We start from the raw sequence: 123,416 nt of genomic DNA, 5'->3' as shown, positions 1-123,416 counted from the left end.
ATATATACACAGCACAAAAAACGAATGCGTTTTATCAATTTTCTTTTTTATAAGCATGTAACAATGGAAATAAATATAGATTTTTCTTGCATTGTAGTATAATAATATAACAATGCACGGTTTATCGTTCAAATGCTTTGTAATTATTCACTCAGGCATATCGGCCTTCGTGATTATATTCCTGCGCATTTGGACTAGAACCGTGCATTATTCTACAACAATAAGCTCAAAATTGATAAAACCCGATACGATCAAGCAAGTTGATGGCTTTCCGTGGCTGACATATGAAATCAACAAATAAGTGGACAGTGGTAGTATTGACCAAGCAAAAATATCTTCTGACAACACTTCAAGACTTGTAGCTACATTGATATACATGCATTGGCACTTTAATGGCGTGAACTTTAAATGCAAAGAAAAAAAGAAAGAAAGAAAGAATAAAGAAAGAAAGAAAGAAAGAAAGAAAGAAAGAAAGAAAGGAAAGAAAGAAAGAAAGAAAGAAAGAAAGAAAGAAGGAAAGAAAGAAAGAAAGAAAGAAAGAAAGGAAGGAAAGAAAGAAAGAAGGAAAGAAAGAAAGAAAGAAAGAAAGAAAGAAAGAAAGAAAGAAAGAAAGAACAAAAAAATCACATTATTCCATCGTTCAAACATATGTTTTTAAACGTCATTTTTTCATATTCTTTAAAACGACAAAAGAAAATATCATGTACTTCAAATGTTTGCTTGTTGTTTTTTTTTTTAATTAATTATTTCTGTGGTACTAAATGGAAAAAAACAAGTAAATAAAATAATGAAACAATATTTATCAACCTTAAACACTAATGTATCGGTCATCCATAAATTTTGTTCGTAATTTTACCGCGCTATAAATGTTTACATAAAATGTCTAATGACCAATATGTCTTTTTTTATAATCATTTTACAATAAAAATATATCCCAAGATTAAACAAGGATTCTGACATTCTTCGTTTACGATCAACACCATCATTAATGTCATCTTGAAATATCTACAAAGTTTACAATGCTGACAAGAGCAGTCAGTATTTGATCTACAATACAAATCTCTTCAATTTTATACTACTTTTTGCTGACCTTTCGAAATACTTTTGTCAAAATTTAAAGTAGGTCACCTTGCAAAGAGAGATACATTTGTTGAAATAAAAAAATCCAAATTGAATGAATAAGAAATAATGAAAAAGTTAATATGTATTTTATTGATCTAGGGATAGTACGTACTTGAATCCTGTTTGAATCCCATATATGTTTATATTTCACAGTAATGACACAAAAAGTTGATATTGTTAAGTCAAAGCCTTAGAATCCAGAAGCTTGAAAATAACAAAGATGAAATAAAAAACATTTGAACCATAATAAAATTATATGAATCAAAAATGTTTAATTTGTATTGACAATATTTCTTGTTGTAAGTCAAAAAATGTGTAAATGTTGTAATCAAGCTTTGTCTCATTAGTGTTTATATGTGTAAATTATTATATTGCCCATGACTGTGTGTGTTTGAATGTCTATGGTTTAATTAATATTGTACATAACTGTGTGTGTTTGAATGTGTAAATTCTTATATTGCCCATGACTGTGTGTGTTTGAATGTCTAAAGTCTTATATTGTACATGATTGTGTGTATTTGAATATCTATATATTTATACTGTACATAACTGTTTGTGTTTGAATGTCTATATTCTTATATTGCCCATGACTGTGTGTGTGTGTGTGTTTAAATTGCCAATAAATGTGTGTGCTGGAATGTCTATATTCTTATATTGCCCATGATTGTGTGTGTGTGTGTGTGCGTGCGTGCGTGCGTGCGTGCGTGCGTGCGTGCGTGTGCGTGTGTGTGTGTGTGTGTGTGTGTGTTTGAATGTCTATATCCTTATATTGCCGAAGACTCTGTGTTTGTGTGTGTGTGTGTGTGTGTGCGCGTGTGTGCGTGCGTGCGTGTGTGCGTGCGTGCGTGTGTAAATGTCTATATTCTTATATTGCCCATTACTGTGTGTGTTTGAATGTCTAAATTCTTAAATTGCCCATTACTGTGTGTGTTTGAATGTGTAAATTCTTATATTGCCCATTACTGTGTGTGTTTGAATGTCTAAATTCTTAAATTACCCATTACTGCGTGTGTTTGAATGTCTAAATTCTTATATTGCCCATTACTGTGTGTGTTTGAATGTCTATAGTCTTATATTGCACATTGCTGTGTGTGTTTGAAAGTGTAAATTCTTATATTGCCCATGACTGTGTGTGTTTGAATGTTTATATTCTTATATTGCCCATAACTGTGTGTGTTTGGATGTCTATATTCTTATATTGCCCATTACTGTGTGTGTTTGAATGTCTATATTCTTATATTGCACATTACTGTGTGTGTTTGAATGTCTTAATTCTTATATTGCCCATAACTGTGTGTGTTTGAATGTCTAAATTCTTATATTGCCCATGACTGTGTGTGTTTGAATGTCTATATTCTTATATTGCCCGTTACTGTGTGTGATAAATGTCTATATTCTTATATTGCCCATTACTGTGTGTGTTTGAATGTCTAAATTCTTATATTGCCCATTACTGTGTGTGTTTGAATGTCTATATTCTTATATTGCCCATGACTGTGTGTGTTTGAATGTCTTAATTCTTATATTGCCCATAACTGTGTGTGTTTGAATGTCTATATTCTTATATTGCCCATTACTGTGTGTGTTTGAATGTCTTAATTCTTATATTGCCCATAACTGTGTGTGCTTGATTGTCTAAATTCTTATATTGCCCATTACTGAGTGTGTTTGTTTCTGTACAGTTTAGCCTTTTATTTATCTATAAAGTTATGTAAATTTTGATTTATACATTTATAAAAAATATAGGTTATGATAAACATACAGGGAAATTGAACAAATTAACAAAACATGATTAGCTTTCAACAAAACTGCCATAATCTTGAAAGTATATTAGGAGTGTTTGACTTAAGTTTGCACATGCGAGTGTTTGTGCGTGTATGTTCCCATAGGAATCCTCTGTATAAACATAAATATGTATTTTTGTAGCTTCCCGCTAATATGTGGATATAATCTAAATTTAAATAAGGATTATTTTGTACATACTCATGTATTTATAAGAGAATGAAAAATTTAAAAATAACTATTCTGTGAAAATAAAATCTCGTGATTTATTTCATGTTGAGATTAGAGTTTTTGTTTTGTTTTACAAAAAAAACTAGGAAAAAGTATTAATTGAAGGAGCCTTGGTAAAAAATACAACTACGAATAGCATGAATCTTTTTATATTTGTTAGTTCTCAGCCCATACATTGCATTTATTTACATTGACAGTTTATTCTGATATCATTAAGAACAAAATACTTACATAACAAAAAAGTATATATACTTAATATACTTATCAGTTCTAGTAAGTAAATAAATTGATATTAGACATTATCTGTTAACAAACAAAAACAGATCTAATCTTATCAATTGTCATATCCAAAAGATTAATTCTAAATGTATATTGTACCCTTTATATCCTCATTTTCCGAGTCCAAAATATCTATATCAAATGCAGAGTGTACAACATATAGCCTCGTTTTCATTTTCAGAGTCCAGAATGTATATAGCCAATGCATATTGTATTCCATCTAGCCCCAGTTTCTTTTTTGGGTAAAAAATCATATCAATTCTTAATGTATTTGTCAAAATGTTCAAAAAAATGTAACATTAAGATACATTGTTGAGTAAACACGGAATAAAAAATATAAAATAAAATGATAATATGCAAGCCGCTCGCAAACCTTAATTATATGCCCGAAAGAATTTCGGGAATATTATGTTATACCCCCTGGCGTCCGTCCGTCTGTCTGTCCGTCCGTTCTTTAGCAATTTGGTTTTCAGAGTTTAACTTGTATTCCATTTAGCCCACAATATTCAAACTTCATAGGATTAAGGTCCATATTGGGTAGAAGACCCGTATTGATTTTGGGGTCACAATGTCAAAGGTCAAGGTCACTATTATCTTAAAACTGAAAACAGTTTCCGGAGCATAACTTAAGTTCCATTTGGCCCACAGTGTTTAAACTCCATAGGATGATTGTCCATATTGGGTAAAACACCCGTATTGATTTTGGGGTCACAAGATCAAAGGTCAAGGTCAATATTACCTTTAAACTGAAAACAGTTTCCGGAGCATAGCTAAAGTTCCATTTAGCCTATAGTGTTCAATCTTTATAGTATGATTTTTCATATTGGGATAGAAGACGCCAATTAATTTTGGGGTCACAAGGTCAAAGGTCAAGGTCACTATTACCTTAAAACTGAAAACAGTTTCCGGAGCATAACTTAAGTTCCATTTGGCCCACAATATTCAAACTTCATAGTATGATTTTTCATATTGAGTAAAAGACCCCTGTTATTTTTGGGGTCACAAGGTCAAATGTCAAGGTCACTATTACCTAAAAACTGAAAACAGTTTCCGGAGCATAACTTAAGTTCCATTTGGTCCACAATATTCAAACTTCATATCATGATTGTCCATATTGGGTAGAAGACTCCTATTTATTTTGGGGTCACAAGGTCAAAGGTCACTATTACCTTAAAACTGAAAACAGTTTCCGGAACATAACTTAAGTTCCATTTGGCCCACAGTGTTCAAACTTCATAGGATGATTGTCCATATTGGGTAAAACACCCCTATTGATTTTGGGGTCATAAGGTCAAAGTTCAAGGTCACTATTACCTTAAAACCAAAAACAGTTTCAGGAGCATAACTTCAGTTCCATTTGCCCCACAATAGTCAAACTTCATAGGAGGATTGCTATTTCAAGGAGGTAATTATTTATTTAATTCCAATGTCTTACAAATGCTTCATCCTTACTAAAAACACTTTCCGGGCATATAATGCTCCGCCTAGCGGTGCTCTTGTTATATCATACAATTGTACAAGTTCAATGATATGAGGTTATGATACATTGTTGAATAAAATATTGATTTCTACTGGACAAGTTCACAGCTGTGAAACCTATATTGGACGAGGCGCGCAAATGACGTCCAGTCTAAATATGCATGGACGTGCAATATTGTTTGTAAGGAGTCACAAAAGCGTCACGGATACGTGACAAATACTTATACGTCTATTCTAAAAGGAAATAATCTTTCGGTTGGGTTCAGATTTTCTATACACATATAACAAAAGGAAAACTATTGTATTGCATGACAGGACTATCCTGGGGATTGTGTCACTTCTGTTAACTGCGTAAGTTGTACGCAATCTCGCTAGCGGGATAATGTTACTGTCTGTTTTGAAAAGTGCAACTTAAATAAATAAAAACGTCACAACAAATCAATTCGGCACTTGTGTTGCTACTTGTACTTCAAGAATATATAGCTTTTGCTAGTTCATAAAAAAATGCTTTGTTTACAAATATTATAAATCTGCCAGTGTTCTGACATGATCATATAGGTGTTAAAATAAGCATTTTAAGTTAATATCAACTCTACATTTTATACCTTAAAGCGGCATGCTTCCATGTGAGAAAACCATGTGTTATTATAAGCTATAGTCATAAAGCCAGAATGAAAACTGTATAATAAGATTCATTAAATCTCTACATGTTTTTGACCTGACGGGATTGGAAATATTTCTCAGACAGTTGTGTACCATTTGGTGAAGGTATGAACCAATAACTCGTGTCAACCCTTCCAGAATAAGTATTCTCATTTTTTTAAATGAAAAAAAATATACAATTATTGACATATTTAAAAATATTTATCCCCATATAACTACTGCGTTACTAATGCAGTAAGGGCTATTTTTTAATATTCTTATACCCTTTCCTATTTTTTGTTTAAGTGTCATTTGCAATGTGCAAATTACTTATTTAATGCACTTGGCAATATTTTAATTTTCTAAAACAATAATCTGGAGGCATGTTGCTTTAAATGCATTTTGTCTTTAATCAGTAAAGGGAGAATTCCACTGATATATTTTGCATTTGTAAACAGTCTATTCAAAAATAAGATTCATTGTAAAAAAAACAACGTGCTAGCCTTTTGTCTCTTATCATGATGTAATGCTTTCTCTTATCGGATAATACGTACATGTAAATGAAACATTAAAGGCCCATTGTGCCACAGAAATGTTTTTACTATTGATTCCCACAAACTTTTATTTTTTGAAGTCCAGTATTAATTTCCAAAAAGAAATCTAGTGGCTATTTACCTGAACAGTTTATTACTTCTGTTACCTTATTACTTATAGTGATTTAGCACTTTGTATGGAAGTCAAAATACTACTTTGTTTACATATTGCAACTTTTTTTGACAAATACAATGTAATTTCAACGTCATTTTTTCTATCAATATACATTTAACATGCTCTTACACTATTATTTAAACATAATAAAATTCATGTTTGCCATTTGTAAAGAGGGGGAAAAAATCGTCTGTGAGACATAATGTGCCTTTAAGATAACATTATTTTAAAATTTCACGATTCACTGTGTCATATTTATACTCAATGTCAATTATGATTGACATATGCATTTGCCTAAAAGTACTCGGTCCTTGTAAATGTTATATTTGTCAGTACATCTAGATAAAAATATATGTGTTACCAGCCGAAAAAAATGTAATAATCATTGTATGAGAATAAGGTAAAGTGATTTATAATGAATAAATTGATGTCAATAACACGATTTCTTTATTCCTTTATCAATTTATATCAATGTCATGATCTAGAGTTTTAACAATGATGTTTTCTAAATTTAAACTTTTTTTCAGTTCCGATGTCCTGGCTACACGTTGTCGTCGATGTAACGTGCGTATAGTACTTGTGTTGCACGGGTTGTGGATTGGTCATGGATTATCGCCAATATCGCCTGCCAGAGCTCAGTAGCTGCTAAATTGACCGAAGTAACAGTTCGCCTTGTATAAATATAATGATATAGAATTTGCGGATAATGAGAGATGCTTTCTATTGTAAACTGATAATTAGTAAATAAAACTTTTCTGCATTTTCTTTTACTGTGATTTTTCTATTCAAAGTTTATTGTTGATTTGTGATGAATTTACCATATAAATGAGAATCCACCGGTTCTACATCAAAATATGTAAATCTTTGATCAGTTGTGTTTATCTGGTTAACCGAATCATGTTGAACGCACATACAAAGAAGAGCTATCGTAAAAATCTTCATCGATGTCATATTCGTACTTTGTTCAATTTTCTGACTTCTGAATTTTCTGTAAAATATTCACTCGATATCATCGATATTAACATTTTCAGACTTGTATTTTTCTGCTCTTTCGAAAAATATATAATTTATAACGAATTTTTTTTTTCACTTGAATTAATAATTCATTTTTTCCGGAGCGTCAATTTAAACTTGTTATGCCGGACGTAACGTCATCTTGATAATTTTAAACTTGCAAATTAAAATCGAATGTAACAAATGAGACGCTGGGAATGTATTATCTTTTACCCTTTATTGCTATGATTAATACAAAAAACTGCACTAATAATTTCAAACGTTTTTCAGAGACATGGATAAATTGCAAAAACACTCAAAAATTTCTTCTTCTGGTAAAGTACTAACCTTACTGTACAGACCTCCTAAGACAATTTTCTGTCCATAATGTATTATTATAGTATATAATATTTTTTTTTGTAATATTTCAATCATAATGCGCTAGAATGTTAACGTAATATTTCTGGTAATTGCATTGTTATTCCGATTGAGATAATACAAAAATCAAGCTTTTGGGGGATAACTCGTGCTGAACGTTGCGGTAACGGCCGATGTCTCTACTTTTCCTTTGGAAGCAGTATATTTAATGAATTGAGTTTATTTTTCTAAGACAACCATATGGATAATATTAAAGATATTTAAAGGTCGAACGCCCCGCAATCTGATCCCGCCTACGAGCTCCTATGGCCTTTACGTAACGACAGAAGGAACTGTAGAAATAGAGAATACCATGCTAGTGTCTGATATTATAAAAATTATCAGGCAAGGCTAAGAAAAAAAATGAAGGGCGAGGCTCTGCCGAGCTCTTCATTTTTTTTCGTGCCGAGCCTGATAAATTTTATAATATCAGACACTTGTTTGGTATTCTATTTATCATGTTGTCAATTTCAATTGTTGTTTGATTTTTTTTATTTGAATTGAAGCAAAACCCTATCCAGAACCGCTCGTTTTCAGACGGCGCGCAATAATATGTGAAATGTCAAATCAAAAAGAAATAGTCCCGAATGTTTTCGTTAATTGTAAGTGACGCGTTCATATTCAAAATTTCTATTCGATTCAAAGTTTATCAGTTAAATATTTCCAACCCAGTAGCAGGAAAATATATTCCATTCTTTTTATTTCATTTCGCAAATTTCGCATATTTTTGATGAGGTGTCTGATAAAGCTTAGGGTGACTGATAAAGCTAGGTTTATCAGGCATGCACTTTATCAACAGAAATCAATGTAATGACATGATAAAAGAAGGATGCAATTCTTATTATAACTCACGGAGATCCTGGATAACGTTACAAACTTTATTGCATACTGGAGAAACACACGTAAAAATCGTATTTTTTAACTTTAAATGGGGAGTTTGAGGTGCTAAATTAAACTTTTAAAATTAATGATTAATGCCTACACTGTAAATGAAGAGAACACCGGACGCGTTCACAGTTGTTCTATTTTGGAACATTGCGCGTTATATTTTGAATACCTGTGTTCAGCAAAGGCGTTCTATGTAGTTGAACACTTATAACTTGAACGTCAGTGTTCAATGGTAGTCCTTCTGACTTGACAACATGAAAACCTTTAAGTATTTGAGTACTTGGGTTAAGTTTTTTGTCAGTATATTGTTTGTTGAGGTTACATTTACGCAGTTTAATACATAATGATACTTTAATAATTAAAACATTATGAAGTGGAACATAATATGAACAGTGGCGTTCATCAAATGTTCTAATTGAGAACGTGTCTAAAAATAGATTTGAGAAAGTTTTTGACGTCATAATAAGAGTCCACGTCAAGTACAACACCAACAAGGAAGCGTTGGCGAAAGCAAGCTGAGGACTAACTCTACACTAAAATTGTAGAAAAATACGGTATAAACTTTTCACAAGTAACATTTACTTCATTTGTATTCTCTTATTCATAAATAATATTTTTATTAAATGTCGAACTAAGTCGACATGTTGTTGTTCATAGTTCACAATGGCATACTAGGCCTAACGTTTCTTTTTATTCTTTTTACAAGAAGTAGAAAGAGCTATGTGAAAAATGTTGATTTTTCTAAGCAGTAGGGCTTATTTGGATACTAAGATTATTGAATTGAAATATTCAAATTTAGTCTATAGACCTTTACATGATATGTTTTGTCTCTTAATATTTCAATAGGATAGGGTGAATACTGATGTTTTAAGCAATGCCCCCTTTGCAGGTCAGTGAATACACCCCCGTGTAAGAAAGTGAACGATAGTGAAATATTCGACCGGTGCACAGTCTTGAGTTTTGAAAGCTTTGAACTATAGATTTACAGAAGCTATAACAAAATATTAAAAGAAATAAGGAGTAAATGTAATGTTCTGATATGAAATGTGTGATTCAAGTTAACATTTACTGACGGATTAGTGTAAGGAATTTGTAAAACAATATTCATGTTATTGCATTCTGGTAATAATTGTTTATTGCTCTTTTTTTTCTTAATAACTGTTTAGAGTTAGAGTTAGAAATATTTACGAAATTTTGTATAACATTATTAATTTGTTATTGTGAATAACTGAAGAATAATCAAAAATTAAAAAAAAGTCAATATGATGATTTTCTTTTGTTTAATGACTTAGATCTGTTGTTTTATCAAGTGTTCAAAGGTTAACATTCATCAGTGTTCTAACTTTTAACATACCTAGCTTTGAACATGTTCTATGCGTTCAATATCTGTTGCATCGGAATTGAACGTGTGAACGAACATTCATTTTTCAATGCTGCCTGAATATTACAAGCTTATTAAATTAGCGTCAACAACATTCTCAAGAGCTCTTTCACCTCGACTCTACATAATTTGCTTTTTTGGCGACGCCGGTGAGCGGCGTCGTCTATTATGGAACGCTTTTTATTTTTGCCTATGGAAGGAGCTGTTATTATTAGCAGTTAATTTCATGTTGTGTTAATTATATTTATTTTGATTCGTAAAAATCAAGTAAACAAATATGTTGTTATATTTGTATTTAATAACTTTATATAAAAAGCATGTGCATTGTGATATTATTTTCACGAAATTGCAGGCTCTGATTAACAGCTTGTCCCTTTGTTTTATTGACAATGCTAAAACCCGGATTTCGAATATCGTTGTGGTCTACATTGATGTTCATTCATTTATATATTTTCAAAACTTTCCTACAAGAAGAAAGTTCACCTGCAAATGAGTATTAGGATAGGTAATGGACTGTTGTAAACGATTATCCTATTGATTTTATCCATATACGTTTATCTGTTGAACAGAATGGTTGTTTTTACAAAGTGTACCAGTATCCGGATGTTGACAGCTATCCGATTTTCTGCAATTACTGCTGTCACATGGCCATCTACTTTTTTATGAAAACTTTACATTAATTTGCATGGCATTATATAAATTAAAAATGAGCCTGCAACATTTCTTAATTTTGATGTTTAGGGTTGTTCTTTTGGGTTTCATGTTTTCTTTATTTCAAGGGGAAGTAACTCATGTTTACTTAATTATTTGTTCTTTTTCTGTCTATCTTAGGTATTACTTACAATTTTTGTTTTATAAAATTTTACCAGTTGTAAGGTCAATCAAAAGCATAGAGGCCCTGATGAGTGAATATTGATATATATATACTTTTACTGGCTTTATATACCCAATATTTCATATTTATTTAGTTAGAAACTTGGAATTATTAATGTTATGTGCATACATTTATATCTTAGTATATTGGTATGATGAGACTTACAATATTTCTGAATTTAAAGAGTTGCAGTTATGTCATTATAATTAAAGGGATGAGACTTTCATTTAAAGTTATAAATGATAATACATGTATTGATTGAAAATGTCCTGAAACTTGGATCAAGCAATATAATTGATAAAGCCTCAAAAAATCATGTTCTGAATAGTTATTCTAATTTTTTTTCTAACATGTGCATAGTTTGAAAAGGACAGCTTCTGCCTTATCGGTTTGTAATGGAGGGGACACCGGTCTCAACCTCCAGGTCTCCTGAGTCAACCCGACAACAGACTTTTCATAGAGTAGATTGATACTTGTCCTTGAATAAATTTGTACACTAAATTTTATAGTGGGTGATTTGTGCACATGAAAACCAACCAAGTACAAAAAGTAACCGGGCGCCAGATGAAAAACATGAAAATACAATCTACCACAAAGTGGTTCGTTTGTTGCATTTTCATGTTTTCGCCCGGTGCCCTTGATGTAAAATACAAATCAGCCTTCATAAAATTTCTTATAGATATTGTACATGTATTAGCACAGTTATATTCACTTTCAAATTGACCTGTTATAAAATAATGGCATAACCAATAACTGTCTTAGCCCTTTTTAGTAAAAATAATTATACAATAATAATTATATAAATTGTTATTTTAATTAAGACTATGAGTATGTAAGGTTTTTTTCTCTTATTTATTAATTAAGAATTAATTATCTGTTAATTTTAAAAATCTAAATATCTGTCACGGTTTAGAACTGTTCACTATTTGGGGGAGAAAATGTGTAAGCGGCCAGATAGCTCAATCCCTACAGCCGCGGTACATTATTCTGTGGGTCACAGGTTTGAGTTCTGGTCAAGCTGAAAGTTTTTCTCATCCTGTTACTGCAAATAACCATTAGTTTAATTTACTATGCTCTGTAATAATAAAACATCAGAAAATTCAAGTACATGAATCAATATAGTGGGGAAAAAGGTTTTAGGTTTAGAACTGTTTCATTATTATAGAGAAAATGTGTAGCCGGCCGGATAGCTCAGTTTGGTCTTTTGAAAGTCATGGGTTCGAGTCATGGTCAGGCAGTTTCAGTCAGGGTTTAGAAGTGGTTTTTTCAACTGACACATGTTTGATTCATTTAATAGATTGCATTCATTTGAAATGGACAAAGGCAGTATTGCGTGATACTTTTAAATCTACAAAAAGCATTTGGTACAGTTGATCACACTATACTGCACATGAAGAAGTTCTTTTTTCTTCTTCTTCATGGAACTTCAAGCATCTGCCATATGTAATGACATTCTTGCATGGTTCAAGTCTTATCTCTGATAGCAGCTGGTGAATGTGGCTGGTACTCCTTCTCTCTGAATACCTATGGTGTCCCCCTGATGTTTATTTTAGGTCCTCTTTTATGTCTAATATATGTCAATGGCATGTCTGCAACCCTAAGCAATAAGCTTTTATTATATGCACAGGCACAAGTATCAGACCTGGGAAGAAAAAATATTACCAGATTGATAAAAAAACCTGTGTTCATCTTAAAAGTGTCACAAACCAAAAAAAAAATGTAAATGATGACCCCCTTTAAAAATATACTTAGTTAATAGTATATTTTTAAAGGGGGTCATTATTTACATTTTATTTTTTGGTTTTTGACACTTTTAAGATGAACACAGATTTTTTATTAATCTGGTCATATTTTTTCTTCCCAGGTGTGATACTTGCGCCTGTCATTATATGATGATGACTCAGGTATCCTTGTATCTGGTAAAGTAAATCTTAAGATTGTTTTATTGACTATAAATTGTCTTTGCATCTTGGCAAGACAGAGTCTATTCTTTTTGGTTTAAGTTTCAACATAAATAACTGGGCCAAGCCTCCAGGTCACATGAAATGGTACTGCTATAAAGTACACGTCTTTTGTTAAGTATTTAGGTGCAAACCTGGATCAAATTCTTTTGGCGTCGCCCTTTGATGCTTTGCATCAATGCTTTTCTTGTTACCTGCTGTGATAATTCTGTTGTTTAATCCTGTAGCAAAACACTATTCCTAGACATTGTCACTAGTAAAATTGAACAAAAATATGTTTTGTTGTTGTTGTTTTTTTGTCACAAACTTCTATAACTTTGTCAAAATCAATTTGATTGCGAAAATAAGTTTAATTTTTACGTAAGCTAAAGGTACACTCCAAATACCACCTACATTAATATAAATTTCCCTCAAATAAAACAGTCTAAACTCATCGCTCTTAAAACTACGGAATTCATGGAATTCGTATAAAACACGTGCACTGCCAACTGCTTGCGTCAATAGATAAAGTGTTTAGTGCTTGTTAGTTCTGAAATAACAACGAAGAATGCTTTAAATCTTCAAAAAAATAAAAATAAAAGAAACACAAAAAGGAAACACACACAAAAAACCACCTCGATGCAAAAACCACCTCGATGCGACGGCACGTTGTAATTTGTAGTCAAGTTTATACACAATATATTTAAATATGACGCTAAATGAACACAATAAAAACAATATGAGAAAAATTCAGTAGAAGTTCCTGGGAAATATTATATTTTAACATACGTTTTTTATGTCTCTGTTATAGTGCAAACACACGTTGACCGTGTCCGGATTTAATTTATGACCTGCATGACCTGATTTTTAAATGGATAAATGACCACTATAAATAGACATTATGTTTTGGTCGTAAGGGGTCAGTTTAAGATTATATACTTAAGTTTTTAAAAATTAATTGACTGGCGTATGTCTTTCATATTTGGTGGATAATTTCAAGCTTTAAGTGGAATAAGGGATTATTGGGTTTGAAAGATAGGTATTTTATATTTTATCTGTATGCAAAGTAAGGCGTTCTTGTTTTAAAGGTAAAGGTAGCACTGTCATATTTTACACATTGCAGACACAGCCTGTATAAATTGATGTATTTTATGATTTTATATTTTGAAGGGTCACCCATTGAGCAATTTTCTAAAGTAAGATAGAGTTTTGGTCTTCTCTTTCCATGGTTAATCACTGGTGCCTAAATGGATTTTTACACATTTTCTTTCACAGCCTATTGATCAATGTCTTTCATATTTAGTAGGAAGACATCCTAGTCACTTGACTCAAGGTAATTGTCTTGCCTTTACAGATATTTTATTAACCTTTATTGTCAAGTTGAAATGTTTTCTATATAACAATAACTAGGTAATTTTCATTTCTTATATTTTATTAATATCCTAACATATGGCACTTTTTTAGATAATGGAAGATAAAAGCACTCTCTTGAAAAGTGAAAACTAAATTTCTTCTAATCGGATAGACATAAGGGACATGTTATGGCGATTATGATTAGTAACAATCAAAAGGTCTAACTTATTTCAAAATGTAAATGTCTGAAAATAATAAAAATATTAATTCCATATATAATATGATATATGTCATTCACATCTGGCACTGGAGCTTTCAGTTCGTTCTTATGCTTCTGCAATTGCCCATGTTGTGTTTTAATAACAAATCTTTTAACTTCTTAAACATAAGTATAATAAAAATTATAGAGGCTTTACAACATTCAATTACATTGATCAGACATCTTTAGAGCACGTAACTTGTGGTTAAATAATTCTAACCACATTGGTGTTACCTCCCATTTATCAATGAAGACTTAATATACATTTTTATGAATTTATAAAGCAGTGCAAACTCATTCATGTGAATATGTGTGTTCCGAAGATGAAATGTGCTTAATAATAACAACATTATAGATATCCACAAAAACATATATCATACATCTGCATGTTTATTAACCGATCAACTGACTGAGTATTTGGTCAAATCACATTTACTTACCTTTATAATTCAATTTCTGGTGGTAAAATAAGTTCAGCTATATGAAAATAACGAGTTACATACATGTGTAAGTATACATGTCGTCACGTTCATTAAAATTTGTGTTTGATTATCTTTTTCTTTGTCAAAGTTATTGTGTATAGAAAATTAATTTGATAAATCTAAATATCTCAAATATATGGATGGAATTTTGTTTAACTTGATGTATAATATTTGAAGTTCATTTGCGTCAAATAGTATAAATATACAATACAAAATTAAAAATTAAATTTTAAGCTATCTTATCCCATGTAATAATTGTGTAAATATATAAGTCAATTGTTTTTGATGACTTTGATAATGGTTAATCAAATCTATATCTATCTGTTCATGAGTACGAAATACCAGTTGATTACTTTATTATATATATATTAACTCATATATTATTTAAACTAATAAAAATCAGATATAAACTCATCCATAAAATATTACATATTTTTACACGTTAAGGGCTATGAACATAAAATTTCCAAAATGGATAGATTCAGTATTGCGTTTTTGTACTGTTTTTTTTATACCTAACATGACATTACAGTAATATTCTTAGCACATTGTCAAAATACACGAAGAAATAAATTTTATAATGATATTGAATAATTGTATGCTGGTTCTACAAATTGACCATTCGTCAAATAGTTCAATAAAATCAAATCTGAGAAAAATGTATTAAAATTTTAGGAAAAGTAATAAGATTCAAAATTCTATAAAAGCTTACATGTTATGTGCGATTAGTGACCTATTTTTCAGCATTTATAACTATATTTCTACTGCGTTACTAACGCAGTAAGGGCTATTTTTGTATATTTTACCCTCTTTATGGTAACTAACACGGGTTTGAAGTGCCATTGATAATGTGTAAATTGCATTCTTTTGGTAACTTTACAATATAGATAGATAGTTTTATTCTGGTAAAAAATACATGTCATAAAACAACTACAAATTCAATGTCAACATCAAGAGATACATGTAAACATGAAAGTGCATGTGTTGATGCCATATATTCAATACCAAGGATGACACAAAAAGAAGGCATAAGCCGACTTATTTCCATTGTGGTCCTTAGAATTGATCATATGACACCAGAAAGGCAAAATATTTACTAATTATTAAGTATTGCACATAAATTATTCAATTACAATTTCTTATAACAATTATTGCACATAAGTATTTCCATCACAGAATTTATCACACATGTATTATAATCATAATTATTATGACAGATATGTTTGACAATGAATAGGTACTACTAAAATATGCACTAAACATAAAAAATATATGAATGAAAGCTAGGTAAGATGACTAGATTAAAATGACTAAACAGATATTGATTGCATAAAATGTTCCTTAAGAGATTTTTTAAAATTACAATAATATACTTTTAAATACATTTTCAAATTTTCATGAAAATTAGCATGAATCTGGAGGCGTGCTGCTTTAATGTATTTTAATGATGTCGACACAAATATACATACTACAGTCTCTGCATGAAATGAGCCTTTCTCTGTCGTAAACAATTAATTTAGTGCAATATCGTGATATTGAAATATTGTGTTAAACTAGTACGGTGTCTCGGTTTATATCAGCTCTTTACAATCTAACTAAGTTATCAATTATTATCACAGTTTGATAATTTTAACAGTGCAGTTGAGTACATGTTTCATATACAAATAAATATTTGAAAATTAATTTCCCACTTCCACCGACAAAGGATGAAAATATGGCAAAGAACTTCATATTAAAAGGATTTTTACTTTTACAGATTGTTCAGGTAAAGAAAATGAATGTGTTTTTAGAATAAAGATAATCTTTAAACCAGTTTACTATCAAAGAATAAACTGACATCGGGCACTAAGTTAAACAGACATTGCTGAACTGACAATAAAAGTACAAACGCTGTAAATTAATTATAATAAGAAGTTAAATGAGCATACTCGGATAAAAAAATCATCTTATCAATTAATATTTTCTTGAAACCCTTAAAATAAAAATATGTTTTTAAAATTACTTCATAGTCATTCAAGTTTTCTTGTAGGCAATAAATGCGGATGGTCACGTAAATATCCTGGTCCAAATTTTACAATATGACAATCCACTGGGGACATCATTCCATGGTATAGACATACATTCACAAAGAAAATGTTGTGATAGAGGGACTATCCCTGCATGTAGCACAACTGATACTTGTGACTCACTCTTTGTGTTTTGCATTGGCGGGTAAGACTAAAATTTTGTAATAAATCTTAAAAATAGACAACAAGATAGTTACAATCTTGTGCCATACAAGAAATATGTCCTTTGTACATCTATCAACACAAAACTAGAGTTTTTGCAACAACAAAAAAGGGATATTTAACAATAACAGTTTCATTGAAATATGAAATTAAGTTCGTGCAAAAAGCAAAGCAAAACATATTGTTTTCATCATAATTTTTTCCAGTTTTGTAACATACGGTGTTCTCATGTTATAGAACTAAGAGAAATTAATAAATTAAGTTGGTGAAAGAATATGTTTTTTTTACAGTATCAGAAGTGGAAAATGCAAAGGTCCAAGTATAACAACAAGTGTTCTTAGCAACAAAGCCTCGTTCGGGACTTCCTTTGACAACACTGTTATACATTCTATAACATGGACTCATTGGCAATCGGTATGATAGTTTACTCATAAAATAATTCTTTCTTTGTTTCTTTCCTGATATAATCTCTGCGTTTTTCTATTTGTTTTACTAAGTTCAATTAAAAGAACAGTATAATTTATTGAATTCATCAGGATATATTTATATGGAAGGGTATTAACGCAAAAATTACATTTTGCCTTCTTACGTTACATTGTACATCTTGGATTATTACTATTACATTTTGCATTATGACATGCACACAATGCATTCTGGCTTGCACATCTTGCATTATGACATGCACATTTTGCTTTAAATTGCATGAATCGTTCGTTATTTGACTATCTTCAAGTTCGGAAACATGTACGGAATCATACGGAAATTACCGAAAATATACGAGTATCCGGAATATCGATCACAATAGTTATGTCCCTTATTTGCAATTTAGCCATAATCTTATTTGTTACGGTTGATGTCATGTGGTTGACTTTTTTATCATCTGATCATTTTGTTATTTTTTTTATGGCCCAAGCTCTTTGAACAACTGTTTTATTTTATAATTATTTTGTTGATAAAAAATAATTCTAGAATCATTGATTTGGAAATGTGCAACTTGTCATTGTTAGCTGGAAATATAATTTGACCCACAGAGTTTCAGTAATAAATACAAAAAATTGGTTAAGTCGTTTTGTATATACCTTATTTCCTCCATAGTAGAAATGGAAATTTAAAACAAGGGACGTTACTTGGTAAACTGAATCCGAACCGCAATACGGACTTCACCGAGAATATAACTGTAGCGCCACCTGTTAGCGTAATTTGGGTGTCACATATTATTACACTAGATGTCGCGTCGTATTATGCTTGCTGCATTTCGGCTATCGGCTATGCGTCATTCTACTTTATGACATTCGTCATTCAAGCTGAGTAAATAGACCCAAAAACAAAAAGTTGCAGGCTAATTTATTGAATTAATATATCAGATCAACAAATGAATAATAATTGATCGTTAAATAACGATATCAACATACAATTAAGCAAGACGCACACAGCAGAAAGCATAATGTGCATGTAAGAAAGCAACATGTAAAAGTCAGAATGCAAGATGTACAAGTCAGAATGCAAGATGTACAAGTCAGAAAGTTAGAAAGCACGATGTAACGTAAGAAAGCAAGATGTAATTTTTGCGTTAATATCCTTCCATATATTTACTTGAAACAAATTTTGTGTTCTTACAGAGCTCTCTAGAATATGTTGCAAATGTGATGGATAAAGATGGTCACAATAAAGAGCTTGTTGATACTTTTACGTCCACTATTGCTTTACGTGCTGATACCGACTATGAAAGTTCATTTCCCCAAATGTTGTCATTTAAAAGATATGTCAGGTATATCATTTTCCTCACTATTCTCAGTATGAACGTTTATTTTGAGTTACATTGTATATGAATTTTGTCATTTAAACTGTTCCAAAGGCTAACTTATTGAGTTTATCTGGTATCTTACAAAATGTTTATACATGTACTAAAATACCGATCGTCGCATTATTTATGGTCTGCTGAAAGGGACAAGGTTCACATTGCAATTATTATTGGTATTTTAAATATTTCCTATAAATCTCAAATACGTAATTGCGTGTTCTTGTGTATTTTTACATTATGTATAAAGTCTAGACATCGGTATACGGATATGGTGTCAAGACGGGTACTATGGTCCTGACTGTAGCAGTAAATGTGATCAACAATATAGTATTTGTACAAAGAATAACGGGCAAACTTTACTACAGTCTTGTAGCAAAAATGGTAAGCTCTATTCAAATAAAGTTAGCCATGATTATTCTAAATTATCACATTCTTGGCAAGTTTCATGAAATATGTATCAAATAATGTCTGAGAAACAAAATACTATGTGATGATAAACAAAATTACACAAAGTTAACTTAAATAGATCTGAAACATTCCTTACATTCCTTACATTATGCACAAATTTATGCACGGTTTATTATTATCAGCTATTGTGAAACAAGCACATGAACCGAACCGGCGAATTAAAATGAGTTCGCAGCATAATTTATTTTGTTGGTCGACCTTTTAAGGAAATTTTAACTGTTTCACCTTAAAATCAATAAATATAAAGTATAAATTATATGTTATGAGCATTGATATCTATCACAATATGCAAGAGACAATGTATTTATGTATTTTGCAAGACTCGGAAATATGAATTCTTTCTTTTTCTAAAAACGTGCTATTTGACAAATATGCTATTATTTATAAACCTGAGTCATTCTTGGAGCCATAATTGAAGCAACATATAATCAATTACAATATTAGAAGCGAAAACCGACAACTCTCTCGTGATATAACCAAGTATACTTTTTATTTCATTATCACGCAAATGCTATGGTAAATGCCCGATAACACTTGACTGATATCAGGTCATTAACCTGTTTCAAAAATAAGCCCCACCCATTTTAACGGACTTTTTTTTAATTGCTTATATTCTCATTTTCATCAGCATGTGAATTCTACAATGTAATCTCATACCCTTACAAGTCTTGAATCAAGATGCAATATTTATTTATTTATTATTTCGATTTCGATTTCAATTACGAATAAATACATGTAATCATAACAAACAGGCTAGACGATTTTCTTTGAGAACTTGTAAATGATTACTTTATTTCGCTGGATCATTATTTGATAAGTGAACAAATTGTTTCGTTTAAAATATAAGACGCATGTTCGTGTAGCTTGTGTTTGATTGCCGATTTGACTTTTGTTTGATTGAAATGATTATCGTGAACTTTTGAATTTGACGATTCAAGAATAAAAGTGCAGTAAAGTTTATTTGATTCTAAGGAATTTTTTGGATCGATGTTTACAGTAAAGGTAAGAATTTTATCGTGTTATGCCTATACATTCTGTTGTATCTTTTATCCGAGTCGAAAGAAAAAATGGCCACCTTTTACAAATTCTAAGTTTCAGGGGCGGAGGAATTTGTTTTCAAGAATTATTTCTTTGAACAGAAATCCGCTATTTAAAAGTAGTTTATTTTGTTATTTTGACAGTTTATATGTGTTACATGATAAATAGAAAAACATGCTACTGTCTTCTGATATCAATTTTATCAGGCGAGGCTGATATGGGCAGAAAGGGCTCGGCAAGCCTCGCCCTTTTTAGCCCATATCAGCCTCGCCTGATAAAATTGATATCAAAAGACAGTAGCATGTTATTCTCTATGTAGAATTCACATGCTGATGAAAATGAGAAAATAAGCAATTGAAAAAAGTCCGTTAAAATGGGCGGGGCTTATCTTTGATCTCAGGTTACTGACCTGATATCAAAAATAATTATCAGGCAAGTGTTATCGGACAGTAACCATAGCAGTTGCATGATGGATATGTAAAACTAGTAAACATTTGTGTATTTGTGATTTTAAAAGTAATGTTACATGTACTGGTTTTAAAATTGCTGTTAGTAAAATATAATTTATTTATATTTAAGACGTTTCAACATATAAACTTAAACCTGGATTTCACGTACCTGAGAATTTTACTCCTCTGTACATACGACAGCTTTTATCACAGTTTTTTCTCCATGAAATCTGTTCAGATGCACATGAAGTGAATGTTGAAATTTTACGTTTTAATATGGAAGGGTATGTTTTTCATTTGTTCTTATTGTTTTGTTTTTTAAGTACATTTGTATAATTAACTATAATTAACTAATTTAATAAATTTTGATCGCATATATTAAGACAAAGCTATATTTCCCCTTTGTGGCTGCGTGAGTGGGGTTGCGTGATCGTAAAAAGCGACTAATTAGGTCGAATTCCTTGAGTCAATGCATCTCTCCTAGCTTCAGCAGATGAAGTTGTATTGGCACCTATTGTTGCCAAGTTTGCCAAAACTCAGGTTAGCCAAAGACATCTTTCCTGCTCGGTGCCATGTGAACTAAATAAGGTGAGTGCGCCAAAACAAAAGAAAACAAACAAAAACTGTGTTTAATGGAATATAATTGTATTCAGACATCGGATAAATTGATAAAATAAGCAAGTATGCCATCATTTATTAAAGTCTTTTAATAAACTAGAAAACAAACATACATTACATACATTATAATGTTCAAGACATATAAAGAAAATAATGAATATACATAACATTCCTGCAATTTAAGACTATAAAATAGATCAATTTTGCCGCCTTTTAAACTGTCAATTCATACATTTTCATGATACTTAATGATTTAGTCAAAGGCAAACTTTTTGTAACATGTTTGTCAAACTTAATTTAATTATTTGTATAATTAGCAATTCATATTAATTATAAATATCCTTATTAAAGTTAACACTCAATTCAATTCAATTATTTTTTATTTTATTATCATATAAACATAAACATGTTCGTCGCCATACATTCAATTACGCGGTTACATACAACATGAGAAGAGCATGAGCATTAATACATATATATCATGTGTATATTAGTAGTATCATATCAACATATATCCCACACAATGGTTATATCAAAAATTAAGAGTAACGAAAAAGACACAAGACCAAAAAAGACCCCCCCCCCCAAAAAAAAAAAAAAAAAAAAAAAAAAAAACAAACAACAAAAAACATGACGCTTAATTGATTTGATACACTGACCTAAATTATCGTGTTGATTGTCGATAAATGGCTACTGTACTGTTATATGCATGGTGTAAATGATAGTATGATTTTGCGCGAGAATTCAGTGCCATATAAGGTTATCATTTTTTTCTTATTTATGAAAAGGCCAATGTATGAGATCAATTAGTTTCACATGGCTACATTGTAAAATGCATGAACATTGTAATCTGTAAATAGCACATATTTCTAAATAAAGTATATCATCCGATACGTTTCTAATTTGCTAAATGAATAAATTTTGCAAGTTTACACATAATACTTGTTTGATTTGAAGCTAACAATCCTTAAAACTTTTGTAAAGATGTCCAATTACAATGATATTTTGGAAGGCATCTTTTCTTTCATCTCTATAAAGCGGACAGACCAATACAAAGTGATTTTCGTCTTCTTCTACCTTCATATTACAATATACATATTTTCTATTACACTGCTCTACATTTCTAGATCTACCTTCCTCAATAGCTAATTTATGTGCTGAACAGCGTAATCTTGATAGAGCAATACGATGATTATTATTAACAGCACAAAATAAATATTTTTCCAGACATATGTTTGTTTTAATTTTCTTATATGTACTTAGTTTAGGCATATTATTTAACGTACTATAAAAAACTTGATACTATTGATCATATAATCTCTCAATTACTTTATCTATTCGAACTCTAGTGACATATCATTCCAAAAATAACTTAAACCTAGTTCATCAAGTAGATGTTTCACACCCGAAGCCCAAGATCCTAATGTATTAGTATTAACTTGATTGATGAAACATTTATATATTAATGTATCTTGGGAGTTTAAAATTCTATACCAGTATTCCAATATTCTCCCTTTACGAACAATATCTAACGGTACTTTACCCCGTTCACCAATGACAGCTTTATTTGTAGTTTGAGACCTTACACATAATAATTGTTTACAAAATTTAATATATACCCTCTCAATATCAGGGGCCTTATGAAATCCCCATATTTCACACCCATAAGTTATTGTTTTTAAAATCATTGAATCAAAAAGTTTTTGTCTTCTCGTTAACACTAAGTGGTACAACATCAAATAAGGAGTTTGGTGTAAATATGGCACGAAGTGCTTGTTCTGATAAAGATTTTTGAGTTTTATAAAATTTATCTTTTCCTGTTAAAACTACACCTAAATAACAAAATGTACACGCAACATTTAACCTTGTTTCATCATAATATAAATCAACTTGCTCAAACCTATTTCCTAATTTAAAAATCATAGCAACTGTAATATTTACAGTGGCATTGCACTTTAAACAATTCGACTTTAATTTATTCAATAATAATTGCAAGCCATTAGGCGAAAATGAAAACAACACAGTATCATCTGCGAACATGAGCATAAATATTTGCAATTCTTCTTAAGTTATCGGTTATCAGTTATAAGCACTATTATCAGCAATATACCTTTCCATGTCAGTTATTACAGTATAAAAAGCAAGGGAGACAATGTTTCGCCTTGCTTAACGCACATATAACTATCAAAATGATCAGTACTATTACCTTGCACCCTTACACAAATTTTCACAAAGTTATACAAAGACATAGTTAAAGAAAAAATATATCGCATTAGTTTATACCAAATACATTATCAAAAGCTTTTTTAAAGTCTACAAATACACAATACAATTTTTGACGTTCCTGGTGGATTATTTTATTTTGTCTGCAATACAAATATACAGTCAAGTGTACCTCGTTTTTGTCTAAAACCAAATTAATAATCTGTTAATATGTGATTTTCTTCGGCAAATTTTCGGGCCCTTTTATCTAACAAATATGAAAATATTTTTGAAAAGATCAATGTATCTTCAAAATTCTATACCAGTATTCCAATACTCTCCCTTTACGAACAATATCTAACGGAACTTTCCCAGTTCACCATCTAATATTCCCTTTGTCTAGATTCCGGATAAACACCCTTACTATATAAAAAGTTAAAATGTTTACATAATATTGGTGCTAATATATGTTTTGCATCAATAAATATTTCAGGTAGTAACAAATCCTCACCTGCACTTTTATTCCGTTTTAAATTTTCTAGAGCATTATATATATTTCAGCAATACTAAAGTAACAATCTAGTTCATTTACAGCAATATCTAAAAAGTCATGATTAACAATTTGTTCGGTATCTGGGTCAGAATAAATGGTATCATTTGAAAACAAACTTTTAAAATGTTCGTAAAAATCATTTCCAGTCAGATTTGAACCGTCTTTACATTTTTTTCTGTATTTACGAATCAGTCCCAAAACCTTTTAGGATTTTGATTCCCAGCATTATGTAACTCAGACTTCTGTTTTAATTCATATACAAGTTTAGCACTTCATTTTATCCTTCTGTAATAACGTCTTTTATTTATAACAAAAATAATGTTTGTGTTCTCTGACTCCGATACACTTTGTTTGCATGATTTAATTCAGACTTAGCGGTTCTACAATCGCACGTAAACCACGGATTACACACTGTTTTCCCGTGTACTTAGTTTGTTTACAACAACAATTTTAAATGCACTGTTATACAGTACGTTTCCAAAAGTGATGATACCATTATCAACTGTTAAATTTGACGATACATGTATTATATTTGTAACAATGTCATTTAATATACCTGTTTCTTTTATTAAAGAATCTTTATATTGGTCAACATGATCATTATCCCTTTTCAATTGGCGTGTGCTACTTAAAATTATTTAAAAATATATATATAATTTTATTTTTATGAGCTGCAGTATTGAATTGAATAGGTACATGTGTAGAAAAAAAAAATATATCATGTACAATAAATTTATAATAAATAATGTACACTTATTATAGGAAACAAATCGTAAGATGCAATTCCATAGTCAATAACACTTTTCCCAATATTTGATAAAAATGTTACTCGTCCGATATTTCTATCATCGCCCATACGATTAAATCTGTACTTTTGCAAATGTCTAGAAGTTTTATTCAAGAAGAGTTACATACTGTATCCTCGCTTACCCTTGTGTCAATTTTAAAAACGTACTCCTCTGTTTCAGCATCAATAGTATGAATATATTTATCAAATAAGTCAACTTGTTCGATAAAATCATCTCTGGTATCTGTCCTTGCATTTAGATCTCCCATAAGACAACTTTTGCAAAGTTGAGAATATTTTCTAATACATATTTCTGTTCATAAAATCCTATTTCATGTGACTTAAAGTACACCGATTCATTCGGGGGAATATAAGTAAAACATAGACAAATATCAAATTCAAGTTTAAAATATTCTATTATACACTAGATGTATAATGGTCAGTGTTTAATTGCATTGGCTATGCATCTGTTAAACAAAACAGTCATTTTATAATTTAAACAATATCAATTTGATAATTTCAGGACATTAGAATTTAAAGCAGAGTGTGATAACAAAGCTCTAAGCAGCTTACTGTTCAATACACATATCTATCTACTGAGCCTAACAAATAAAGCAGCTTTGGGAAGATATTTTCCGAACAGTCCTTTACTTGTTCCAACAGTTCATCAACAACTAGCTAGAGGGGTATGACCACCATTTCAATAAATCAGAACAAAATATACACCTTTGAAAGTGTACATACCCGTAATAGATAATTCATTGCCTCAAGAATAAGATAACATTTACATGTAGTTATATTGAATAACCAAAACATAATATATTTTATGCCTTTTCATTCATAGTGGCAATTAATGTATTTATTAATACAGGTTTTTAACAATTTTCAAAACTCTTACAATATTTTCAAATTTTGAAGGCTTCTAAATAAGTTTTAGGAATACAGTAAATTTAAATGTTAAATATACTTGTATTTCAGGCGACGATATTTGTTATGTTGAGACCGATACATTATCATGATTCCTCCACGTCATGTGGACACAATGGCTGTAATGTTGATATACAAGTTTGCTTGAAAGCACAGTCTAATGGGTGAGAAGATAACAATAATTAGATTTTAAGGTGATAGCTTCGTACAGCCGTATGAATATAAGTTATAGAGAAACTAACTCTAAAGAATTATAGTAACAAGATTGTGCATGTGTAAGGGGGGCTCCATTGAGCTTTTTTGACATGACAGGACTGGATTATTAACCCCATTTGATATAGGCCTGTCTATACAAACATCTTATGTGCATTTATCCTAAATATTTATTCTAATTCTGAAAAAGAAATGACCCAAAATTGAAAAGCGTTGCTATATCTTAGTTATCTTTTGTATACCTTTCTGTTTTAAGTATTCAAGTTGATCTCTGAGATTAAAATTTTATGTTTTTATGTTTATGTCGTACTCAACTGGCCAAACGATAAACTGGTTATCTTATATATAACCTAATTTAAAAAAAAAAACTCACATCAGCGGGGTCACCGACTAGAACACTGTCTGACCACGACATGCAGCGTTTATATCGATATTCTGACTTGAGCAGTTTATCTACTGAATATCAGCTGATTTTATTGTCCGTCCGTCTATTAGCTGTTTTGTGTCCACTCTGTATATTTTTAACCGATTGTAAGAAATTCAAAATACTAAACAGAAATATTAAAGCTATGAGACGATATATGCAGAACGCGGGTTAGGGTTTTTATCGGGTCAAAGTCAAGTCCACAATAAGTTATGAATTTCAAACTTTCATGACGGCTCTATATCGTTTGAACCTACGAAAGGAAATCAAAAGTACATATATTTGACTGATGAATTAATTGTAATGAAACGATCAGCATAGCGCAGGTTTTGACTTGTTCCTCGCACGGTGAGTGCAACATTGACTCATTTATATCCTTTTTATGTTCAGTAAAATTCTACTAGTTTGTTATCTTATAGTTAGTTGCTAAAATATTTTTATATTTGTTTTAATTAAATTTTATTTTTTAGCCTGACAAAATTTTGAATACTGAGAGAAATTTAAATGTCTATGATTAAAATAGTATTTTGAAATAAGACAATATTTAATTTAGTAATAAAAACTGATGAAAATTAAAAACATGTAAAATCATCAAATTGCAACAAGATGTAAATGTGACGTATAAACAGATAAAATTTTATTAAACTTTGAAGTTATTAAACTTTGAACATGAATGAAACATGTCTGCGGATACCTGCAGTTGTTAGCTTCTGTTACTTATGAAAACGGAAAAAAAAACAATTCCCCAAAGTGCGTTTAACCCCAATGTGCGGTGTTACTAGCTGTATCTGTTGAATGACACATTATCATTAAATACAATTTACAGAGTATCCAATATTACAAGTTGCAAAAAGTTGATTGCTGAATAAAAACATATTTTTATATTCAATTAATATCTAATGTTAAAGCTTAGACATTTTGCATGAATCAATGAATGGATTCAATAAGATTTCAAGTCCAGTGGTCAATCAGATAGGAAAACTTACTTACATGTATGTCTTTTTGTGTATCATAGACCTAGAAAAAAACTAAAATAGTTACTTAAAGCAAGGCGAAACAAAATGGTTCTGCCCATGAGGATGGGGGAGTCACTGAAATTACATGTACTCGTACGTACATATTTGGATCTATATAATAAACCTGTCTTAAAGTTTTTTTCATGCAAACACACAGCTCCGCGCGCAGCACCACGTGGTTTGACTGTATAAAAGTACAATTATCTCATTTGCACAGATCGAATGTCTGTGTGGGTATTTTATTGGTATTATTTATGTGAAGGGAAGTTATAAAGACAAGGAAATTCTTTGTTTACATATCATGTTGATTTTTGTAATAATATTTTCTGCTTTTGAAGCACTGGTATTATATTACATGTATTTGTATGTTTCTTTCTATCTTGATAATTAAAAAAAGCAAGCGTTATTGTTGTGTACAGTCACTATATATACGCTCGTACATGTACAAATTTACCTCTTTCCGCCCTGTAAGCTCACTTGGTGGAACAAACTTTGAACTGTAAATCGGGCAACCCAGGTTCTGCAGGTCACTTTCTGTGGTCTTTCGCACTGTACCTTTGATGTGCAAAAAAGTAATAACAGTTCTTTGCAAAAGTAAAAACATGTAGTACTGGTAAACTGCTTGACAGCCTGTCTGGTAAATTTAAAGTGTCTTACTACAGTGATTTGGAGGTAAACTTCAGAAAACAAACTCATTATCTTGTCCATAAGCATATAGAAGTATCTCCCATTTAGATGTCATTGCAAGATCTTAGTCACTTAGTATGTATCAATATAGATTTAAAGTTAAATGAAATAACTATGCACTTATGTTTATAAATGCCACTGGGGACACACAGTATCATACTTATAATCCAACAAAACATGTTCTAATTGTAAAGAATGATCTTCTTTTCTTATTTAAAGATTATTATACCACCGCACAACAAAGTTGTAAGAGGGGTATACTGGAATCAGCTTGTCCGTCCGGCTGTCCGGTCTTCCGTCGATTTTTTCTTGTCCGCCCAATAACTTGAGATTCCTTTAACCCACTGTCTTCATATTTTGCATGGAGGTAAGTCATAACGAGAAGATGACCCTATTGATTTTGAGGTCACCAGGTCAAAGGTCACAGAGGCCTTGACTTCAAAAAGCTTGTCCGCCCAGTAACTTAAGATCCTTTGACCCACAGTCTTCATATTTAGCATGGAGGTTAGTCATGACGAGTAGATGACCCCTATTGATTTTGAGGTCACCAGGTCAAAGGTCAAAGTCACAGGGGCCTTGACTTCAAAAAGACTGTCCGCCCAATAACTTAAGATTCCTTTGACACACAGTCTTCATATTTGGCATGGAGGTTAATCATGACGAGTAGATGACCCCTATTGATACTGAGGTCACCAGGTCAAAGGTCAAGGTCACAGGAGCCTTGACTTCTAAAAGCTTGTTCGCCTAATAACTTAAGATTCCTTTGACCCACAGTCTTCATATTTGGCAAGGAGGTTAGTCATGATAAGAAGATGATCCCTATTGATTTTGAGGTCACCAGGTCAAAGGTCAAGGTCACAGGGGTCTTGCATTCAAAAAGCTTGTCCGCCCAATAACTTGACATTCCTTCCACCCACTGTCTTCATATTTTGCATGGAGGCTAGTCATGATTAGTAGATGACCCCTATTGATTTTTTGGGACACTGGGTCAAAGGTCAAGGTCACAGGGACCTTGACTTTAAAAAGCTTGTCCGCCCAATAACTTAAGATTCCTTTGACCCACAGTCTTCATATTTGGCATGGAGGTTAGTCATGATTACCCCTTTTGATTTTGAGGGTACTGGGTCAAAGGTCAACTAAAAACAAAATTTCCCCTCAATTGCTTAAGAATGCCTGTCCACAGTGTATTGATTTTGACATTTTCACATTTGAAGCATGTAGAATACATAACTTAGAATGCACTGGCTCAGATTTGGCAGGGACGTTGTCCTTGAGCTCTAAATGGCCACTGTTGATTCTGACAAAGTGGTATGCGGGGGTATTCACGCCATGACAGTGGCAGTTCTAGTTTTGATTACTCAAAACTAATTTGTATTCGAGCGTATCAATATACAATACTATCAATTGTTCCGCTTATGCGATGTTCTTTTTTCTCAATTTTAAAGCATTTGTCAAGAGACAGTTTCGGTTCAATCGAAGTTAATAACAACAAATCTTACAATATGTGATGGAATTCTTGTCAATTCGCAGCCGACAAACCAAGGATACAACTTGCTAGGTGTTAAATCATGGCCGGTAAACATTTTTTATTCATTCATTATTCTTTGTATATGTAATATGTGCTTTAATTCATCACTAGGGCATTTCATACAGATATTTATCAATTTAATGTGCATGTATATAGTTTTTCTTCAAACAGCATGCCTCTATATAGATTCATGCTAATTTTCATAAAAATGAATTAAAATGTAAAATATTGAGAGGTAAACAAGGAAAGTGATTTTCACATTGAAAACGGCCCTTACAACTCGGTAATTTGCTAAAACGAGAACAAAATACACAAAATCTGCCTTACTGCGATAGTCACGCAATAAAAATATGCATTGTGATAAATACTGCAAAATCAGTAATTAGTCGCACATTATATTCAAATTATTCCTTGAATCTTGAATAAAGAGCCATGCATGTTTAAAACAAGGATGATGAAAACTCGGAACAACGATATTGAAAAGTTGAAATAATGAAACAACGAAACCACGATGGTGAAAAGTCGAAACAACGATGATGACATGGTGCTTTCGTTGTTTCGCGTTTGCACAATCGTAGTTTCGTGTTCTCAACATGTGCTTGTTAAAGTGCTCTTTATTTTCAAATGATTGTTTCACCTCAACATCATATTTTTATTATAATTTAGACTAAGTACGCGTGTAGTTCAACTTCTTGTCATACCATTATCGTTCAGATTGAGTGCAATGTTAATTATGTTTGAGATTTTCAAAATTCTAAAGCATCAGTTTGACTCACAATTTAAGAATACTTTGTTTATCCATTAGGAAAAAACATGTAATCAATAAACATCATTACGGCAAATTTGCATTATTCTAATGAAAATTATGTTTTCAAACTGATTTTTATATTTCGTATCAATTTCAAATGGCAATACCTTCCTGCATAAGCTCAACTGATTCGGGACTTCGACATTTGGTTGGGTATTCCAAGTATTGCTACTTGAATACTTCATGTATTTCATAATCCACAGTATATGTTGACGAGTTTATAAAGTTGTCTTTGGCATCTTGGCTGTGATAAGCAGGCTTAGAGTCCACTGTGAAGCTGAACTTTATGAACCACAACTCAATAATGATAGTGGTTTTTTTTTGTTGTTGTTGTTGTTGTTGTTTTCGTTTGTTTGTTTATTTATTTATTTATTTATCTATTTAATTATCGATATAATTTTCTTATTTTTGTATTTATTTTTTTGTTATTTATCTTTTTATAATTCATTTTGTTTCATCTATTTTTTGTTGTTGTTTTTTATTTATAAATGTTATTTCATTTCTTTCTTTTATTTAGAGAGAGAGAGAGAGAGAGAGAGAGAGAGAGAGAGAGAGAGAGAGAGAGAGAGAGAGAGAGAGAGAGAGAGAGAGAGGGAGGGGGAGAGAGAGAGAGAGAGAGAGATTAATAAGATTGCCGAGTGTTTTGACATAAAAACATGTTCAATATGAAACCCCAGAAAAAAGTAACCAATGAACGAGCATCTGAATATGATATTTCTTGGCAACTACTCGGCCCTTTCCGTCAGTCTTCGGATAAGGACCTCGACACAATAGTATGAATACACAGAACGGATGCGGTATTTCGGTCTAACCTACGCTAAGAAACTTAAAGGGACTCCACTGAGGTTTTTTGACATGATGGGACTGAAAATATTTTTTCCAGATAAATGTATCATTTGATGTTAGGTGTAGACCACGAATCTTTATGCAAACTTTCAGATCATTCGCGCACTTTGTTTTTCCATTATTATTATTCAAATTGTAAAAAAATGACCCAGTATGAAATAGAGGATATTTGTTTAGTTCAGTGTAAGATCGGAATATATTTCACCGAGTGAGCACCAAAAGGTATATTTCACGAGTGGCGCAGCCACGAGTGAAATATGAACTTTTGGTGTTCACAAGGTGAAATATTTCGATCTTACACTAAACTAAACAAATTTTCTTTTTATTACATGCAAAGAAACGTTTTAAAAAGACATTAAACCTAATACTGAATGAAAAGCGCGCCAAATAATAATACAACGTGACGTCATTTACGACGTCACGTCATTAAGTTGGTACCCAGTACTGTGCACGCTGGTATTTTACTTAAACAACGTGAGGGGCTGAAATTCAAAACAGTGAAATTATCAAAGTGGTAATTTCACTGTTTGAAACAGTGAAATTACCAGTTTTATATCACTGATATATTTCTATAAACCACCGAAAAGCATGTAATAAAAGCGTTTAAACGCTTTTCACTCAAATAACGCTAAGAAAAGCATAAAAATACGATTTTCGATTTATTTTAAAGTATATTTCTAAACTATCTTTGCATATATTTCTGTTTAAAGCGCCCCAGTTCATTTATGTTAGAAATTATAATGTTATGTTTTTAGGCTTTTAAACCTCCGTGGAGTCCCTTTAACATGTTAACAAATAGTAATTTAATGCTGGGAGTTGTTGACAAGTTTATTTCCAGTATATGTAGTAAAATAAGTGAATTCATAGGTACAAAAGCAACAAATACATTATTTACATATTTACAATTATGGCTGTAGAAACCGAAAGTACAAAAAACCAACCTGCTGACATTTAGTCGGATTTGTTTAAAATTGAACATCAGTGGGCTTAAATTACGAATTGTTGTAAGACATATTTTCAAGCATAAGATTAACGGAACAGACATTAGATATATTATATTTAGATAAAAATATTTACATTCGTTTTTCATTATTAGTCGCCGGTAGAAACCGGCGACTATTTTTGTAACTGTTTAATATTAAATATTTATCACACACCCGTGCCGATTTCGCGACTCCGTAAATATGGTATTGCACGGGGATTTAGCTCAATACAGGATTGGAGCAGTACCTTGCAGAAATCATGATCACAAAATAGACAAATATCGTTTTTTTCGTCGAATTTTACATTTTTCCTTGATTATCGTACTTGATTCGGGGTGAAAAGATGAATTAGACATGTTAAAGTTCATTCCGTTGGGTAAAAAGACATGATTTTAGCATTTTATCATTCAAGCGCCTTGTCCGGTATATACCGGAAAACTGTATTTAGTGTGTTGCTCCAATCCTTTTTTAAGTCACAGCCATTGCACGGCCGTGCATATATTTTGACGTGACGTCATTAGCGTTATACAAACATAGTGTAAAGACGCGCTAAATGTTAGCGTTCTACTAATGAAAAATGACTCTTATTTCACGTGAAACGGTCTTTATTTTGGGTATGTGATAAATAGAATATTAAATTCGTGTAAGTTAAATACTAAATTTATTGCACTCGTTGAATAAAATAATATTATGCTCGCCAGAGGCTCGCATAATATAATTTTATTCAACTCGTGCAATAAATTCAGTATTGAACTTACACTCATTCAATATCCTCTATATCTATGGTAGGAGAAGGCCTTAAAATTTGAATATAAAAACAAAAAAATTATTGAACAATTAAGGACCACAATTAATTTTCATAATCCTAACAATTCAAACATTAAATAACGTTTGCTCAATGAAATGAAATATACAAATATTGACATCTTTAAAAGCAACATTACCATTTTCATAAAATGAATTATTAATGTATCCCTATGGACCAGTCATTGAATTTAGGGATACTTTTACTTTTTTAAGTGTCAAGCGTTGCTATTTTATGATCGATAAATCATGAATGATATTTGAAATGACACTTTTAAATTATTTGGTTGTTTATATCTTATGAGATCTATTATATTTCATTATTTTATCTAATTATAAACAGATTCTCCCTGTTCTGTAAGAATTACGTGACTACACGTTGTATGTTATTGTTATAAAATCTATTAATAATAACAGATTGCTGATAAGACATACAGGTAGCTTGTAGGTATGGCGGCTGATGATGCAAATCATAGTAATTCTGTATAAATAATTGCAAAGTTATTTTTCATTAATCAGTTTCATATCTTATATCTTCATAAAGATCTGTATACTCATAAGGAATACATTTTTAAAACCTTTATAAACTTGGCCCTTTCTGTCAACGTTCAATAGTTTAGTTTAGGTTGAACATCACAAAATAGATTTATGCTAACGAGGCACATTTATTGAAATAAATAGTGGTAATCGTCGTCTTCGTTATATTCCGTTGATTTCCGTCGCGCAGGTTACGGTAGGGGTCCGGAATCGTATATATATATATATATATATATATATATATATATAAAACTAATAAAATATTGTTTTCTTGATATTGTATCAAAGGCAATTAAACGTTAACTATATCGTATGTAACGACAGGAATATTGATTTCAACTAAATTATATATTTTATCGATAGCGCATAAGAATTATTTCTTTTATGTAGATACATGTACCACTTTTACGACAGAATTGCGTTGTTTCATGCAATAATTAAAACATATATATTTTCAGTCATCTCGATTTATCAACTTATGTTTCATATAGTTAAAAGAAATAATAAAAAATATTTTTATGAAAACTACAAAAAGGATTTTCAAAGATTCGAACTTGGCCTACTAGTACTAGGTCACAACTTCGTCATACTTACCACTAGGCAATCGAGCAATATTAATTGATTTAATATTGTGATCTATACTATCAATTACATTTTTAGCATTAATCATAACTTAGTAAACTAACGAAGCACCTCCCGAAAATTAATGACTCTCAGGTCAATATTGCCAAACGATACTTGCTTATTTAATAATAATAATAGTTCCTTGACAGTATTGCTAAGCAAGTTTGCTTCAAATGTGATGTTTATTGTGAATAAACAGGTACTCAACATATGGTTCCTTTTTTCTTTATACTTGAACCATTTATTAAACTGATATTTCATTATATTTATGATAATTATAAATACATTTATTTTTCTATCCGGCGACTTGATGCTTTAGCATCAAAACCTCTACTTGTCTCTATTTCTGTTTACATATGAAACCACGTTGTAGAACTACTTTCAATCCGTATAGTTTCCGAGGTTATTATAGATAATAGCTGAGGCAGTTCCGAAGGAATTATCTGCCGTCACAATAAGTAAACCCCGGCAACAATGAGCCAATCAATGGGCATTCTCTGGAGTGCGTTTAACTTATACCTGCATTCCAGTTAACGCTCTGCGCATGTATATGTAAACGATTTAACTTTGACACATTTTCAACAGAAAGGTCACCAAACTATGATTCAAGTTTGGGAATACGTGTATATTGATCTCTTTCTTTGGTTACTTCTGTCAAAATTCTACTCGAAACGAAATAGCAAAATGATGACTAGTTATAGTCATAAGTTATTAGTATATTTAAAGCTTCTTTAATATGCTTTGAAAAATGGTACTCTAGGAATATAACCAACTGTAAATTGATGGTGTTAAAGAAAGAACGAAATTCAATGTTACAATACCTATCGTACTGTTATACAATTACCATGAATTATTTCCGAGCGAAGAAAAAAATATAAAAACAAAGATAGATAATGATAGTACTTATGAGATCATATCAGTGTTTAAGGCGCTATGTTAATGTCTAACAATAATGCAATTATAATATACTTGAACAACTTGTATAGGCATTTTGCAATATTATAAGTGTGCAATATATTCCCATCATTATTTGCAGCAAACTGCACAACGCGCCAGCACTGAATTTCTATTGTTGTTGTTGTTAGAGATAAGAATATATCCATCCCTTTCGATTGAATTATTGCATCCCATAATTGTTTTCTCCTTGCTGTGTTTTTTTTTGTACATAAGCATAGCACATGCGTCACAACACTATCGTTTAAAAGTTCAGTTTTTACATAAAGAAATATAGCTTGGCAATTAAGTCTAACAAGAAGGAGCAAATATATTGTTGTTTCGGATTATGTCGGGCCACTTTCCACAGTTGCGATGGACTATCAGACAGAACAATCCGTTGAAGCTCTTGCCTTTTTGAGAGCAACCTTTCAAATCTATCATTTTTCGCTCTCTGTAAAACAGTTTTTATCAGAACCGATTTCCAAGACTGTTTACAAGGAAATATATCACAGTTCACAAAAGTTCTCACTACTTCTTCAAGATTATACTTTTGAAGCAGGCGGTAAATGTCAGGGATAAATCCAAATATTTGTTTATCAAAGTGTAGATACTTGGTCTGTCTGTTGATTAATACGTGTTTTACCAAATATCTGCAAGGCAAACGACACAGTTGTCCGAAAAATTGAAGCTTCCTGTAATTTAAGATAGGTTCAATATCATTGAGGTTAATTGCATTCAGGGCTAAGTCTGTTGGAGTTCTTGGTTTGAGTCCCTGAATGAATTTCACACAAACCTATTAGAAATTTCCAGCTGATGCATATCTGTAGATGAGTAACTATTCCAAAGTGCACAACCATACTATGCACGATGAATGACAACAGAGCAATAAATAGTTCTTGAGGTGATTAAAAGTTGAGGATTTATGCCATTATTATGAATGCTAAGCAAAGTGCCGCAAAGTTTGTTTCCTGCATCAAATATTGGTTTCTTTGTACTGAGGGTTTTGTCAGTTTCTAGGCCTAAATGTTTATAACTTTTTGTTTCTTTGATCACTTCATTTCCTAATTTGAACTTGATTCTGTATTTCTTAGGAACAATTACTCCACACTTCATGACATTATAGTTATATCTCATGGACGGGAATAATTGGAGCATATATCGAGCATTTTGTCCATACCACATTTCGACAAGGACACTAGGACCATATCATCGGCTACAGTTGGGGTTGAAACATTTAGGTCATATACACAAAAGCCATATCCACACTTCTCTAATTCCTTTATCAACCCATCAATGAAGAGGAGATAAAATAATGGCGAACTTTTCCCTCCTTGTCTAGTTCCTTGTAATACGGGAAAACTGTCTGATTTGATACCTTGATACTTAACATAGCTAGTCACTCGTTTATACATTTCGACATGGGGATTATTGTTGTATTGTCTACTTCACATTGAATAAGTTTGTAAAATAATCCCGAATGCCAGACATTGTCGAAGGCTTGACGTCCATCTAAATAGCACGGCAAACAATATGCTCTCGCGTAATAGAAATGACGTCATCAAGCAACCAAATTTCTCTAGAAAACCACCTAGTTGAGAACTAAGTTTTTTTCAGTAAAGTATTTTTACATCTTGATAACAATACAAGCTCGAATAATTTCAAAATCACTGATGATAATGTTATAGCACAACAGTTATTGGGATCATCCGTCCTTTTAGTGTCTCCTTTATGTAAGGTTATAATCATGCCTTTTTTCATATCGTCTGGAATGTAGCCAATCCTAAGCATATTTGTGAATAAATTGGCTAAAATTACAGAAATTAATGTCTTTTGAATGAAATTAAATGTTCATATACTAAATTATCCTCAACACATGCTTTTCCTGCTTGCAGGGTTTGTATAGCCTCAGAAACTGTGTCTGTACAAGTACTGTTATATCGGTTGGGATATGCCCCAGTGTTTCATTTACCGTGGCTGTCACTGACTGCTTCCAATATTCATCAATTCTTGGGATTCATTAAATGTATACAAAGATTAGAAATACAGTCCCCACTCTTTTGAAATTTGTTCTCGGTCTCTTATTATTTTACCGTGGAAATTTATACCTTCAGTCATTTAACATTGATCCTTTCGTTTTCGTGAATTCACTAGTTTCCAAAATTGAGTTGAATCGATTTCTGCAGTTCTATCCAACTTCTTTGTTTAATATTTATTTGAAGACAACTGATGTTAAACTGAACACCTACCTTTTTTATCTGATTGAATGTTCTAAGGCATGATAATTGATTTCACAAGGTGTCAAAACTTTTTGTTATTATATTATTGTATGAAATACGGTTTGTAGTAAATATTAGAGTCACTGTGTCACATTTATTTTGAGAATGATTAATTTCTTGTATGATAGGTGAAATATGCACACCATATAATTAATTATAATGAATTCAGGCCAAAGAGAATTTAATATCAAATTGCTTCAGAATTTATTTTGCTATCATCAATTAGAATCATTTAATCATCACTGGTATATGACCCCTATTGACTTTGAAATTAGTAGGTCAAGGGGCCCAAAATGGTTGACCTTGACCTACTAATCTCAAATTGATAGCTTCACTTTTGTCCTATGATCATGAAAATTGGTAGCGAAGTTAATCATCATTCACAGATGACCCTTATTGATTTCAAGATCAATAGGTCAAAGGTCACTAACAGAATGTATGAGGGGGAATATTTCTTGTTCTACGAACTTTTGTTCATAATATACACACGGTGCAATTTTTGTGACCTCGTGTACATAAAATTTAAATGTTTGATTGGCACAACACGTAAAGTTCTATGCAAGATCAAAGGAAGTTAGAATTCCTTTTTTTCCTGCTTTAGATATGACCTTTCCTTACTATTTATACTGTATACATATTTCACAAGTTGTGTAACTTCAATTACTAACTTTAACAAAAATTCTACTGCCGGCGTATAAATATTAAACTTGTTAGGCTATTAGCATGATACTTTCCTGTTATTTTGTAACGCGTACCGAGCTCATATGTATTTGTCTTCAATATGATATATAAATAATTTACCTCTAAGTTTTCTTACCAAAAGGTTTGAAGACCAATGATTTTGAAATGATTGGAATGATAAAGAATCAATTTAAATTAGACAATATTAAATAAACAATATATACACAATATGGATATCTCCGGTGATAATACCAAATCCTAGTCTTGATGCCTAGTCTCGATGCCTTCCGAACAATACCGTCTCGATGCCTAGCTATTATACTGTGCTCGTATTTTATATGCGTCTGTTTTATTTTCTAAACAATTATGGAACAAATATCTTGCAACCCGGTTTACTTTCTGTAATCTTCTCCAGTAGCGTTGCTCCCTATAGAGAACACGGATAACAGAAAATATATAGCAGGTTTAACTTCAAAGCTCTAAGAGTACAGCAGATATAACTCCAAAGCTCTAAGATTAGATGTTGACCGATAAAACTAAAACTCAACGTGTATATAATTTGCACAACAACACTCTTTTACGGCTATTTATAATTGGCTAATCAACTTATAATACGATTATGCAGAAACGAGCACTGTTAAAAATTTTAAATATATCTTATAGTCTGCAATAAGGATAATATCAAATTAAACATTGTAGAAGAAGCTTTTTATACATTTCATTAAAATCACTTCAAAGGAATGCTCACATAATTATTTACAACAGAACAATAGCAAACTATCCTTGATAGCAGGTATAGATATAATAAGATTGAGAACGTATAACGAGCAGATGGCGTTGCTGTAATCATTGGGCCCTAACTGGTAATAATTGTTACATTTTCAGTACTTGATGTTCTCGTAAATCACATTTATGTAACATGGTAATGGCATACGTTTTGTAAATAAAAATAGTCACATAACAGTATGATCTTACTACATTTTGTTAAAACATATATTAATCTTCAGCAATCAGTGTAGACAGATAAATTAAGTCGATATGTTTATTTGTTTTATTTCCTTCAATATTAAATTACAGGTTTTTCAAGTGACAGTACAGTACAATGAACACAAAATTAAATTTGAAAATCAACAACACCCGCCGGCATCATATGAAGCAGGCGCCCTCTATAACAAAGCAAAACCACTTCAAATGACGTTCTCATCTGGTGACAAAACGTAATGAACGTACAATTTTATATTTTATTAATTTTATCGCACAAGATAAGAAAATTTCCATTAAATATTATAACTATTTAGTTGTTTGAGGTTTAATATTTTGACAATAACATTCATATGATCTATGTATCTTGACAAAAGATAAGTAACAGGATCTTCTTCCGTTGTGCTTCTTTACTATTTGACCACATACTTTTGGGGGAAAAAAACAACAAAGCGGTTAATAAAATTAAGTTCTAGGTATTACTTGTTTCACAGTAATAATGTCTTTGCCGATCTGTATTTTCTATCACTTGAAGTGTTTTATTTAAAGTTTAGTTCTAGAAGCAATGATTTGGTGCGACACTCATCATTCTGGCAATCATTGTCAACATAGTTGTATAGCAACAGGAAGTAAAATATGTGACGAGAATGGACACTTGGTTTGCAAGACAGGTAAATCTAAGACATTATTAATGATTGCTATGACTCTTGCTGGTGCTGATGGTGACAATGTTGCCGATTCTGTTGCTGTTTTGCGTTAGTTGAAAAATCAATTACCAATCATTAAATTAAAAAACTTGCCTTAAGTTGTCCTCAAACAAGTTTTCTCTTTTTTCTCTTTCTACGCTAAAGTTTTCCTGCAATACATAACCGACACATGAAGATGTTTCAACACTTGAATAAAGAATGGTATGAAACATTTTGATTTGAACAACGTCTTTAATCTGAATTCGTACTTTCAAATTTTATGTGAATAAGTTTGTCAGGATCTTTGTTTTATTTTTTGACTTCTGAATGTACAATTTATTTCCCATAAAGAAATTTACAATAGAAATTCTGCATTTTCCAACTTAATGCTGTTTTCAAAGACAAATAATTATCAATCTAAAAGTAAAGCAAACATTATAATCATATCGTCTTCATAATAATGCTGGCATTATAATAATATGAAGAACGCAACCAATTTTTATTCACACAGAGGTCGCTTATTGTTGTCGCGAATAATGGTGACCCCGCTCGAGCGGTATCGGTGTAAACGAAGAACTAATGTAAGATCAAAATGTACCGCTCATATTTCTGTCAGATACGTGTTTATATTTTAGATTATTTTTAAAAAGGTCTACACTCTTACTTCTATCATTGTCGGAATTATATTTACAAAACACTGTTGATTCTTTTTGTGTCGCCTCTACGGAGTAGTGGCGACATAAAGGGATCACTTCTCCGTCGTCTGTCTGTTCGTCTGTCCGTCCTTCACAAAAATTGTCCGGACTACTCCTCATAAACTACTGGTGCAATTTCATCCAAACTTTAAAGGAATAATCAGTACCAAGTCTAGTTGTGCATATTGTCAGCATTTTACGGTTCAATGATTTTTTGTCAGAGTTATGGACCTTTAATAATTTTTATTTTTAAAGTTTGTCCGGACTACTTCTCTTATACCACTAATGCAATTTCAATGAAACTTTACAGGATTGATCTGTAGCTCAAGTCCTTGCGCATATTGCACGGGTTTTTCGGTTGAATGATTTTTGGCCGAGTTATGGCCCTTTGATAAATAGAGAATACCATGCTAGTGTCTGATATTATAAAATTTATCAGGCAAGGCTAAGAAAAAAAATGAAGGGCGAGGCTCTGCCGAGCTCTTCATTTTTTTTCGTGCCGAGCCTGATAAATTTTATAATATCAGACACTTGTTTGGTATTCTATTTATCATGTTGTCAATTTCAATTGTTGTTTGATTTTATTTTATTTTAATTGAAGCAAAACCCTATCCAGAACATCTCGTGTTCAGACGGCGCGCAATAATATGTGAAATGTCAAATCAAAAAGAAATAGTCCCGAATGTTTTAGTTAATTGTAAGTGACGCGTTTATATTCAAAATTTCTATTCGATTCAAAGTTTATCAGTTAAATATTTCCAACCCAGTAGCAGGAAAAATATTCCTTTTTTTATTTCATTTCGCAAATTTCGCATATTTTTGATATTTTGGTTTCATGTCGCCATCTTGAATTTACCGAAGTATGGACTACGAACGTTGAACGAGCGTAATCGATAGATGAAAATTGGATAAAATGTCTGGGTTAAATGGATTAATCAATTCACAAAATAAGATTACGTGTTTTTATTCAATATCAAGCGTTTCATGAGACATATCAGTGTTACATTAATGAACAGGATATGAGAAAACACAAGTAAACAAGATTTGAAAATGTCGTTGACAGTGTTGAACAGCTGATTTCACGGAAAATGGAAATTTTAAGTTTGCCAGTTCATCGTCAAGTGTTTATATTTTTAAAGTGAATTTACCGACTTGAATAAACATTCAGGTTGTTGACATGCAATACTGCGCCATAAAATATGGAATTTAAGCTGTTGCTGGATAAAGCAGTCTGCTGTGATGAGTGGGTGGGGTAACTGATTTGGCCAGGATTCATTTGGCCATGTGACTCCGTTGAAACTGCAGAATGAGATATGGAAATGGACTCTAATGACTTATTTGTAACAGTGCCAGTTTGATCTGTAAAAGGCGATGGAGAATCTGACCGTGTAACTGTAGCAGATGGTCCAGTGGATTGATTGCGGACTGATAATTTATTAAAAAGTGTGAAGCAATACAACAAAATAAAAATAAAACAGTAACAATTTGTTTTGTGTTTTTAAAATGTTTTATTTTTATCGTATCAAAATATGTAGTATTTGAAATCCAATGTAAACAGTAGACCGGAAATGACCCGAAAAAAGTAGTTCCGTCAAGGTCAAAATGTGTATTGATGAGGTGTCTGATAAAGCTTGGGGTGACTGATAAAGCTAGGTTTATCAGGCATGCACTTTATCAACAGAAATCAATGTAATGACATGATAAAAAGGTGTTTTTTCTGTGTGTTGCCAGATACACAAAAGATTGTCCGGACTACTCCTCATAAATTACTGGTGCACTTTTATCCAAACTTTACAGGAATGATCAGTACCAAGTCTAGTTGTGCACTGTCCGTCTGTCTGTCTGTCTGTCCGTCTGTTACAAAACTTGTCCCAACATGAAATTGGACATCATGAGGCGACACATGTGATCACTGGTCGCTCTTGTTTAAAAACAATTTCGGCTTATATAAGCACGATAGTGGTTTTTACTATTAAATGTTTCAATTTTGGGTATGATGCATCTTTACTTGATGTAAAGTTTATTATACTGACCGCCGGAATTAACCATATTGGTCATTATATTTGTACGCTCATCAGCAACTTAACTTAATGTCGGTCTATTCCATTTCACCATTGGTTGCAACGACAATTTTTTTCAAAGTATTTTTATTTCTAACAAAACGTCCCTCCCAGTCAACTCCCGAGTTGGATAACTTGACCTTAAACTTTCATGTGCGAAGAGTCTGCCTTGGGTGGTTTGGGGCTATTCTGCATTATAGTTCGCATAAAGGTATGTTTTTAAACAATTCAAAATTGACGTTTATCATAATGTATGCAAGTTTCGAGTTATTTTAAGTGCTTCTTAAGTAAGGTGCAACACATTGATTTTTTAAAGCTAATTTTGATAATTGATAAGATGCTCAAAAGCTAAATTATGTCTTTAAGCACATTATCTTTCTTACTTGTCGTTGCCAAGTTGAGCTGAATTAGCTATATATATGGCTATTATAACGAACTATAATGACAAATGATTAGGATCAATATAACAACTGACCTTATAAAGGACGTTTACTGAAATTCTTGTTGGTCATTTGTGTGTGGCGCTTTTATATGTCGCAACGCCGCTAAATGTCGCAACACCGCTAAATGTCGCACTTGACGCTAAATGTCGCAACTGTAACGTTAACTGTCACACGATTTTGCCTTACCGTTAAATGTCGCAACACTACCGTTGAATGTCGCAAGATGTATATTCATAATTAAATTATGCTTGCTAGTGGTATAATATTACAATAACCATAGAGTAAATTGTTGAATAACTTTAGTAACTTTGGAACCTAAAGGAATGTCCCGAATCTTCTGACTCAAGACAAAATACATATATGCTTTTTAAATGTCCTTTTTGAGTGAAATTAAACAGTAAAAGCGATTGATTAAATTATAGTATGCAAGTACGCTGTTATGTACATAATTATAATGATCATCTGTTAAATATATTGCTTTGCTTACTTGTGCCCATCTACTTGCCCTTCACCGTTGTGGGTTCGAATCTTATAGTCTGCAATACGAATAATATCAAATAAAACATTGTAGAAGAAGGTATTTATACGTTTCATTAAAATCACTTCAAAGGAATGCTCACATAATTATTTACAACAGAACAATAGCAAACTATCCTTGATAGCAGAGAATGTATAACGAGCAGATGGCGTTGCTGTAATCATTGGGCCCTAACTGGTAATAATTGTTACATTTTCAGTACTTGATGTTCTCGTAAATCACATTTATGTAACATGGTAATGGCATACGTTTTGTAAATAAAAATAGTCACATAACAGTATGATCTTACTACATTTTGTTAAAACATAATTATATCAATCTTCAGCAACAGTACAATAAACACAACATTAAACTTGAAAATCAGTAACACCCACCGGCATCACATAAGTCCACCGTTGTGGGTTCGAATCCCGCAAGATACTTAGTAACGTTATTCTTTTATATGTGGAAGCTAGTTTACGGAATGTCGCTGGTTTTATTCAAGTTCCCGTTCGTGCCATAAATTATGTACGGAGAGGCACCTGGGGTATTTCTTCACCAGTAAGACTGAAAAGTCACAATATGTCCCTGACGTAAAATCCGACAAAAATCTATTTTTATCAGACTGCTTATTTTGTATATATTGCGGTGAGTACTAGCTAACGTTCTACAACTTTAATAGCAACTTGATTATTTTATACAAATTTATTTTAGTTTTGTTGTTTTGGAAGCTTGAAGCGTAATAAAACACTGGAACTGGAACCAATCAGTACTGATTGTAAAATTATTTGCTAACGGTAAAAACGACTTGCCACTGACTGCATGGGTTTAAGCCACACGGCCAACAATCTTTAGATTACTAGTCAGGTAATCACTCGGCCATACTGCATCTAACTGATTATTTTTAACAAAAGTCTCATTGATAATCTATTACGCACATTCAATGTGTTGGCTGTTCAAGATAAACAATTGATAATTATAATTTGGTCATCTACGGTACATGTACGCTTGTGAGTGCGTGAGTGTGCGTGTGTGTGTAATTGTGTTGGTTTAATTGCCTTTGTCACAGGCAAAGACATGAGATCAACTCCATTTCCTTTCATTATCACACCGTACAATCAAATGGGCAGACAGCTGTCCCAGCGTCCACAGCTGTACAAGTATATACATGTCGGCGCGGGGAATACAATTGGCGTTTCCGTGATTTTTACCCATGCCGGAAATTTCATCTGGCATGGGGGTGACAGATAAGTCGCGTGCCAAAGAACAAATTTTAGCGCACTTTATGGATGAACCGCGTTAAAATGACGTCATTTTAGAAGGGAAATATGTGCTTAGGATGACGTCATTTCGCCGTTGTTATTTAAGTTGTAAGTTCATACGCTATTTTAAGAAAATAGTTATGGAGGAAATGACTTTAATTTCCATGAACATATATCATATTGAGGTAAACCATTTTAAATATGAAATAATATGGCAGAATATGCAAGAAAAAATATCTGACATATGATTGCGGTTCGGAACAGGAACCCAATCGCAACTACTCGGCCCTTTCCGTCAGTCTTCGGATAAGGACCTCGAACACAATAGTATGAATACACAGAACGGATGCGGTATTCCGGTCTAACCTACGCTAAGAAACTAAACATGTAAACAAATAGTAATTTAATGCTGGGAGTTGTTGACACGTTTATTTCCAATATATGTAGTAAAAGTCCACCTGAAATAAGTGAATTCATAGGTACAAAAGCAAACAATACATTATTTATATATTTACTAATATGGCTGTGAAACCGAAAGTACAAAAAACCAACCTGTTGACATTTGGTCGGATTTATTTAAAATTGAACATCAGAGGGCATATTTAAATAACAAATTGTTGTCGGACATATTTTCAAGCATAAGAGTACCGGAACAGACATTAGATGTCAAATATATACATTCGTTTTACATTATCTCTGTTTCTGTTTACATCAGTAAACCACGTGGTAGAACTACTTTCAATCCGTATTGTTTCCGAGGTTAATATTGTAGATAATAGCCGAGGCAGTTCCGAATGACAGGAACCCGCCAAGGGACGTAACTCGGCAAGCCTCGTTACCGCCCAATGGGCGGGTCCCCTCGGGGATATTCCGGTCCGAACCGCAACATATGACAGATATTATTAATTTCCATTTACCGCACTGTATATTGATATTGTTCATATGAATGAATGAATGAATGAATGAATGAATGAATGAATGAATGAATGGATGGATGGATGGATGGATGGATGGATGGATGGATGGATGGATGGATGAAATGAATGAATGAATGAATGAATTAATTAATTAATTAATTAATTAATGAACGAACGAACGAATGAACGAACGAATGATGCAATATACGTATAGGACCTGTGTTAAAACAAATTGTCTGTAGAAAGTTTATGAGTTGTAATATTCTAAAAATTACATATTATACATTCATTTTTCTTCCTATGCATGTCCTGTTGTTGTTGTTTTCTATTTCAGAAGGCCACATTGGAAATAAGATATATATGATTGTTATTGTATGTTATTAATGTATAACCTTCTTTAAATAAAGATATTATTTTTATCATTATTATTATAATATAAAAAGGTAGCAAGATCTATTAATATGTTTCTGAAATGTTAAATTCAAAGAAAGTAAAGGCAAATTTAACGCTTAATACGAATTCTCTGTGTGGCGCCGTTATATGTCGCAACGCCGCTAAATGTCGCACTTGCCGCTAAATGTCGCACCATTGACGCTAAATGTCGCAACCGCCGCTAAATGTCGCAAAACCATTTGACGTTAAATGTCGCAATGTTAACGTTAAATGTCGCACGAATTTCCCTTACCGTTAAATGTCACAACACTACAGTTAAATGTCGCAAGATGTAATTTTATGTTGAACTTAAGTTTTATTGTTGTATCATATTAATTAAATCTGCCTACTCAATTTGAAAGCGAGTGAATTTATTATACATGAAACTGCGCTACAATTTAGGCGGCGATAATACTCATCTTGTAAATAAATGTATATTGTTTTGCGTTGGATTTTTAGCTGATCTTATGCAAGTACAAATTGATAATTATACAATTGTCTACTATTTGTATGAAACTGCAAAATTGGCATTGTTCTGTAAATAGTTTAGTACAATTGTGTCTGTAAAATGGCAGAAGAGACAGGCTGCCAAAGGTGGCAGTCTGATGGCCTAGTTGACTGAGGAGGCAAATTGTCTCGCTGTCGGAAGAGGAAGCCTAAATTGCTGACGACTTGGACTTTAAGAGTTTGCCTAACGCCCTGTAAGCCTAACGTTGGTAGCCTAGTATCATGAGGACGCCGCCTAACATCCTAACAGCCTATCTATTTCAGCTTTGCAACCTGAAGTTGGCAATCAAAACAGCTTAGAGTCGGCAGCCTAGTAGCTTAAAGTTAGTGACTTATATTATAAATATGGTAACAATTTAAAATACAGTAAAAGCACCATGAAAGGTCATGCAAAAGCACATACACATGCATGATTATGGAAAAAAAAACGCCTTTACCTTTAGGGCACTTAATTTTGTAGTCTAATAGCCTAAAGCTGGCAGTGTAGGAGCCTGGCAGCCTAAAATTGGTGTCATGTTATAAAAAATGGAACGATCAAAATAATAAAACGGCAATTTTGATTTTTCCTAAAATCTTCTAGTACAAAGGGCTTCATAATTTACACATTTATTAATCAAAACAATAAACTTGATCATGGCAAGTAACATAATTATTGCATAAATTTTAATCAAGTTATTGTCATTTTCAGCAGTTTGAGAATGAATATCGTTAACCTAATCCGGCAAGTTGGATTTATTTAAATACTGTCTATACTTATGGCTTTATAATTTCCACACTTACTTATTTAGAAAGTTCATGATATTGCCATCCATTTTCCCAAGTTATATTCTTTTTTTCACTTTGAAAATAGTACCTTGTATGGTTAACCTATTCCGGTAAGTTGGATTTATCTTAAAAATTTATTAAATGATATCTTCCATATCTGGTAAGTGGGTACCATTAATGGCCGTGTATTTTTTATGGAGTAAGGGGTCTCTAGTGTCAAGGTCACTGGTGTGAATTTTTTATAACATTTTTGCTCATTAAGCCTTTATTGTTAAGATTATGTATTTCATGTTTAATACAAATATGCCAATGGAGGTTCTCTTCCTTTGGGTTTAGTTGGGGGTCCTGTGGGTAAAGGCCAAAGTCACCAATGCCAAAAATAGATTTTAACATTTTTACAGGTGTTTTAACATTATTCTTTTGAAAGATGTCTTTTATATTTGGTAGGAACATAGAATTGAGGTCTTCTCCTTTGGATGGAGTTATGGTTCAGTTGGGTCAAGTTCACCAGTTCTAAAATAGATTTCTACACTTTTACAGCCTTTATTTATTGACAAATGTATTTCATATTTGGAAGGTAGATAACTTGCATGGTATTCTTCCTGTATATTGAGGAAGGGATCAATGGGTCATGGTCACAAATGCTAAAATAGATTTTAATTTGCAGGATGAAGTTCACACAAACAGTTTTATCAAATTTGCTAGTCTTATGCGTGTTCTTATTTTCATTTTAACCCCAGAAAGGCAGTGGTCATTCATATTAATTAGTGTTGCAATAAATTAAAAAGATGTTTTCTTTACACATCTGTTCCATTTTTTTGTTTGAAAAATAAAGCTCTTAAAATTATCTTAAAATAGATACACTATTGTATTTATGGTCATTTGAACTTCACTATGACGTACTCGACATGCGCATTTTAGGACGAACATAACAGTGGTTACAGATATCTAACCAATATCGTCGTTACATATGTACGAGTATAATTCATGTTTTGTGTTTTTCGAAAAATGTCTGATTTAATTTCATTGAAATATTTATAATGAAGCGTTACAGATTAAGATTTTCATAATAGCAAAGCAATGATATAAAAAGCCTAAATTCTCTGGCCAAAACGGCTAGCTGTCTTCAGCCAAACAGCAAGGCCAATATGAGCTTAATCAGTTATTTGTATTCTTATTATATGATAGTTACTGAGAATGTTTCATAGTATAAAGCGACTTGGCGAGTAAAATATAACTTGCCACAATGTCAAAGCGTAAATAGTGTTTGACAAATCGTAAAATGTACTAAATCTTGTGTACTTATTTTAACTTTGACATCTGCTTACTGTGTGTGAATTTGCGTTTATTTATACTCGCCACCGGTTGCCCATATGGGCGAGTCCTCCAGAAGAGTACAAGTCATTTTAGATTTTGGAGGATAGTGCAATTACAGATATAGAAAGATTCCCCGATTCCAGCTTTCCCTTCTTTAACGTGCCAAGTTGTTTTAGCACCTATACACGGGACCTCGATTTAAAGTATCATCCGAAAGACTGATCAGTAATTCTAGTTGGCCAGCCCGGGAATAGAACCAACAAGGTCGAGGTTACAAGTCTCGCGCTCTATGCGGGCTGGCTGCTTACAAAAATTCCGGTGCATATAATCGTAAACTTCGCTCATATCTAGCACCCGACTGCGTATCGAATGGAGTACTACATGATTTTTTTTTTCGATTTTTGTATTGACCGTGCATTTCATACTATGTTTTTCACGTATTTGCCGTTTCTGTTAAAATAAAAAATTTCCTTGATATTCAATCAATATTTCACGTTTGAAGTGAATATTTGTGATGTTTTTTTTTTTTGAAAATATAAAAAGGGAGATATTTTAGACAAAAATACCTTTCAGGGTCATCTGTTCTTTAGAAATGCATTAGTACTTTCATATGTAATAAGTATTTTAAGTTTTAAGTGAATATGTTTGAAATTAGCCGTAACCAAAAGGTTAATCAGAGCGAAAACATCTTAGAGAAATAAGGGGAATAACAAGAACTCCACTGAGGTTTATAAGCCTAAAAACATGAAATTTTATTTTTTCACATAGAAAAACATGAGCACTAAAACATAAATATTAATAAAATATAACCGAAAAATATAGGAGAAATACATTGAAAAGCATATGTTTGTGCTATTCTCAGTCAAATTTGAGTGAAAAGAGTTTAAACACTTTTCAATTTTGGGCCATTTTTTCACTATTATAATATTATGGAAAAACGGAGCAAGCTAATGATCGGAAATTTTGCACATAAGTTATTAGTATAGATCTACATTATATGGAGAAATAATCTCAAAAAAATTATTTCCAGTCCCGTCATGTCAAAAAACCTTAGTGGAGTCCCTTTAATAGATTTTGCTACCTTTTTATATTGAAATACAGTGCGGTTAATGGAGATCAAGGTCTCTAAGCTAAGATATAACAAATAATAGAAAGTAATAATAAAAATAATATAATTAGAAAGTATCATGAATAAAGTAATATTCTAAATTAACAAAAACGTTTAACTCTTTCCTAATTACTATATGACTAAAGCGCTGTTGTTAATACAATGTACATGTAATTGTTTCTTTGAACAGCTTTCAGCGTTATTCGTTCTTGCCGATGAATTGCTGTCGATGTTATCATTAAAAAGAGGCGAACAGCTGATGACGTTACTAAAATTTTGATGACACTCAAACTTAAATACCTTATAACTTTAACAAAAAAGCTTTTTTGAAGGTATGGTTTTGAATGTTTAATGACGAAATGTTGACGTTTACGAATCGTATGAAAAAAGGATTAATTTTCATGAGAAAATATAAGTTTTTGTGACTTCAAACTAAAAATACCGCATCTCATCGGATAGTGTGGTTATTTTCAGTCAAAATTCATGTGAAGTAAAGCTTGCACAGGGCCAGAAATTTGTTAGCATGCTCCTTGGGATGTTGACTATGAATCCATAACATTGATTTTCTCGAATACAGTTGGGATATGTTAAAAATAGATGAATACTTACCGTACGTCAATTGTATTCCCCGCGCCGACATGTATATACTGGTACAGCTGTGGACGCTAAACAGCTGTCTGCCCATTTGATTGTACGGTGTGATTATGCCACGGCTAGCCGCTATTCATACTGAATAAGGCAATAGAATATGACCTAAAACTCCGTGACCATCTACATTCTTGCCCATGCTTAAACTGCAGCTATATACCTTATAATGTCAGTCATTACAGATGTTTGTGATTTATGAACTTCAATGTTTCCAAATAGTGTTTTATATAAAATATGTGATTAAGATATGCTACGTAATATACACTAGTTTACCTACGTCTGACATAGAAAAATGACCTATCAGTTTACCTACTGGCGATACCAAAGTCTTGATGTAACGGTACTTACCACGATACCACGCGATACCTTTTGCTTTTTTGTATTTTCTGATCGCAGATCAGGAAATTCAATGCCGACATTCAATCTCTGGCACAGATTTTAACGACAAACCTAACAACAAGTAGTTCTCAGAACAGCTGAAAACTAGCGATGTAAAATAAAGAAATAATTTCATTTCATTACAAGTATCCAACAAATTACAACGCATAGTAGCGTTGGCTTATAGAATTGTCAATAAATGCACAATCACAAAATACGCGGATGAATATCATTTTAATGTCGATCCGGATTTTCAGAGCGTAGTACACAAATAAATCTTAATGTCGAGTAGTGGAATATATACATGTCGGACGGTTTTGTCGAGAATTTTGCTAAATTTATTACATCAGTTTTAAACAACAGGTTTATAATGAACAAAATACCTCGAATTAATACCCCGGTCACATATTCACGGAATACGCCCACGGAAGAGCGACAGATTAATTCCGGCATCGTCCGTAGCTACCCGTACTGGACAGTAGCTCTCCGTATTGTAACCGTAATCAATCGTAGTAGTCCTTGTATTTCCGTAGCGATCATTGACAATTTTTGAACATGCACAAAAATTTGCTACGGAAAAATCAACCGAAGCGTTTCCCTACTAGTCCGTATTAATCCGTACTGATACGTACTGGTCCGTACGAAAACCGTACTAGTCCGTACTGATTCGTAGTCCACCAACTTGTCAAGGATTTCCACGGTTTTGTACGGAGAACTACGTATTTGTACGGTTACCCTACGTATAAGCTACGGTTTTAATACGGATTAATACGGCATTGTCATGGAAAGCCACGATCGTAAGGGGGCAGGGGACATATTCGTATGATGGCCCCGGTCAAATTTTTTAATAACTCAGACATGGTGTTTTGAAGGTACTGATAACTTCTGATATTTCTCTGTCATTGTAATTCTTTCTTGTTTGTGTGTAGGAAATGAGAAGTATTTTTGGGTTTTTACCCGAAACTAAGCATTTTGGTAGCTTTATATGTATTTCTGACTCTCCGAATGGAGGTGAAAAAGTTAAAAATCAAGCTTTGACAGTTGGCGCCAAACAAGTAAGAAATTTCAGATAAATTTTGTGAAAAATCTAAACGTATGACAGACACTTTATTGGTCATTTCTGAAAATGCCATAGCTTGCACTGCGTGTTACTGATATTTTTAAAGGAATTGGGCGGATTCTGGAGTATGCTGCACCTTCATGAAGATTGCCCATATTGGTATATTTTAGGTGTGATTTTGGCTGGGTGGGGGTAAATATAAATTGCTGTCAGTCATTTTTTGAAGGAGCAATGCATGCAAACTATTATTTTCTTCAATGTATGTCATATATCATTGAATAATGCTGTGCAACTGGTTATCTGCCTGTGAAACAGATTTTGAAATATTTGGAATTGTGTTTCTGGTCACACTGAAATACAAAATTGTTCATTTTTAGGTCCCCTGCCCCCTAATACGTTGTACAACGGAGAGGCAAGGATAAGCACGGTCTTATACGGTTTATTGCGTTGCAACACGAAACGGTACGGAATGGTACGGTCCCCCACTGTTTAGTACGGATGAATTAAGTATCATGTACTTTTTCAAGGGTATAAATACTACCTTCTTGTTAAAAACAGATATATTTGCGGAAACATTTAATAAATGATAATTGCCATTTACTGGCTGCAACTTTATATTGAAATGGCTCAGAATGCGGAGGCAGTGGTCGCGCTGCTTGATGACATACATAGAAGTAAAAAAATTATATTACTATCGTACTACAATTCATAAGTAATAGAATAACATTTAATGTTACATATTTTACAAACATTGGATCGTGAAATTGGAGTAAATATGTACATAAAACGAAGTGTCTCATAAGCCTCGGAGGCTGACCCTTGAGTGATAATAAGATTAATTAACAAGCTTTTTACATATTTTTAAAACATAAACATCACGATAATTAATGTAATTGTAAGATGAACAGCAAATCTTAAAATTAGAAGAGAAGCAGTATTGATCAACATTTTTCAGTAATGATTACTAGTCCATATCTAATCAGGTAAGAGAAGACAGACGAGTTGGTGGACTAGAGATGGGCTTTTACGAAGACCGCTTCAAGTTTAGTATGAGGTTTTCATGGTCGAACTTGTAACAAGAAATATCTTTAAAAAAGATAAACGGCGTTAATGGATAAGATTTTCATGTATAAGAAAGAAAGAAATATAGAGCGGCAATGCGGACGCAGTTTAGTAATTATATTTTACTTGTTATATCTGTTGCCAAACCATCACTGCCTTCTTAGCATGGCCTAAGGATTAAGCGACCGAGTCATGGAAACCCCGTAACGGCATTGAAAGTGTCTGTCCAAAAATGTTGAAGCTGTTGCAACAATTTCGTCTGGTGATAATACGTCGATCAAAGAAGCCCTGTCTTACATTCAGTCGTAATCTACATTTATTCAATTTCAATGAAATACCTCTAGTAGAATTATAATTCAAGATGAATTATTGTCCTTGAAGTATTTGGTGCACATAAAAACAACTTGTTACAAGTGCGAAATTTACCAACTTTCACGTAAATTAACTTAAAAAAATGTTCCCCCCCCCCCCGAGGGATGAACCCGGGGCCTTCGGTTGTGCGGCGAGTGGCATAACTAGTACACTACAGCTTTAGGCCATTTGTGATTCTGGGTTTGAAATTAACAATCAGTATCAAAGTTCCGTAAGAACTAGAATGACCGAAAGATGAACTCTGCACTTCTCTGTCGTTTCAAACTGTGTGATTCTGATGTCACTGATCTTTTTTCTACCGTGAATCTAAAATCATTCTAGGAAGTTGATGGCCCCGGAATAATAAAACGCAAACGTAAAACATTTAGAATTAGATAAATACCGTCCAAGCACAACGATTTAATGTATGTGTTTTGTATTAAATATACATCATGAATCTGTTTTAAAATTTAATGCTATAATAGCGTCAACGCACGTTTATTTCGTGTTATAAAATCTGCAGAGTCCCTCGGAACTGTTGGAGCTCTCGCCCTACCGGGCTCAGGCACCAACCGTTTCTCGGGACTCTGCAGACGTTATAACACGGAAAAACGTGCGTTAACCCTATAAAATAATATAGAATTGGCAATAAGTGCACAATCACAAATTACGCGGATGAATATCATTTTAATCAATGAAAATGCTATTTTTAGCGATGTCAATTACCGAATACTTCAGAGCGTAGTACACAAATAAATCTGACTGTCGAGTAGTGGCATATATACATGTTGGACTGTTTTGGCGAGAAGATTTTCGCTAAATTATTTTCATCAGTGTTAAACAACAGGTTTTGCGTGAACAAAATACCTCCAAATTAATATGTTCTCAATTTAGAATTACAATGTGTTTGTTTTTATTCAGGCTACCTACGTATTACTTCACCGTGGTGCAGGGTAGCGCACTCGTGACATTATGCCCATCCAAGGGTATATAGTAAGTGAACGGGTGAAGATCAAAATAAGTTTTCATTTTGCCATAAATCCGTTCAATTCAATATTTAAGTTTACATAAACAATAAATAACACACAGATCCAAATGAAATTTCTGCAAAGATCCATTAGAATTTACCTATAACGCTTAGTTTAAAAAAAGAGTGGGGCAGTCTTTTTAAATTTTAGGCAGATTTATACTTTTATCCTAAACATTTTCTAATATCAACTGTTGGTCAAACACCATTTTGACAGTCAATCTTTTGAAATATAAAGTCAGTTCGGCTCAACTTAACTGAGAAAATATGAGCATAATGTCACTTTAACTATCTTTGACTTCTTTTGCTTTATTGGCAATAGGTTCATAGTGAAATAGTATTTTGTATGGAAGTAAAAATACTATTTTGTTTACATTTTGCTACGTATATTGCAAATAACTGTATCTTCAGTGCTATTTTCTTCGGTTGTTAAATATCTACCATACCCTTAATATGTCATTAAAACAATTTAAATACATAACTGACAACTGTAAAGAATTTTAAAGATGTGAAATTTTGAGGCAAAATGTGCCTTAAAAGCAAAATATTAACACAAAGTTACTCAACATATTTACCATGTAATTGACATATGATACAATGTAATCAAATCTTTACTTCATAAGCATGATAAACTGGTGGAAAGATATGCCACCGTCTATTCCATTTCTTTTATACAAGTTTGCTCATTGTTTGCTCATTAAAGATACATGCATTGCAAATGCTTATAGTGTATACATTTTGAAACCACTTTTATTGATATATTTGGCTTTTTCTTTTTTAAATAATAATATAGTAAAAAAAAGTGTGTGCCTTTTTTACCTAAATCATTACTGCTATGTTGCGAATGTCATCTGGATGAGCTGATTTATCTAATGTTCATTATATTCACAAACTATCTTTTGCAGGGTACCATGGAAATAACTGCATTGACATAAATGAATGTCAGGGTTCAAACCCTTGCAAAAATGGCGGGACATGTCATAATACCCCAGGATCATTCACCTGTCAATGTCTCAAAAGCTGGACTGGACGTTTATGTGACGTTGATGTTGATGAATGCTCTTTACAACTTTGTACAAATGCCACAATTTGTACGAACACTCCTGGGTCATTTCACTGCCGTTGTGAACGTGGATTTCGTGGACGTTATTGCACAGATACTGACGAATGTAAACTCCTAATAAAGTTGTGTCAACACAACAGCACATGTTTGAACACATATGGTTCCTATTCATGCATATGCTCTGAAGGTTTTTTAGGAAACAGATGTGAGCGATGTCAAGTATGAAAATAAATTCACTAAAATGTTTTTGTTTAACCACAAACGTGTTCTAAAGAGGTTGTTGTTTCGTACATTGAATTACATGAAGTTTGATAAGAAAAAAAATCCAGTTATAGAAATTTTTTTTGTAATGCTTTGGCATAGATTTAACAAAACCTTAGTACATGTAAATGCTAAATAGACTACAAGTATGCCAAATGTTGCACTAAAGTGTTAATTTATCTTTAGCATTAGATACATTTAAATGAATACAAATGTACATGCTGTTTAATATTATTCATGGTTAATGCTATATTATTTATGACATCATTGTATTTGGTGACTTGAAAGGATACCTTAATTAGTCCCCTACCGGTTTACCGGAGGGGACTTTAGGTTTACCCTCCGTCCGTCTGTCCGTCAGTCCGTCCGTCTGTCCGTCCGTCCGTCAGTCCGTCCGTCCACAAAACTGGATCCCACGATAACGCAAAAAGTACTGAAAATATTTTTATGAAACTTGATATATGGATAGATGGCAGTATGGAGATTATGCACGTCTTTTTCTTTTCTTCCTATGTTAAAAATTGTGGTTGCTATGGCAACAAATAGACAGAAAATATGGCAAATTTTACACATAACCTGGATCCCGCGATAACGCAAAAAGTACTGAAAATATTTTTATGAAACTTGATATATGGATAGATGACAGTATGGAGATTATGCACGTCTTTTTCTTTCCTTCCTATGTTGAAAATTCTGGTTGCTATGGCAACAAATAGACTGAAAATATGGCAAATTTTACACATAACCTGGATCCAGTGATAACACAAAAAGTACTGAAAATATGTTTATGAAACTTGACATATGGGTAGATGGTGGTATAGAAATTATGCACATTCTTTTCTTATCTTCCTATGTTGAAAATTCTTATTGCTATGGCAACAAATAGACTGAATTTCAAGATTTCTGATTCTAGTTTTTAAGTTTTTTCACTATAAGTTCTTTATTTCTTAAGGTATTTTCTTCAAACTTTAAATATAAATTGCTTGTCATCAACCACATCATATGTGACAAGGTTTACAACTCAGCACAAAATTTATCAGAATTACCTCCCTTGAACTTAAAATTTTCATGAAAAAAAACATTGTTTTTTAAATAACTTCTTTTTCTGAATGTATCTACTTCAAACTTCATATAAATGTTTCTTATTATCACTCAACATTTGTGAGTGTTCAATACTCTAGCAAGACTATTTCCAGAACTATGCCCCTTTTGAACTTAGACTTTTTTTTGAGAAATTGGTAATTTTTACTCCAACTTCTTCAATCATGATAGGATTTTAAAAATGTTATATTTTGATAACAGGGATGTTTAAAAAATAACTTTAGAGTGTCCTTCAGTCCGTCTGTCTGTACATAAAAACTGTTTCCTGTGATCACTTTTAAAGAACTTTTTCGACAAATTTACTTAAAATAGGAACCTAAGTGAATGGCCAATGGCCCTTCAGAATGTTGCTTGGGCTCTTACCGGTAGGGGACTTATGGATTGCTTGCAATACTATGATAATTGCTTGTTTATTGCTGATAACAATTTCTGCACATACATTTCTGCAATTTATATATGTAACCAGATAAACTTTTATTTTGGTATTAAATAAGGCTATTAGATTGTCAATAACTATTATGAGTATAGAAACGATTTAAACAGCGTAATAAATGCGTGTGTACATCTATTTCAGTAAGTTATGAACCATACCAAATTGCAATGGGGAATTTGTCATTTCATTCGTATGTACATTTTATAAACGAGGTATTTTTATGTTTCTGAAAAAAAAAGCCAATCGATTCTAGTTTAGTTAGTTTGTTATTAGTCCCCTACCGGTTCAACCGGAGGGGACTTTAGGTTTACCCTCCGTCCGTCTGTCTGTCTGTCCGTCTGTCTGTCCGTCAGTCCGTCCGTCCACAAAACTGGATCCCGCAATAACGAAAAAAGTACTGAAAATATTTTTATGAAACTTGATATATGGATAGATGGCAGTATGGAGATTATGCACGTCTTTCTCTTTTCTTCCTATGTTGAAAATTCTGGTTGCTATGGCAACAAATAGTCTGAAAATATGGCAAATTTAACACATAAATTGGATCCAGTGATAACTCAAAAAGTACTGAAAATATTTTAATAAAACTTGATATATGCATAGACGGCCGTATGGAGATTATGCACGACATTTTCTTTTCTTCCTATGTTGAAAATTCTGGTTGCTATGGCAACAAATATCCTGAATTTCAAGATTTCTGATGTAAATTTTTCAGCTTTTTCACTATAAGTTCTTTATTTCTTAAGGTGGTTACTTCAAACTTTAAATTTAAGTTTCTGGTCATCAACCACATCATATGTGACAAGGTTTATAATTCTAGCACAAAAATTATCAGTATTACCTCCCTTGAATGAAAAATAATGTTGTCTTATTTAAATAACTTCTTTATTTCCTAATGTATCTACTTCAAACTTCATATATAATTGTTTCTTATTATCACTCAACATTTTTTAGAAGGTTAAATACTCTAGCAAGACTATTTTCAGAATTATGTTCCCCTTGAACTGAGATTTTTTTCGAGAAATTGGTATTTTTCACTCCAACTTCTTCATTCCTTATAGGATTTACTTTAAAATCCCACATCGTAATAGTATGAAAAGGTTATATAAACATAATTTCCTTACTAGGCAGGGAAACTTAACACATTACTGTGATATAGACAAACTTAGAACTCAAAAGATTTATGTTCATTCATGTCATTCATTCACTGGTAAAATTGAATGGCCAATGGCCCATCAGAATGTTGTTGGGGTTCTAACCGGTAGGGGACTTATGGATTGCTTGCAATACTATGATAATTGCTTGTTTTTATATGACTTGTTTTCAATACTTTTCAGTCATGTGGGCCTCACAGTGTGAATTGTACAAATAAGAACGATAATTTACTTTGTAACTGCAAAGAAGGTTGGTATGGTAAAACTTGTCAAAACGATATAAATGAATGCCAAACTAAGCCTTGTCAAAATGGGACATGCCATAATGTACCCGGTAATTACAGCTGCACTTGTTATTCAGGGTACACGGGCAGACACTGCGAAAATGATTTGGACGAGTGTTTAACGGCGAAGTGTGCTAACAATGGTACGTGTATCAACTTACCTTACCCACAGAGGTATAGATGTGATTGTGCTCCAGGATGGGATCCTAAAAGCCGTTGTTATCATCATAGAGATGAATGTAAATTAAACCCTTGTGTTCATGGACAATGTACAAATAAAAATGGAAACTACATTTGTACCTGTAAAACTGGTTGGACTGGTAAGAATTGTGATGTCTGGGACAGATGTAAAGAAAACCCATGCTTAAACAATGGAACTTGTTTCAATGAACCTGTTAATCACTTGTGCAAATGTGCTAATGGTTGGACAGGGGACAATTGTTCTGCTGATATAGATGAGTGTAATACAATTAATCCTTGTAAGAACAATGGTCGATGCACAAACATTAATGGCGGCTATATGTGTGTATGTGGAGTCGGGTGGACGGGCCAAAACTGTACAGTAGATGTTAATGAATGTAGAAAGTATAATCCGTGTAAACACAATGGCAGTTGCAGAAATACACAGGGGGGATACTCCTGTAAGTGTGAAAAAGAATGGACTGGGGAAAACTGTTCAGTAGATATTGATGAATGCAGTAAGCATAATCCATGTCAACACCATGGCAGTTGCACAAATGCACAAGGAGGATATTCTTGTAACTGTCGTACTGCATGGACGGGGAACAACTGTTCAGAAGATGTTGATGAATGCAGTGAGCATAATCCCTGTAAGAATAATGGTAAATGCATGAATACCCCAGGAGGGTATTCCTGTCAATGTGAAAATGGATGGACTGGGAAAAACTGTTCAACAGATGTGAATGAATGCATCAAAGATAAACCATGTCAAAACAATGGCACTTGCATAAATAGTCAAGGAGGATATTCTTGTAACTGTCAAAGTGCATGGACGGGGAAAATCTGTTTAGAAGATATTAATGAATGCATCTCAAATAATCCCTGTAAAAATAATGGCAGATGCAGGAATACACAAGGAGGGTACTCTTGTCAATGTGAAAGAGGATGGACTGGGCAAAAGTGTTCCTCTGATATAAATGAATGTCATAACACAAACTTATGCCAAAATAATGGAAATTGTAGCAATACCCCGGGAGGATACAGATGTCACTGTAGCATTGGGTTTACGGGGGAAAATTGCACATCTGACATCAACGAATGTACCAATAACAAACTTTGCCAGAATAATGGAACTTGTCATAATGTCAAAGGAGGATATACGTGTACATGTCCTCAAAATTGGATCGGCAATAACTGTGAGCAAGATGTCGATGAATGTCACGGTCCTTCTCCTTGCAAACATAATGGAACTTGTAAAAACACTATCGGTAGTTATTCATGTGAGTGTTCAAAATATTGGAAGGGGAGTCATTGTGAAACTGATGTGAACGAATGTGATATAAGAAATACGTGTAAAAACAATGGAAAATGTAAAAACTTTAATGGAGGATATACGTGTGCTTGTACAACTGGATGGACAGGCAAAACTTGTAGCTATGATATAGATGAGTGTAAACTTCATAATCCTTGCCAAAATAATGGCCAGTGCACTAACATACAAGGAGGATACTCTTGTCATTGTGACATCGGATGGTCTGGAATAAACTGTTCAGTTGATGTTGATGAGTGCAGTAAACATCAGCCCTGTAAAAATAATGGCAGTTGCAGAAATTTCCAAGGAGGATACTCATGCCAGTGTCAAAATTCGTGGACGGGACATAACTGTACTGACGACGTTAATGAATGCATCTCACATAACCCTTGTGAAAATAATGGCGTGTGTAAGAATACACAAGGAGGCTTCTCTTGTCAATGTGAAAGAGGATGGACTGGGCAAAATTGTTCTTCTGATATAAATGAATGTCAGACAGAACACCCATGTAAAAATCATGCCATTTGCAGTAATACTCCGGGAGGATACACATGTCACTGCGACAGAGGATTTACGGGATTAAATTGTATATCTGATATCAATGAATGTCGCTCAAAAAATCCATGCCAAAATCAAGGAAATTGCACTAATACATTTGGAGGATATACTTGTATTTGTGACAGGGGTTTTACTGGAAAAAACTGTACATTCGATATCAACGAATGTATCAATAACAAACTTTGCCAGAATAATGGAACTTGCCATAACATAAATGGGGGATATGCGTGTTTATGTCCTCAAAACTGGTCCGGCAACAACTGTGAACAAGATGTCGATGAATGTCAAAGAATTTCTCCTTGCAAAAATAATGGAACTTGTATAAACACAAACGGAAGCTATTCATGTAAATGTCCCACATATTGGAAGGGAAATCATTGTGAAAATGATGTGAACGAATGTGATATAAGAAACACATGTAAAAACAATGGAAAATGTATAAATTTTAATGGAGGATATACGTGTGCTTGTACCACTGGATGGACAGGCAAGACTTGTAGCTCTGATATAAATGAGTGTAAACTTCATAATCCTTGCCAAAATAATGGCCAATGCACTAACATACAGGGTGGATACACTTGTCATTGTGACATCGGGTGGTCTGGAATAAACTGTTCAGTTGATGTTGATGAGTGCAGTAAACATCAGCCCTGTAAAAATAATGGCATTTGCAAAAATGTCCAAAGGGGATACTTGTGCCAATGCAGAAATTCGTGGACAGGACATAACTGTACTGACGACGTTGATGAATGCATCACACATAACCCTTGTAAAAATAATGGCGTGTGCAAGAATACACAAGGAGGCTACTCTTGTCAATGCGAAAGAGGATGGACTGGGCAAAATTGTTCTTCTGATATAAATGAATGTCAGACAGAACACCCATGTAAAAATCATGCCATTTGCAGTAATACTCCGGGAGGATACACATGTCACTGCGACAGAGGATTTACGGGATTAAATTGTATATCTGATATCAATGAATGTCGCTCAAAAAATCCATGCCAAAATCAAGGAAATTGCACCAATACATTTGGAGGATATACTTGTAATTGTGACAGGGGTTTTACTGGAAAAAACTGTACATTCGATATCAACGAATGTATCAATAACAAACTTTGCCAGAATAATGGAACTTGCCATAACATAAATGGGGGATATAAGTGTTTATGTCCTCAAAACTGGTCCGGCAACAACTGTGAACAAGATGTCGATGAATGTCAAAGAATTTCTCCTTGCAAAAATAATGGAACTTGTATAAACACAAACGGAAGCTATTCATGTAAATGTCCCACATATTGGAAGGGAAATCAATGTGAAACAGATGTGAATGAATGTGAAACCAGTTACCCTTGTAAAAACAATGGAACGTGTAAAAACTTTATTGGAGGGTATACGTGTAGTTGTACAACTGGATGGACAGGAAATACTTGTGCGTCTGATATAAACGAATGCAGTACCAATAATCCTTGTCAAAATAATGGAAGCTGCATTAACATACAAGGGGGGTATTTATGTAAGTGTGATATTGGTTGGAATGGAAAAAACTGTTCAATAGATAATAATGAATGTGTAACTGATCATCCTTGCAAAAATACCGGTACCTGTCAAAACAATCAAGGTGGTTATACTTGTTTTTGTGACGCTGGTTGGACAGGCAGGAACTGTTCGGTAGATATAAATGAGTGCAAAAATATCTTACTTTGTAGTAATCATGGCACATGTACTAACACTGACGGAGGATTTAGATGTAAATGTCCTTCGAACTGGGAAGGTATTCATTGTGAAATTGATGTTAATGAATGCGATTTCAAAAATCCTTGTCAAAATAACGGAAGCTGCACTAACACACAGGGAGGATATTCATGTATATGCCCTCCTTCTTGGACAGGTTCTTACTGTGCCTCACAAATGACCAACATTAAAATAACATCTCTTTTGACAAGCAAGTCATTAAGCACACAAACCTCATCACCGACTGATTCCACGTCTAAAAGTAGATCGTCCACTTCGTCAACCGAATCGCTATTAACAAGCCGTCCATCATTTCCATCTACCACGTTTTCGGTTACAACTAAAAATTCACCAAAACAATCAGACACAAGTAAATCACCATCTCTGTCACCTAAAGCGCCGAAACTAACAAATAGTTTTGCATCTTCTGTAATAACCTTTTCTACAGACAATACAAAGCCAAAAAATACAAGCCCTGAAGTAGTATCAACATCAAATTTTGAGACTACAACCCAAAAACCTACTGTGTCGTCAGTAACAAACAAACAGAATATTGTTTCTTCAAGCAAAACTTTTTCCAGTTCTAATTCTGCACAATCATCACTCCAGAAAAGCAAACCTTCAGTTACCACCACGTCTTTGAAAGACAATAAACATACTTCTAATGTTACCGTGGAATCAACTTTGCCAAGCACAACTTCACAAAAAAGCAGTGGTTTATCCGCTTTTTCTGCTGCGGCATGGTCATTAAGTAGTATTTCGTCAGTTTCAGTGACATCAAAAGCAAGCACAAGCAAGTTGACACTTCATAGCAGCACTCTTACCACCATATCTGCAGAAAAATGTAAGTGCGTTTTTTTACTAATGTAATTGTTACCTCGGATTACATCTGTATAACATGAAGAAACAAAATTATTCAGACTGTTTTCAGATTTTTAATTGAGTGCTTTTTTATCATTTCAGATATTTACACATTAGAATTTGTGAAAAAGTTAAGTGAGTCAGACCAAACAGATATAAAAAAAGGAATGGAGTTTTTGCTTCAAAACGACACCTGTTCTAGCAGTACTAATATAAATATCACAATATTAGATGATTGGAAAACGTCGTAAGTTAAATGTTTCATTTCAATTGATTTTTATGTGAATATAACATGCGTGTAAGTAATTTATGTTGTGCTTCTTCTTTGGAGATTGGAGAATCATCTTCAGAAGTGAAGGAGATACGCATATTGTTGATTCTATACATGCATCTGATTAATATATTCGTTTAGTATCATACACATAATATTCACAACAAGTGAAAACATTCAAAAATGCTTAAACTTTTAGTGACTGCGCGCATTCAGCATTTCATGAGATGCATTATTAGGAAGGTGTCAGAGTATGAACATATTAATTCATTGGTTAAACAACGGCAGCACATTGTGTTAAATACTTATATTTTAAATAGTAAGGAATGCAATCAATTGAAGCAGTATTTAAGATGTTTGCATTTAAAATAACTTAATACCATATGTTATTATGTAAGAACACGTCATATTATTTCTGCATATGCACCAAGCTATATCATTTCGAACATATCTAGAGATATGACTTCCGATGCCTAAAATTGATGTACTCGTATATGATATTTGTCCATAAATATGTTTGTTAAATTTTAAAACATCAAATATAAGGCACTGTAATAACAATAATGCTGTCTATTTCATTAATTGTTGCTGAATGTGAGAAAATGTATGTCTATATCAGTTTAACTGTATTTTAAATGATAAAATCTCTATACGGTATAATATATTGCTCGGTTAGTGCACCATAGCTAATATTTGATAGACACGTTCTATTTTTTGCTAAGTTTAGTCAAAATAAAAGATATTATTGGCAAAAATATACACATTTCTTTCACCAAGTTACACACACGGATACTAGAATTTGCAATAACAAATAAGGATACAAACACCGTATTTGAAATGATTGCGAATTTTGAAAATGTTCATATAAAGACATATGTGACTGCTGTTTTCCAATTTTTCAATGAAATCCTGCATGCTATTCGGAGGTGAAATATTTGTTTCCCTAAATAAAAAAGGTTTACTTATGTTTATCAGAATTAATTCTGTGAAAGTTCATGCGCAATGTGATGGTAGAGATGTCTCAAAAAAAGAAATTGATGAAGCGTTAAGTGCCTTAACACCACAAATGTTGAAGTCTCTTTTCCCCTTTGAATTGAAGCAAAAAGGCGGACACAAAGACGGTAATGAACCCGAGGTACGTATTGTCATTAACGTTTAAAATAAGTAGACTATTTTTTATTATAAATAAACAGTTAAATGTATAGATGTTGCGCATGACAAGTCGTCTTACTCTGCCAAATTATTTCAAAATCCTTTTCAAATAGCTGAGTAATTGACCCACTACGAAACTGGATAGATAGACAGACGGATCCATTTTCCACATCCCATTTATTTTGTTCAAAGAGGCGGGGACAAATACATGCATATTAAAGTAGTATAATATTGGAAAGGTACATTATAAATGTAAATCTTCAAATAAAATTCTTCTTTTACACAGGACACAAAACAGTATTATTATTTTTTCTAAGATTTTTAAACCGACCATCTGGTGTATTTGTCAGCGTTAATGACAACACCAGACATGAGGTATTCGTAATCCTGTAATCGTAATCGATTGCAATTAATTACAATTTGTCCGTGTAATCGAATGTATTTGATTACCTTTTACAAGTCGATTACATTTAATCGTAATTGTAATCATTGCATGCGCGAAAAATGGTGCAATCGTCGATTACATTTCAATTATAAATCGGTAATTTTGGCATAGAAAAACTTCAATTATGGAACTGCTATATTTTATACTTGTGCAAATATGATGTTTCATATTAAAAAATACTGCAACATGCACTGGATGTAATATGTTAAACTAGTTTTACTTTGAACCGATTCAATTAAAGGTGAAATTTATTGAATTGAAAAGTTTTACATTGCGTCAATTTTATTTAAAACTGAGTTATTTAATTTTACTGTTTTTTTTTTACTATACACAATCCTTAAATATTTTTACCTTTTGGTGTCAGTAACAAACAACTTATATATTCTGCCTGAGGTTTAAACAAGTATTTTTAAATCAATAACTGATATTGTACAATAATACCTAGTTTTCTGTTACCCTTACTGAAGATAATTGGTATAATCACTCAATAGAAGTGTAAAACAAGTTCATGATTTTCTGCTAAGTTTTTTTTAATACCACCAGATGCCAAGGGAATAACAAAAGCAAAGCGCGCACTGTGCAGTTCTTATATATCTGGTTAAACAACAACAACAACCTCAAATTTTGTACACTGAGTGATAAAACTTTTGGTAAATTTATTAAGATAAATGTAGCTCACACATTAAAGTTTAGTAGAAGGCACATGTCAGTCATCTTGGTTACTTTGTTAAATTTTGCAAATTTTGTGCTGCAGGTGAATAAAAATGACTGTCATTTGGATTTTGTTATCTGTTTATTGCTATGAACTCAATTTAATCGATTACATTTAGTAGTAATTTACCCCATGTCTGATAAACATATAAATGCAGTTTGCATTCTTTAACATAATCTTCCCATTGAAATGAATCGTTTCGTGATTACAGTTTTACTTTCTAAACTTCAAAATATATTAGGGAGTCGTATATCCTAGGCTAGTCCCGTCATAACATTTTAAAGGTAAGAGTCATTATTATGAAGAGTATTAGTAAAAGGTGGACTCAAAATAGGAGTGTCCTGCAACTTGTTATGAGAGAAGAAAATTAAAGCCGGAAATTCCACAAGTAATATTCAATAATCAAATGACTAAAATATTTATAACATGTTTTAACAAATGTTATTGTTTTCTTCACTTATTATGAATTTTGTGGGATTAGTGATGTGCAAAAAGTAATGTTTTACAGACGAACTGGATTCAGAAAAATATGATGGTGATAGTAGGAGTTGGTATTGGCGTCGTGCTGATAGCTGCTACTACAATTGGTTGTAAATGTTATAGGTAAGACATCAGTTTATTTTACAACTCTTCTTACAATAAATAAGTAAAAGAACTAACGTCTGATTTATGCTATACTGAAAATATTGTGCAATGAAAGGAAAGTCAGGCATGCAGTTCAGTCGATATATACCTTTAGAATATAGTTCATAATAAATAGAAATAACTTCACTTTCTTTAACGTTAAAAAGTGTATAAAGCTTTAACAAACGAATTTGTTTATAGTAAAAATATATTTTCCATAATCTTATGGTGTGTTTTCGGAACAACCTAGACATAGAATGTCTCTGTTATATAACCATTAATATTATAAGTAAACATATTTAAATGATGCGGAACAAACCTTTATGCTTCATTTAAAGGGTTTTAACTATTTGCATAAACCATTCACTGAAAGGTACTAGTAAGTATTTCTTTCATACGAAATATTGGAATTACATCTTTTTAAAAACTGAAGCACTAATTTTGAAAACCACATACAGATGATATTAAACTGTATATGGTTTAAGGGCAAAACACTGCAGTTGTTAAGGTTTAAAGTCACATTTACATATGTATCTGCATAAATATCTAGCGGCTACTACACAATCTTTCACAGGTCAAGAAGGAAAATGTTTTCTAACGAAGATGGGCCTTTGTTTGACGACACACCTACTTTTGTAGAGCTAAAAAAACGAGACAGAATTGTTAGCGGGCAAATCACTGCTACTGAAAATCCCCTCTATGATTCTTTCTCTTCCTCAAACAGAGACAGCTATATTGCTTAGTATGGATTTATGTGCTGATGTAATACATATAAGGTAACAGGTGGTTACTGTGCGATAAGATACTGACATTTATTATGATAATTATTTATTACTAGTGTACTTTCTATCATAGTAATAGTTTAGTTTATTTCAATATTCCATTGGACCAAATGATAAATGACAAGACAGTGTAAAGCATACATTTACAATAACATGTGCAAGTGGAGAAGGTATAACACAAATTGTTTATCATCATTGAAAATAAATATCAGAACAAAGGATGCATAATAATAAATTACCACTGTTTAGCACAACTTATATAAAAGTGCACGTTTTCTTTACCTTGTGATAAATGCACATGAATTATCGACGTAATTATTACATGTTTTTGTTAACAATGCTTGAATATTTAGCGTTTTTCTAAGGATAGAAATTATATAATAAAGTTTGTGTAAAATTGTTATTTTTTTAATTAGTTACAGCTCTTTTTGTTTGTTTTGCTGAATTCTACGTAAGTAATATTTACTCATAACTCACTAAGATAACCAGTCTTAAAGATAGTCAATGCTGTAAACACCAAGATAATAGTTCGAGCGTCGGAATGAGAATTGTTAGTATTTTTTCTACAAAGTCCATTATTCATGTATATTGCAAGAAGGATAACTATTCTATGCTTTTAAATATTTCATTATGTATAATTTTTAATCTAGTAATTTCAAAACCCTATTCAAATGAAAAATGAACATATATTGCTCAGTGCAAAACCCTACTACAATATACATGTAAATACTATTTTATCAAAAAAAGCTTTAATGTTTGTTCACAAGTTTGGTACCTTACTTTGGTACTTCAGCTTTAAATACAAACTTTAAGGAAAGTATAATGTATTGATTCGTGTTTCAACAATAAAACATGTTTGCCATGGTCTTGTTATGCGTGATCGTTTAATTTGCTAAAAAGTTATTTTAAAATGTGTCCTTTCCTCGTATGTTATTCTTTATTCGGCTCGTTAATCATTTAAGTTTGATATTTACTATTTTGACAGACTACTTATTTTATTTTGCTGAACAGGTTTTTGAGTGTTTTGCTCCAATTTTAAAACAAATTAAGGGCTATAACTATTATTGTAACTATTGCATTGCTCAGTAGACATTTGTTATGGTTTTATTTCTCTGAAGGACATGTATATAAAATGGACCATAGTTGGAGAATGGAAAACAAAGTCTAATTTATAAAGCCGTTTGTTTTATTCAAACATGTCAAGAAATGAGTATATACATGACAATTAGAGACATATAATATTAAATAATAAATATAGACATCTTTTAACAAAGTATGTATGTGGTGTATGACAATATTTAAGTCTTTTATTTCTTTATCATGTTGTCGCGTATTGCTGTTGTTTTATGTTGTTGTTTATATTTTTGTATATAATTGTTACCAGAAGTTATGTAATCTAGTGATTAATTACGATTTCTTCTTTATCAAACAAAAAACCATGTATGTTAATTTGAATGTTATTGTATAAATAAACCAGAATACTCAACAATCATTTCTTTTCAGAATACCCTGGGTGATTTAATAGAATTCTCCATACACAAGACAATGAGTTATTATAAATACATAAATATTTAACTTTCAACATTCAAATTCTCTAAATGATACCATTTAATCCGTCCTCTCCAACTATTCTAAACTGTAAGGCTTCACAAATATAATATATTGCTCAAGTCAAACTAGAAAATCCCTATGTAAAGATTTTAAAACACATACTAATACAAGAACAAATGTTGCTGCAATATGCAGCAATTGAGAAGCTCCGCGCAAAAATGCGCTTATTACAGATACCTTAACAGATCATTCCAACGCACAGGCCATTTTCCATTTAGATTAAGTACTTTGTACAATATTCCAGATGTTTTGTAAATCGTTTAAGTTTTCTCTAAGACTTGTAATGGGACATGACAGTAGTGCAACATTGTTCTGTTTGTGTCACAGTAGTCAGTAATTTTAGATTATAAAAAATATCAAAGCATGTGCATTTTCTTTTTCACCTTTAATACTACTCATGTTCTACAAATATCAACAACCAATCATGGTAAGAAATATCCATATGTAAATAAGCCAAAACAAAAACTTTCATCGATTTATTTTTCAAAATGTCCGTTACATTTTTCGCGGCAAATGGTATACCATGATATACACGTAGATGCAAAGCATCAAAGGGCGTCCAAGCAAGAAATCTAGCAAGTGAAGATGACATTCTAGACATCTGATGACCAGATATTCTTATAAATTTTTCAATGGTTAATTGGTTTTTACCAGAATTGTATATCATTTATGAATGAGCGGACGAGAGACATTGTTCATCATGAACTTTGGTAGGCATGCTAGAGATAAGAATATTAAATGTTTTTTTTCCACAAGAAATTGTATCAATATGAAAGATAATATCCAAAATATACCCCTATATAGTATATGTTTATTTTAACTATACAGGGGGTATTTTTGGATATTATCATTAATATTAGATATTTGATCGAATTTCAAGTTCCTGTGGTATTTTCGTTGGAACATACACAACAAAGTCTGTTAATTGATTTACTGGGAGGTCAATCTACTATTTTGTTGAATTGCTTCAAAATCCTCTCTGACCACCAGTGTGTTTACATTCCTATCAATAAACCATAACAACTCTTTAAAATCTAAATATTCTGGAAAATCAAATTTCCACTCAAACTACCATGAAACGGATTGCCTTCAAAGAAAATATAGAACAGCAAAAAATCGGGAAATTTGGGTCGATTTTAGCTAAAGAGACTTGAACAGCGAAAATGAAAATGATAATTCTGTGATATAACGATTCGTAAAAATGGCATACTTAATTTTTTTCTATAAAATTATAAACAGTGAAATTTATTGTTTGAATATGTTTGCATTTCATTTCCTGCAAACTTCTCCTGTTTGTTATTTATTAAGAATGACCGTTTCGTTAAACTTAAACTTCTTCTATAAATAGATTTTCGGACTTTCACAATGTTAAGGTCATCATTCTATTTCATGAACAGCAATAAAATATGCATTATAACCAAATAAGTACAACAAAATAATTAAAATTTCCTGTAGAAGATACAAATATAAGAAATATATTACCGAATTTGAGTATTTTTTTGTTTTGTCTTTTATACTGCTATTGGGGAAACAAATATATGACTTTTCATAATAGAAATCGGAAGAAATTCTTGATTCCGAATTTATTTTTAGCTGTAAATCGAAGGGAAAAATTGATAAAAAACGGGCCCATGGACAAAAACGTAGTAAACACAAATAGCTCCGCGACTGTTGGCAGGGAGCAATCACTAAAATGGCACATTATTAAGCATTTACATGACCAAAGATGTTTTGGAAGATTTTGTTGTTCAAACAAGACATTAATTCAGGGCTCTGTAGTTCACATTTGTTTCTCTCTCGCGCATGTGTCTGAAATGGGCCAGCTATGCTATAGTCTGAGTGGCATACATTGAGTCATAAACTGGGTTTCGAATGGTGATCGTTTCATTTCCGTCCATATCTTGAAGTTCTTCTACTATTTCTAGAGCAAATTCAGGTTTATGTTGTTTCTTTCTGAAATTAATTAGAAAAGGGTTATTTAAAAGTATTTTGAAAGCGGGAGCCTTTAGTATCACTATTACTTCAGTTACACACCTTGATAGCAGTGATTATTATAAATAGTCCATAAGTAGAAAAATGATGAGATTTAATCAACAACAATATAGGTAGGTTAGATTGACATAAGAGCAACGTATAGAATCACATACCGGTAGGTAATTAATTCAAGACTTAAATCATTCCAAATTTATTAACGTAAATGTAAGAATAAGAACGATGCATTCTGTCGCTATGCACTAGATAAGTATTGCTTTATACTCCCTATGTTTCGTAAATCTATGGCTCTTATTTTAAAGAATATTGATTGTACAAATGATACAATTTACGAAGATATAAGCAACACAGGAGCTGCTCCACAATTCCTGGTGTCATTTGCATTAAGTTGGAGTCATGGGTACTGAGAGAATCTATTTTAACCTTAGAAACTTCAGTGCTATTGACCTGAAACCAAATGTACTGTTAGAGATGCACGATAGGCACCAATATTCCAAATATCTCAAATCAATACATAAAGGTGCTATATTAAATGTTAAGCAAGTGTGAAGAAAGGAATGAACCATTAAAGAGACATGAAATGACTACAATATGATCGTACCTTTTACAGCGCACTACAACGACAATAACGATAACTAGAAGCAAGACACCGCCACCAGCTCCGGCTAACAACGGTATATTTGATGATATCCATGACTGTAATATAATAATGGTAAAATATGTATACAGCTTGTATTTAAAGCATTAACTTATGTGATGATAGCAATAATTGCTAATTATCTGTTAATAAAAGCAAAATACTAAGTTATAAAGATAAAGTTATTGTAATTATTGATTAAAGACGCATAAACTATCAATGTTAAAGCACAATTTAAGTCTAAACTGTGTTGAAATCTGTGGTCAATCATTCGATCGAAGGATCATTTCAAACACACTACCGTCAGTTTATAGAGAAAGACCGGTCCCCGGTTACTGGCGCTGGTAAGAGTTCATAGCCAGTATACGTATTGACAGCCATATCCTAAATTTTAATCAAAGGGCTGCAAGCTCTGTGGTATTTTCTGATCCCTGCAATCTAAATCGTACTGTATATCTGTATGTGTTTTCCTGCATCAGTTTATTTTTATGTACTATAAGTCATCTTGCAGGGCATTAGAGTTTGATACATACGGAATTTGCATAACTAGAGTTGCATCAAAAAATAATTTATGTTCATTTTTTATGATAGCCACACTTTATCCTTGCATATCGTGGCTATTTCATTAACAAAGACACTAAAAAAAAAGAATTAAAAAAATGTTGACTCGACTGGGATTAGAACTCCAGACCTCTCACACACCAAACGAGCGCGTTACCCCTGCACCACGGAGAAGTTTTAAATCAAAAGCTGAATAAAATCAAGTCATTCTAAATTTAGAATTTCCATTGCATTTCGGGTTAGGGTAATTTCGAGGTATTTTGTTCAGGGTAAACCCGTTGTTTAAAATTGAAGTATATAATTTAGCAAAAATCTTCTCGCCAAAACAGTCCAACATGTAGAAACTATATATTCAACTACTCGGCAGTCAGATTTTTTTGTGTAGTATTCGGTAATCGACATCGCTAAAAACAGCATTTTCATTGATTAAAATCATATTCATCCGCGTAATTTGTGAGTGTGCATTTATTGACAACTCTGTAAGCCAACGCTACTTTAAAAGTTTGAAGGTGTAGTAATTTGTTGGACACTTGTAACAAAATATTGTTCTTTCTTTTAAATTGCTGGTTTTTAAGCAGTTTTGAGTGAGAACTAATTTGCGTTGTTAGGACTGTTAGGAAATTTTGTGTTAGACCGTGGATGTTAGCTATGTATTATCTGATCTGCGATCAGAAAATACAAAAATGTGACTGGGACGTAAATGAGTAATATATATATTGCAATTACTTATATAATATATAAAACATACCTACTTAATTATAATATCTTACTTGTTTTTCTTTATTACTATTTGTATTTGCCAGCTTTACAGGGAAATATGTTGACAATGCATTATCTGAGAACGTTCGGATAGCTTCATTCACTTCGGCATTCGTCATGTGGTGACCGTCACACTGGGCATGAAATTCCACAACATTTGGGCTGAAAAATAAAATTAAATCGTGTGTATCTAAACATTTAATAATGAACAATTTAGAACGTCTGTTTATCAGTGTGTAAAACTGATTACGTCGCGATGACATATTCAAGATATCATGTCAATTATGTTTGAACTGTTCAAAATAATTAAATTCATGTTTATTTTAAATTTGATAATATTGACCGTATCATTAAAGCAACAGTAAAACTTCATCATTTATAGAAAATAATTGAAGATGAAAGCTTTTCTTCGAGAAGGAAAATCTAGAAATATGTATTTATATATTATATATTTATATGTTTTTATTCATTTTGTACTTATTCTTTTCACTAATATGATATGTAACGTGTCAGAAAACTGGTACATACTCGCTAACTGAATTGTGTATAAGTGACACGTATACATGTTTCGAATCGTGACACGTGAGTCTTTGTAGTAAACTCCTAATACCATTCTTTACTTGTGGCCTTTGTGCATCGGATACAGGGCCAGTAAATTTCAAGGAGAATACATCTGGAAAAAGAAAAGAAAAAAAACCCACAATATATCTATGAATATACTTTTGGATTAAGATATTACAGTATACTAGTAAATGTATATTGTCTTAACATTGCGTCATCATTTTAATTATATTGTCAACAAATTTGGACTTTAATATGCTCACCTAAATTTATTGGTCTGTGTACAGTTGTAGTAACTAAAGAAGATACTGGACCTATATGTTCCGCATTACAAGTGAAGCTTCCAGGATTATTCAAGCATGACTCCCCTCTACTGCACGGATGATTTCTACATTCATCGACGTCTGTACTACACACATCTCCATCCCAGCCTTCGGGACAAACACATTCAAAATAATCTACGTGGTCATGACATTTCCCACCGTTTTGGCATGGATTTGGCACGCAGTCGTCAATGTCTGTTTCGCAAAATTTTCCTGTGTAGCCATTTGTGCATATACAGGAATAACTATTCACTAAATCTTGACATTTGGCGCCATTCTGGCATTGGACCGTCAGGCAATCATCTTTGTTTGTTTGACATGAATTACCTTCCCATCCAACAACACAATTACACTGGAAACTTCCCCGCGAATTGAAACAGCTTCCGCCATTCAAGCATAATGATGAGTTTACACATTCGTCCACATCATTTTCGCATGTCATACCAGTCCATACTTTTGGGCAAATGCAACGAAAGCCTCCATTTTCGTTTTCACACGTGCCGCCATTGTGACAAGGGTTCTGATTTTGACATTCATTAAAATCATCAGAACAATTCTTTCCTGACCACGTTTTTGGACAATGACAAATATAAGAACCAACAGTGTTTTCACAAGTACCGTCGTTCTTGCATGTTTCACTTAGAATACATTCATCAATGTCGTCTGAACAATTTTGACCTTTATAACCGTTAATACAGTCACAATGATAACTTCCAATAGAATCCGAACAAACACCATGATTGCATATTCCATTATATTGTTTACATTCGTTAATGTTCACGCGACAACTTGCACCCGTCCAGGCTGCTACGCATGCGCATGAATATCCGTTTAATGTATTAGTGCATGTTCCATTGTTTGCGCATGGGGAGAGTGGACACTCGTCTACATCGCTTTCACATTCAGAACCTGTCCATTCTGCTGGACAATTACAAGTGTATGATCCGTCATTGTTATAACAAGTTCCTCCATTGTGACACGGGTTTCCTTGGAGACATTCATCAATGTCATCTGTGCAATTTGTTCCGGTCCATGTTTTCGAGCATGCGCAATTATAACTTCCTATACTGTTGCTACACGTGCCGCCATTTTTGCAAGGAATGTACAGCTGGCATTCATCGATATCATTGTCACAACTTTTCCCACTCCAGTTACTTGGACAACTACACGTATATCCACCGTCATTGTTTATACACGTGCCGCCATTATTACAGACGGAACCAAGACATTCATCCACGTCATCATTGCAAGTTTGACCAGTCCATCCGTAAAAACACGAGCAGCTTCAATAGTAAATAGATGACTTTTCACAAAGGAACTTATATGCTTTAAATGCTAAATAAAACATGGTTATAAGTATTATTTAATTGAATGTAAAGCATTGAGATATTTATGCATGATTTTAATTTTTCCTAGATAAAATGCTTAAGTTTATCGAGAAATCAAATTATGAAAACTTTATGTTTAGCAATTACTCTTGAGAATTCATGGTAACCTAAGAAACGAGGTTCGATATTATAAATCCTGCAAAAAGTTCAATAATATTCTTCATTCTGGTAAAAACTTACAAAAAGCTGCCATTTAGATTGGTACAGTTTCCATTATGATTACAGGCATATGACTGGGTGCACTCATTTACATCTATTTGGCAATGTTCTCCATTCCATAAATCGGTACAGTTACATTTGAAGCTCCCTTGAATTAAGAAGAACGACAAAATGACTATTTTATAGGTATGCATGTTAATACAAAAGTAATTTGATTATTAAACAGTTATTGACGTTTAACCATCAACAATTAAAAGGTTTTTTTTGTTATTTTTTTATGAAGACACTTAAAATATTTTTCGACACTTGTGTACCATTTAATTTAGTTCTAGGCTAATTATTTCAGATCACTTCCCACTCCCTCCATTTGCCAAGCTTAATTATTTTTCAGTGCGTTCAATGGCCAAAATAAGAAAAGCGTTGCAACGCTTTTCATTCAAACCGAGCTAAAGTCGTGCAAAAATCGATTTTCACCATTACTTGTTTCATTGAAGGAACTCCACTGCAATAATTTTATACTTGTATCATAAAATTTAAGAAAAAATTCAAAATTCAAATGGCGCAATTTAATGAAACCCAATTAATAGACAATAATAATAAATGCATTCGGTATAAATTTGTTAATCGAAATTTATGCTATTTTTGGGCGATTTAATGGAGGGAAATAGTTGCAAAGCTCAGCGTAAATTTTGTACAATAAAATTTATTATCCCTGGGGAATTTGTGTAGACTTACATATAGGTATACAATTATTCAGACTTGTAATCAGTATGACGCGTATAAAATATAACTTACCTGGTGTATTAACACAAATGCCGCCATTGACACATGGATCACTGGATAGACACTCGTCTCTGTCATTATCACAGTTAACACCATCCCAACCAGGGTAACAAGTACACACAAATCCACCAGCTGTATTGTGACAATCGCCGTGAAGACAGGGGCTATCCCCACTACATTCGTCGATATCAGATTTACACTGACTTCCGGTGAAACCATTTTGGCAATTACATGCATAACCACCAGCTTGATTCACGCAAGTAGCGTTATTTGTACACGCACTCGGTTCATGACATTCGTCAATATCGACGTCACAGGTGTCCCCCTCCCATCCAGACAGGCAATCACACGAATAGCCACCGAAAGTATTCGTACATATTCCGTTAAAACACCCGCTAAAGTTAATGCATTCATCGATGTCACTGTCGCAATGGTCGCCTGTGAAACCGGTATTGCAGGTACATGAGTATCCCCCAAATGCATTGCTGCATGTGCCGTTATTTCTGCATGCAGAAGAATTTTTGCATTCATCGACGTCCAGTTCACAGTAACTTCCGGTAAAATTGTTGCTACATATGCAGTCAAACGAACCTAATGAATCATTACAAAGTCCTCCATGTTGGCATAATGTTTTGTTGACGCATTCGTCAATATTTGTCTGACAAGTAGAGTCTGTCCAACCGTCATTGCAGTCACAGGTAAAATTAAAAGCCTCATTGTTACACGTTCCATTGTTAAAACAAGGGTTTATACTACAAAAATCAACATTTCCGGTACAGTTTTCATTTACTTTGTTGTTTGGACAGACGCCAATGCAGTGATATGATCCATAAGAATTCAAACATGCAAGTCCTGGTTTACATGGCTGATCATCACATTCATCGATATCGACATTACAATTTTTACCTGTAAATCCTTTAGAACACGTGCACGAGTATCCTCCACGTGTATTCGTACAAGTGTCCACGTGTGTGCAAATTCCCAATGTACATTCGTCTATATCGGTGTTACATATTGGGCCTGTCCAACCTGGTTTACAAATACAAGCTTTCTGTTCTGCACAATGTCCGCCATTTTTACATTCAGTATCGGCTGAAAACAAAACAATGCAATGAAAACAAAACAATATACAAACGTATACAATAGCATAGACAAACAATAAGAAAATGTATATAAAAAGTATAGACGTTCTTTTTTAAGCAAAACGAAAGACAATGTAAAATTGAAATATAATAAAGATACCATAGCAAAAGACTTTAAATGATTATCATTCATATCATCTTATAATTTCCAGTAAAAGAGAAAGATTTTGGCAAGTCTTTCTGTAGTCATAACTTAAAATAAGATAAATTATCAAAATTATCACTCTATAGTATACTATCCTCTTTGAACTTCTGATAAATAGCAAAAGCAAAGAAGAATTAATTATTAATGAAATCTGAAAGAAAAAAAGGTTGTTCAAAGTAAATAAAACTATCAACAGGAATCACCGTTATTTTGCATCTACTAATCATGACTAACCTCCATGCCAAATATGAAGACTAAGGGTCAAAGGAATCTGTATGTGAGAAGTTAGCAGTTAACAGTGAGCTAAGCAAAAAGGCATTACGATTTATATAGGGAAATCAATGATCTGCTGTTATGCTCAGCTGGGTAAGCAATCTAGCAGAGCATTCCAAAATAAAGTGTAGAAATGCTTTGCTGGTATGCTCAGCTGGGTAAGCAAGCTAGCAGGCAATTACTAAATATAGTGTTAAAATGCTCTGCTGGTATGCTCAGCTGGCTAGTCAATCTAGCAGGGCATTCCTAAATATAGTGTAAAAAAAACTCTGCTGTTATACTCAGCTGGCTAAGCAATCTAGCGGGGCATTCCAAAAGATAGTGTAAAAAGCTCTGCTGTTATGCTCAGCTGGCTAAGCAATCTAGCGGGGCATTCCAAAATATAGTGTAAAAATGCTCTGCTGTTATGCTCAGCTGGCTAAGCAATCTAGAGGGGCATTCCAAAATATAGTGTAAAAAGCTCTGCTGTTATGCTTAGCTGGCTAAGCAATCTAACGGGGCATTCCAAAATATAGTGTAAAAAGCTCTGCTGTTATGCTCAGCTGGCTAGGCAATCTAGCGGGGCGTTCAAAAATAGAGCGTAAAAATGCTCTGCTGGTATGCTCAGCTGGCTAAGCAATCTAGCAGGGCATTCCTAAATATAGTGTCATAAAAACTCTGCTGTTATACTCAGCTGGCTAAGCAATCTAGCGGGGCATTCCAAAATATAGTGTAAAAAGCTCTGCTGTTATGCTCAGCTGGCTAAGCAATCTAGCGGGGCATTCCAAAATATAGTGTAAAAATGCTCTGCTGTTATGCTCAGCTGGCTAAGCAATCTAGAGGGGCATTCCAAAATATAGTGTAAAAAGCTCTGCTGTTATGCTAAGCTGGCTAAGCAATCTAACGGGGCATTCCAAAATATAGTGTAAAAAGCTCTGCTGTTATGCTCAGCTGGTTAAGCAATCTAGCGGGACATTCCAAAATATAGTGTAAAAATGCTCTGCTGGTATGCTCAGCTGGCTAAGCAATCTAGCGGGGCATTCCAAAATATAGTGTAAAAATGCTCTTCTGTTATGCTCAGCTGGCTAAGCAATCTAGCGGGGCATTCCAAAATATAGTGTAAAAATGCTCTGCTGTTATGCTCAGCAGGCTAAGCAATCTATCGGGACATTTCAAAATATAGTGTAAAAATGCTCTGCTGTTATGCTCAGCTTGGTAAGCAATCTAGCGGAGCATTCCAAAATATAGTGTAAACATGATCTGCTCGTATGCTCAGCTGGCTAGGCAATCTAGCAGGGCATTCCTAAATATAGTGTACAAATGCTTAGCTGTTATGTTCAGCTGGCTAAGCAAACTGTTATACTCAGCTGCGGGGCATTCCAAAATATAGTGTTAAAAGCTCTGCTGTTATGCTCAGCTGGCTAAGCAATCTAGCGGGGCATTCCAAAATATAGTGTAAACATGATCTGCTTTTATGCTCAGCTGGCTAATCAATCTAGCGGGGCATTCCAAAATATAGTGTAAAAAGCTCTGATGTTATGCTCAGCTGGTTATGCAATCTAGCGAGGCATTCCAAAATATAGTGTAAAAATGCTCTGCTGTTATGCTCAGCTGGCTAAGCAATCTAGCGGGGCATTCCAAAATATAGTGTGAAAATGCTCTGCTGTTATGCTCAACTGGTTAAGCAATCTAGCGGGACATTCCAAAATATAGTGTAAAAATGCTCTGCTGTTATGCTCAGCAGGCTAAGCAATCTATCGGGACATTTCAAAATATAGTGTAAAAATGCTCTGCTGTTATGCTCAGCTTGGTAAGCAATCTAGCGGAGCATTCCAAAATATAGTGTAAACATGATCTGCTCGTATGCTCAGCTGGCTAGGCAATCTAGCAGGGCATTCCTAAATATAGTGTACAAATGCTTAGCTGTTATGTTCAGCTGGCTAAGCAAACTGTTATACTCAGCTGCGGGGCATTCCAAAATATAGTGTTAAAAGCTCTGCTGTTATGCTCAGCTGGCTAAGCAATCTAGCGGGGCATTCCAAAATATAGTGTAAAAATGCTCTGCTTTTATGCTCAGCTGGCTAGGCAATCTAGCGGGGCATTCCAAAATATAGTGTAAAAAGCTCTGCTGTTATGCTCAGCTGGTTATGCAATCTAGCGGGACATTCCAAAATATAGTGTAAAAATGCTCTGCTGTTATGCTCAGCTGGCTAAGCAATCTAGCGGGGCATTCCAAAATATAGTGTAAAAATGCTCTGCTGAATTGCTCAGCTGGCTAGGCAATCTAGAAGGGCATTCCTAAATATAGTGTTAAAAATGCTCAGCTGGCTAGGCAATCCAGCAGAGCATTCCTAAATATAGTGTAAAAATGCTCTGCTGGCAAGCTCAGCTGGTTAAGCAATCTAGCAGAGCGTTCCAAAATATAGCGCGAAAAATGCTCTGCTGGTATGTTCAGCTAGCTAAGCAATCTAGCAGGGCATTCCTAAATATAGTGTTAAAAATGCTCAGCTGGCTACGCAATCCAGCAAAGCATTCTGAAAATTAGTGTAAAAATGTTCTGCCGGAATGCTGAGCTGTCTAGGCAAACTAGCAGGGCATTTTTAAATAAAGTATAAATTTCGTTGGTCTGCAACTGACTATTGAGCACTCGTAGACTTTCTGAAATATTAAGTGCCAATGCAGATAATGACATTTTTTACTTGTACGGGACCCTCAATATCTATTTTTTTGGTCTGCGACTGATTCTGGGAATATGGCAGAATTTTTGGTGTTAATGCAGAAAATGACATTATTGAATTCTTAAGAACATCAAGATTCCATTTCGGTGGTCTGCGACTAATTCTGGACCACTCGCAGACCTTTAGAAATTGTCGGTGCCAATTGGAGATAATGACATTTTTACTACAAAAGGACCTTCCTGGGTCTATTTCGTTGGTCTGCGACTGATTCTGAGTCACTCGCAGACTTTCAGGAATTTTGGTGTCAATGCAGAAAATGATATTTCTGACTTATTGGGACCTTTCTGAATCCATTTTTTTGGTCTGCGACTGATTCTGAGGCACTCACAGACTTTCAGGAATTTTTGATGTCAAGACAGATAATGACATTTTTTACTTCTAGGGACCATCCAGGGTCCATTTTTTTGGTCTGTGACTTAATCTTGGACAGTCACAGACTTTCAGGATTGTTGGTGCCAATAGAGATAATTACAATTTATGACATTTTTGACCATCCAGAGTCTTTTTCGTTGGTCTGCGACTGATTATAGGGCACTTGCAGACTTTCAGGAATTTTTGGTGCTAATGCAGATAATGACATTTTAGGGTGAAAATGCTCTGCTAATGACTAAGGGGTCCTTAAAAGTAAAAAAGTCATGATCTGCAATGGCACTAAACATCCTGAAAATCTGCGAGTCTCAAGGAATCAGTCGCAGACCCAAGAAATGTACTCTGGCGGTTCCCTAAAAGTCAGAAATGTCATTATCTCCATTGGCATCAAAATTCCTGAAAGTCTGCAAGTGTCCCAAAATCAGTCGCAGACCAGCGAAATGAACTCTGGGGGGTCGCTAGAAGTAAAAAATGTCATTATCTCCATTGGCACCAGAGATTCCTGAAAGTCTGCGAATGTCCCAGATTCAGTCGCAGACCATAAAAATGGACTCTGGCGGGTCCCTAGAAGTAAACATTGCCATCATCTCTATTGGCACCAAACTTTCCTGAAAGTCTGCGAGTGTCCAACAATACGCTGCAGGCCAATGAAATGGACTCTTAAAGGTCCCTAGAAGTCAAAAATATGAATATTTCCATTGGCACCAACCATTCCTGAAAGTCTGCGAATGTCCAAGAATCAGTCGCAGACGACCAAAATGGACTCTTGAGGGTCCCTAGAAGCCTTAATTGTCAATATCAGCATTGGCACCAAAATTCCTGAAAGTCTGCGAGTGTCCTTCAAAAAGTCGCAGGACAATGAAATAGTCTCTTAAAGGTCCTTAGAAGTCAAAAATATCATTATTTCTATTTGCACCGAAAATTCCTGAAAGTCTGCGAGTGCCTCAGAATTGCCTAGAAGTCGAAAATGTCAATAAAACTTTAGCAACAATAAATCCTGGAACTCAGAATCAGTCTGCCAACTAAGCATTCCACCAGAGCATTTTTAACTATATTTCGGAATGCCTTGCTAGATTGCCTAGCCAGCTTAGCATTCCACCAGAGCATTTTTACACCATATTTAGTAATGCCCTGCTAGATTGCCTAGCCAGCTGAGCATTCCACCAGAGCATTTTTTCACTATATTAAGGAATGCTCTGCTATAGTGCCTAGCCAGCTGAGCATTCCTGCAGAGCATTTTAACACTTTATTTAGTAATGCCCTGCTAGATTGCCTAGCCAGCTTAGCATTCCAGCAGAGCATTTTTACACTATATTTCGTAATGCTCTGCTAGATTGCCTAGCAGCTTAGCATTCCACCAGAGCATTTTTACACTATATTTAGGAATGCCCTGCTAGATAGGAATGCCCTGCTAGATTGCCTAGCCAGCTGAGCATTCCACCAGAGCATTTTTTCACTATATTAAGGAATGCTCTGCTATAGTGCCTAGCCAGCTGAGCATTCCTGCAGAGCATTTTAACACTTTATTTAGTAATGCCCTGCTAGATTGCCTAGCCAGCTTAGCATTCCAGCAGAGCATTTTTACACTATATTTCGTAATGCTCTGCTAGATTGCCTAGCAGCTTAGCATTCCACCAGAGCATTTTTACACTATATTTAGGAATGCCCTGCTAGATTGCCTAGCCAGCTTAGCATTCCAGCAGAGCATTTTTACACTATATTTAGTAATGCCCTGCTAGATTGCCTAGCCAGCTTAGCATTCCAGAATAGCATTTGTACACTATCTTTAGTAATGTCCTGCTAGATTGCCTAGCCAGCTTAGCATTCCAGCAGAGCATTTTTTCACTATATTTAGTAATGCCCTGCTAGATTGCCTAGCCAGCTGAGCTAGCCAGCTGAGCGTTCCAGCAGAGCATTTTAACACTATATTTAGTAATGCACTGCTAGATTGCCTAGCCAGCTGAGCGTTCCAGCAGAGCATTTTTTCACTGAGGCTAGGAATGCTCTGCTAGATTGCCAAGACAGCTGAGTATTGCAGCAGAGCATTTTTACACTATATTTAGGAATGCCCTGCTAGATGCCCAAAACAGCTGAGCATTACAGCAGATCATTACCTTTCCTATATAAATTGAAATGCCTTTTTGCTTAGCTCACTGTTCACTGCTAACTTCTCACATACAAGGAATCTTAAGTTATTGGGCGGACAAGAAAAAACCGACGGACGGACGGACGGCCGGACGGACAAGCTGATTCCAGTATACCCCCCTTACAACTTTGTTGTGCGGGGGTATAATGAGAGGACAATTGTCAGGTATTGTTACTTCGGTCAAACAAAAAATCCAATGAGATGGTAATATTAATAAATGTCCCAGAAAACTTATGTTTTCATCTCAGTCTGAATTAATGACTTATTTAACATTATGCTTATTTGAAATGTCTCTATGATCATACTTCTACAGTCTGGTTGTAGTATTGTTTTTCCTATATCACACGAGGCTCCAACACGAGACTCGCACCTGGAACCTTGTCGACAATTTCCGCACCAGGCCATCACCTCAATACTTAATCTACAATGTGACAATATATGATCTTCTGTTAAATGATTTTAACTTTTTATACTACTGTAGATCATTGCTTTATTTAACATAGCAAATCCTTCAAAAGAAAACAAATTAAGTTAAAGATAACATTTAAAATCAAAATGATTTGCAACTTTGCAACATTTTTAAGATTCAGTTACTTCGATGACTTCAAATGGATTTCATATAAAATGTTTGGTCCCCAAAAATGAAAATGGGGTTCGATAAAAGACAATGTGGATTTGATTTTGACTGTTTTTAGACGGTCAATAAAAACTATATGCTAGACGAGTACATTATACATTTTATACGAATTTTCAGAATTATCTCGAGTCCAATTTGACAAGACTGGAGAGATTGCTGAGTCAGATGTCAAACCTATATTTGACGAGGTGCTATTATAAAGACTTGCTTATATCAAACCACCATTTTTTATTTAAAACGGGGATAAATTGATATTAATTCAACATAACGTTGTGGATACGCAGGATTACTGCTACAATTTGCTGCAGGAAAAATTGAAATAATGATTTTATATGCGAAGATTTTATATTCACAAGGTTGTTAATGCTGTAAGGAAAACAATGCATGGTTACATTTTATAAGATCTAGTACAGTACAACTACATATTGTAGAATAACTTACGCTAATAAATAATTCCAATGGAGAGACTTGCCAAAATGTCAAGATAAAAGACATAATTATGTTCACAAAACAAATGTAAAACTAGTAAGCTAAACAGCTTATAATTAAAAGAACAACCAGTAACGAAAACGTAATGAAAATACATGTGTATACGTACTTTGTCTTTCTAACTATTGAACTGTTAAATCGTATAGGGTAAGAATCGTAGAAGTTAGTCCCAATGACTAACTCCGACATCGAAAATGTGTGTTCTGCAATCTGCACTATAGGTTGTCGGATTGTGGTAATCATCACAGTGATATTGCCCTCTTCCGGCTTGAGAAAAAAAAACATATATAATACCAATAGTTTTTTCACACTGGGGTAAAGTACATGAAAGCAGCAGGTCTCAAGACTTGTGTTTATCAGAAATTATTAAAGAATTTGATTAAGAACAAATAAGAAGTATCTTTAAAAAAAGATGCTTGGCCGAAGTAAAGTCATATAGCTTGCATAACAATGACGTACTAATTTCTTGTATATAGGTTTATTAATCTTGAAAAATGGAACACTTTTAAGATGTATGTGTTTCTAAACAAACCTTCCGTGTTTCGGTAAGTGAACACAGTTTTTAACACCAATATTTACGCCGTCGTTAAGGCAATTATTTTTATAAATACTTGATTAATATGCAAATATATACATAAATTATAAACATTATATCAATTGAACATCAATAATCATACAATATATTAGACACTTATTTAAGGGTACCTGATAAGTTCTGATATCATTCTCATTATTTTAGACAAAATTTAAAACTTAGATCTTGTATGTAATAAACTCAGTAGGTTCTTGCGTAAAATAAAATGTTAACAAGAAAATGTTATGGGATATAAATGCAAGAAGTATTGTTAAACAGAACTTAAATATCTGAGCAATTTAACTAGAAAGTTAAAGAACAGTTACTGTCCTTTACATTTTATTTCATAATGGCAAGAACTATCCTTTACATTTTAGTTTAGAACTACCCTTTACATTTTATTTTAGAATGGCCAATGAGATTCCCAGATTTTATTTTGTAATTTTAAAATGACCAATGAAAACTCTTCTTATATTCAGTTCTTCCCTGTAAATGTTACAGGAAGTCAAACTGAAAACATCTACATCTACATCTACATCTACATCTACATCATACTGCTTAACAATCAATTATGATTATGACTAGCAGGCGCGTTGTCAGGGAACTGTTAATAAAAGAATTTATTTATGTGCAAATTAAAAAGTTAAAAGAATAAAAGTTCTACAGGACTATTAATTTAAAAACATAGTGTGCAGTTTAGAATTTATAGAATGGGTCAAGCCTCTCAGTAAAGATGTTTAAACTGGGGCTAGACTGAACTGTTAGGGGAAGGCTATTCCAAAGACGTATGCTCCTAGGAAAGAAAGAATTTTGATGATATTGTGTCCTCGAGTAGGGTATCAGGTAGTTCAGATTTCTTGTTTGAGTAAGGTGTTGGTGGTCTACAAAAACAATGTTGTTTTGGATTTTATACAAGTAGGTTACAGCACTGATGTTTCGACGCTGTTCAAGGGTTTGCCAATTAAGATCATTTATCATTTTTGAGACACTACTTGTATAGTCATAATCATTAAAAATGTATCTAGCAGCTGATCTTTGTACTTGCTCTATCTTATAAATTAAGTATTTCTGCCAAGGATGCCAAACTATGGAGCAATATTCAACCTGAGGTCTAACATAGGTCTTATATGCAGTTTCTTTTATCTTTTTATTTGGAGTTTTAACATTTCTTCTAATGAATCTGAGGGAGTTATTAGCTTTAGATGTGATGTTGTTTATATGTTTGGTCCATGAAAGGTCTTGACTAATAGAGACTCCTAGGTATTTCGCTTCTTGAGTTGAGTTTAGTTGGATGTTATGGAGGGTATAAGGAAATATTACAGGGTTTCTTTTTCTTGTTATCCTGAGAACTTCACATTTGTCAGGGTTGAATTCCATGGACCAGTCTTTTTCCCATTTTTCTAAAGCATGAAGGTCATCTTGGAGGGTTTGGGCATCTTGTTTGGATCTGATGGTTAGGTAGACAACAGTATCATCTGCAAAGAGTCTAACCTTACCTTTGACACTATCTGGGAGGTCATCTATGTAAGAAAGGAAAAGACAGGGACCTAATACCGAGCCTTGGGGGACCCCTGAAGAAACTGGTAGAATTCCTGATTTTTGACCTTCAACTACAACTTGCTGGAGCGTGACTTAAGGAAGGAATGGACCCAATTTGTAACCTCATAACTTATACCCAATCTTTCTAGTTTACTCACAAGTTTGTGATGGTCCACCTTATCAAATGCCTTACTGAAATCCATGACTATGACATCAGTTTGTTGGCCACTTTCAAGATTGTCATGAATTTCCTGGGAGAAGCTTACTAGCTGGGACTCACAACTCCGTTTTGACCTGAAGCCATGTTGATAGGGGCTAAGGATGTTGTGTTTATCATAAAAGGACATAATATTGGACACTAAGATGTGCTCCATCAAAACAGACCGGTCTTCGGTCGGAAAAATAGCGTAAGGGCTTATAATAGTCAAAAACTGTCCATAACGTAAGGAGAAGTTATTACTACTTCGTTAGTAAAATATGTTGTATAATTAGCCAATCCGGTCATATTTTGTATAATACGTACAGATAGACTATCGTACGGAATGGCTATAATTGATATTTCTTTCATCGGTGTATCTTAAGAAAATACTTAAAAGAAAGAAGAAAAAAAACTTTTGTAACATTCAAATGAATCTACCCATGTGGCCAGTGTAGACTATAATCAGGATGGTACATCTATTAATTGATGTTGCAACAATTCTAACTGCAACTAAATTCGACTTTTTGTTTCAGTTTTTACAAGGGATGGAACCTGTATGGATGTCAAAATTGAGCTTTGGTAGAAATCATATGTGAACGAGAAAATAGATCAATGGTGTTATGGTGCACATCTTGATCAACGGTAATTCATTTATACATTTACCGGTGCTCAATGTTGAGATCCATACGACTTTATTCATTTATAGTAAAAAATATCATTTACCGGAAGACTTTCTACAACAAAAAGCATGGTTGAGTTGTGTGTGTTTGCTGTCGTCTGCAGCTTACTAAGGTCAACAAGGTCACCATTGCAGTCAGTTAGGTCCTTTGTTTCTAATACAGATATAACTGAGGCAGCACTGAAAATGTTTAAGCAGTTAGATAATCATATTTATATTAAGTGTAAGTTTAATACTGAATTCATTGAACGAGTTGGATAAAATTAAATAATATTATTTTACTCAACGAGTTCAATATTTTTAGTAATGAACTAACACGAATTTAATATTCTATTTATCATATACCAAAAAAGACCGTTTGAAGTGACAAAGAAACATTATTCATTGACGCCTATAGTATAACGCTACGTAGTAGTAGTCGTAGTAGTCGTAGTCGCAGTCGCAGTCGCAGTCGCAGTCGCAGTAGCAGTAGCAGTAGCAGTAGCAGTAGCAGTAGCAGTAGCAGTAGCAGTAGCAGTAGCAGTAGCAGTAGTTAGTAGTAGTAGTAGTAGCAGCAGCAGCAGTATAAGCAGCAGCAGTAGTGGTAGCAGTATTAGCAGCAGCAGTAGCAATAGTAGTAGTAGCAGCAGCAGCAGTAGTAGTAGCAGCAGCAGTAGCAGTAGCAGTATTAGCAGCAGCAGTAGCAATAGTTGTAGCAGCAGCAGTAGCAATAGTAGTAGCAGCAGCAGCAGCAGAAGTAGTAGTAGTAGTAGCAGTAGTTGTAGCTGCAGCAGCAGTAGTAGTAGCAGTAGAAGTAGCAGCAGTAGTAGCAGCAACAGTAGCAGTGGCAGTAGCAGCAGCAGCAGCAGTAGTAGTAGTAGCAGTAACAGTAGCAGCAGCAGCAGAAGCAGCAGTAGAAGTAGCAGCTGTAGCAGTAGTAGTAGCAGCAACAGTAGGCAGTAGTAGCAGCAGTAACCGTAGCAACAGTAGCAGCAGCAGAAGCAGAAGTAGTAGTAGCAGTAACAGTAGCTGGAGCAGTAGCAGCAGCAGCAGAAGTAGTAATAGCAGTAGCAGTAATAGTAGTAGCAGCAGTAGCAGTAGCAGCAGTAGCAGTAGAAGTACTAGCAGCAGTAGCAGTAGAGGTACTAGCAGCAGCAATAGCAGTAGCAGCAGCAGTAATAGTATTAGTATTTATACATACCGACGTTTACCATATATCAAAATTTCTTATGTACATAATATTATAATAAATACTTCTTCAGTACAGGATTTCATGTAAATTTTTTAATTTTGTAAGTGTCCTATAAGAAACAGATTTTGCAAAAGCTATAGCCGTATACTTCATTTTAAATTCGTGCTTTCAAATTAGACCAATTTGAATCTTCTTTCATGAAAATTGTTATTATAATTGCTTTAATACTTTGAGTTAACAAATTCAAAGACTTTAAAACACATACGTAGACCAGGAAAATGAAATATTAAATCTTGGCGAGCATAACAGGTTGACACCCTTCGAGCAATTCACAGTACGTAAGTTTTGGAAATCAACCATCCGAACTAAAATAATCAGTTGTTGCTGAAACAAAAAGAAAAGAAATAAAAATAACAAGTGAAAATGAAATGTTAGAAATAAAAAATCACAAACAATTATCTTTGACCTGCAACAGTAATACTCTATCCGTGGTTCAAATTGAATGAAGTTATTACAGTATTAAAATAGTTTAAATTAAATACTAAAGAACAGATCAATACAGTGCACAATGCATAGTGCAAGTTTTGTCTGCAATACATGTAGTTATGTTTTCTGTTAATTTAAAGTAATAAAAAAATGAAGCTCAAAGCTAGTTTTTTTTTTAATGTGATGTCATTTTTCCCTGCAGGGTATTGGTACGCGTTTAACTTTTGAGGCATGGAGGAGCACGTGACCTGTTTTCGGTACATGGAGGAGCATGTGATCTGTAAACCGTACATGATTGGTTAATTGACATTTTCGAAAACCTAGCTAAATACCGTTTCCCGGTACGTTACGGATTTACCTGTAAAATCTACGAAATTTAAATTAAAATATTGGTAGTGGCATCTGCCATAATAAATAGAGATATTTTCTGCGTAAACTTGTGTGTTTACTTTATTTATTTTTTGCTCGGAATTATTCATAAAATGGTAGGCCTATTTAATCATTTTCTTAAAAAGAAATAATTGTTTTATGTTCGACCTTCTCCGGTCTTCAACCAGTTTCCAAAGACCTTCTCCTGACAAATTAATTTTGAGCATGTGACAAAATTTCTTATGAAAGCTGCGTTCCTACAGATGAGCCAAAGTTTTTCAAGAAAAGCAAACTTGAAGAAATGTACCAATATTTAAACTTCAAATATTGAAGCAATAATTACTAGTAACATGTTATAATTTATGACTTATTTTGTAGTATTTAGCACCATATTTCTACTGCGGAACTGACGCAGTAAGGGCAATTTTTGTATATTCTGACCTATTTCTGTTAATTTTCGTAGAGTTACTGTACTGTACCTTGCTCCCCTGAATATAATGAAAAGACGGGCTAATAACAGGCGAAGCAAAATAATCTTCCAACCGTGGTAGTCTGGTTACCACGTTATTCATCAAATATACCACTTCTCTGAATTTTAAACTGGAAACCGGACTGTTGTCGCAAAATCCTTTGAATACAACGTCCACGTGACCATCTCTGCTTTCGTTGTAAAATAGAAACAAAAAGCAAAATCAATTCGTTCAAATCAAGGAAATTAAAAAACAAAATACAGAAAAAAATGGTGAATCAAGATTGAGAAAAATAAACCAGAATTTTTCGGTATTATAATATCATGCAACACATGTCCGACTATCTAAATAGAGAAGAAAAAGATTCGTTGTTCATTCGGTGTCCCTGGTTCTATCCCCGGGCTAGGCGAAAATACTCCGTGGGACAAGTGGAGGTATTGGTAGCTGTCGTATTGATGGTGGTTTTGGTACTAGTGGTTGTAGTGGTATTCGTGCTCGTACACAAAATGATGGTGATGGTAGTTCTCGTGGTGGTGGTGGTGGTAGTATCGGTGGTACTGATGGTGGTGTTGGTAGTAGTATCGGTGGTACTGATGGTGGTGTTGTCATTATCATCATTTTAGTCATAATCATCAGCTTAGATTCATAATCACCTAATAAACATACCTGTGCTCTCTTATTTCTTGGATATTTACGCTGATGTTCTCGGTCGTTTTAAGACATACATAGTTAGCTAACATATCCACCATGTAATAATGGATATTTGATGCGTTTTGTAAACCTGCTACAGAGTCCTGTATGCTGAACACAAGTGTATCTGTAACAACAGCATAAAATATACTGTTTACAACCTATCCAACGTAAAATAAGTGATTGATTGATTGATTGATTGATTGATTGATTGATTGATTGATTGATTGATTGATTGATTGATTGATTGATTGATTGATTGATTGATTGATTGATTGATCGATCTGATCGATCGATTGACCGACCGACCAAATGACTGATTGGCGTACTTAAAATATTTAAGACCTTCCTAAACACATATTCAATATTGTAGTTTATAGATGCAATGTATGCGTATCATATATACCTGGATCTAAGCATTCTTGCTTTGGAACAATTGAACCATTGTACGTGCACTCGTGAAAAGAGTCAACATGGCATCTCTGGTCACATGACTTGCCGTACCAACCAGTGGCACACCAGGCCCGCAGACGAATGTCGAGACTGTGAACCAAACAATTTAAAGGTTTTAAATGTGGTGTAATATCATTATTAGTAAAAAAATACAATAGTAACAGAATGTCTATTGAACTTATGATGATCACTTGTATTACATTAAACACGAAGTGTCTGACATTCTTATAAAATAATATGTGATATTCAGTATGTTTCTAGAGTCAAATTTTAATCCGTCGTTTTATTTTTGTATGTATGTCAGCCTACGTTGTGGAGATTTCATTGCGTCAGAACATTTGAAAACTCCCCCCCCCCCAAAAAAAAAAAAAATCAAAAAAAAAATCATAACGTCATGCAAGTTATGATCATGTTATGTATTACATGTACACATTTACATTTTAAAATAAATATTATATTCTTACCTAACGTGACTAACCATAGAAACTATATTTTCAGTTGCTGTCCAATAGTTAGCTGCCGGGTCAAAGTTCAGAATTTTATTGAAAACATCAATTAGGTCGGGAAACACGTGCGGATCATTACCCGTGCTCGGCAGTTCGTCAATATCCAATACGTTAATAATTAGTGTTGTTATACCCTATGAAAATATTAACTATTCATAAAACATGTGTTATAATTTTGATCTTTTACAGGATTCTTAAGCAAAGAAAATAGATAAAATAGTTCTGATATGTGACTTTAAGCACCATAACATATCGGTAATTGTTTTCTGTAATGCTCTCTATGAATATGAAAAATAATAATTGTTAAAAAACGAGTACACATCTGTTTTTATCATTAATTTTATTTCATTGTAAAATATCAAACGTACAGAAATTTTTGAAAAAAAAGTGTTTTTTTTCTCCTTTGCAAAACGTTCTTATTAACTATTGTTAACTATTATGAACTATTGTATCTAAGTATAGTTAATTATCAACATATAATTGAAATGTCACAACATAACTTAAAATTAGCTACCAATCTAACGAACATACCTTAGTCCATAAAGTAACGTTGACAAAGCGTTTCAGTTTTCTGTTATCTGAGATTTTTAACACATCACGTGATACATCTTTTTCCATGTCAATAGACGTGCCATTACATCCAGCATTATTGGGGTCATTACTTTGACTGAAAAAAATAAATTACATATATCAAGTACAATAATTACTTTAATGCAATACTTTAATCAAATTCTTGTCAAATTTCGGCCTATTTCGTCAATTTCCGGGTTTTAAAAAGATACGGTACGATTTAATATGACAAGGATCATTAATAATTCCGTAATCGTTATTAAAACGCTTTAGACATCACATACGGCCAGAGGAACTATTGAACTAAAATAACGAACATATTTCCGCTGACACTTAAGCATATGTGGTTGTGTGTCAATTGCAATCCCGATCCCTTACTTCCGTATTATTTTTGGGGCAACTTTTATTTCGTTAAACCAGCCGGATTGATCAGTACCTATGTTAATGCCAAATTACCCGCTAAACACCAAACCCCCAAACAAACATAACCTCCCATATAATAGACTCATTGTCCCGCCACCAATACACACACGCACACGCGCACGCGCGCGCGCGCGCACACACACACATACACACCGCCTGCATCCGAAGAAACATTTGACTATTGTAATGTACTACTAACGTAATACGGGAGTAAAAATGTGATGTGTTCAACCAGATAGGAATGCCAAATGCAATAAGTTTAAAAGATTGTTACATTTGATGTGGCATCAAATCCGTGGGGGTCAAGTTCCTGATTAATAATACTTTCGGTGTAAGTTTCGTTTTATATAAAATTTCTGAGGTTATCAATGTTTAAAACAAAAACTGCTTATTCTCAAGACTCACTGTGTATATCCAGTAACGCCGGAATGTGAAAATAACGCACGATTCGTGCAATATGTAACGCAGAATTGTGCAATAAATGGCTGATACTTGATAGGATTTCTAACTGGCCAATATGTTTTTTATTTAACCGAACTGAAATTAAGGAATAGACGCATACGGCTGCGAAGACATTACTTTTTATCCCTCATTAAGATTATTTCCACAAAATTGCTTTCTTTTCAAGATCAATCGTGGAAATGATGGCTTGACCAACGTTTTGAGCGAGATTTTGGCTTTTTGTCGACTCTTATAAATACAACAATGCATAATTATTATACCGTATAATTACGATTTTCGGTAGGCAAGTGACATTTACTAAACTTCTGGTGACATAGAAAATTTAAAATAAGCTGATAAAATGGGATTCAAGTCGTTTTTATGAGGTAACGCCAATGTACGTGAATAGTGTTTTGCTGTAGCGCCGGAAATTGTGATTTTTTTCACACAGGTTTAACGTCTTTGATGAGCGAGAATAAAGCTTTTATTTGTTCATTTTATCTATTTTATTTTATCAGCTTATTTTCAATTTTTAAATCACCAGAATTTCACTTACATACCGAAAATCGAAATTATACGGTAAAATATGCATTGTTGTATTAATGGCACAATTCTGAGTTACTTGTTGTACGAATCATGCGTTATGACGACAATTTTGAGAAAAAATCATTTTCAACTTTAATTAAATAAATCATTTGAAACTCTTAACTAACAGGTAAAATATTTGGGGAAAAACCTTTCCCACACGTATGGAAACCGACGACCAAAATAATACCTGCCAATGCAGAAAGTGAAGTATACATCACATTTATCCGAGGTAGTCCGACAGTTACTTCCCCCGGTATCGCAACATTTCCTCTTACTTCCGGCCTGCTGTCCTATATACGATGTTCCCAGAGGGTTATCAAACTGCACAACTGACAATTCTAATTCTACCAAGCACAATGCTCCCTTTATTGTAAAAAATAAATTTCAGTAATTAGTATTGTTCTTCATATAACAACATGTGATTTAATAACAGAAATATTTAAAGTATTTGATAAAAGTTTTCATACAATAATGAAACAATCATAAAGTCAATAAAATACTATTGTATTATGTATTAGCTGCTTAATTACTCTATATTCATTCTATGTTTGTTTATTATTATTATTTTTATTGTTATATGCATCCTCGTTATTTATTTATTTTTTTTTTATTTGTTTATTTATTTATTTATTTATTTATTAATTAATTAATTAATTAATTAATTAATTAATTAATTAATTAATTTATTTATTTATTTATTTATTTATTTATTTATTTATTTATTTATTTATTTATTTATTTATTTATTTATTTATTTATTTATTTATTTATTTATTTATTTATTTATCATTATCATTATCATTATTATTATTATCATTTATTACAATGTAATTTCATTTTATTATCTAATATTCCAACAACAGAAACATTTTAAAATTCAATTGAATTCTATTTAATTAAACAATACATGTATCATCAAATTTCATCTGAAATTAATGGACAGCTTTTTTAAGTAAAATATCAGCGTGTTTTATTAGTAATCAGTTTTTGTCATGAACATTTAGTGGCTTTACATGTCCGTAAATTTTATGAGCTCAACTTAACCGAAATCCTAAATTATATCTTTATTAACAGTTTCTCTAGTTTCTCGTATGTAAGAAAAAAAACTTTATAAAAATTTAATTAAGAGTTTGTTGATTATATATATTTAAATTATATGTTTCCTTTTAAATGTTGACGATTTGAGTCGACTTTTCTGTTAGGCAAGTTATATTTCTACATTACTTATTAAAAGAAATAAACGCATTTTCTATCAATCAAGCCGTGGTCGAGGGGTTAGAGTTGATGACTTCTAATCCAGTTACCTCTCTGGCGTGGGTTCGATCCCCGGGAGATGCTTTGGTAGTTTAGCGGGGAGGAAGGTAGTCTAGTACTGATGTAACTCTCCAGGAACGATGGTTAGGAAATTACCCGCCTATATGACTGAAGACTGTTGGGAAAAGGTAAAATGAAACAAACAAACAAATCAAGAAAAACAGGGTAATATGTGTATTTTTAAGATAAATACCTGTGGTTTATTTATCTAAGGAAAATACTCATGATTGTATTTTTTTTAAAAATATACAAATATACACTTGAGATATTATTTTGAAGATATACACGAGTGATTATTATATTTTTAAAGAAAAACACATGTGATTTTATTTTTACGAAAAACGCGTGTGATTATATCGTTTTGTGATTCTTTTTTTTTTCTCTCTTTTTTTCAGAAAACTACGAGATACAATTTTTTTCTTCTTCAAAACATGAGTTCAAGTACATTAATCAATGGTAAATGAAAGAAAAGCAAGAAAGTTGGAAAGTAGCAAACTGACATACCTGAACCAAGAAAAGGTATGTCAAACAAATGTAAATTCCTGAATATTTCATTTTTGTAAATATATTCGTTTCTCGTCACATCAATTATAGCATTGAAAATAACACGGGCGGTTATGAAAATAATGATTTAAATATGTTAATTTGGCATGACTCCGTATTATAAATAAAAACAATTAAATGTCTCATTGTTTCATTGTTTTCAAACAATGTATAACCTGTAGATTTAAATGATAGGACAAGATATCTTATTCATAATAAACGATTGAAAGTAAACACAATTTAATCTGTGAGTGTTAACTTTTATACATCAAGAGTTTACTCTAAATGATGTAACCTAAATCAATAAAATTATAATTATAATCAAATAAAAAATAATAAGGGGTGGGGGCAAAATGTTCTAGCATAAGATGATGTCAATTAGCAGGGAATTATTTTTTAGAAAGAAGCTATAAAATACTACATCGTACAAAATAAATAATGAAAATCATAATTGCCTTGAGTGATATTGTTTTATTATCAAATTAATTGCTAGTAAATTAAATAATATTGTAAGGAACATTACTGTTGATTAATAAGGAATTTTTATTTGCTTGAGTTATATTGATCTTAGGTAATAGGCCGATTATGTTCCAGAAATGCTTTTATTTCAGTTTTATTTTTGGTGTCAAAAGTAACTCAAAGTCCAATTAACTTAACCGTCTTTTGCTTCTGTTGCTTCTGGGCAATTTAGATATATAGATTTAATATTTTGTATGGAAGTCAAAATACTGCTTTGTTTACGTTTTGCTACTTAATTTTAAACTAGCTGTACTTTGTTCGTGTGATACGCATCAAACATACAGTATTTAAACTTTATGAAACTCACGTGTGCCCTTATATTTGTTTCTGAGGAATAATGCATTCAATAAACTTAAAGGCTTTATGTTATGTTGATTCATAACCACCTTCTTTATTACTTTGAGTTATATTGATTTCAAAGAACTTCATTTCTTTGTATTACATTAATTTGTACATAGTTATTTAACTAGTGCGGGTTATATTTATCAAGGAATTTTATTCCTTTAAGTTAAGCTGACTTTAAAGAACTTTACTTCTTTGAATCAAATTGATTTTTAAGAAACTATTGCTTTGAAACACGCTGATGTTCAGGATATTTTAGCACTTAAAATAGTATTGCTTCCTTTCAGGTAGATCTGATTATGATAAATAACAAACAAAATTAAATCCAGGAGAAAATAGTCAGCAAATACTTGTTTTTGTTTGTCAGAAATAATTCATTTACATGTTACCAAATGCTATATGAAATATTAATTCGAAGCATATTCCCTTTAAACTATAAAATAACAAATACTAATGGAGTACCAAAAGAGATTTCACACAGCCATATGATATATTGAGGTTACTATGAATTCTTGAGGACAATACTGAATTATATCAGACGAATACACAGCAGTTAAATTAAACCTATATTGGGCGAGTCCCTGGCCAAGTCTGATATAGGGTTTCAAGCTGTGTACGTGTCCAATAGAATTAGGATAATGGCCTCTTTATTTCCTTCTTTTCATTTTGTTGTTGACATTTTGACAGAACTTTGTTGAAAATTCAAAATTAGGCTAGATGGAGTACGATATGCATTTGATAGAGATGTTTTGGACTCTGAAAATAGAAAAGCGATGTTATACGGGGTAAGATATGCATTTGATAGACTCGGGTACGTGCGGACGTCAGCAAAGTAAATACGCTGGTTATCAGCGGTATCTGTTAGCCACGCGAGGTGTTGAAATCTACCGTGGCGATAACGTAGATAAAACCGCTATTGTCAATATAACTGATATATGAAACAATGCGGTGATAACTGTCTGATACAGTAAGATGATGTCAGATATAAAGTTACACATTAACCAAATAAATATAACGTTGAAAGTTTGTTAAATTGGCTACCCAACCTATATATGTAGATGTACCTCTGATACGTTTAAACTGCAGTCACTGAAGTCTAACGACAATTGGAGTAGCAGATATTGTTTGCCACTCTCTCTTAAATATTATAAGTCCATTTAGTAAAATTCGTACTGACATATTATCCCACACTACACCATAACCCCTCTCCGCTTTTACCTCTAGATCCTTTAATATACGAAAATGTCATCTAGTAGTCATATTAGATTTTGGAGGAGAGTGTAAGATACAGAAAGATGTTCCAATTCCAGACGCTTCTCGTGTTTCTTTAGCTGTCCAAGCGTTTACAAGCATCATGATCTAACCGATTGAGCTGGCTAATGACAGAATGGTGGTGGTGGTGGTGGTAGTTTAACCTCTATATCGGTAGTAACTCACCTTGAATATACAAGAGCATAGTTCAGCCACCGCGTCGTTCCTGGACAGTCTGTCAAGCAGTTTACAAGTAGGCCTACTAATAGCTTTCACAATGAACTGTTAACTTCTGTACATGTCAGTGCACAGGCACAGTGTGAAAAGCCGAATAAATGAGCACATGATCTACCAAAACCAAAGTTTCAACATCCGAGAATCGAACCAGAGGCACCGAATTCTTAGTCCGAGGCTGCACCTGTTTAAAACCCCCATATGTTATCTTAACGGTGTCCATCTGGGCACCATGAGACCATGCATGCAACAAGCTTGCGATGTACCTCATACCGCAAGAAGATAACTCCGAACAAAATCTTGACACCGAAAGATCGCTGACCGGAGACCTTTTAAATTTAACAATTTCAGTCCGTTCAGAAGCCGGTATCCCATCAGTGTAATGTGACGCAGGTTTTTGTCAGTTTCTTTAACGACGGTGGTGATAGTCAGTCGTACTGTCGTATTGTCACCATCGTACTGTCGCCTTCCTGTTAGGCATGCACATAATTAGCATTAGCATTAAACATAATTATAAAAGCCTGAACAGACGGTAGGATTTTGAAGTACAACACCAATTAAAACTAAGATGTACAGGCAAATCTTAATGTGTGAAGGCTACTATTTCTTGAAAGTCTACTGTAGATGTAAGGGATAGGACATGTTCTATTTTGAAAATCTTGTCATACAGATTTCTACAGACCTCTCACAATGACAAGTAACAGATAACCAAATTATCTCCTGATAATGGGTGTAATGAATGAAATTCCAGAACAATTAGGACTAAAAGGTCAACATAGTAGTAAGATGGGGTAAAAATGATGTTGAAAAACTCTTCAGGAGACCCAAAGTGGTGTAATGTTCGAATCCCAAATTATTCCGAAAATGATTATGTCACGGTATTGAACTGTTCTCTAATAAGGGGAGGGGAGGTAGTTTGTAGGCGGCCGGATAGCTTAGTCAGTAGAGCCACAGTACGATATTCCGAGGGTCTCAAGTTTGAGTCTCGGTCAGGCTTCACATTAAAAAAATATTTTTTTTTTTAAATGGAGGTGTTTCAATCATTACTCATGGCGAAAAAAGTATTTAGTGAGTTAAGTACGTAAAGGATCAATGTAAACGGATCCTTTTTAGGGAAACCTCAGACGATTTCTACAGTGTAGAATTACCGTCTGAATGCAAGTGTAATTTAATAGGCCTCAACAAACGGTAGGATTTAGTTGTACAGCACTAATTAGAGATAAGATGTACACTTTTCAAAGCTATTCAGACGGTAATTCTACACTGTAAGAATCATCTGAGGTTTCCCCTAAAAAGGATCCCTTTACATTGATCCTTTACATAATTTACTAACTAAATACTTTTTTCGCCATGAGTAATGATTGAAACACCTCCATTTAAAAAATATATATATTTTTTTTTTAATGTAAAGCCTGGCCGAGACTCAAACCTGGGACCCTCGGAATACCGTACTGTGGCTCTACTGACTAAGCTATCTGACCGCCTACAAACTACATCCCCTCCCCTAATTAGAGAACAACATAATCATTTTCGGAATAATTTGGGATTCGAACAAAGCACAACTTTGGGTCTCCTGAAGAGTTTTTCAACATCATTTTTACCCCATCTTACTACTATGTTTACCTTTTAGCCCTAATTGTTCTGGAATTGCATTCATTACACCCATTATCAGGAGATAATTTGCTTATCTGTTACTTGTCATTGTGGGGGGTCTGTAAAAGTCTGTACGACAAGATTTTCAAAATAGAACATGTCCTATCCCTTACATCTAGACTTAAGGTTTCTGAAATCAAGAAATAGTAGCCTTCACACAAGATTTGTCTGTACATCTTAGTTTTAATTGGTGTTGTACTTCAAAATCCTATCGTCTGTTGAGGCCTTAAATTTTATATTGCTTTGAAAAATGTACATCTTATCTCTAATTAGTGCTGTACAACTAAATCCTACCGTCTGTTGAGGCCTTAACGCACCAGTATAAATTCTTAAACCTGGTAGTTCTGTCGCATTGCCAATACGTTACTTTCGAATATTTTAAATGCTTTTAAGTTCTTTCATGGAGTCGCATTAAGTGCCCCTCCAAAATGAACACAGAAGTTTGTCTTTTTATGTCCGAAGGTACATAATATAGACAATAGTGTACGCGTCTGTTTTACAATTTCAGTGTTCTTATTGAGTCTTTAAAGTAATTTTCATTTACATGTATGTTCAATACAACCCCTGTCACACTGGGCTGCGAATGTGAGCGACAAACTTGCGAACGGCATTCGTGAGATAGTTTCAAAAATGTCTCGAAATCTCTCAGTTTCGTCGCACGAGTCGCATGCATTCGTTTTCTTGTCACTTGTATTTCCAACATGTTGAAAAAATTCGTGCGAGTTAATTTCTGACAATGTATTCACAAAATCAACACATGGATCGCAAACCCATCTCAAACCGTTCTCTTTGTGGTTTCCACGAATTAAGCCAGCAGATAATATAAAGTTCGGCATTTTAAGGCCCTTAAGAATTCCTAAAAACGAAGTTAAGTAAAGTCCTGTCCCAAATCAACTAAGTTCCTAGAAAAATTGACAACCTAAAACCAATAAAAGAAATACGGTCTTTTTTCTTTGCAACACAATACGATATATAATCTTTAGAATGGATTTAGCTCAATACAGGTTTGGAGCAGTACCTCTAGACGCTTGCGGAAATCATGATCACAATATAGACAAAATTTTATCGTGTGTTTTTTTCGCCGATTTTTACATTTTTCATTCATTATCATACATTTACGCAACGGAATGAACTTTAATAGGTCTAATTCATCTTTTCACACCGATTTGTGTATGATAATGCATGAAAAATGTAAAAATCAGCGAAAAAAAACGATATTTGTCTATTTTGTGATCATGATTTCTGCAAGCGTCTAGAGGTACTGCTCCAATCCTGTATTGAGTTAAATCCGTTCTTAAATATATCGCAAGAATATCGCACGATTATCGCACGAGACATTTTTGTCATCTGTTTCGCATGTTTGCGAACTTTTTGTACTGGCGAAATACGCGGGAAAATTTATGCGAAAATCGCACGACAGTTATAAAATGCAATAGAGAAAGAAGAAAAGGCAGATAAAATAAAAGCAAACTCGAATTTCAGCAGTCAGACATCATCTGAGATGGATCAACCATTGGATGAGAACCCTAATTAGTTTGCAGACGACAATGCCATGCTGAAGGATGCAGGGTGTCTCATTGCTGCTACTGCGGTCCAAAAAGCCACGACAAAAGCCAGAGACCAAAGAAATGAAGATCAAGAAATGGAGTAGTGAATGGGTGGGTGAGAGAATGACTTTTAATGAGACCTAAGTATGGGGTGTACGAGAAGCTCATGAAGCATCTTAGAGAAAGTGATGAAAATACTTTCAAGAACTTTGTTACAGTTGACCTGGAGTCAGATAATGGTAGAGAATTTAGGCCCAATACATTAAAAGATATAAAAGAGAGAAACAAATTTCAACTGTCCCCTCAAATGAAGCTTGCCATCACGCTCAGGTACCTTACCACTGGGGATTTGCACATGTCATGTGGGTTGAGAGTGGCCCACAAAACCGTCGCCAAAGTTGTGCGAGAGATGTGTCAGGTCATATATGAGCACTACCAGGAGGAGCATTCAAATTTCCAACAACAGAAGAGGATGAAGGGTTTATCAAGGCAATGGAACTTCCATCGCTGCAAACATGTAAAGATACAAGCTCGGTCTAGGTCAGAGAGCGTCTACTTCGACTACAAAGAGACTTTATAGACTCAAACTGCAAGATTACATATGTTAATGTTGACATATATGGTACTTGGTGCTGGAGTGCTTTGTGAGTCTGACTCCATTATTTCTGTGTGGGGCCTTGGTGCAAGTAGAGTGTTTCCTTTACATCGGCGTGGCACATTGAAAATACTGTTGCTAGGACAGATATCAGTTTAAGATTTTAAAAGCGCGAGTAGTAGTTTGTGTTTAAAGGGGTCCATCCGCTCGCTTAGCTTTCGTTGTCGGGTACACAACGGTAAAATTTGTACATTTACACTATCTTACGAAAGACCGATATGATCATTTCAACTTCATGAATTCTCGATTTCATCGTCATGAATCACAATTTTAACCTCGTGAATTCCCGTTTTCAACATACGGAATTCACGAATTCACGATTTCAGCTTTATGAATTCACGATTTCAACTTCACGAATTCATGAAAAGCAAAGGCTTTTTTACATCTACTTAATTGTATGTTGCGCACACCATTAACATGTTTATTTTTTTAGAAAAATAACATAATACGCTAGGCTTATTTCCTATAAGTCATCAAGCACAATTTATGATTTTTAGCTATTATTATTCATGTAGGATGTAAGTGCATCAATGTATGAATAGTTATCATATTCCGTCATTCTCTGGGTCATGTAACAATCAATCAATGACCATGCGCATTAAATGTTATTATAAGACATGTAATATATTCGTCAACAAGCAAGCAAACAAACAAACAAAGTTTAAACATTTACACTATCTTACGAAAGACCGATATGACCATTTCAACTTCATGAATTCTCGATTTCATCGTCATGAATCACAATTTTAACCTCGTGAATTCCCGTTTTCAACATACGGAATTCACGAATTCAGCTTTATGAATTCACGATTTCAACTTCACGAATTCATGAAGTGAAATCATGAATTCATTCATGAAGTTGAAATCGTGAATTCACGAAGTTGAAATCGTCAATTTCATGAAGTTTTGAAATCGCGAATTCATGGAGATTAAATCGGGTATTCAAGAAGTTAAAATTCCCACCGTGTTTCGTACTATCTGCAGTACAGTACATTTTCTGTACTTTCTGAACATAATACAATTCGAAACAAGAATTTATAAATATAAACAAAATTACAGGAAGTAGATTAAACTAATAAAAGGAATGCTTGGTTTATATACATTCATCTGTGAAAATCTTTACTTAAGTACAGATACGATCTCATAACGTGACAAAGAACTTTTCTGAACAAATTTTACCGGAAGCGCACAAGTTCTACCGGAAGTGACATTTCCTCTTGGTGTGTCACAGTCATACAACTTTAGTAATGAAATCATTGTATATGGCGCCTTGAAAACTATGTTAACATATTTCTACTTTAGGTTCGTAATATATTTTGATGGCAATTAAATTAATGTGAAAAGTTTTATGCATGTACTTTTAAAATTTCAAAGCGGCGAAAAAGATTTACTAATCGGGAATGTAATTTAAAGTTTAATTTAGAATGGATGTGACAATCACCGATGACAACAGATATTTTCAAATGAATATCTAAGAAATTATAAAGGAGAAAAGTTGTTGATATTCCTTTGTCTCGAACAGTTTTATGATTAATGGTTCAGTAACATTATAGAAAAAGTGAACATTTTAAACTACGAGTGAGAAATGTATGGAACGGACAAAAGCATTGAAAATGTAATTCTAAGTTGATAGATATTGAGACAAGGTTAATATTTTTAGTGATGTTCGCTTTGAAAATGTGTGTTCTCTTTAGCGTCTCATAAATAAGTAAACGGTAAAAGAAACGTCTTGAATTTGGAAATTCGGCACAAACAAACGGGGATATAAATATATATGAAAACTGAATTACTGGAAGAAGGGTCCGGGGAGGACATATTAAATGTAGACATGACGACCGATGAAACATTATCGACAATCGCAACGTCAGAAATTTCATCATCGACAACTACAGTAACGGCGACTGTTCAAGCTACAGACGTGGGCAAAGATGATGATTATGGTGATGATGAATTTTATATATTTTTGTAATGGCTATTGTCGCTGGCACTGTGGCTTTTAATAATAGCTTATCATAATCATATGCTTCATCGTAAAATCTCGACGCAGACGACAACAGAATATGTAAGTTTATACATGCATTTCATTTTTGCATCCTTTCATTCCTTTTACCCTGGATTTGCCTTGTTATTGAATTCCAATTTGTTTGCGCTGCGTGATATGTTTGGTTCTGGGCGATATACAGATATAACTATATACTAACATTTTAATTATCAAGTCAACATGGTTAGTTTCGAGCGATAAAGAACTAAAATGGATTCTAATGCTTCATATTTCGGGGCGACAAATAATGGAAGTAGATTTTAATCTAGTAATATAGAATTATATTTGATTTTAAGCGATAAAGAACTAGTTGTCCGCGAGATTAAAAATGTAATAGATTTTAGGCCACATGTATGGTTCAGGATAATTCATTTAAGAGCATGTATGTGTGTAACACCGCACTTTGGGGTCAAACGCACTTTGGGGTCCGACCCCAAAGTGCGTTACACTTCGCACCGCACTTTAGGGTCCAACGCACTTTGGGATTGACCCCAAAGTGCGTACTTATGCTACATATCAACGCACTTTGGGTTCAAAAATTTTGAAGGTGTCATCTGAGTTCTGCTTTAATACTGAGTTCTAACTTATTTTCGATCTGTGACATTGAAATATTTGAGGTGGAGTTCAAGATGGCGGTTTGATGATTAAGTGATAAAAGTTACTTGAAATATCTAAAATTGTGTCCATATAACAAAGTATTCTAGTACATAAATTGTTAATGTATCCTAAAAGTAAAAGATGCTGCGAAAAAAATATCATGTTCTGTCAGTCATTTACTTGATAACTTTTTGTGCCATATTAAGCCCCATTTTAAATATGATGGGGATGAAATAAAATGCAGTTAATATTTTTTCCTAACAAACTATGAGATACTCGATTGCAATGTTCTGGTGAATTATCCAGTTTCTAGATCAGACTATAAATAGTGATTTTTACAAATACATTATTAAGTTTATCAACAAACTTAAGTTTTTTGTAAGCCTCGTAACAACCGTTCGCCAGATGGGAAATCTTACATACTTCTTTAGAAAGGGCAAACATGAATTTTTAATGTTTAAATTATAATACTATCAGAAAAATTTAAGATACATGTTACCTGAATAAAGTAGCGATAAATGTGAAAAAAATTGTCATAAAAGTAGCAAAATGTAAATAATGTAGTATTTGACTCCCATATAAAATACTGATTCACTATAACAGTACTCATTGCCAAAAGCAACAGATGAAATAAAATGGTTAAGATAATTGGCCAATGAGTAACTTTTTGGATACTATTGCAGTACACCAAAATTTTAAGAAAAAGCTTAAGAATACAAATGAAAGCACAATGGGCCTTTAAAACGTTATTTTATAATAATCGGGGGGGAATCGAGACCCCACATCCCGTCTGGACCCCCCAGTGAGAACTTTACATTATTGTATTTTCTGATCGCAATCAGGAAATACAGCTGCAACATACAATCTCTGGCACAGGCGCTTTTCATTTGACAAACCTTCAACATCTCAAAACAGCTTTAAAATTAGCGCATGTAAAAAGAAAGAATATTTTTATTTTGTTACAAGTATTTCCAACATAATTACACGCTTCAAGAGTTTAAAAATTAGTGTTGCGCTTTATAGAAATTGTCAATAACCAATACCAAAATACGCGGATGAATATTATTTTTAATAATTGAAATGTTTTTAGCGGTGTCTTACATACTTTCATCGAAGTAGCGGAATATATACATGCTGTTTTTGGCGAGAAGATTTTTTTGCTAAATTATTTACATCAGTTAGTTAAACAACAGGTTTATCGTTGAACAAAATACCTTCGAAATTAATAAGGATTACAAACCCTGGAAATTCTTATAGAATTATTTTGAGTTTATTTTCAGTTTTCTTCGCTATAACTTCTTTCCGTGGTTGCAGGGGTACGTTGCTCCGTCCAAGGTGCGATATGTCTGGGGTTCAAATCCCAGTCGAGACAAACTATTTTTAAGTGTCTTTTTTAAGCCACGATATGCAGAGAAAAAGTGTGGCTGTCATGAAAATTGAAACACTAAATGATTTTTGATGCAACTCTTGCGTCATGCAAAATTTCCGTATGTATCAAACTCAAACTGTTACAGTAAAAATCTCTAAACGCAAGTCGCTGCATCTCGGGAATTATAGTAAATATATCAAGCAACTGAATGTACTGATGGGGGGCTATGAGAGCAGAATGTTTCAGACTTATATTTTCTTTCTTTTTGCTAAAATGTGTACCAAAATAAAAGATTTATGCACATTGCGCTATTTTATCCTTATGTTGTGTTCAACCATTATATATATGGGTTTATGTGGTTGACTATTATTTTTGTTAATATTCCAGAAATTTTCATTTGAGGTCTACATTCGGACTGTTAATTCATGCAAAATTTGAAAACCTAAACTGTCAATTAATAAATGACATTACCAGCAAGTATGACGACTTTTCATTATCAGATAACACATAACATTTTACAACATGACGGTTCCTTTTCAAAAATTATTCTAGGACTGTTCATCATTAAATACTTTATGTCATTTTATATATTGAATTGATAATAAAAAAACTGCAAGTGATGCAACATTTTTATTGAACATAAAATTATTAACATTTAGATTGTACCATAATTGAGATCAATAAAGATTACTTCTTGTGATGAGTATTAATATTATCTATTACGGACAGAGGTTGTCTTCTCGACATAAAATTACGTTTTCAGAAAATTATTCCCATTTCATTTATGACGACGTTCGATAATTATTAAGCTAAACTATTTCTTGAAAAAAATATATATCTGCAAAGCTTATTCAAACTGAATCAACTAATTGAAAATTTGATCAGGAAGTTATATCTTCTTTTTTTTTCCGGCAACACTCCAACAACTTATGGTAGTTAATCGATAGATTCTACGTGTATTTTTTTAACCTCACTAGCTTGAATATATTACTGCGGAAAATCTGTTGTAACAGGTGTGCGGTTATTACCTAGGGTTCCTGTCGACCTATTTTCCCGCAAATATGAGGAACATCGAAGCCACCGTCAGAATGCTATGAATTGGTGTTATAAATGGCGATGTTTTTTTTGGAAGTTTTTGTTTGAAACTTCATCCAAATCCCTCCAAGCGCGTTGCACGTCGCGGAGAAGGCACAGGCAAGGTCATATTCAAGTCTTCATAGTTTACCAAGACGGTGATTGGTTGACCTGTTTTCGTGACTTACTCTGGGAGTGTTTTGGCGCTAATAGATGCCGTTTTGTTGTCGTCAGTCAGAAAGTTGATCTCGACGGATTTGTTCGTCTCCTTTACCACAAAGAACGAAGAATGAGCTTTCCAGGAAGAATCTGCTTGAAATAAAGACGTCCCAGATGCTAAATCTCGGACATATGGTTATTTCCGGCGCCGATATAATAACTTAAAAAACAACACACACTATTTGTTTGAAAAAACAAAAAAAACACAACATATTTTTCTTGTCAGTTAGTATTTTCAAGTGTTGTAAAATGAATAGAAATTACTCTTATGGCCGATTAATTTTTATTTTTTAGAACACAAACATTAGTTCTTTTTTTTTTATTTTTCAATATACTAGTAACATTAATCACTTCAGCGCGCGTAAATTCGTTTTCAAATTAAGTTCTAGATTGTTAATGGACTTCCGATGCTCGACTGTAAGTAATTTGTATATGGTATGCGGGGTTTTTTTTTTTTTGTTTTTTTTTTTTTAATTAAAGGGATTCTTATTTCTTTTAATATTTTTTATGTATCTTCATAATCTGTATTTGAAATTTGAATTTATTACACATGGATTATCAAATTATGATTGCTTGCCTAGAATTGAATAAAATTCTAATTACACAATACGGGTCATACTGGATCTTTGCGTCTTTCTCTGAATTAATTATTTTCCTTGTTAAAAACATATTTGACCACATATTCTGTCAATTAACTGTTCATACTTTCCGATTTTTGTTGTACGGAAACACATTGTTTCTATTTTGTTTTCTACATCAATTCAGACTATAATCAGTTATGGGAATCACCACCGGTAAAAGATATAGGTACTGGTCATGTTTTTACCCCAAATATTTGAATGTTCTTGGATTAAAATGACGATAGTTAACTAAACACTGGTTGTATAAATACTGACTGTCTTAATTCTATTGTGTGATTAGTGAATATATGAGACTTTCACTACAAAATATTCTAAACAAAGAGGCACATGTTTAAATTTATTCCTATACAAATAAAAGATCAGGAGTAGGGATCTGTTCAATGCCAGACATATTTTTTAAAGTACTTTTAGTTAAAAAGTTGTTAATTGAATTTATGCAAGATAAATATAAGGTATGGGATTTTTTTATTTTGCTAATGTAAAATGTAATATTGCTGGAATTTTTTGTCGGAGGGTCCTTAGGTCGGTTTTGTAGTTAAATAGTTTTTTTTCGGCGATTATGGTTCAAAGAATATAATGTTTTTCAAAACTATATCTTTTCATCACCATCAGTTGAATTTTTAGTTAATGTATGCAAAATATTTACTAACAGACTATATGATATGCGCGTTCTATGAGCGTTTTCCGCGTTACAGGCCTCCTGGGTGTACTAATAAGTTTAGTTTTCCTTCAGCTTATCACGCAAGCATGATCCATGTCTCTGATGTAAGCGACAGTTTAACAAATTAATTGTCTTTAAAAAATATTAAGGACTATTTAATGGTTTTAACAACAAAAGAACATGCATGATATTGAGAATACGGTGTTGCCAACGTTCTAGTTAATGACCGCGTCAGGTAAAACAGTTGGTCGCTGCGTAAGTAATTGGAAATTGTATCAATAATAAAGAATATTGCCACTAAATTAAGGCATTTTCATTTATGCTTTTTGTTTAAAAAAATATTGATAAAGTTTTATTTTTGAAGGGTTTTCTACCAGAAATATTTATCAGACGTAAGATATGCCTAACCTGATTACGGCGGCAGGTTTATGACGTCCGAGTTATGAATTTAAAACAAAATCAAGAATTTTCAGAGAATTATTATCTTTAACAAATTGCAGATATTTTAAATTAAAGAATTGAAAATATTTTCCCATACTTGTAAATGTCTGTGATGCAGTGATGAGTTTAGCTTTAGAAAAAAAATTAAGGACTATTTTTGACCCTGATTACCGCGGCAGTAGATTTGGACGTACGGTTATTAACATGGGTCGGATAGGGCCTTCCCCAAATAAACTAATACAGGAAAATAGATACAATAATACAGTACGATTTTAGTTGCAAAAGATTCAGAAATACCCAACAGAGCTTGCAGGCCCTTTGTTTATGAATTTGTGACTACTTAAAAGTTACATTTAAATAAAATATTTAAATAATTTTTGTCGTCGGCTAAAATCAAAACATTCTACGTTTACATTAACTGTTTAATTAGTTTTGTTGTAAATCTTCATCAAAATATTTTGCTTTCATAAATTGGGATTTTTAACGGGAAACCCCACGTAACACTAAAGTTAGTATACGATTTAACATGCAAATGAAGACTAAATGAGTCGTTATGCGCTACGTCACAGTTTTATAGTGCTATCCGGACACAGCAATGTGATATTTTCTTTTGGTGCAAACACACTATTAACCGTTTAGCTTCACGGGTTGCAAACTAAATCTGGGGTTCAGTAAAAGTAATGCATCTTCGTAAAAGATTTAAATTTGTATGGAAAAACATCCGTTTACAATGCGGAAATTATACCGTTAAATTTAGGACTTCCACTTATAGTCTGTTTGTTGATTTTAATACTGATGTAGGGATGATCCGAAGGCGGAGTTTCTCATGCAAACAGAAAATTGTACTTCCCATTTTTCGCCACACATGAGGTTACCTATTTTTTATGCTAAAATAAAACTCAATTTTGGTTGTTTTGGACACAAAAAATAAGAACCTGGAGTTCGCTATAAAACCCATTTATTATGAAATGTCGCTATTTATTTTTTATTGAAATTTATTAAATGTAACTTTAAATAAGTTTTATTGATATTTTTTGTGTACTGCCTGTTACGGACTACTACTTAAGGCGGATCTACACCTAGTCAAGTTTTAAACTCGCACATTTAAGATAAGCTAAAATAAGATGGACCATTTTCAACATATAATCAAGACAATTTTTACTGCAAATTGTCTTATTAAGATTTCCCAGAATTTATACCTTTGTCTACTGCTAAGACTATTATATTTTTATAAAAATCGATATAAATAAAAATAAACGAGAAAATGATGCAATTTAGCTAAAAACAATGGAGTTTAATGAAATGTGTACATTCTTTTTTGAAATAAATGGAAAATGTGAGAAAAATATATTTTGAGCTTATTTATTGATACAACATTCTTATTTGATGAAAGTTCTCTCACTCATTTAAAATCCCTCTTGATTCTACTATAATTCAGGACACATGTTTTGCCTCTATTCAATACCTTGATTTTTTGTAATACTTGGCTTTGACTACAATATATTATTTGAAACATCATGAGAATTCATTTTATTGATTGAATTTTTATGACCCCAAAGTGCGGTCGCTTGTCTGATGTTAAAAATGCATATGTACCTGTATAACGCACTTTGGGGTCAAAATTGGACCCCAAAGTGCGTAACGCACTCTGGGGTCGGACCCCAAAGTGCATTTGACCCCAAAGTGCGGTGTTACATATGTAGTTGGAGGCGGTCCTGCAGTATAGAATTATAAATGATTTTAAGTCCACATGTTTGGGCCAGGCAATAATGAATAACAATAATAACAATGTACAGCGGATTCCAATGCCACATAATTAGTTCCTGCTCGATTTTAATTGATATTATTGGAATTTAAGACGTAAATTTTCGGGGCGATAAATTTTTTACTGAAATTATAGCAATACATGTGATAGTTTCGGGATTATATTAACATACATGTTTGATTTTTATGTCACGTGATGAGTTTGAGCGAATTTTATGAATCTTTAATGATTAAGGGCAAGTGATCATTATATCTTGTATGGATTTGTAAGACCAACATGAACGAGTTCAAGCGATGTTATTAATTACTATGAACTCGGAAGCCATTAGAATATAATGGTCCGGAAAAATGGTAATTAATTACCTTATCAATATATAAGGAATTAAGACTTTAGTCTGAGTAAATTATGCAAAAGAGTTATATCTTTCAATTCACTAATGGTGAAAAATATTATATAACTTCTTAAGCAATTCATATTCAAGTTTTCAAATTTTTAGCATCATTCAGCAAATCAATTGCCTTTGGGCATTTACAAAGAAAACACATGAGTATGGCAAAGACATACAATACAGAATAGTATTAATAACAATACAAATTCATTTACAAACAAAAACTTTCATGAAACAGTTAAAGTTTCAAGGGTATTTTACGCAATTCAAAAGCATTTCTTTAATAAATTCCGATAAATAAATCAGTTTCTTTTTGCTGTTACAAGACATAATACTATTACATTTTATTCCAAGGAAGGCCATGATTATGTTACCAAGGTATTTCTGCCGAATTTGAGAGTATTTTGTACAACATAGGAGAAAATGATTTATTCGGTTTCTGTTACATTTTGATTGCACATTTATACATAGACGGGAATTTTCTTATTTTCTATCTAATCTTACTATATCTGCTAGTATCTTACCTCTAAATTGTTGTGAACAAAGTCTAAACATGTAAATTGGTTTCTATGCATTCATTTGGTAATCTTATCTACAATAAGTTTTATAGCTAAATGTTTTTAAATTGTCTGGTAAAAATCTGAATTTCTAGATATATTATTTAACGATGTATTCCATTTTGTATTAAACTGATCACGTAAATGTTCTTTTTAACAGAGGAAATAATTCATACTTGTATCGAAGTTAAGTCTTATATGCGAATATCCAAGGTGATCTAAAAGGAATTTGAATGCGACTTGCCCCACAAGAAATATTTACATTGTTGCATTGGTCATATAAGCATTTTAAAATAGGCATGTTTACAGAATTTTTAATTTTTTCAACCAGTATTTGAGTGCTTCTCTTTTGCAAACAATAGACAATGGAAATATCCTAATTCCCCATAAATTTGCCCATAATTTGGTGTCTGTTTACGTATTCCTAACAAATATTTTTAAAAAAATTTATATGTAGTTTATCTATTCTTTGAATTGTAAACACCCAATTTCCTTATCCATAAAAGCAAAATGGTAAACCATAGAATTAAAAGTTGTAATTTGGTTTTTGATATCTAGATTTAACTCTATCAAAAAATAAAAATGATTATGGTATGCCTTTAGGGCCTGGTTGACAACGCTTTAAAACTGCATTAGAAGATTTCCAGTGTATGTGAATTTAACCCAAGATTGTGAAATTTCAAAATTTCAATATTTTCATTATTTATAAAAAAAGACGTTTTGTCAGTCTTCTTCTTTTTTCAAAAACAACACTTTTTGTCTTATTTACATTATTTCAAACCCCATTTAACGGTAAATCAAAATTTTCTTGTCAAACTGTGCCTGTAAACTATTAGGATCATTGTGAACAGTACAATGTCATCTGCAAAAGTATTCTATACATGTAATAGCTCTGTTTTTTTATTAGTCATTGCATTTAATTCAATATTTAGAGAAAATCATTTATGAAAAGTATGAATAGCAAAAGGAGACAATTTGGTTCTCCCTGTTTTTCAACCCCAACGTTACATCGAAAAAATTGGACATACGAATACTAGAAGATATTTTCACACAACAATTTTACAATATATTATATATATATTATTTAATCATGTTAATCTTTTAAGTAACGCCAAGAATTGAAGTTTTTATCCATAGTCATCTCTCCCAACAGTGTCAAATGCCCTTTGGTAGTCGTAAAAGGCACCAAGTTTTTCCTTTTTCGATAAAACTTTTTGAATAATAGTATGTAGCAAAAAAATGGCGTCGCTGTAGAAACGATTATCACGAAAGCCAAAATTGTTCATCACAGAAAATATTTTTTTCTTCACATCATTTTTTTTTCTGTTCCTAAGCGTTTTAAGAGAAAAATTTTGGCTATTACATTCACTAAGGTAATCCCTCTATAGTTAGAAGGGTCATGAACATCGCGCTTTCTTTATAAATTGGTACAATTATACCTTTACACCAGGCTCAGGGTAAAAATTCCTGATTGAATATTTTATTAAATATTATACAAAGATATGGTGATATAAAATCTTTTTCGCGTCAATAAAAAAGTCAGCTACATTGTTTTCGTAAAACAATTTTATGGCGGTTTAATAGTTTTTGAATTTCATTTACAGTCAAAAGGTGAATCTAAAACATCATTATACGGTTTTTCTCACGTGAGAATCTCTCAGAATCAGATTTAGTTGTATATTTGGTGAATTAGAAAAAAATTTAAAAAATTTTTTAAAGTCGCTTAAACTACATTGTTATGAGTTTTATCACCATTTTTTTTTTTTTATGTACTTCCAGAATTTGCGCGGGGACTTCTTACTAATCTTGCTAATTAGTTTTTTTGATTATAAAAAATTATTCTTTGCTGACTTTCGCTTTTGCGCATTCATTTTCTAAATTTTAAAAATGATATTTGTTCTTTCTTGGTTATGTTTTGAATACAGTTTAGCACGGAAAAATTAAGGTTTTGCATTCTCTACATTTTTCTATTGAACATTTGGAGGATTTTTTCTCTTTTAGTGATAGGGACAGCACGAAAATGTTTACCACAACTTTTGAAATGATAATCATCACAAGTTTAGAAAAAGCTTCAACGAGGCAGCTCACGTTCTATCAGTGATTAAGTTTATTTCTGTTTTCTGAAAATGTTGTAATTTTTTCATAAATAATACAAAAAATGTTTTAGATTAATGATTCATTGTTTTTTGTTTATTATTATCATTTTTTATTTTTAACAAATGAGTAAATTTTTTTATGGCCTAGATGGACTGATTCGGATACGGATTTGGCATTGTTGGTAGCAAGTTGAAACGGAGTTATTGTTGAAAAGAGGGAAGTGAATTTCTATCCGGTCATGTTCTACATTAAGTACATGTACACTCGGAGGGGCGTATGCATTTTTATAGGAGATTAGATATTATATATAAATTAAATACTGTAAACATTATTCTTGAAATTAACTGTTTGGTTTTAGACTGTTACACTTTTTTTTTTAAAGTCCGTTGATCCAGGAATGCCAATTATCGCTACAGCCCTATACAAGTATTGACGCACACTTGACAGTCGTTTTACGTACATAATGGATCTAGAAATTTCTAACCCGCTTTCTGCAATTCTCACTTACAACAAATATCATTTTTTGTTTTCATGGTCATCAATGAAACGAAAGATGAACACGTCTCTTTTAGATAGTCTTTGTAACATTTTTTAAACTTTTAAAGTCGATAGCTCATAGCCTGTATTGTTTTTGCTTTAAAAGTCCTTGTGTTGGAAGGGTTGTCTTTACGGAATTGCAGTCACCGTTTACCTGCATTTGATCCCTTAAAGGCGATTAATTGAGTTTCGAATTATGTGTCTTTGCATATCATTGTTTCTGAGATTAAGTGGTTTTGCCCTGGTTTTTCTTTGGATTTGGAATATACCAGAGGTAGCCAAAATCATCTTAACGATCTGATAAAATAAAACATGCTTAAGGATAATCTGAGCTGTGTAGGTGTTAATGGAAATTAATATGTTTATTTAGACGAATATACAGGGGGACATCAGGAAAGACCTCATTCATTAGTTCAGATTTGATAGCAGGAGAAGTCAATATACAGAGAGTTGTAACGGGGTATTACTTTATAATAGACTCTTTATCTAGATAATACCTATCATCTTTTTCTCGAGTAAATATATAGGATGTGAATTCACTAATTATTATCTAAATTGTGACTTCTAGAGTTCAATCGAAATATGATTTTTCAAACGACAGTTTTATTGAGTATAAATTTATGCTTTTTTGGACATGACGTGTTTCAAAATATTATTATCGTCGTTGTTGTTGTTTGTTGTTATGGGCAAATGTTAGAAAGAACATCACATGGTATTTGTCACATGTTTACTACTTATTTGATATTTCTATTTCCAAATTATTAAGTGATTATTGATAAGTATATTATTAAAACAGCAAGGCACCGCATTGGTTATGTTAACGTTCGTCAAGTACTATTTTAAGCAATAATATCAATATTATTTTTATTATTACTTAATTCTTTTTTTTTTAATAGACGTTGAAATTGGTCTATGGACAATTAATGTCTCTTTAATCGGTCTGTGTAGTACGTTAGTTTTAAAACTTGGTCATTTATTTGTGTTTTTTGGTTAAGTTTTGCGTAGTTCATTACTCTCCGAACAAAACTGCCCTTACTCGACCTTTAGTGATAGAGAAAATCTCGCTCGCTCGCTCTCCTCTCGCGCTCTTCTCTATTAGTTTTTCTGTTATTGCTTTTCTTTTGGTTATTTACATTTTTGGTTTATTTCTCAAGGTACTAACCTCTGTACACGAGAGCGATTCGATACTTTCCAGATTGCTGTATATGGTAGCCAGGCAGCACCAGAACGTTCGAGTAATTCAACACGTTCCGTTCTTTATCTGAAAACAGTGCTGTCTTTCAAAATTCAAAGGGATTAGTTAAACAGCACACAGATGCAAATTCTCACAAAATAATTCCAGGACAGCGAACTGATTCATTGCATCCTTCGTTCATCGAAAAGGAAACACCTACTTCCAGTGACTGTCATTGTTTATGGAACAAACGGCGTCAAATAATTATTGTTTTTAAAGCAAGCGACAGCCAACATTGAGTATGCCAAAATTTATGACAGTTTCAAGTTTTTCTCTGGGGAAAACGTTCAAAAATTCGCAAAACAAAACTAAGTCAGTGGTGTTGACAGTGATTATGAACGGGTTTCCAATTTTCATAAAATATCTGGACATGGAAGCTTTTAGCAATTGTCGTTGATAAAGATGGCAGCATTAAAGAAACGTGAATGCCAACAGAAAAACAGGATACAGAAACTTACATTTATTGGTTAAACTGTGAATTGGTGGAGAACGCTTGAAAGAGTGGAAAGCTACACGATCAATGCAACTGAAGTGTCTGATTCAGAAAAAGAGTCGAAGTTGAAACCCAAAACAAAAGTCAAACGACATTGTTAATAAGGTGCACACGATGGTATGAACAAGATCGAATAAATACAAACATTTCTCAGCAAAAATGAAAGGGACACATTCAAACAAGCACTTGCTGAATACAGTCCACTCCGTGCAATAAAAACACATATGTTAAATGTACCAGATACTTTCAAATGATTCCACTTCAACCAAATCTTCTTCAGGAAGTCATGAAGTTTCGATAGTTTTAAGAAACTAACAATTCCGTTTTGAGAAATTTTGAAATTTGGTGCGGAGTGACGATTACTGTGAAGTTTCCTGAAAGAATGTATTCAACTCTGATTTTTAAGAAAGTTTTGAAGGTGAAACGCTGATCTTGGATATACCAGGTATGCTAAACGTCACTCCAGTTGAAATATTGACGAGATCATATCAATTGAAAATGTTCCAGATAAGAAATCGAACTATCTCTGAATCAGAATAAACCAAAGCGGAAAGTCAAATGAATGTATAAATGAATTAGAATTAAATCACTATTTCAAACGGGAAAACAAATTGCAACGACATTCAAAAGTTTATTAAATAGCCTAATAAGGAAAATCAATTATTTCTGTGAAAAGGGTATACTTCAGTAAACATGAAAGAGTTTTTTAAAAATTAAAGTTGTGAATAAAGAAGTAAATGGTATGTAAATTACTGACAACATTCATAAATGTTGTTGCGGGAAGATTCGTGGATAATTGATGTGATTACGAAGATCCGGGGTGTTTTTATGAATGTTAAATAGACAACATCGCAAAGGAACCGAGAAAGCATTGACTTGGAAAAAACGATCATACAATAAAACAAAATCAAGATATCTAAAAATGTACCAAAAATTTGAAATTCAGTACCCTAATTCTAGACATTACAAGCATATTCAGTATAAAAACAGAGGGACACGGAGAGGTTTAGAGAGTTTGGAACGGTAAGAGATTTACAGCAAACGCAGTTGTTACTTCCGGCGGGAAGGTCATCTCTTGAAGCACAACAGTTAATAAATTAGACTATGAGAATGAAATGCAATGATCGTAATTAAAATTGTCGAAGAAAGAATTCTACGACGTGGTTTAAGCACTCCTATTAGGAAACTAGCGGTATGGGAGATTGTTTTTGATTGGAGAGCTGAAAGGTGAAACAAAACCGCTAGCTCCGTCTCGTTGATGCATGTTTTTGATGCGAAACGTAATCTGAAATGAACAATGTCAAAAAGACGAAGATCTTTACTTGCAAATGTAATTCACCTAAGGATAGCATTTATGTGCGTTTATGACTAGCCCTGGGAGGATGTAAGAAATACATGGCAATGGCAAGGCATGAAGTCCAATTCATGCAATACGTTACAACCGGTTTAAACGAGGAACATTGGTTGTTTGCGGTTTCGAACTTTGTCCGAAACGTGTGGTGGGCTCGAAGCGGCCGTTTATGCAATTTTTTTTTGAGAGCCGACAAATTTATGAAATTTTTCAATCGAAAGCAACGGAATACGTCGAATGCAGTATTCGTATTGCTGATTACAAGCCTGCGTAAATTTAATTAGGGTTATTTTAAGTGACATGTCCGTGTCCTGTTCCTAGTGCGAACTTTACACAGAAACTAACTTTTTCAAAATATTTTTAATGTTTAATATATAAAGGACTTTTAAATATGTATACTGTTCTCTTCACGCATAATCCACAGTGTTTTGGATTGAACAATATATAAAATATGTATGGTGTTGATTATTGTATATTGTGTCAATACATTTATGTGTGTACGTTATGTAATATAATGTATGAATAAGTTATTTATTAAATGTACTGGATACTATTGTATTTCCAAAATGCATATAGATTTTCTATTAATAAGTAACATAAATTAGTTAGGGCATTTGGGTTTGGTAATGATTAGCCATGTAGTATCGGTGTTGTACGATCTGAGCCTCTAACATTGAATCATTTACGGTTCCGATTGTTCGATACGGAGATATTTTGATTACATTGTTGATGGGATTTATTCGGGTTACAACGAAAGTAATTGTTGTTCATTGATTGCGAATCATGTGTGAAAATTGATGATGTATAAAACAAGTTTAATTTTGGAACTTAATGTTTCATTAGTTTTTCTTTCAAAGGTCAGGCATTCTTGTTGCGGAGGAAGCAAGGTGTCAGTAAACAAGAACTCTTCTTTAGACTGTTTGACTAGTGACCTTCTGTTTGTTTGTTTTGTATTGTTATCCCAATATAACGGGATGGATGGATTATTTGTTTTCCTTATATAGCAATGTTAGTACATTTATAAATTTCTTGAGAATTCAACGAGTTGTTTCCATTTTCAAATTAAATTTTGTATACAAGTGTTACATATTATTATCTTATTTTTTTTTTGAGTTTGCTGTTTTTTGTTTTATTATCTATTACATGTATTACGGTTTGTTCAACGATATTGCACGTCAAGATGGAATTTTGACGGTAAAGTTCCCCATACAGTTATGTGAGTCACTAGAATGTCAAATACTTATATTTTCGCATATTTTTGTATTTTCCCAGTTAAAAACACACAGGTTTAAAATCATTTTAACAGTATATCATTGAATCGATCATCATATCATCAGTATTGTCATTGTCATTAGTCTAAGTACATCATCAACATTACATCATTGACAACGTATTATTCGTTATCATCGTAACCATCATTCATATCATTATCATCATCATTATAATCATAAATCATATTAAGAGTATCGCATATCATTTATTCATTTATCATTTTATATCCCGAGTACATCTTATCATATCAGTTCATTATACTACAAGAACTTCATTATCATCACCGTACATATTTCATCTCAAGTTACATCATTTCATAACTTATACTTCATTATCATAACCAGTTACAGCATTTCATCACCAGGTACATCTTATCTCATAGTACTCATTTCATCACATGTACATTCTTATTCATACCGTAAATTCATTATCACACCAGCATCTTATCCCAGTACATTATTATCAACATCGTACTCTTTCATCACAGTACAATCATTTCATCACCACGTTACACATTCTTATCCTCACACAGTTCATTCATTTTCATAACCAAGTACATCATTCACACTAGTCTCATTATTTCAACATGCACATTCATTTCTCACCAGTATATCTATCAACATAAGTTTATTTAATTTCATTCACCAAGCGCACATTATCATCCATCAGTTTACAGTCTTATTCATCACCAGTTACTCATAATTCATACCCGTCATCTAATCATACCAAGTACATCATATCTCACTAGTATATCATATTCATCACTTGTAAATTAATTAATTCACGTCATTTCTTCTCCAGTACTCCATCATCACAGTACATCATTATCATCACCAGTATATTAATAATCATTCCCAGTACATCTAATCATCACCAAGCAATAACAGTAATATTTACAACATCAGTTCATCTTATCAAAAATAAAAAATTACTTAATCAACACATCGTCATTAATCATACCCTCATTATCATTCACCAGATTATAATAATAATCATCAACAGTATATTCATTATCATCACAAGTACATAATAAATCAATCACCGTACATCATAATCCTCACAAGATACATTCATTATCATCACCAAGTATATTCATTAATCAATCACTTGTTAAAAATCATATCAATCACCAGATTCTCATAATTCTCACCAGTAATCACAATCCATCACACCGTACATACTATCCATCACAGTATCTAATATATCCACCAGTCAAATCATAATCTCACCAGTCGTTTATCAAATCAGTTCACTCATTATCAAATAAAAATTATTATAACATCAGTCATTCATCAGTAACCAACACATCATTATTCATCCCAGTTATATTTATCATTCACAAGTACATTCATAAATCTAAAGTACATCAATATCATCATCCAGTTTTCATTATTATTCATCACAAGTACATTCATTATCATCACAGTAAATCATTTTCATCACCAGTACACCATTTATTATATCAGTACCATTATTATCAATAACCAGTCTCATTTACGATATAAACTACATTACCATTTTCATCCCAAGTAACCCTTCTCGTACATATACAATCATTTCATCAAAGTATCTATTTATCATTTCAAAAGAATTACTCATTATTCAATCACACAAGTCATCATCGATATATCATCCAATCGCATCATTCATTCACATCACCAGCTACATCAATTCATTTCATCACCCAAGCCTACATTATTATCTCACAGTATAAACTCGTTATCATCCCCAGTACATCATTATCGTCAACAAGTACATCATTCTCGTCACAGTACCATCATTTATCATCCATACATCATTTCATTCACAATCAATCATTATACATCACCAGCTATCTCTTTATCATCACAGTACATCGATCTTAATCATCACCAGTACAATCAATTATCATCACAAGTACATCATTATCATCAACCAGTACTCATTTATCGTCACAAGTACATCATTTATCGTCACAAAAGTAATCAATTAATTCATTACCAGCTAAATACATTATAATCACTAGTAATCAATTATCATCACACAGGTACACATCATTATCATCACAAGTACACAATCATATCTCACCAGATCACATCATTTATCGTCCACAGTACCATTCATTATCGTCAAAGTTACTCCCATTATTCGTCAAAGATACATCTCTAATCAATTACCAGCTACATCAATTCTCATACACTTGGTACTCATCTATAATTACAAGTACTCAACTTATTTTCATTTCATACATCAATATATATAAAGTACATCATTTCTAACTAGAATATCATTTCATCACAGCCCATGTAATTCATCATTGTAATCTTAATATCGATACATCATTTATTCATTTACAGTACTAATTTTTCATAACAGTACATCATTATCATCACTAGTTAATCATTATATCACATAACATCATTATCAATACGATACATCAACTTTCTCACAAGTCATCTTTCATAACGTACTTCTTAATATACATCACAGTAACTCATCTAATAACAGTACATCATAATTATTCCATCAACGTAATCATTATCATCACTGGTACATTATATTATAATCCAAGTAATCATTAATCATTATCAGTACAATTCATTATCATAAACAGTTACATCATTATTATACAGTAAATCATCATATATCATCACGTACCATGATCTATTCAACTAATACATCATTATCAATCACAAGTACCATCAAATTCATTCAAAGTACATCATTACATACACAAATACAATACCAATTAATCATCCCAAAGTAATCATCATTTCTTCACCAGCTAATCATTATTCTCAAAGTACATATTTACACGTAAATCATTATCTCACCAGTTCATCTATCACACAATATTTTCATTCATCACCGGAACATTACATATTATCATCGCGTCAAAATCTTATTCATCACAGTACACATTTACATCACCAGATAATTTATCATCACGTTCATCATTTTCTCACAGATACAATCATCTTTAAAATAAATCCAAGTACTCATCATTAATCAACCACCGTAACATCATTTCAATCCACAAGTACATAACCTTATCAATCACCAGTAACTCAATTAATCATCACTAGATAATCATTTCATCACATGTACAGACTTATCATAACCAAAAAAAAGATACATCATTTTTCATCACAAGATCAACTTATCTAACACAGTACATCTTATTCAATATTACTAATCATTTATCATTAACTACATCATTCAACATCCGTAATTCATTTAAAATTCATTTTCCAGTAATCTTTGTTTTTTTACCATAGATGGGTGAGTGAGTGGATGAGTGAGATGTGTGAGTTGGCTTGACGTGGTGAGTGAGTGAGTGAGTGGACGTGTGTGAGTGACGTGAGTGCGAGTGAAGTAGTGAGTGAGTGAGTGAGTGAGTGAGTGAAGTGAGCTGGTTGGTGAAATGTGAGTGAGTGAGTCGCTCTATGTGTTTCGTTTGCGACTACTAGAATAAGATTTATGGAAAAAAAAAAAGGGGCAAAAAGCTTAGCCGTTCCCTACTCGGAAAAAAATTGAAATGTTTTTTTTAAAATTCCCATGGGGGAAATATTTTATAAAAGGGGATTTCTGAAAAACTAAAATTGAGTAAAAAGTTATGGAAACTCCCCATTTTTTTAAATTTGTTTTGTTTTTTTTTTTAAAATGTAATTTTATATACGAAATTAAATTAAAATTTTATTTCCTACAAAAATTTATTCTGGTAATGGGAAAAAAAATTTTAAAAAAAATGACAAAAAAATTTTAAAACAAAAAATGATGGGGGAAATAAAAAATTAAAAAAAAACATCAAAAAAAAAATTTTTTCAAAATATTAAAAAAGGACCATTTACTAAAATTTCCCCCTTTCTACAAAAAATCTCCCGCCCTATTTTAAATGTTAAAATGTTTATATAGAAGAAGTTACAAGATGTTCCCTTTTTAAAAAAAATTGTCAAACTTAGTTCATTTAGTTCGGGGGAAACTTTTGAAAACTGCCCCCAAAAAAATTAAGGGCCCCCCGGTCAATATTTTTTTAGAAATAAAAAAATATATTTGACCCCCCTTAACACGTAGAAAAATGACCCTCGAATGAATGTGCCCTGTAGAAAATGTTTCCCCCCCCCAAACCTAAACTTTTTAAAGCCCTTTTGGACTTTTTCCCAAAAAACACTGTCAATAAAAGTTATCTAGATAATAAAAATTAAATTTTAATGGGGAAAGTGTTTCCCCGGGGGAAAAGATGGGAAGGTAGGGTTTTTGGTTTAGGGGTTTAAAAATAAACTTTTTTTAAAATTTTTTGGTTTTAAAAAAAATTCTACTGTATATCATACGTTTTTGGTATTTTTTAAAATTTCAAAAAAATATCGATTTGTAAGAATACATTTTTTTACTAATAATATACGGGTATTTTTGGTTGGTTTTGTTTTTTGTTGATTAAACCTATTATGTATTGTTTGAAATTTAGATAAAAAATTTTTTCCAAACCTCACCAAAAAAAAAATGTTAACATTATAATTTGTTTTGTTTTTGGTAATTAAACTTGCCACAAAAGTTTAAAGCGGGTTTAATGGATTTTTCTCCTGGTGTTTTTTTTTTTTAAATTTGAAAACGGAAAATTTCAAAAACTGGCACTTCCAAATTTGCGACCCCCCTTAAAAAAATTCTTAGGGTTGAAACCCCTCAAAAATCACACTTGAATCAAAGTACGGGGCCCGTTTTTTAATCCGTTTATCATAGAAAACTTAAAAATAGGGGTTTCATAAAATCTTTTTAAAAAGAGGGGTTTCCCCTTAGCAATTCAATCCCCTTTAAAGCCCAAGGGAAGACAACTTAATTATTTTTTTAATTTTTTGTCTACAACAAACATGAAATTTTTACGGTAAACAATATCTGTCAAGTGAAGTTTGTTTATTGTATGAAAGTTTTTTTTAAAAAAAACCCCACTTCAATTTGAAAATTATTTGAAATTTTTTAAAACAAAAGGGTTGTTTTTATTTAGTTTTCCCAGATTGGGGAATACTTTCATAAAAATAAAATTTAGTTTTTCTTCTTTAAAATTATTCCAATTCCGGGAAAAATTTAAAAACCTTTAAATGGGTAGTATAGGGTATTTTTTTAAAAATGCCCTTTGAATTTTTTTTTTTGGGGTTTATGGAAAATTTCAAGGGGGCCAAAAAAGGGCTTGGATTTTGTCTCCCAAAAATTTTAAAATTTAAAAATATCCGCACGGCGATCTTAAAAACCCCGCCCTTATGGCGCCCCTGAAAGGCCCGGTTTGGTTTTTGTTTTTGAAATTTTATACTTCCAAAAACTTATTTCTAATTTAAAATTTTTTAAAAATCATTAAATTAAAAAATTAGGGTTTTTATCTTTTTAAATTTCTTT

The 123,416-nt window shown here is 32.9% G+C and overlaps 2 protein-coding genes across 3 annotated transcripts; one reads left to right on the top strand and one right to left on the bottom strand.

Moving 5' to 3' along the window:
* Window positions 1-16,438: 16,438 nt before the first annotated feature.
* On the top strand, window positions 16,439-68,896 carry LOC132726538 (neurogenic locus notch homolog protein 1-like). The gene is made up of 17 exons (XM_060711872.1): window positions 16,439-16,595; window positions 16,860-17,041; window positions 17,349-17,472; window positions 18,678-18,826; window positions 19,107-19,240; window positions 20,945-21,098; window positions 25,498-25,660; window positions 25,953-26,065; window positions 29,687-29,816; window positions 39,342-39,481; window positions 39,795-39,916; window positions 55,386-55,762; window positions 58,676-63,404; window positions 63,524-63,668; window positions 64,668-64,827; window positions 66,510-66,604; window positions 67,200-68,896. The coding sequence occupies exons 1-17, from the start codon at window positions 16,545-16,547 to the stop codon at window positions 67,366-67,368; spliced, it is 7,137 nt and encodes a 2,378-aa protein (XP_060567855.1). The 5' UTR covers window positions 16,439-16,544; the 3' UTR covers window positions 67,369-68,896.
* Window positions 68,897-70,069: 1,173 nt separating this feature from the next.
* Window positions 70,070-95,229, bottom strand: LOC132726539 (neurogenic locus notch homolog protein 1-like). Of its 2 annotated transcripts, none has more exons than XM_060711873.1 (18): window positions 95,076-95,229; window positions 93,445-93,620; window positions 91,767-91,902; window positions 91,194-91,369; window positions 90,683-90,819; window positions 90,253-90,403; window positions 89,596-89,776; window positions 88,527-88,645; window positions 87,135-87,270; window positions 84,209-84,366; window positions 83,279-83,394; window positions 76,194-77,273; window positions 75,420-75,546; window positions 73,792-75,134; window positions 73,496-73,640; window positions 72,979-73,129; window positions 71,612-71,706; window positions 70,070-70,971 (listed from the first exon to the last, which is right to left on the bottom strand). In XM_060711873.1, the coding sequence occupies exons 1-18, from the start codon at window positions 95,124-95,126 to the stop codon at window positions 70,842-70,844; spliced, it is 4,608 nt and encodes a 1,535-aa protein (XP_060567856.1). In that variant the 5' UTR covers window positions 95,127-95,229; the 3' UTR covers window positions 70,070-70,841. The 2 variants fall into 2 exon arrangements, with proteins under 2 accessions (XP_060567856.1, XP_060567857.1); XM_060711874.1 differs by having other exon boundaries at window positions 89,596-89,773; window positions 95,076-95,228.
* Between the last annotated feature and the right edge of the window lie 28,187 nt (window positions 95,230-123,416).

The sequence above is a fragment of the Ruditapes philippinarum genome, unplaced genomic scaffold (assembly GCF_026571515.1).
Source record: "Ruditapes philippinarum isolate M1 unplaced genomic scaffold, ASM2657151v2 ctg2132_1_1_1_1, whole genome shotgun sequence".
NCBI classification, from domain to species: domain Eukaryota; kingdom Metazoa; phylum Mollusca; class Bivalvia; order Venerida; family Veneridae; genus Ruditapes; species Ruditapes philippinarum.
The sequence above is the reverse complement of the archived record's forward strand: the minus strand, read 5'-3'. Positions and strand labels throughout refer to the sequence as shown.

What these genes read in the sequence shown, in the direction of transcription:
- LOC132726538 (XM_060711872.1), top strand. Translation starts at nt 16,545, where the DNA reads ATGGCAAAGAACTTCATATTAAAAGGATTTTTACTTTTACAGATTGTT. An exon ending in TACTTTTACAGATTGTTCAG is followed by an intron (nt 16,596 to 16,859) that starts GTAAAGAAAATG and finishes GTTTTCTTGTAG; the next exon opens with GCAATAAATGCGGATGGTCA. An exon ending in TTACGTTTTAATATGGAAGG is followed by an intron (nt 21,099 to 25,497) that starts GTATGTTTTTCA and finishes TGATAATTTCAG; the next exon opens with GACATTAGAATTTAAAGCAG.
- LOC132726539 (XM_060711873.1), bottom strand. Translation starts at nt 95,126, where the DNA reads ATGAAATATTCAGGAATTTACATTTGTTTGACATACCTTTTCTTGGTT. An exon ending in CATACCTTTTCTTGGTTCAG is followed by an intron (nt 93,621 to 95,075) that starts GTATGTCAGTTT and finishes TTTACAATAAAG; the next exon opens with GGAGCATTGTGCTTGGTAGA. An exon ending in TCTATGGTTAGTCACGTTAG is followed by an intron (nt 90,820 to 91,193) that starts GTAAGAATATAA and finishes TTTGGTTCACAG; the next exon opens with TCTCGACATTCGTCTGCGGG.